Here is a 126,993-nt window from a genome sequence, read left to right on the forward strand (position 1 = left end):
CATCAATTTCCAATGCATATGAAAATTCCTGTGTAATAACATTTCCAAATGATAGCTGAGCTTATGACCAGGGCCCAGATGGTGTGTACATTAACTATGTCACACGCTATTTTATTACTGATTACCGTCCCCTCCTCTAACAAGAGGTTAACTACTTAGAGAGAGCAGTGCTCTGGAGTGTGTCCCTTATGGCAGACTGTCAGGCAGTATGTGGCCCAAAATATGTCTAGCTTATTTGACTGCTCTCTAGCAAGGTTTTATGTCAGTATGTCACTAGGAAATTGAGGTTATTATTATTATAAGGCAGGCAAACACAATTAGAGACAGAACAGAAAAAGACCAATTTACAGAAACTGATGCAAGCATGAACACATACATATCAGACAGCCAGGCAAGTTAGGTCAGCAGACCGTGGCATTATTAGAAATGCAGGCCTGACCTAGTTTGAATTCCCTTTATAGTGAGGATGTGGCCTGTCACATGCAAACACACCAACAGACACACACATGAGCCGACAGATCATAGATAATGTAATGCAAGCAAGAGGGATATAATGGAAGGGAATGGATGGGTGCAGTAAAGTCAGAGAGAGAGAAACACAAAACAGAAAAGAAGTTAAAAGAGGTTACAACAGGAAAAAGACTATACAAGTGAGATTTGAAGAGATGGCACGAGGGGTGAAAGAGAAGTGTGTGCAGAGACACAGATGGGACAGAGGGGAAGGTCACTCAGGATGTTGATGTCACAGGATAGGCAGCAGTTGCCAAGAGGATGGAGTTGGAAATGGGCAAGCAGAGGAGTAGCTACAGCAAGGGGGGGAAGGAATGAAATGTGGACAGACAGACAAGAGAAAGAATGGAGAACAACTTGGAAAAACTGGACAAGCGTGAAAGCAAAGAAGATAGATAGATAGATAGAATGTTCAAAAAGGATGGAGAGAGAGGGAGGGCAGCATGTTAGAAGAGTAAGAAAGGGTAAGGGGAGGGGGCAGAGAGGGTGTGGAATAGGGCCAAAAAAGACCAGAACCTTTGATAGGCTGGGAGATGCTTTTTAACCCCTTTTCATTTTTGCATAACAAATATGAAAACACACAGCCATTTGCACCACACTTTATTTTCCTGAGAAAGCCTGCAGACACAAACCCAAGCAAAATGTCCAGGCGCAAACATGAATCTGTGTGACCAGCAATTTTTTTGCAATTTGGGTGACCACAGGCGCTGTCGCAGACCAGGCGCAATCAGGCACAGCTGGGTGCAATGTGGAGGAGAGGCTGAATACTTTATTAGCAGCAGGAATACAGAATCAGCAGGTGGAGTCGGGGCGAGCTTCAGTAATGACCAATTACATAAGCTCCTCTCATGCCCTTTAAAAGCTGCAATGGAGGAAGACAGAGGTCTCTGAGAGAGGGAGTAAAAGTTCATGTCCATGAATAACCTGAAGTTCCAAAACAACACATAAAACTTATACAACAGCCCGAGTATTAATATACATTGGCCCAAATACGCCATCGGTGTAGGCAGCTGCTGAAATATTGGTCTTCTTGGTTAAAATGTAACCAATTAGCATACAGGCTAATTAATTTAAACTCAGCGGTTGTACACTCATTTATGTCTGTGCTAAACTATATTGCTTTCAAGGTATGAGATGGATTACTCAGTTTACATGGGAGCAACAACTAACTCAAAAATATCTTTTATAACCATCAGCACTAGCCACGCTGGGTCATTTTCTGGCACCAGAGGACCAAAAAATAAACCTCCTTAAACTTTGATTTTCATGGCCATTGCGTCCAATAGTTTTCCGACACAAGGAATTGTGGTACAACGTGGCTTATCTGTTTTGCCTTACCATTTATAGGGGAAAACCAATATACCTTTATTCAGGGCATCTAACGTAAATAACTTTGATATCATGGATGCCACGCAGTGAGCCAGCTTGACCTGCACAATACCGCCAAATGCATTAGCAACATCAGGAGGACAATGTCAGGAGGACAACCAGAGGTAATGTGAAATGAGACAGATTTTTGGTTTAAACACACTCTTGTTTAACTCCAAAGCAATGGACATTATTCTGAAGAGGTGCTTTACATGATCTGCATGCTCCTCTTTAATTCTCAGGCTGGAAGCGCCAGATGCAACACATTCAGACCTAATATCAAAACTTTTTGCAGTGTAAAACCAGCATGAGTAATCACCTAAAAAACTGTCAATGACGCCTGCAAAACTGTGCACTTCCAAATTCTCAGCCACCGTACTCTGCACTGTACTTTAAAGAGACTTACCCAATAAAATAATATACACTATGGTCCTCCAAAGTTTTTAGAGTTTGCAGAAGAGGTTCACACTTTGTCATAACAATATATTTTTACATCAACACTTTTGCAAAGTAGTGCAATAAAAAACACGTTAATCATGATGAGATTAAGGATCGAACATAACGTGTTATTAATTGCGTTAATCATGTGTTACCAAAGATTCTACAGCGCTACGTTCTAGAATCTTTGGCTGTTACTATTTTGACCCATTGACCCTAGCTTCTAGTTCACACAGACTGACGGTTATGTGTTGTCAAGCAAGAGAAAACAGTTCTGAAATGCAAAATAATAGAATTTTAATCATGAAATAAAACATGCAATTAATCGCAATTAAGAAAAAATGAATCGTTTGACAGCCCCAATAAAAATAGAAGATAAGGATGAGTGAGAGCTCAGTGGTAGGTTACCTCGTACCCAATAAACACCGCAGAGCTTGTGTTTCTGCTGAGAGGTGCCCAAGGGATTACAGGTCTCGAAATTATCCACATACAGATACAGTGATATCTTCGGGGGATCTGAATTCAAAAGAAGGGTCGAGTTCGATGTCCAGCTGTCCTCTGTGATTTTCAATAATCTTATCAAGAATGACTTTGCAATTTAATGTTTCCTGCAAGGAGTTAAACAGTGGGACATACTGAAAGGTGTATTTCTTTTAATGATCAAGTATGCAGGTAATAGGTTCCACAACACTGACTTTTCCTTGTAGTATTGTGACACTGATACGAAATGCTAAGAGGACCACCTTTTTCAATTGATCTATGAACTGATTTAGATGAGCAAACTGCTGTGGTGATATCAGTAGCTACAGACTTATAAACTTGGAGGTTGTGATGCTCAAGGATATCGCTTATAAAACCTCCAGAGAGTGGGACTGATGTAGTGCTTATCAAGTAGTAAAGTTCTCGTAAAAATTCGTCAATAGCTGTACCTGGCACATGTACTACATATTCCATATTCAACAAGGCTGCTGCTCAATTACACTTGGGAGTGCCCAATCTAGGGATGTACCAGAAACTTCCTCTTCCACACACTCCTCATCACACACACTCCAATCAGCAAACGAATCATGTAATGATGCCAATGTTGTAGTTATCACAATACCAGGTATACATATACAAGTTAGGCTGTGAGATGTGTGTGTGTGTGTGTGTGTGTGTGTGTGTACGAGACTCTTAGCAGGCCCAAAGGTTCCATAAATACTGTTTTGAAAAGTATAGCCAACGAAGCAAAAGAGCTTTGTCGTTTCTCCTCAGATGTATGTTGATGAGTACTCCCTTTCATTAGATACATTTTTGCATTTACGTAGATGACAGCTGAAAGTAGACACGCAACCCTGACTAACTTCTGTGGAATTCACTCTACTTCGATGTACACTGAAAGCATTCCATGTCTGTCCAACAAACCTAACACACATCCAACAGAGTTTTCCTCACAGAACAGATCAACACTACTTCACAGTTATTCTCTATGGTTCCTTAAATGTATGAACTCCGTTGGCAGTTTATTAGGTGCACCTAGCTCAAATTAATGCAGTTTAATAAAATAGTCCAGCAATAAATCCTTACAAAGTTCAGTTTAGGTTGAAACTTTTTTAGTGATGTGTTTATTGAGCAGGTGATTGAACAGGTCATTTTGAAGGATGGCGTTTGTGGCGCTTTTGAACTGTTTTCTAATAGACTGGGGATTCATTTTACAGTTTCACCCAACTGTAATTCTGCTGTATTAGACTGCATTGGTCCTAATAAATTGGAAAATATGCATATTCTTGCAATTGTGGCACACAGTATGCAAAATGTTGTAGATGAATTGTTCCGAAATTGATAGCAACATTGTCATACCCATAAATTCAGAATTTCTTAAAAATCTAGTTTAACAATGTCAAGTAAATGAACAAAAGCATTTGAGCGATACTTGCCATTTACTACAGAACCTTTGGAACGGTTCTCAAACCAAAGCTGAGGTGCTACTTTTTTTGTTTTGGTGAAGCAATCATTTTATTTCCTACTCATGTAAATCTCAAACAGCACATCCAAGTGTTTATTCATACAGTAAAACATGTTAAGATCAGATTAAGGCATGAATAATACTCACCATTTAGTACAGAGCAAAATTTTATGTTATTTTTGGTAAAAAATAAAAATAAAATGGTTAATTAAAATGTATTTGTTGTTGTGTTCAGATTTATACAGCTACTCTATGTAACCTGTCATGGCTATACAGACAATACAGGTAGAATAGCTCTCTAAACAGAGTAATTCATCTCATCTACATGGACTTAAATCCATTTGAAGAATATCGATCTACTGCATAAATGACTACCTCTACCTCTCTCTCTCTCTCTCTCTCTCTCTCTCTCTCTATATATATATATATATATATATATATATATATATATATATATATATATATATATATATATATATATATATATATTTATTAACTGCATATTGTAAATTGAACAATCGCCTTTTGCCCCTTTTTCAAGTAGACCACTGGATGCCCCACCTTTTTTCACCACCATAGTATCATCAATAACTAACATCTTTATTTATTTTAATAATAATAACTTATAATATTCAGTAAGCTCACTGGACGACATTTAAGATGATGAATTAAGTGGGTTTTTTTTTAATGCAAAAATCCTTTTAATTATTTTTTAGATTTAGATTGAAACTCTAGAATCAATATATCCACACTCCAAGTCAGTAACTTTAATATTCCAGTACTGATTGCTGAAAACCACAAGAATTTAATGGACCACCAGACCTAGAATTACACAGTATCACTTCTGGGCGATTAATTAGTATACAAATATTATTTATCTTTCGTATGGCATGGTAGATTTGACAAAATACTTTCTTCAATCTATCATCTGTTATCTTGAAAATGATGATCTCTGCTTCTAGCAATAGTTTAGAAGCACTCTTTGTTTGGTTTCAAGACCTATTTTGGGCAAAAGTACCAAACCTTCAACTTTCTTATATTAATTGTGTACTTTAAAGGAATAGTTTCACATTTTGTGAACTGCATATTCTCTTTCTTGTTCAGAGTTGAGGAGACTGACACCGTTTCATATCTGTATGATATTTACGAAGCTACCATAAGCAGCTGGTTAACTTATCTCTGTCCTGGACAGAGCTTGCATAGCTCTGTAAAAATGTGACCACCTCTCATCTACCAGCTGGAGTTGAGCAACTTGACCTTAACGCAACGCGTCTTGACAAAGGGTCTTGTGTCATACCCTTTTTTTCTTTTTCATAAAGTGTTTTCGTAATGAGTTTGGGTTTATTTTATTGTCAAAAGTAACTTGTTGAGACAATTCCCCCCCCCCCCCTCTCTCTCTCTCTCCCTTTTCCCCTTTGATTCTAGTCATCTGCAACAATGTGTATCGTGTGTTGCAATGCTCAGTGGGCAGTGGGAAGAGAGTGTGTAGCCAATGTTTTGCATTGCCTGGCGAGGTCACAGTCAGCAGTGAATGAAATAAACCCTTGTAAAACAGGAGTTTTGGAGATCTGGGGACTGCCGCTGCATTGTAAACATTATGGCCTTGTTGTGACAACAGATAAAAACCCCTAACCTTCATTTACAGTGCCAACACTTAAAGAGCATCACAGATATGTCTGTACAAAGTTCTGGATTGTAACATTTTTGATTTTTATCTAGTTCTGTGAAAGACAATTAGAGTCTATCAGCCAATATTGCTGTAACAATCATCAGACTTACCTTCTGCCTCTTTATCCTTGCATGCAAATATCATGTCTTGCATCTTGTGATTTTTTTTCCTTATTTTGTTTTAGTTTCTCTTGTTCTCTGCACAAAATGTGAACACATAGCACCTGGTCCACAATATAAGACTAATGGCAACTATTTGTAGAACTCTTAACTGAGAGAGAAGCAGTCTAAGATGACTTCAACTAGCAAAGACAGGTTACAAGACACCACTTGGCAATGCTCCTCATTTCCCAGTCTCCTGACTTCAGCGGACCTGAACCCATAGAAATTTCTGAAGGGGAAATTTCTTGTTACGCACTTACTTGTGTCCCAGTTTTAGTTCTCATAATATCAATCAAACACAGATGTTCACTTTTTTTTTATCTGTCTCTCTACATCACCCATAACTTCCCATCTCTTTTGTCTGTCACTCCCTCTCAGAGCCTAATTTAACCACTGCACTACCATAGCACATCCATACTTCAAACCTATTCTCTTGGCTTTTCTACCATCAGACATGACACATCATCCATCAGTCACAAAGGCAGCAATACTTCCAAGACGGACGCTCTATCACTGGGCCACTGTCAGAGAAGGGTCAGTAGTGCACTGTAGTGCACCCCCCCCCCCCCCCCCCCCCCCCCTCCCACACTTCTCAGACACATGCATACTTTTATGCCTGCAGAGGTGTGAGGAAGCGTGAAACTGTGTCATTCCATGTCTTTAAAAATTCAAATTCACCTTCTGCCATTCAGGTGCCAACAAGAACAAACATTCACTACAAATAATTTTAATTTCCATCTTGCAATGCTAATTATGTATGTATGAACCGCTACTATCTTAAAGACAAAATGGCTTCTTAATGAATTAATTTATCACAATCATTATGTATAATCAAATAAAAGAAAAAAGAGAACACAAAATTGCACTCAATATAACGATGTGCTGTTCTTTGTTAATACCCATTCCACTCTTTATTTTTCATTTATTTTCCCATCAAATTGACGGCTGAATAGTAAAAACACATTAAGATAAAATAGGCTGATAAGCTTCTCCTGATACTTTGTGGCGTCCTGTGCTGCTTTGTGTGATATCCATGAATCCATTATTTCATAACTGTGTGCAGTGAGGATTGGGTAAGGTTTGGACAACTGCTTTTCATTCCCAGCATGAACAAAATACACAAAACACAAATACAGTTTTAAACCAGTTGCAGCACTTTAAAGTCATCATGCAGCTGCAAACTGTTATTGAAACAGAAGCAAAGCGTTTTAGAGTTTTGTATGTTTTAGTGACAGGCAGTGGATCATTTTTGATAGTTGGTGCACCTGGAAGCACGGCGGATTACAATATCATGAGGATTAACTGATCAATTAAAAAATGCATTAATCAGCTGACATCCTTTCTGATTGTCCTATAATCAACCTGTCTTTAAAATTGCAGTTTGTCATCAATGTGTAAACAGGCCAACACTGTACTTTGTATTATGTATGGTATCCCCTTTTCTTCTCCTCTTTCTTGCATTTTCTGTATTGTCCTGAGGACTTTGATCTTTTCATAATCAAGCAATACACTGCCAGCAACTGGCTGTCAAAACCTAATTAAGAAAAGGTTTTTGTCAGTGTTGAACTTCATTTGAACTTTGCACAGGTACAACCTTCACAGCATTTTTCACATCTCTAGATGCTCTGTCAGCCAGCTGTTGTTATTCTCAAACTGTCATTGGGCCACTACTGCTCAGTGAGCATTAAACTGTCTGAATGTACAGAGTAATAGAAGATTTAGTGAAATGTATGTATTTAATACCACTTTTGATTGACATAGAATGTCATATAACTTAATTAAGAGTGCAACCTGGCTTGTGGTGATCTGGGCTACAGCCTATACTTGAAAAAAGGGTATGCTGTATTTAACCAACCCATTATAACTTTATAGAATAAGCACCTACACCACAAAACTGCAACAAGTATGGTTGCTTGTTTGGAACGACTGTGAGTTTACTACTTCGTACCGACCATTGCAGCTTGAATGCACAATGTCCACCAAGGACATCATTTCAAGTCCATTAAGTAATTACAGCCATCCTTAGTTACCAGTTATACCAGCTTGTTTGCCCTCTGCTGCCAATTCTTGTTTTCTTGATGCTGCTTCTCCTTTCCAGACTCAGCCCCATCCTACATTGCCTTTGTAGTTAACCAAGAGGGAGCAGAGATGCTTACCTTAACCCTCACCCAACATAGCTGAGCACAAAAGAGCAGGTAGAATTAACTATATGAATTTAGAGCCTTTTTTTTTTTTCTATGAAGACATTTTGGTCATTTGGATAGAGGAATAGGTGCAGAAGGATGCCTATTTGTGAAACTATTTCTTTTTCTTGCTTGTTGCATAGATTTCCTCATATTTGAGAATTTTGAACAAACAATAATTTTAGGGTATAACTGTCCTTTAATCTAAGTCCCTTTACAACTGATTGAGTTATGTTTCATGTGCGTTGTCATAGAACAAGTACACATACGAGCCGTGTCTCCTCACAGCCCTCCTATGTAAAAGGTGGTGCGTAGGTGGTGGGCTGTTACATAGTATTTGGTTGATGGAACCTTCAATCACCTGCCTCTTTTTTGATCCATTGAGTGAGGGGATGAGGCACCAGGGGAAATCTCCCATCTACCCATTAGTGTGCCGTGCTTCACCTAGTATTTAATCACACTTGGGAAGACTGGACACCACCAAAGTACATGTTATTCTGTGCATGTCTCTGTGGCTGTGTATGCTTCCTTGGTTTTCTCAGGCGTTGGACTTTATACTATTGTTACTTATTTTTGATGTTTATGACATGCATGTTTGTGTGTGTTTGCTTGCGCTGTTCTATATTCAACAATACATGCTCCCTGCTTACCCTTGTTCATATTTGTGGATTCCAGTTGATTTGTGCTGACCTGTACAATATGTCTGCTTGATCACTGATCACTTAAGACGAGTGTAACTTACAGGGGACAGCAAGACATGCATTGGTCATGCTGTGCAGCACCTTTGTCGTCCATTGAAGCCAGTATCTGAAAAAGCAAAACCAAGCTAGAGTCAAACGCACGTTGTGCCGGAGAAAGACAGAAAATCACAGAGAGAAAGAGAAACAGGAACACAGAGACACAGCAAGATGCCCTCTAAAGCTTACACTATCTGTGCTCACATGAATCTGTAAACATACAAAGAGTCTTGCGTTCAAGTTGACGCACACAAGCACTCAAACACATTTACACAACACACGAAATGCACTGAAACATTCTCTCTCTCACACACACGCACGCACACACACACACACACATACACACAAAGCCATCAGAGCAAGGTCAACCCTGACAGCAGGCAGATGAAGAGCCACTTAGGAGACCGGCCTCTTGTCTTTATCCTGTGTCTCCCCTTTGAGAGCTTTACGCTCAAAGAGCCTATTGATAGGGAATAAACGATGAAGTCATAGTTACTCACAATGTCAGATGGAAGAGAAATGAATGAAATAAGTGTTAAGGTAGCATAGAAAAGTAGAACATAATTGTGTAAAATTACAGTTAATCAAAGCTTTAGTGGAGGATTAATCATGTTCGGTGTCTTTGGAGGATGTCGTCTAATCAAAGTGCCATATGAGCCAGCCTGAAGAGTAACGCAAATATGAAGACATATAATGGCATCTAATGTCATGCAGAAAGAACAGAAAATGGAGAGTGGAAGAGGAAATGAGTTAAGATGACCCAATAAATTGTATGGTAAATCATACAATGCATAAAATACAGCAGAACAGTGTAGACAGATCCATATTAAGTTTGATTTAGAGAATTAAACTGAGATGAGAAAACAGAATAAATAATGTTAGACTGCAACATAAGACCCTAAACCAAGCTTCCACCACACCCAAGGTACACAATGCCAGAACAAACTAGAGTTGGAAATGAATGCTTTATATCATCAGAGCTTAGGAGAGGGATTGGAGATTCTGTGTGTGTTCGATATTGTTGATTCTGCTCCACAGAGCAGGCCTATCACCTCTGAAAACACTGGAGATTCACTGGTTCAGTGCAGATTATAAATATGCATGGAAATCAATACATATTTGGCAGTGGGGGAAAGAAAAATTGAGAAAAACACAGGAAGAGAGCAGAGGCCCTGGAATGTTCATCTTCATTTATTACAGTCATTTATTCTCTTTCTCTCTCTTCCCTCTGCTGCACATGTGCACATACTCACTTCCCTACCTATGCACGCGCGCACACACACACAGACTCAGACACAGACACACATATGCATGCACAGCAAGAGAGAGGGAGCAGAAGAATATGTCCAGATCAGCAAATTATCCATTCTTTTCTCTCTCCGACGGTCCCTGTGGGGCTGTGCAGTGTGTAATAGCAAGTGCACTCCTCTGACGATTAGCCAGACTGTATATTTGTCATTTCAGGTCCATAAGGGAGGCAAGGGAGTAGTCTGAGACACAGGCTCATTCATCCATTGACTTCCATCATAGAGGTTATAGGCAAAATCCACAATTCAACACAATTCAGATTATTTATTAAGTTAAACTGCAAAATTATGCAAGAACCTTAAATATGAATGTTTACTTGCGATGTGCCAGCCACAGTCTGCTTCCACTTTCAATATGCAAAGTGCTACACCTATATTGTACTGTAAATATTTTATGTGTGTTTTATTTTTCCTCACAAATATGAGCACAACTGGAGATGTGTATGACTGCAAGAGTACACTCCAGTATTGCAAGTCACACAGCTACAGCTACTGCTATAGCTGTACTATATTTTGTAACTGCGCAGACTAAAAGTAGGCTTTAACTTGATGTATTGCAGTAGTAGTCTTGGCCCAAAAGGACACATCTTAGCTTCTTACTCCTGTTTTATGACTAATAATAATAGTCCTACTTGTCTTGCTTCAGCACCTCTCCACCATTCATTCAGTGTGCAATTTGCTGTGTTTCCGTCCATCAAATGCCACAATACAGACTCAAAGTGTGCCCAAATGACCTCTACGCAACATTAACATTTGACAACAGACAGTATAAATGCACGCTTGCGATATTACAACTTATCTTTGTTTAGTAATTGGTGACACTGGGTGGTTGTAATATAGCCCAGGGGGTCATTTGATACTGTAATGATAGCAGGTTGTCATAGAGGCTGGATCATTGTCACTCCTCCCTATCAGTCATTTCTTAATAGTGTGGAACAAAGTCTGTTCTTTCATGGTGAGGTAAATGGAGCTTCAGTCCATCTGCATTTGGTAGATTGGATATTGAATATATGTTTTTCATATCGGAATATATTATGATCTGGTTAATCGTGAAGTGTGGCTAAAAGTAGTGACATGAATGGGAATATTCTGTTATTTATGATCTACACTTACATCAAGTACACTTTTTGAACTGTAGCATTTCAAAGTTGTATTAGTAACGATAACACTTAAGATATATGCGGTGCATATTCCTTTGATAACCAGCTCTTTATTTCAAAGGCTGTATAGAAGAATGGTGATTAGGGCATTCACTCACTTTGTATCCTCTTAAATTTATATAAATACTGTAACTAGTTAACAGGGAGATTTTTACTTTGTTTCTATAGCTGACATGTCTTGTTGTGATTATAGGAGATAAATGTGTCCCCTGGTCTATATTGTGAACCCTGCTTTGTAATGGACTTTAATTTATAGTTATTCCAACACAATGGTCTCTGTGATAATATACGCATTGTGGCATCTATGTACTATATATGTGTCTGATTAATTTCCTGTGCTTTCTGGGAGCACTTGGGTGTCTTCTACTGTCCTTCCTTTCCTTTTAATGTCTTCCATCTATTTCTTCGCCCTGCTGCCTTCTTCCCTTAATTTGTTCTTTACTTTTTACACTACACTGTTTGTTTCCCCCTTTACTCACATCTCCTCATTTCTCTTCTCTTTTAATTTTGATCTTCCACTTACCACCTCTCCTTCTCTCCATCTCTGGCCTCTTAATAAGCTCTAATACATGCAAGCCATTGGCTTTTAACGTGTACTCCATATAGACCAAACAGGTGCATCATTAATCTAAGCCCTTTGCATGCTAGCTGTGTGTAATGGTAACCGGATAACACATTGTTTCCTGTGTGAGCCAGGGCATCCATATTATCTACCATCACTCCCTAATAAATTACACCTGGAGATGCGCAGTTTGTCTCTGTGTGCCTAAGCATTGTGTTGCTGGACTTCCCCAGTGGATAAATGAATATAATACAAGTGTGTTCTCTAATTATCCCTTCATCTCTCTCGCCAACACCCACACAAGCTCTCGGTCTCTCCCTCTAAGGTGTTCATCTGGTTACACATGTATAACAGACTCGATAAATATTATAGAAAATATTGTTATTATAGCACTATTTTAAGACAGTTATAAGGTAGCACAACTGCAGAGTATTGTTGAGCATCGTTTAGTATTGTTGGTGGACTTCTTGTCCAGTGTTCTGTGTGTTGAAAGGGCACAATGCATCCATCACTGTTCATCATGAAAAGCATTACAGTATGGCAGTGGATAAAACCTTTCCTGACTCCTCAGTAAAAGGATACTCCATCATCAATCATAATTATCCTACAGAAATTATCAACTGACTGCCTCAGATCAATGTCCTGCAGTTAAATTGTTATCTACATCATGCTAATACTTTAAGATTTATCAACTTATATATGCACGAGTAATTCATAAAATTACAGTGGCATGTTGTTGTCCGTCTCATTTTCAGGTTGTAGCTTCAGACTTACTTGTCTCTGCCCTCTCAGCCAACAAAATGTTGCTTACAGATCTTTGAATTTGAGGAGCAGTGTTTGTAACTTAAATTACTTGCAAATGTTGAAAGTTGAACCTAAGAAAATTCAAGAGAGGATTAGAAAGTATTTGGGTTCAACTGGTGGATCTGGATGCTGGATTTAAATTTAATAAATTGCCATCAAACCCTAACCCTAGAGTTTGGTCCAGACAAACACATCTCTTTCAACATATCCAAATTTTAACTTATTTTCATTGTATCCTGGAAGATAACAAGGTGATACTGATACCATCTTACGCTCAGCAAGACAGCAAGTCATTTCCCCAAAATGGGAATTCCTTTAGAAGACATTGAGAAGGGCATTATGTGTAAACCTGCAGCAGTTAAGTGTGATCTAGCAGATTGTGTAATGAGCTCTTTAACCTTGCACTCTTTACAGCATTTCATTTGTCCCAGGGCACATCACAGAAATATTCTCATCAGCCATGTCATCAAACCACATCACTCCCCAGAAATAAATAAAAATTTATAAAACACCATCTGGAAGTATTTGCTTCTCAAAGTGACCCCAGTGAAAGGAGGAAATGACTTTTTACTTCTGTCTGCCTGTGTCTTTTTCTTTCTTCCTTTCTTTCTTTCTTTCTTTCTTTCTTTCTTTCTTTCTTTCTTTCTTTCTTTCTCAGAAATCCAGATTTATTTTTTCTCTCTTGCTGTCACCCAGTGGCGCCCTGTGGTTTTATTTATGTGAGGTTTAACAAAATATAGGGTCTACATCCCCATGGTAGTCCAATGATGGGGTTACTGCTTATTAATCTCTGTCAAATGCACAGTAAGACATCTGAGGTACACACACACTCGCACATCCATACTTTCATAGATGTAGACATACACACACCTGAACAGCCCAATTCAGTGTATCAGTGGTCTTCAGTTCTTGACAGAAAACAGAGAAAGAACATAGATTAAGGGTTGAAATGAGAAACATTTTAATGTCTTGATGTTTGGGTTATTGTGACCTTATTTTAATTTTTTCTTCTGGCTTTGCAGGGCCAAACATCCATGTATCAGGTAAACCTGACAAGCCACCAGATCAGTACAACTGCCACTCTGGGTAAACATCTCTTCATGAGCATTTGAGCTGAAGAAACAATAGTTTTCATAAACTATGTAAACTATGTGCTAGTGCTGTAATCTGTGTACCCAATACCACAGAAAAGAACACTTGTAACATTATTTTACAAGCTGTAATCAACAATCATGTGAAATGTATGAAATGGTAGAAAATTACGAAAAATCCATTTCACAGTTTCTCAGAGCTGTAGATGTTGTCTTTAAATTGCATGTTGCATGTTCTTTCCAAACAATGGCGTAAAGGGTTCCAGTTTCAAAGGTACAGAAAAGATAAAGGTAGAGAATATCCTTGCTTGTTTTCGGATCGATCATTTTCTAAACAGTTCACAATTACCAAATAATTGATCAAAATTGTTGTATGTTAATTTTCTGTTGATCAGCTGGTCTATTAATAAATTTGGTTACAGTTACCTGCCATCGACACCACAAGTCCAAACGCCTGAAGCGGACAGGAGCCATGTCATCTCTCTACACCTCAAACCTCAAGTCAACCGCATTGCTCACTATTCTATACAGTTATATTATCTCTCTCTGGTCTCTCTGTTTCTGCAGCCCATCCACAATATACACACAGAGAAGCACGCACACACTCACGCACACATCACAATGATACAATGTGTTGTACTCAGGCCAAGTCCAGGGATAGCCTGAGGATGGGGAACAGTTGGCTGCCACATTTGGCTGGTTCCACACTGTTAGTCAGATATGGGCTCAAGTGTACAGGGGGAATAGTCTTTTAAATGATACCTACCCCACTGCCTGTGTCTCTGTGCTCACATGTTTGCACAATGTATGCAAATGTGTAAGAGATACACATACTGTACAGTCATATGTTTATAAATATGCATATGCGTATGTAAAGGATTGTGTGCATTTGTGTGTGTGTGTGTGTGTGTGTGTGAACACTTGCATTTGCTTTTATCATTATTTGACAAGTTTTTCCCGAACATAAGCAAGCTGTCCTGTCCAACTGGTCCATTACATCTGCTAGTGAAAATGTGTGTGTGTACTCATGCAGACTTAATTTCCTAATTCTCACATCCTCTTTCACAACGTCCTTTTTTTTTTTTTTTTTGTAATAGATCTGTTAGGCATTTCAAAGAAAATGAAAATGTGTGTTAATGTTCAATGCTTTGCAACTACCACTATCATTAGTGAAATCTCTAATGTGTTGTTAAAACATTCTTAGTCCCACAGCATGCTCACATCTCCACATTATTACCTTGCCTCATTTGAATATTTTGTCACTACACACAGGCATCTTCTGAGGTGGTGCGGACCACATTATTTTCTTTGTTTTGATTATCTGCTCTTTGAACTTCTCACCCCTATCCATCCCTGGTCGCTGTCACATCTTTGTTTCATTGTCTGCACATTCAAAATACAACAAAAATGTATTTTTACCTTTATGAGAAGACAAACCCACAACATTTTGTTCAATTTTACAAATCACCTTAAAAGCTTAATAAGGTCTCGCTTTGGCTTGATTACAGACTTTGTAGTTCCCTCTTGATTGGAGTACCTGCTATAATGCAATGGCAGCAACCCTCCCATACACGTATATCAATTCCTCACATGATAATATCATAGGTAAAATATTTTACTTAGTAAGTGAAATGCAAAAAAAAAAAAAAAAAGTTCACTATTTTCTATGTAAAGTATAGACATCTATCCAGTCTCTTTGTTAGCCTTTGTTAGGCTCTTTATTGTGCAAAACTGTATGAGGAAGGCACTTAATTGTCCCATTTAGAAAGCTTGACCTTGCTGGAATCTAATTAATTAGTGTGGTATGAAGGTTAATTAGTAACGAAGGATGTCCATGCATCATAAAGCCCCTTGTCTTAACCCACTGTGGCAGTCGGGCAGAAAAACAGTCATCAGTCATCCCCTTGGTGAGAAAAATCTGAAGTGATACTCACACATTTACATCAGAGTTCATCTCTGTCCAGCTCTTGCTCATTGAACCCCTCTGCCATGAAAGGCAAAGGATCTACCAGGTGGGATTCTATATTTGAATAATCAATGAGTTAATGGGATGTCCCATTGTATTTGATGGATGAGGTTTGTGATGCAGAAGGTGAAAGTTGCAGCCATCTTCACTACATAAAGTAACACATAGAATGTACAATTTGGCAGTAGCAGATTTTGACATTTCAGCAGGAAAGTGGATTTCCCAAAATGTCAGACTATTCTTTTAAGTATTACACGTAAGAAACAAACAAAAAAAAAGTTATAGTATGTCACAACTGGGACACTGATTTTATTGAGCTTTGTTGTCATTCTGTGTCTCACATGCTTAAACTGGGTATAGCCTGTGAGCAAGGTAGCTTACTGGCAGCACCATACCAATGTAAGTTCTGATTGCTTCATTAGGTGGGGTTAAGCTAGTGGGGTAATGGAAATCAGTTGGGGTTCTTTTAATATTTATAACCCCAACCAACCAGCGTGGTACATCACAAACATTTCTTGTTATTTCTATCTGTCATGATGTGTAAATAAGCTTCTGAACTGAAAAGGTTATTATGACAAACGGGGAGATTTCGTGGCCTGCTACCCATGGATTTTAAATCATAAGTGATCTTCATGGGTGGTGGTGGCAGTGGTGGTTATGGAGGCCCGTGCTGATAGATGCTAACCACACAGGTCTATTCATAAAGCTGTAATTGATTGTCAAGTAGTGAGGAAACGACTGTGTTATGGGCAGGGCTCCAACCGCTTTCTTTGAAATCAATGTCAATTAGGTTTAAATGCACAGACCCACTACTGAAATGTAAACAAGGACAAAACAATACAAAAGTAATTGACATGGTAATGAATCCTCAGTTTAAGTTAGCCCATTGGACAGTCATTGAGCCAATGCTGGAAGAGGACTATATTTTATGCAGGTAATAAAGTCATGGTTATTTACAATACCATACACAACTGTGCTGTGATCATTGTTTATAAGAGTGGAGAAAGCTCTTACATACAGTATTCTTCTGCAATACCCACAGCAGCAAGGATATTTATTTCTGAGATATTTCCTACTGCTCAATTTAGCGTTTTAACATTTTTTTCATGAACTAAACAATACTGAAAATATTTATATTATAGCAAATAACATGGAGATGAGCATAATCGGATATTCTCTGTTTACCAAAATGAAGTCAACCAAGAAATCACATTTACAACAAGATGTATGTACTATCTTTTTCTTTTATTTTTAACCATAGTGCAGTTGATTCATCACCCACAAGCTCATGTACTGTTATTGGAAACTCAGGAGTTTTAATGTTGACACCACTTGGATGTTTTATTCTTGTTTTATTCAGTTTGTTTTAATCCTCTCTTTTATTTGCAGGTTTGGGTGACTCGCCATGAAAATCAGGAGCAGGTTAGAAGGAAATGTTAGAATGTGCATTAAAACTGCAGGCACAAACCTTAATGACCCCTCCCGAGTGTATAGAGTCAGAGCCACAAAGACGGCCCAGTCAATCTTTGCTGACCCCAGTAACCCCTTGTTTAGTTCAGGGTGCTTCCATCTGCTCGCAGACATATTCTGCCAAGTCTATGCAGAACCAATAGATTTTAAAACTCATTTATCCCTGCTGCTATTGGCCTTTTGAACAATATTATGTAATTGTGTAAATTGTTTGCATGTGGTTTGGTGTGTGTTGCGCTGAAGATTCGTTTTTACTGCTGCCTGTGCAACAAATTGCCCCTCGGGGATAATAAAGATTACCTTGACCTTGACCTTGAAAACTGAGCCTTAAAAAATCATTCTCTACTCCTTCTCCCAATTAAACCTCCTTCACTAAGGAAAACACTTTCTCATTTGAATTAAAGTTTTTTTTGTGACATCAGTTCTTTTGTAGCAGGCAATAAACTGAAATAAATGGTTCTTTTCATTTGAAAAATATTGTGCTGGTGAAATTCCATTTTTAGTCTTACTTTTTTCTAATATAAATGTCTTTCCTTCTTTTCCTCATCTCCAGTCAAGATCTCCCAGGGCTGTCCTAACTCCAGGGCCTTGTTATGTTCAGTTAGGACTTAAAGGGAGCGGTTTGTATGCCCTGACATCCCACAGGGAAACATCCTCAAAAGCCACTACCTCAAGCTTTCATACGATTTGGCAACCAAAACCCTGGGAAGTGCTTGAGTCGCAGCGGCTCCGAAACTGCTGAAATGTGCAGTTTTCCATCTATCTGTGGATCATTAATTGACAGGAAAAGCAGGTGAGAGGAAAGCGGAAGGTAGGGAGCCTTTTATTAGTGTCACAGGTGTAGGATTGCATGCCTGTCGCTGAGTCTGCATCGTGGGTCTATGATTGGGGCAATTCAGCTCAGGGAATTGGAGGTTCCAGGGCTTGTGGATGGATTGCCTGTCTCTCATGGCATCTCTACTGTAGATAGTGGATCTCTGATTGGGGCATTTCAGATAACACAAAGGATTTAGAGTGGTGTGACAAGGACAATATATCAAATCACACAACTGGCTTTACACTTGGTGCTTTTTCTCTAGATTGTACATTTGTCTCTCATCTTTTTGTGGTAGCCTATAGAAAGAGACAAAAATACTCAACATTCTACACTATCTTTATCCTGTAGACATACAACATACAGTATTGCAACAGATTAAAGAGTCTTCTAGGGAGGTGTTTAAAAAAAACCTGTGTAACCTTTGTACCTGAGCTGCTCTTGACTTTGTTATGCCAATGAGAATCAATGCAACTTAGCAGTCTTAACAACTTTACAGACCTCTCAGCTATCACTGAGCATAACGTGGACCATTGCATGTAAACAGCTGTTGTTTTCCATGCATTGATGGACAGAGCTATCGCCATGTTCTTGTTGAATGTTTCAGGCCGATAAAGCTAGGGACAAATTACAAGGTATTTTATTTTCTAATGATGCCACACCCCTACACTATCATACTTCACATTTTCCCCTTGATCATATCAAAATCATACATGTTGACACTGAATATTCAGTTTCCAAAAACACTCTTTTCCTTTTTCTTCCTCTCAAAATAATTATCCATCTCTCCTCTCTGTGGAATAGCAGCCATGGGAAAATGACTGTAATAAAAACTTGGAGGCTACCAAATTAACTATTCATAACTACTCAGTACTAACAATAACAATTGTATCTTTTAAATTAGACAGACCCCACTGCATGGCAACAGGATAAGCACATGGTTTCTTCATGAGACATTCCAGTAACACAAAATAAACGCATATTTAATTTTTAAGGCGGTTGGTGCTGTTTTCTCTCTTCTCTTTCAATCCAAGTTCAGACAAACATGAATGTAAATTAACAACTTCAGCACCAGATAAACAAATGGGCTTCAACACAGTAAAATTGTGCCATAATGAGAGCATTCAAAACCCACATTACACCTGGGAAGCAAGTCAACAGAGAGGAACAACAACCACCTCTTCCCCCAGGCCAGGAGGAGGATTTTTGGAGACTGCTTGTGTTTTAGTAATAAATAATATATGAGTGGATGCACAGCTATATTGTAGATGAGAACATATGATGTAGGCATTGAATTTATTGCACAGCTATGTCATCTTTGAATTGATCTTTTTTTTTTTTTTTTTTTTAGCACATAGTTTAGAATATAAGATTAGGTCACTAGCTATGTGCTCATATGCATTTGTGGTGGACCGTGTCTTTTTTTGTCTTATTGACCACTCAAAGCGCTTTACACTAAAAGCCACATTCACCCACTCACACACACACATTCACACAGCACTTTCTTCTACACATACAGCATATTTCTACCACATGCACACACACTCACACACCAATTTTACACTGGAGGCAATTTGGGGTTCAGTATCTTGCCCAAGGACACTGACACGCAAACTGGAGAAGCCAGGAATTGAACCACTGACCTTCAGATTAGCGCACGACCTGTTCTACCTCCTAAACCACAGCCATATTAATAATAACAATAATTATTATTAAGTTAGTAAGTGTAAGTAGTGAATGCTAGTTAGGCACACCAGGGTGTTAATGTACCGAACAGCAGCAACGGGTACAAATCACAGAAGGGCAAACTGAACCACCTGTTCTGCATTGACATTCTCATGACGTTTGCCGATGAGGACCAGTCGAGGGGTCTACTCACCATCGTCAAGACCTTCAGCGACGACATCAAGATGGAATTTGGAATCAACAAATGTGCCATAGCAAGCCACATGGCAAGGCAGACATGAATCAGCTAAAGAAACACCAGTGGCTGAGAGGCACTGGACTGAAAGCAGAGCTGGTTTCCCCAGTTATCTGTTTGATCCAGTTGGTGGTAATTTTCCACTAAAATGCCATGTAATCTCCACTAAATTGGCAAAATTGCATCGACACTGACAGCTTGGTTATTTACTTACAAACACAACTTTTCGCCCCACAGATACCTCATATGGAACAATAAAGACATCCAATATGAAAACTATTTTCTATCACACATGGTTTGCTAATGGCAGACTGACAGTCGGCCAATTACTTAATCAAAATGGTTATTTATTATCTTATGAAGAATTTCATGATAAATTCAAAATACCTATAAAGCCAAAGGCATATGCCATTGTTTTCAGTGCTCTACCAGAAAGTGACCTTGTACTGTTTTGAAACTATGGGGCTGAAAACAATCAATTTTGAAGACTGGATGTACATTGGTGAAACTAATATCCTAAAACAGAAGTGCTCCGACAAAAATACTAGAAATGCTGTCCCATAATCTCAATACTTTTGGACTTACCTATTTAGTAATACACAGTTTGGAAAAGCATGGAGAATTTGTGATAAATATTGTATCGATAACGAGTGTAAGGAGGTAACTCTCAAAATATTGCATAGAATTTATCCAGTTAAGCACGTGTTAGAAAGATTCAAACTGGATGTTGATAATAAGTGTGGTTTTTATGGTCTGGTTTTTGTGTTGATTTTGTGGTTTAGAAAAAGAGAGTAGTTCCCATCTATTTTTTTCACTGTATATATACACATATATTCAGTGATACAGTGATGGGAACAAAACATTCTTGTATACAAAGGTGTTCTGGATTGAGCAGCAAACTTTAAAAAAAACAAAAAAAACAACTAAAAGTGAATATTGAAATAGTTATGTTTGATGTAATACTACATCAAACATAACCACGATTTGTACCACGATAGACTTAGACCTACGACAAGCTGTCGGCCAGCTTTGTGGTTAACTCCCCATCACACTTAAATTGGTTATTCTTACGTGACATAACGAGACTAATGAAGCCTTGAAAAGTTACGGTTTAGTGAGTACACAACCTCCACATCAGTCAGCGGTTTTTCAATACAGTATATGTACAAGCATGTATGTGGACTTATCTACATTTTTGCACAGGGGTGTTTGTCTACAGCCTTGTGAAATTGCTTGTGTTCATGTTCATGTGTCGGCGTGTTTGTGTGTGTGTGAGAGAGAAAGAGAGAGAACTAGAGAGAGAAAGGGGGAGGCAGAGAGAAAGAGAGAGTGAGATAGCATGTGTTGTATGTGTAGGTGTAAAGAAGAGGTAAGAGAAGAAATTGCAGAGGACTTGCAAGTCTTGCATGGCAATGAGAAAAGGGACACTAATTCTTTCATTTGATGTTCTGTAATTATGGTGTCCATGGCCCAGTCTGGCACACTATCCAGATTTATGTTCTCCTTTGCTATGAGTGTATGTGTGTGTATGTGTGTGTGTGTGTGTGTGTGTGTGTGTGTGTGCGTGCGAGAGAGAGAAAGGAAGGGGAGATAAAGCAAGATAGAGAGCAGAGAACGGAGAGCTAACAGGCAATGGGAGGAGGGGTGGGAGGGAAAGTGAGCAGGTCTAGAAATTTAAAGAGTGTTATAAAACAGAGTCTCCCGTCTTAAATCACAGGCCTTGCCCCAGTGGAGATAGGCTGTGATTACTATGATATAAGGTGTTGGCTGAATACATTTACATGTACTCAATGACAAACTCACCTTGTTGGAGCTAAAGCCAATGCAATTTTAGTGTTAAGAGAAATTCCACATGCACTACATCTGTTTTCATTGTCGTCATTTTGTTCTTGTCTGGAACAAAGCTTATGGTTGCACTGTGGAGTATATCAGATATACTAACAAGCTTATATCCAGTGACTTACAAAACTTAACCACTTACATCAAATCTTTCATCTTAGCCTTTTTATGTATATCCCCAAGGATGGGAAAAAAATGGCCACTTAGATGATTTAATCAGTGTGTTTCATCCAACTTTCAAGACTGTCAGCCAATCATTCAGAAACCACATGGGATCTTGAACCAGTAATGCCACTTTGCTAATGGCATTTAGCTGCATTGATTTTCTATAAAAAACATGATATATCAGTTTGACTGTGGTATTGACCATCTTTTCTGGATTGACAAAATCAGTAGGTTTCCATGTGGGCTTTACACATGGCTTACTTCAACTTTTAAATAAAAAAGTTCTTGAAGCCTTGTGGGTGTGCCGTTAACAGATATGCAAAGAGCTGCAACTATGAAAAGAATGGAAAGGAATCAGAATCCAAGTAAATAAATAGAATAATAAATGCATAAAAACGAAAAGGCTGCGTCTCTTTTGGGCCTTTCTCTTACCCTAATGCAACTGTTGTTACTCCCAAATGTTGTTTGGATAATGTAGATGACTCGAGTGTCAGGGTCGGTCTAATTCAGTGACCTGTGAACATGTCCCTTCACACACAGTTCCCCACACACTGAAGGGCAGCAGCTTTCAGGTCTCTGTTGAGCTACAGCTAACATGTTCAGCTAGGTCCAGGTGTGTGGCCTCAAAGCTGGTATTGCCTCATGTTCTCCCAGCATGCACTGGTGGGAGCTGACTTGAGGGAATGAAGAAGTAGCCCTATAGCACAATGTCCATTCTCTTGACATATATTCCTTGTAACTGCCTTGACTGCTTCTGCATTGTTCCTCTCATTAGATTTTTTTTTTTTTTTTTTTTTTTTTTTTCCAGCAATAGTCTTCTTTAATTCCGGTATGATTTATATGAGAATACATTTTATACTACAGGAAATCCCCATAGGACAAATGTAGAACAGATTACACTGAACATATGATTTCCATAAATACTGGCAAAATTGCCAATCTCTGTTAACTTCAAATGTGTCTGCTCCAAAACCTTCAGTCACTTGTATTTTGCACTGACTCAATCAATAGCCCTCCCACAATACATCATTTTTAAGTTTCTGTTGTGTGATGATTCCGTTTCTGTGTATTTCATGACATCCATTAAGCTCACTTTGGTTGATGTTACTATGGTAAAAAATAACAACCGTAAAAGCTGTCCTTTGATGTCCTTAATGACTGGTGGATATTACAGCCTGTTTGTTGATATTGTAACCTACCTCCCTGGTGACCTGGGAGACTTTTAACCCTTTTAAAGATGATTTATTGCAAATACGCATTCTTTTTAATTATTTCTGCAGCTAGGTGTCCAACAGATTTGTAAAGCCATTACTGAAAATCAATACTTGGCTTTTAGGTGATGAATTAATTAATGAAGTGTGAAGTTTACCCTGAGTGAGGGCCCATTGATGAAGACAGAAAGAGACACAGAGAAGGAGAGGGGGGAAGACAGAAAAAGATGTGGTTGAGGTGACTCTTAATGATTCCATATCAGTAGGTTTGGAGCATTTTAGCTCTCCGTTAATTGCACTTAATTTGTGTTTTGATTGAAATAATTTGAGGGCAGGGCTGAGAAACAAACATTTCTCTGCTGGAGACGTGTGAGTAATTTCCTCCTCATGCCTTTGGCAGCCAATCTCCCAGACTGGCTAAATGGATCATTATCCTAGGACCAATTCAACTGAAAGAATTTAGTCTTTGAAGCTTGACTGATTTTTTTAAATTTATTTTTTATTTTTTAACACCCTTTGTTGTTGTTGATGTCATGTTGATGTACATGCTTTCCTTGTGCTGTCTTTCCACAGAATAAGCCCAAATGTTAGCAGTTATTTGAGAATCTGGCAATGAATTCCACCTATTTTTGTGCACTCTTTAGCCACTGTGACCCTAAATTAACATCTAAGTCATGGTTGCTGAGCCTTAACAATGGCCTCACACTGCAGGGCGATAAAGCAAACATAATTGTTAACATGGTAACCAGCATAGAAAGACTCTGTGGGTCTTGTTGTAACAAATTGTGTCATTACTGTGAAACAAAAACTTAATTTTGCATTATTTTGTGGAGGTGTCTTTCTGTGGAGGTATAGAGAAAGACTGGATTAGAGAAATTCATTGTACACCTGTGGGACAGAGCAAATAAGATTTGTTTGTGACCTGCAGCACGTTCTACATGCAGATATATATTTTTTTAACGTATGCAAAACATTTTAGAAAATGTCTCATTCTATCCCATGTCTAAATTAAACAGCCCTGCGGCTGAAATGACTACTTTTTCTCAGAATGCACTACCTTGCAACTAATAGTTCCCATTATTCATGGCCCTACAGCAGAGGTCACTGCCATGGGGTTTACTTTTTTTTTACCTCTCTAAATTGGAAGTCAAGAGAAAATGAATTGAGACACCCACACATGGAATGAGCTATAGGTTTGACTTTGAGTTGTCCTCAAACTGCGAAGTGAAAAAATAGTTTCATATATGTCATGTGGACCGTTGGAGATTGTGCTGGAGGTCAGTAGGGGTGTTGATGTCACAAGGAATTTGGGTTGAAATATTAGGATGTTGTGATTTTTTTTTTTTTTTTTTTTAATCCTTCATCTTTTTCTCTTCACACCTAGTTTCTTTTTTTCACTATATATAAACACAATATAAAGAATATTTAACATGATTAATTTAATTTTATAGGAAACAGCCATCGCTTGTGCATCATGGTGATTTCCTTAGCTAGACATCAAATTATTGCACAGCTTTTTTGTAAACCTGAGTCAGTGTTAAAGAAGACAATTTCTACTGGGATATGATACTAAATCACTCTGTGCCCTCTGGTTTCTGATCGGGTTTGATAAGTTTAACACATCAAGCAAATGTACATTTGCATAGATATTCATCGGCAGCCACTTAACCACAGAAACTGTATTTTAATGCAGATGTCATGGAATTATAAGTTTTGACTGTAATACCATTTCAGCCACTGGCAAGAATTACTACAAAACCAAATTTAATAAGTTAGAAAATAAATTTATAATCTTTAATGTTGCTGGAACAGCAGAATTTGAAGTCCAGTGCGCTCAAACTGTAAAGTTGATCGGCAGATAAGAAGTGCTTTAGCCCCAGCTTTCACTTTGTCTTAAAATCTGATATTTCTGATGCCTGCTGGAAAGGCTTTATGACAGAATTATTCACCTGAAGCGATATACTGACCACCCAATCCAGAAAGAGTCTTCAATTTTCCACAACTGCCAAGAGCAAGTTATTTCTGATAACACATACATCTGATAAATCGGTGATTCTAACGACCAGCAGTTGAATTAAGGTGATGGGTTGAAGCCTAGAACTGTTTGTCACCTTGCAAGTTCAAGGTCTGGCTTTTGAAAATTGAGACATTTTGCCATACGATTGAAAAATCCTCTTTAGCTGATGTATCTCTCAGGCAGGAATATTATGTTATCACAGAGAAGGACAGGTCAGCTGGCTGACTCTCTGGTACATGTAAACACAACTGACAGATTATGATTTTCATGTACGAGCACAGTTACAATTGTGTTTTATGATTGCTTCATTTATGATTAAAAACTGCACATATTCTGGACAATTATAATTTTGGTAAGTTACACACTATGTATATTACATTGCAAACCCTGTTTTTACTTTTTTTTTTTGTTTTTTGTTTTTACTTTAAATCAAAATCAGGAAGGTTTAATGGCAGATGCTCTGACTCAGCAGCAACTTGAAGAGACTTTCAAAACTATAATGTCCTTCGCCTTGTATTCATACTTTACATACACAGACACAGATACACCGATGCACACACCACTAACATACATAAACATGCCATGCTTTTATTTATTTAAAAAAATCATCAGATACCTTCAGATGCAAAATGCATTGCTCACACCAAACTATCTAGCATCAATTAGAATCCCATCCACATTTCCTGCCCTCGATATTATGCACATTTGCCTGTTTCATTATTTTTCTAATTACAGGCAAATGGTGGAGACTGATAGGATTTTATGTCTTTTACTAGCTCCATTGTCTGTCAGGCAAGATGGATTCCCCCTTGGCGTGAGCTATATATCAGCTTTGCAAGTCCATATATTGTCTTAAGCATGAGGTAATGTAGCACTGATCCATCTAGGTACTCTCTAATATCAGCATGTTAATTTATGGGGCATTCAGGATTCTCATTCAGGTATTTCCTGTTTATAGGCCTCCGGTCCACTCAGTATTTTATGTTTCCTTTTTGCAGTAGTAAAGGTTCAGGGTTTACAGACTTCAGATGACTTCACCTCTTAGCAAGAATCTGAATTACCTGTGGATTTGTGGTCATGTTTGCCTCAGCTCAAGATGTAAAGTTATTTCATAAAGATTATTACATTTAAAATAAATTCAACATAACATATTAATTTGTAATTTTATGCTGTTGTTTTGTTTCCGTTTACACCCAAAAAATGTATTTTTTTTACAGAGATAACATATGTAAACAACTCTTTCACAGGATGAGATTAGGCAACACAAACTCCATCATAAGCCCCATATAAAGATGACTAAAAATGTATTTTTCCCAATCCAGTCCTATAGGCCCAAGTGTAAAAAGACAATTTTTTAGGTTCAACCACTCCGCATTTCACGCTTATATACTTCTTTTCACAGCACCTTGATTTGACAATATCCTGCCACTGCTCAGAACAGAGGGATTTAAAGACTTGAATGAATAAGTTAAGGACGGGAATGTGCTCTCGAATAAAATCTGTCACAAATCAAATAAGGAAGATTAATGCTGAGAGGTGTGAAGTGTACCATAAAATGTCAGAGAGTGAAAGACAATTGAAAGTGGGATGTCTTTCATTGGAATACATCTTTTCTGGAATTTGTGGAGAGATACTGTAATTTCAAGGTACTGTAAGTCAGCAGAGGCAAGGAGGCTATTAAAGTTCATGAAGCAAAGGTTCCCTGACCGTGAGGTTTAATTGTTCAGTTTCAAAACAGTAAAATCTTTAGAACTCTTTCCCATAACATGCTGAATGCGATTTACTGTAATGGTTTTTTTTTTTTGAAAACCTTACAACAAATTACGTGCTGTCACATCACTGCAGAGTCACAACTAACTACTTCTTTGCTTTCAACTGTGATGGAGATTTTGAGGTGGGATTTTGTAATGTGTGTGTGAGTTTGGTCTAGTCAGTGTCATTTGATGACCCTAGTCTAATGAAAATCTATATTTTTATTACTAGACACAATTTTAGTTCTGTTTTTTTCGGCCTTTGCTATCAAAACAAGTTGTTTTCTCCTTTTTATTTTTATTATTTTCACTTAACTTTTTATTAAATTAAATTATTTTTACTCAGTTCACTTACAGCTCTCACACAGTTCTCTTTGTCAACATGCAGCTTAGCACAACAGCTAATTACACATCCAAAACGCACTCATGCAACCAAAACACTTAAACAACTCAGGATCAACTCCTGTACCACAACCCTGACAACATTTGTCTCCCAGCAGCAAGACTTTGTCATGCAATGACCTAAAAAACACTAACAACAGGCAGTGTTACAATATGTAACACTATTGTCTTTGATGTATCTTTAATACAAACCAGGATTCTATTACAGCAAAAAGAAAAGCACATATTTCTTGTATCGATCGCGCTACCTTACATTACATGTAATAGAAATGAATCAGAAATGCTGCAGTAGGCTCTATTTATTTATGCTTTGACTGAAATTCAACCAAAAGCTTCAGCTTTTGTCTGCAACCCCCTTTACATTTGAAAACACAAAAAAAACTATCCATTTAATCAACTTTTTGTTTTTTTCTTCTGCTCATCTTATTCTTATTATTGCTATCGTTCCTATATGAACAATGTTTTAAATATTTTTAATTTCCTGTCCAACCTGCCTGTTGAAAACAGACATCATCCTAACGGATATGAAAGGATGGGAGTACAGTAAAGGATGAAAGGGTATAGATAGATAGATAGATAGATAGATAGATAGATAGATAGATAGATAGATAGATAGATAGATAGATAGATAGATAGATAGATAGATAGATAGATAGATAGCAAAAAGACAAGGAAACAGATACAGAAGAGGGGTGGGGGAAAGGGGAAGGATGGAACCAGATCAAACTGACCAAGTGAGATCATTCCCTGGGTTATTCCCTAGTTTAATATCAGCTCTGATTCTAATATATATTTATGAAGCTCTCCTCTGCACACTGACATCCTAGTTACCACAGCAGCAGGTGTTCAGTCGATGTAGTATGCAGCCTCGGTCTCAGACAAACACACACTCACAATGGAACACTGGGATAAAGCCTAGCGTATTACTTCAGGACACACACATACATGCACACACACACACACACACACACACTTGTTTCTCAAGCAAGCATTTCCTGGAGGTTGACGAGCTTCACTTTTGGTGCTTCCAAGGTCAAAAAGAACTCTTCGTCTCATTACAATCTACAGGTGCTTGTGGAATTCCTGTGCTGGTGTGTGCGTGTATGTGTGTGCATGTTTGTTGTTATGTCCAATGTGCAGTATGTGAGTATGCTTTGTTTGTATGTGTTTGTGTGTGTGTGTGTGTGTGTGTTGGGATGGAAATGAGCCCTCTGAGTATGGCTAAAGGGCTCTCACCCTCTCTCAAAAGATAGATAGGATCTTAACAAGCATGAGAGCAGAATGGAAGTGTGTGTGCGTGTGTGTGTGTGTGTGTGTGTGTGTGTGTGTGTGTGTGTGTGTGTGTGTGTTTGTCCTTTGGCTACAACATTTTTCTGACTTCTATTGCATCAAATCACAAAGGTGATTCCCTTGATTTTCTGACTTCTGGCATGGCTGGCGGTGAGCTGAGAAAGCTCTTCGATCAAATATTTACCAGTATATATCCTGGCCCACAACACAGCAACTGTTCCTGGCAAAAGTACAGAACCTGCACATTACATGGACAGTGTGACTTTGAAGGACAACACTGCTGTTTTGCTTTTTTTTTCCCCTGTCTTTTTTAATTACAATTTCAATGGATTTGTTATTTTTTCTTAAGTTACTAAAATAATAAAACAAATTGAATTGTATTAAATTTATCACATTGGGTTAAGTATTGATTGTGCAGTTTCTGTGCCATAGATCTCCACCTCATTCAGAAACTATGAAAATGACATGACAGTGTTTGGTGAATAGTATTTGAATATATGGAGGGTACAATATTGGATCATATGTTGAAGAGCTACAGATAGAGTATAAGATAGAAATTATTTCCTAAATAGCTATTCTAAACCTAGCAGTGATGATCTGGAAAAGCATTTTATTGATTATAATTTTACAGATGGGCTCACAGTTTGTATGGAAGTTTTAAAAACATAAACATACTATGAAATAGATATATGTTGTTAAATGAAATGGCATGGGGTTCTCAGACATTTTTCTTTTGAGTTCTAATATTGGCAGAAAAAAAAAAAGGAGAATGAATAAATTAAGAACAACAGTCATGTCCACAAGGCACCAATTTGGAGGAATAACTGAGGTTCAGCCACTGGGAATCAGTCTGGAATAGTCCAATTAATATATTTATTGGACTATGCAAATGTGGGGACTCACAAGCATGGACAATTATATAACTCACTGTCCCTGATACTGCCAGGAGTTGAACAAGAAATTGGAAATACAAAGCAGTCTTGTTCAAAAAACAGATACGGAGCATCTGCCACACACCTATTTAATTACTTTGGTTATGGTTTAGTATGGATGGTTTTGGTTTGCACATATGTTGTAAGATACCAGGCTTTGGTTTGCTTGGCGTTAACATCATATATTATATATAGTCCACAGTACCTGTTGACGAGTACAGTACATGTACTGTATGCAGTGCAATATTATATCAATATTCAGGGTTTGATGGTAGCATAAAGTGGGATAACTCACTAGATTCAGGTAGCATTTGGAAACACGGTATGGATGGATTTTGGTCCCAGAAATATGTGTTAGGCAACTGGATATTCCAAGTTTACAGAGTTATACATTAAACTAGAAAAAGGGGGAAAAAAATACACCGGCACATCTACGGTTTTGAAATGGAACTGCACAACAGGATAGTAATCCCACATTCAATTTTGTCTAGTAAAGTGAATTTGCAAGAGGGATAGAGCCAAAACAACTCAGTGCACCCTGATGTTCACTGAAGTGGCACAACACAGTCTGGATGGATGAAATGATGGAGGGCAGAGGGAGAATAGTTGGAGAAGGGTCTAGTGGGGAAGGAGAGAAGGGCTGATACCCAGGATGCATTCACCCTTCATTTAACAGGCAAACTCTCACCACCTTACAAGAAAGTATGAACATACTATATGATTTGACTTACATGAAGTGATTTCTACATGCACAGAAAAGGAGGACGGTATTTTCAGTATTCTATCTGCTCCACAAATGTCTTGCTACAGTGCTTGTTGAAATTGTGTTATATTTCCCTTGTGCATTAGCTCCATTTCACATTTTTGGAGAAATCTACTCGGTGTGTATGTGAGAGAAAATCCTCGCTGTTGGTGAAGTGTGGTGTGATGGCATAGCATTGGTGGTTCATTGCACAGTGAAATAGCAGGGCCAAATGACAGCTTGGATTCCAGTTGGGTGGGAATGTGCAGCTGCTGACGCATTCTCACAATCTATTGCAGATGTATGGCCTTTCAGTTTCAATGACCAGCTCCCTGCGTCGTGGATTTTGTTTTTCTCTTTTAAGTGTGATACATATACTGCACATGAAGTGAAAACATTGAAACATTTCACATAAAACAGTGTTGTTATAGCAGCTTTGCAGTTATTACAGGGTTACCTCAGTTTTCTTTCTTTTTTACATTAAGTAAAAAGAGCCAAAACTTTCTGTGCTTTGCCTGACTACAGAAGTGTGCACTTTTAACAGTCTCTCTTGCTCATGAACATGCACATACATGAACACACACACACACACATACACACACACCAGAAATTATCATCATATTTCATGGAGCTGGCTGCTGAGATGGTCAACATTAATATCAATATTACACTTGTGTAGAGTACTTGTGTATATCCCGTGTCTCTGTGTTTTGTTTTGTTTTTCTGCATACAGTTATGTGTGCAAAGGATGTGTTTGTATGTGTAATTCAGTATTTGTGTGGAACTGCTGTTTAGAAACTATGCATTTTTTTCCACCTGAGAGATGTTAGGGTGGTAAGAGGGGGATTTTCTACCAGAGAATCTGTTTTTATATATCTGGCAGTGTAAGGTCAACCGGTACAATACTAAAGTGATGGCAGGAAACAGAAAATGTTTTGTTTATTTGGAAGAGATTGCATTCTGCACTGCAGTAGTAATCATAGATTCACTTGTTGGCTTGTTTGCCAACTGTATATTGACTTTCCTGAGCCTCCCCACAGAGCTAATAAAGCCTGAGCAGCAACACGTTTTACAACCGTCCAGTGGAAGGTTTTAAAGAAGCTTTTCTCAAAAGCGCAACATTTTTTAACATAATTATTGAAATAGTATTGTTAAAATGCCCTTTCTACTCTGTTTTGGAGAAATAATAGTATACTGTTGGAAACAGTATAGTAATCATGTAGGAACTGTACAGTCTTCACAACAGATCTTTCATTTACATACAGTACATTTGATCATCTCTACAAAGCTAAATCGTTATGAGCCTTTTTTTCTTCATTCTAATAAACTTACCCACTCTTTACAAGATGTCAAAATGATCATTCACATTGTCTCTGTGCAAGGTTCTGAGATGAGTCTTTTGTTTCCTTGTTTTTCCTTCAGCCTCTCTTACCATATACAGCACCACTGCTTCGTTTTTCACACTCTGCTGATCCACTGTAATAATAATGTTTCAATATAATCTCAATAGATGTAAAAGATGTAAAATCTTCACAGGCTGCCTTCCTCTGTCCACCCCTTTCTTTCTCTGGCTCTTTTCTTCCTGAAAAACACTCATCAGGAATTGCAGTACTTATTCCTATTTTCAATTATTCTGGCTGAGGGCAATATGTTTTAATGATGAGCTGATTCTCTGAGTGCAGTCTCCAGCTTTGCCAGCCCGAGCAGTGATGCCTTTTGCACATGTCAGGGTCGGGGCCTAGTTGTAATCTGAGGCTCATTACAGCTGGTGAGGCCAAGAGCAGAAACGGAACACAACTTCTCCCTGCAGCGCTGAATTACTTTTCCACCACCGGGTTCCCCTCTCCCTCGTTCAGTGTTTCTCTCCTTGTCTCAGCTGCTTCACTGTTTGTCTTTGATCTCTCTCTCTCCTGTCTCATTCTCTCCCTCCCTGTCTCTCTCAATCTCAATATCTTGTTATCCCCCCCCCCCCCATCTTATTCTCCATTTATATTTATTTCTTGGTATCTGTTTCTTGCTCTCTCTCTCTCTTCCTCTCTGCCTCTCTCCCTTCGTTCTGTCTCGGCACTCCTCAGGGGACCTCGCAGAGTGCAGTGGGTTTGGAGTTGGAGGCTAGTTTTATTGAGTTTGCTCAGGGTCCTGGAAAGGCCTATTTACCAATAAGGTCATGAAGAGGTGCATCAAGTCTATGAGCAAATCCTCAAATCCCTCTCTACCAGCATCTGTGTGCCTATGTGTGTGTGTTTGTCTCATGCATGTTCTCACATTTTGCCAGTGCTCTATATTAGATTTCTAGATCCTTCACAGAGGGGGGCTTATCTTGCATATTGAGAGGTAAGCATAGTATTGACAGAACTGTGAATAACCTTGTTAAATGGATCTGACTCTGCATTCAAAGCACTGTACTTCAGCCTTTTTCATACATAAATTGAAAGCATAAATCATTCACTGTGTGGCTTCCTCTGCTGATTTCTTGCGGGAAACTTGGGCTCTATCTTAACAGCTCAAATTATATGTACTTAATGTTTGTATTGTCACCCAGTGCTAGTTATGCCAAAGGTAAAAATAATAGAATAAGGCAATAGCTGATGGGTTTGCTATAGAATGCAGAGAATGTGTTTTTCTTCAGTTTGCATTAGGCTTTAATGGAGGAGAGAACAAGTTCACCTCCAGTCGAGGGATCCGAAATCAGATATATTTACTGATTATGCAATGCCCTGATTAAATTACCTTGTGCAGCTCACAAATGAAAAATCACTTACAGTATGTCTCTCATTGTGATCTTTATTGAAATACAAATTCTGTAGATAATTCTTGTGTCCTTTTTTGGTTGAGCTGGGGAGGGGCACTAAGCATTCCTACAAAGTGGGTCTGTGAAGCACTGTTAGGCATAGTGGTACTCTGAATGAAATACTGCTGATTTCAAGCTGGTAAATTGTTTAGTAGGGTCGCCATTTTACTGTAGTGTGTTACCATACTCACGTTTGCTAATTAGCCCAAGACACAAATGACAGGAATGTTTAGTTTTGCAAGAATTTGGTCAGACACCAAAGTACTGGACAAATTAAAAATTTGACTGCATGATGGGACTGAAGTGATTACAAATCTATACAAGGAGATAAGATGTGTTCAAAATTCCATGATAAACCCTTCGATAGTGGTAGAGACTCTGAAAATGTCAACCTGATGGTGGTGCTGTACCTGTGTATTCTACTCTCTGTTACACTGTGCCATGGTTGAACACAACAAGCAGACACGTCTTTACTATCACCTCTCTCCTCTCAGTGTTAAGGATCACCAAAGTCATTCAAATTCATCCTTCGGGAACCACGGACGTCTGGACCAAATTCCATGTCAATCCATCCATTATTTGTCAAAACATTTCTAAAGAACAAAGCTGTCAGCCACATGGCGCATAGTGCTAGAGGAAAGTTCAGAGGATCACCAGTAGAGATGAAACAATATAAAAATTTTATATCATGATTATAGTTATTACAGTATGGTTAAAATGTGCTGGAAATGTTCAAAAAGTGACAACACATAACCTGAAATCATTGCACCAAGTTTGCATTTAAACATTAAAATTATGACATCTCCAATAAATCTGTGTCACAGATGAGAATAATTATTGTTATTCTTATTTTCCGTGCTCTAACGTCTTTCAGAGCACAGACACTGTAGACACACCTGTCACCTGCCCAGCACGGTGCTGTTAAACCAGAAACACCACTGCGCTCGAGGATGACAGAGTGTTAATTTAAAAACACTCAGTCACCGATCAAACCATCTCACAGAGAAGCTCAGCGGCTAGCAGCTCACTCTCTCTCTCCTGTGTGCTCTGGGTGCAGAAAAGCAAACTCATCTGGAAGTGTAAAACAATGCAATCGCCTTTTCAGCCTTGCACCATGTTTTGAACGACGCATAACAAACCCACATTGCTGGTCACGCGTGTGAAACTGTTGCTGGTTGATGCTGAACAAAACTTAACGTGAGTCAAATTAACATTAACATTAACCACGGTAATAAACAGTTATAGTGATGATTCAAATTCAAACAGTAATACTACTATATTGTAAAAGTGGTAATCGTATCATCCCTAATCATCAATAGGGATTCATCCTCTGTGGACTGTAGAGCTCAAAACTTAAAATGAGTGTAATTTTTTTTTTTCTAATTGCAGTATCGTACAGATAGTCCAACTGTCAGGAGACAAAAACAAGATAAAACACATCCTGCCCGCTCACTGCCTGACGTAATTAATAATCCTAAATTTAGAACTACAATGAATCTCTCTAAAAACAGCTTTTTGTAAGTTTTGCAATCACTACATAGCCAATGTTAGCATTAATAGCTATTTACTTACCAGTCTAGAAGAAGCATGGCAAGCTCAGCATTAGATTTTATTCCCTTATTCACCAAGGGCTGTCTCCAGATGTAGTAAAAAAAAAAAAAAACACAACCCTCTAGTGCGGCTTCTATCTCTATCACTTCTTCTCCTCTACGGAAGTTAGCATGTTAAACATTTAACTCCAGCCCATTCGGTGTGTCTCATCACTTTCTGATACCAAGTCAACTAGTGCTGATCAGACGGCGTATTATAACCTCGTGTCTTGTAAATGCAACAATGGCTGTAGCTCTTGGCAAAACCGGTCAGTAAAGAGCTGTTAATGCTAACACAGGCTACGTCAAAATAGCAAAACTTACAAATAGCTTCTTTAAATAAATGCTAGTCTATCCATAGCCCAGTGCTGACAGTCAGTAACCAATGACTGTGGCCCATAATACTGCACGTTGTTTGTTTATGTCTGAAGTCTTTCAGCAAACTGCATAAAATAACACAACATTAGCCATTATCCAAAGAGTCATGTCTTTTGAATGGAGTAACTGCAGCAGTACTTGCAAAAGATTTAATGAGTACAATGTAAAACTTATACAGACACACTAAGTGAAAACATTCCCTAATAAAACCCATGGTGCTTGGGCTTATAAAGACATTTGACTTTATTATTCAATCTTAATTTGACAGATGATACTGTTCTCATATGTACTGACCATTAAAGCAAACAAAAACAGATGATCCTGATTTCTTGCAAGTTTGTTTAAAACAATATTTTTGAGACAAGGAGGATGAGCTCATAACATGACTTTTTCTGAATAGCTGTATTTTAAGAGGTCTGGCCTTTTTGCCTCATTTTCCCCAACGGATATTTAAGAAAAACTTTCCTGCGTCTGACAGATAGAAATATGGGATTATGTTAAAGAGAGGAAACTTTTCTTGACTCCTTTGGGTATATACGGATAATTTATCCTGTACAGGGATTTGTGTCTATCAAACAAGAGTGAAATGTTATATAAGAAAAGTATATCTGGGAGGAATTTATTCAGCTGTAACTGATCCGTTCCTTTTCTCCCTTTTTGACGTTCTTTGATATAATAGAAGAGCTGAGGAATTGACTGGCGTGGACAGGTTTTGAATGTTTGAATGCATGAACCACTATGTCAGAATGAAGATAGTATACTTTGTTCAATATTCATGGACTACAGACATGATGGACGATTTGGAAATGAAAAGCTGGTTGTATAATGAAAAAAAGGAGGGCTATTCCTTCAAATGGGAGTGTATTCTTTTCTAAAGACATTACAAAGGCATTTTGAGGAATATCTAATGTTCTTTAGCCTGGGATTATATTGTATAATGCACAGAAGATATTTCAGGTTTCAAACCTTTTTACTTTAAAGAAATGTTTTTTCATGAAAACAATTTCTTGAAATAAATTATAATATTATAATGACTCGTATATCCTAATAGTTAGTAGCAGACACAGGAACTGTAACTGCTGCTGTGTATTTTATTTTCTATTACACCACAGCATAGTTTGATGCGATATGCAGAGACACTCCTTCAGCATCATCTCTCTTTTCTCAGTGTAACCGAATATCAAATTACAAAGCTTTCTCTAAATAACCTAACCTTCAAAACATAATCAACATCTGTTAATCTTGTAGAGTGTTTTAAGCATGTTGCTCTCAGACAGCTAGTCTGGAGGGGGTTACTGGAATTGTTGTTATGGTCACTCTATGACATGCATGTGGCCTGGACTCCATCAAGGTTATGGTCAATTTGTGAGCTGCAAGTCTGAGTCAGAGCTGGGAAAATGGAAACTGAGATATCATAAAGGAAGACCTTGGAGGACCAAGAGCCCAGTGAGTGTAGAGGAGGTGTGTTAGGGAGAGGGAAGGGAAGGGGATAAAGAAAGAAAAACAGGTAAAGCCAAACATCAACAGACAAGACAGCAACTACATGTGTCTAGTAAGACAGAGCGTCTTATTAACAGTAAAGCAATGGCACCAGTCTTGCACATGAAATGCATTAATGACTGCTCTTCTGAGACATACAGGATGTGTCCAGTCAGGGGATACTGAGACATAATGAAAAGATGTAGAAACAGCAGCGGTAGAGCTATAGGACCGTAATGAAGGTAACAACATAAACAACAGTAATTTGTCGAGATGCCCCAAGTAAAAGACTTGAGTAAAAGACTGGTATCAGGAATGATGCATGCATATGTTGATAAAGATTTGTATCAATTTCAATGGGCCCAATTAATTGCCAATTCTTTTTTCACTGTTCTGTGTTTCTGTTCAACTCCACTGGTGTTGTAAAGCTGCTCTCCTTTATGACAGCCAGGCTCTACAGCCTTACTGTGTGTTGCAAATGTGGATGCACCAGAGTAAGTGACTCTGACTGAACGCAGATTTGCTATCTTGTCTTTCTCTTTCTTATTAGCAAAGAGAAGCGTACAAGACATCGAGGTAGCATCTTCTCAGCTTCGGCTACAGGTTCAGCTACACCTATTACGCTATTTCAATGTGCCACATACATATTCAATCAACAGTGCATCTATGCTTTTGGTGTACACATCAGGACTGGCCAATTATCCGAAAAAGTATCAAAACCAAGATTTAGAACCTCTCATCAGAACTGATGAACTGTCCTCTTAAAAAAATTCCCACCTCGTGTTCACTCACGTGCCTCCACTGCATCCAGCTCACATTAGTCTGCATTCACTCAAAGCAAAGCTGGCAATATGGATGATGTGACCATAAACAGTGAACCTCAGGCTATGTCCATGAAAAAGCATCACTCCTGCAATGTTTATCCCTGGTGTCCACACCAGAGTTTTCAAGCCCCTAAAACAGAGAGTTTGGAAACGCTGCTGGCCCCATTTTAAATTAAAAACTCATGGGCTGCATTTTAGTCTGGACAGGCAGAAACAGAGAGAAAAAAAGACAGACCAATAAGCGCCAAAGGTGGAAGTTTGAAACAATTGTGACACTGATTTGAAGTAATATCATCCGGCTTGAGTACAGTTATGTATCCTAAGCTTCTCTGGGACAAAAAAATCTTGAATTTGAATCAAGTACTATCTCATCTCATTTTCAGGTTGTAGCTTGCTGCACTTGGCAGCAGAGGCATTTAGGCAAAGTATCAGCTCACACAGTACTGGTAGTATTGGTACCCAATATTAAATGATTTGGAATGGGTGTTTTCCTTTTAAACAGAGTGGAATTAATATTTCTAATCTTTAGGGAACACATTTAAAAACAAATTGTCAAACAAACTCTGAAATTTTCTTGTATGTAAGTTTGTTTATAGAGAAGATACAGTTACTATAGTTTTTTGGGTTGTCCATTAGTGTGTACGTTCTTTTGTGTCTAGGCATATATTGTTACACTTCCACATCTCTGTTTATGTGAATGTACCCTATGACTGTATGTGCCACTGAATTTCTCTTCTTCCTCACACAACCTTAACCTTTAACCCCATGTCTCCAGTTCTCTATCATTAATGCTGAGTCAGTGCTTTGTCCAAAATTTGTCCTAATCTGACACTCAAATTGACATCCTCATCGCTCTGTTGGCACATAGGATTCATGGAAGCAGTCCAGGGCCATATGTCAAATCAACAATAATGGTTTTATTATACAATGCTACCCAAGTCCAACAGACAAGACTAGGGATATATACCTCTAAGAGTAAGGGAGAGATGGGAATCCTGCCTGTGTGATGTATTCTGTGGTTTTGTGTTGATGGCATGCTTTCAGTTTCACTGTGTATCTATTGTGCAAGCAGACACAAGGACTGGAGACAAGAAAACACTGTATTCTCCAAGGCTTGGAGCATTACTGAATATTAAAGCAGGGGTCAACACAAAAAGAAAAATACATACAAAACCCAACAAAGAAGAGCAAGTCCTCTGTGTATGTGAATACAAATCTCTAGGATATATAATATGTTTTGCCCTTTTTATAGAGTAAACTAAATACTATGTTCCTGTATATATTGTGTGTTTTTATATTAATGAAAAAAGTAGGGATGTGACAATTCACCACTTGGCTCAAACTCAATTCAAACAACTTGAATCAGGCCAAATTCCAGAGGGATTCACTGCTAAATAATCCCCCCCCCCCTCAATATTACAAAAAAAAAAAATCTTACTGTGGTTTGATTGACTACTTAAATACCAGACCCTATAAGCTCATCTCTATAAGTCTTATCTGCCCAATGAAGATTCACATCACATCTTGGCCTAAAGGTGTCCATACTCCCCTGCACATTGTGCCTTAATTGAATCTTCAGTGAAATATACAGTATGTCAAACATCTACAAATTGGAAGTAAAGACCAAAGATGCAAAACTTAATAAGGGAAGCAAATAATTAAAGTTAGCAGATGTACAGTATCAGGGCAAATGTATTAAGCTGGCACAAACTTGATGATAGAGAGTCTCTGCCTCGCAAAGTCACTAATGCTACATTCACAATCAAAAGGTTATCTGTAATTTTTTGTTTAACAATGGCTTATATGGATCTGATCAATTTTTGTGGGAGGTCTATACAGTGGAAATTAAAATTGAACACAGCTTTAATGATAACTCTAAAATAAAGGTCTGCTGAGGGGAACATTTGATAATATACACAAATATGTCCATCTTATCCATAATTTGTTACAAGATTCCTCTTGAAGAAGAAGTTAAAGGGGACTTTAACTACACTCCTAAGCATCTTACTATTTTGCCACATATTATATTGCATTGTTACAGGGTAACCTGTATTTTATATTTTCTTTCTGCATCGAGTCATCCAGTCCATAACAGGACACTGAATGCACATTGAACAGTGAATCAGTGTCTAAAGGAGAGATAAAATAGTGTGTGTGTGTGTGTGTGTGTGTGTGTGTGTGTGTGTGTGTGTGTGTGTGTGTGTGTGTGTGTGTGTGTGTGTGTGTGTGTGTTTGAGTGAGAGAGAGAGGGGGAGAGAGGGAGAGAGAGAGAGAGAGCAGAACTCTTGATGGCTGTACAGAAGTAAACATTTCTGTCTGTCCTATGTACACTAATGCTGTATGTTTTCATTAGAGAGAACATTGTGTATGCCACTGATGCTTTTTTATTGCTTTAACATTATCATTCACATTTCATCTGCTCACAGCACATCCATGATGAATTCATTGCCTTGAATACAATCACTATGCAAGGTTTCCTTGTTTATGCATTTGATATGATATTATAGTATATAAATATTGTTACCATGCCATTCTAAAAAAAAAAAAAAAAAAGTATTATGTAATATAATATAATATACATTATATATTATTAGATACTATCTACAATCAAATAAATCTCCAACCAGTTGTATCTACGCTACCTGATTATGTTATAGCCCCCAGGAGCAACCCACAGCAATATATATTATGTATTTACTTAGCAGTTCATTTTTAAATAGAGGAATATATAGGCTTTTGTAAATGCTTTGGTTTTAAGCCTGATGACTATACACCTGGTGTGCCACAGACACAAACTTAAAGTTAGAGTTGGCCAATCAGACAATCTTACTTCCCTTGGCATATGATGTACTTTTTTAGATGAATCAAACAAATCACATAATTAAAAGGGGCTATGTTTAGATAAATATGTTTTTAGAAGAGACCATAATAAATGAAGGCAGGGAAATATAAAGCAGAATGAACTGGGCTTGCTAGTTAGCAGGGACTGAACTTTCAAATGAATAAATAACGGCACTGCACAAATGAATACTAAGCAAAACGTGTGATTGGTTGTGACAAATTGTGGACAAAGAATAGTAGCAAGTGGACAAATGTCTGAAAGAAGCATTAAAGCGGAGGAAAGATACAAATCACATCTTCCAGTCTGAATAAAATGAGAGATGAAATGAAATGAGATTTTTGACTTCGGCCTCTAGCCTTAAGATGAAGTGGGAGTTGACAGGCTGTATGTCCAGGCAACCATAAACACACCTAAACATGTGACCACCTAAACACGAGTTTAACCCAATCTGTGGGGATACTCATGATTCAGATTGCAGATTGTGATTCCACCCAAAAAGGCTGTCATTTGATCTTTTGTCCAGATTGCTCAATGGCAAGAAAAAATAAGCGAGCCTTGAACAACAAAAGCTAACTGGAGTGATGAGTCTGAAGTCCAATCAATAAAACTAGAATGAAGGTGTGGGTTATAGGTACTCTGACTAAAAACAACCAAACATTTGGAGTTTTTTATCCACAAGAAGCTTCTGCTAATCTGAACCATGCCTCACAAAGAGATCTCAGACGTACAATCAAGAGTTGTTGATTTGCATAAAGGTGAACGGGATATAAAGTAATTTCAAAGAGTTTAGATATTCATCAGTCCACAATTAGATAAGCTCTCCTTAAATGGAGGTGATTTAGTGCTGTAATAACTCTCCGCAGAAGTGGGCGTCCAGCTAAGATGAATCAAAAGACACAACGCAGAATGCTCAATGAGGTAAAAAAAAAAAAAGAGCCAATAGTAACAGCTAAAGGCTTAAAGGAATCTTTGGAGCTGGTTAAAATCTCTGTTCATAAGTCTACCATACTCAATTCATGGTGTACGGCTGCATGGAGCCTGGCAGGACAGAGAGGGGAGGCCACAGTTCTTCAAAACAAAACCCATCACTTTGTACCTGAAGTTTGCCAAAGAGCAACCCACAGCACTACTGGGAAAATGTTATGTCAACTGATGAAACTAAGGCTGAATTGTTTGGGAAGAACATGTAGTGTATGATGTAGAAATGGCACTGCATACCAACATGAAAACATCGCCCCAAAGGTGAAAGTAGAGGTGAGGGAGCATCATGATTTAGGACTTTGCTGCCTCTGGGCCTGGGCAGCTCGCCATCATCAAGGGGAAAATAAATCAAGGTATCTTACCAGATAATGTCAGAGCGACGGTCCACCAGCTGAAGCTCACCAGAAGCTGGCTGATGCTGCAGGACAATGACAATGACAACATCAAAGTAAATATACTACAGAACGACTTCAAACAAAGACAGTTCACCATCTGGACTGGCCCAGTCAGAACCCAGACCTCTACCCAGTTGAGATGCTGTGGAATGACCCAAAGAGAGCCACTCACACCAGACACCCCAGGAATATGTCTGAGCTGAAGCAGTTCTGTAGGAAGAATGGTCCAAAATTCCTCCTAAACATTGTGCAGGTCTAATCAGCAGCTACTGGAAGAGCTTCTTTCTGATTATCGTTGCTATGATTTGACCAGTTATTAAATCCAAAGGTTCCATTAATGTTTAATGAGTGTGTTCAATGAAGACACAAAAGATTCTAATTGTTCAGCACATTGTGTTTGTTTACACTTGTGACTTACATGAAGATCAGATCACATGTTATGACCAATTAATGCAGAAAACAAGGCATTTCCAAATGGTTCGTCTGCTTTTTCTTGCCACTGTATGATGCAACAGGTCTGCCAGCCGTGATCTATCTCTTCAGCCAAACAAAAAGTGAATAGGTTAACCAATGCTACACTCTGTCTTAATGTTTGATTGACTGAAGTAATTTACTCACCCTTTTCCACTTGTACTTCTCTCAGTTCAGGTAGTGATGACAAGATAAATCTATAGTTTCATTTTAATACTGAAAAATTCATTTGAAATAAATGCTATGCAACTGTACTGTTCCGTATGTTTGGTCGATCAAAGGTACACTCCTTTTTCCCACCTTTCCTATGTATGTTGGTCTCTACTTCTCTCCATCCCTCCAGATCTCACTCCCTGTTGCTTGGAGAATTGAACAAATGAAATTACTTGTTCTTCCATGCTGTTAATGTCATTAGATTTTGAAGGACAATCACATAATACATCACGGTTATAGCCGCACTACCAAAAATAATAGGCATTGCTGTAATCGTTTCTATAATGCAGGTTTGTAGCTACATTGGTGGCTCGATCTTTATACGGCTACATGAATAAAAAAATAAGGAACTTTGCTGCAGGCTTTTTCCATCCTGTTTCTCTATTCATTAAACTGTTGGATGAAAACATGGAGTCAATTTGTTTCAATTATTTTTTTACCTCCTGTGAAAATATCCATGTAATAATCTTTGGTCATCTCTAAAAACACCTCCGAGGAGGTGTATATATGAAAGGTTGCATTTTATGGGTGTGTTGCTGGAGGGCCAAGCAGAGTGATGTCAAATGGGTGTCACCACTGAACCCTAACACAGGGCACGATCCAGTCACGTTTTTTAGTCATCTGTCTCAGGAATCAGATAGGCTTCACTTTTAATCAAAACAACCATCTACACTGGCTGAATAACACCTGGGTTGACTGGGTTTACGTGCATAACAGTGACCCTAAGTGTAAATGTCTTGTTTAAGTCTTTTTTTTTTTTTTTTTTCTTTTTCGAACTTATGCCTGTACATACACAAATTTGTGTATTGGGCCGTGAGCAATGTCAAAGGCACAAGCAAAATACATGGATTAGCAAGTATTTAGTATTTCTCTGTCTGTCTTTAAGCTACTCCTATCAATGTTTTTGTATTAACAGTGAATATGTAGCGATGAACCTACAAAGAATATTCATCCAACTCTCAGTTCTATAGAGTGTTTCAACTGTCATTGTTTTGGTTTTACAGCCCATAATTTCATTACAAAAAAAAAAAAAAAGAAAAAAAATGACTGTATGCTAACAGTCACAAAGTTAGTGACTGGATAGTGGCTAAACCGAAAAGCCAGATATAAAGACAGAGTGAATATTGATGGTGGACACAAATATTTGAATTGAATAAAGTGAAAAAGACACTATCATCTCAACTTTATCATAATAATTTTTCAGTGTTGTGAAAAAAAAAAATCAAAGATTGCAGGTTTCAGGCTTACATCTTCTTTATATCCATTTATGTGTTATCCATTTAGTTTTTTTTTTGTTTTTGGTTTTTTCTTGTTATGGGTTTGTCTATATCTCTCATCTGTTACATCCAATTTATTCAGTCACAAATTTCATTTAGCCTTTGTGCATCTGTCCGTCTCATTAATTTGACATATTTCCCATGTTTGTTCCCCAAATCGTCTGAAATATGTATAAATGAAATCCATTTCACTTTTTAATATAACAGTCTGAATGAAATCAAGTCAAACCATCCAATACCACAAATACTACTGCACACAACAGAAAAATCATAATAGAAAACAAGGTTGTTGGCATTTTCCTCACACCTCTACTATAAGAAAGGCCACTTTATGCTCTATTTCAGGTGGACCACTCCCTCTGTGGCAGAGAATGGACCAGAACAAAACAGTTGTCTGGTGCTTTGAGCTCCCACCCTGTTCCTCCACAAGCCCATATTCCACACAGCGGGCTGTGAAATCATTTTTGGTCTCCCTCGAAAGAGAGCCCCCCATGCAGAAATCCATAAATTCATGAGCATCCACCATCCACACATGAAAAGAAAGGATGTGGTGAAAACAGAGTGTGATGGAGAGCAGGGGGAGAGAGAGTGAGTGAGAGACCAGAAAAAATGAAGAGGAAAAGCAGGGGCAGTTAACAGAGAGACAGACATGTGGCAGAGGAGGGTAGAGAGAGAGTCAGAGAAACTGGACAGGCAGTAGGAGAGGAGAAGAGAGGAAAAGAGAGGAGAGGAGAGGAGAGGAGACAAATGATTGCTGAACAGCAGTGTGAGCGCTTGGAGGGAGCCAGCATGAGACTGGTCTGAACCCCCAACCGATTTAGCGCCGGAAGACACAGACATAGGAATATCAAAATGCTTTGGTTGCTCGCACACACGCACGCACGCCTGTACACACACACACACACACACACACACACACACACACACACACACAGACAGCACACTACAGTAACACACATTTACACATAAACACATTAATGCATGAACACTTATGCATGCACCCTGCTTTTGATGCTCATTCACTTTCTGATCTTCACACATACTCATGCACAAATGGGTGCATGCTCAACGCACATACACACACACACACACACACACAGCTGCTCCATTCCTTCATCGTCAGCCCGGCTTCTCACTCTCCCTCTACTCCCTGGGAGATCCCAACCTGCCTGGCCTTGTTGCAGTGCTCCCATCTCTTTGCAGTTCTCCTGACTTCTTCTTTGCTCATCTGCTCCTCACTTCTTAAACCCTGGGAGTAGCATTGCTAAACCTGGCACAGTATATGTAGCTAAAGTGCAGTAGGAAAAATAATGTACCCAAAGAATTGATTCTTACATAATATGTTAAAATGATAAAAGCTATTCACTATTACTTTTTTCTGCAGCCTATAGGTGCAAATTGAATTTCTATAAGATGATATTGTGTTTCATTACAGCATATGAGATTTTGAGCTAATTAAATTAGGCCATTACATCAGCAATGGATGTGAAAATTAGTTTTATCTTTTTATTTGAAGATTTTTGTTAATATGTGAATACAGTGTTTAGTGGCTTCTGAAATACCTGGATACTTGATTACATTACATTGAAATGTTTCTAGAATGTGATGGGATTTAATCTGTAACAAATTCAGTTCAGTTGAACGGACATGATTTTGACAAGTGCACACTGTCTAAACACAGTTATAGTGTATGAGACTGGTCTGTCTAGACTCAGTAACAATACAAAAAGGTCTTAGTTAGGGAGGTAAAAGGAATTTGGAGCTGCCATTCAAGCAGCAACAGTCTGTAGCTCTTCATCAGTCTGGCCTTTATGGTATAGTAGCAAAATACTAGGCACATGACAGCGTTGACTGAGTTTGCAAAGTGGCCTCTAAGAATTTTACCAAAATTTAAGTCTTTGTCCTGAATTGTAAGCTGTCTAAGTAGTGCTCAGTACCCGCCTAATACCATCTGTCCAGAAAGGCAGAGTGGTGGAAGCATAAGGCCATGGGGATGTAAGGACTGGGTCAAGGATGGACTGAAAACCTCCAAGGAGCAGACCACCACAGGCTGAAAAAACAAACAAACTAAACAAAAAATAATTTAAAAATCAGGAAGACAATTCTGGAGTGACTTTAGCATGATGCTCTTTTCTTCAGTGACCCAGCAAATGCCTGGACCTATGCCCCAGTGAAACTGTCTGAATAGACTTTATGATAACAGCTGAGAAATGCTCAAGGTCCAATCTGTCAGGGCTTGAGAAGATCGACTTGGGGGAATTGGAGATCCAGATGTTTAAAGCTGACAGAGCCATAGACATAAACAGACACAAAGCTATAATTAGTGTTAGTGGTGTCTCTGCAAAGCATTGAATAAGTGAATGAATGAACTGAATATTCGTGCATGATTTTGCTACACTTAAACCAATAAACTATTTTCTAAAAACATGTTTTTAGGTTTTATCAGTATGAAGTATCCTATGTAGACTTACATCTGGAATATTCCATAATCAAGACAAAGTTTTGCATTTCAGGTTTCTCAGGTTTCTACTTGTAATCAACTTGTACTGTATATGTGCTATATATGTATTTATTAATTGGCGTATAATCACATCAAAGAAATCAACATTTTTCTCATACACACTGTTATTGTATTTATCCATGCCATTTTAAACAATAACAGGGCATGTATGTTGCAGTATGAACTTACATGTTAACATGCAGTACATATACTGTGCATGCCATACTGTCATCACCTGAGGGTTTGTGGTTGTTCTCATGCTGATCTCTCTCTATGTTGTGTTCTATCTATAACTTTAATTAAGACTGGGGCTCAGCAACTCAGTAGGTGCTCTGTAGACACCACTGTGATACACATACACAAACACAACCATGTTATTGGCCAGAGTGCCCACACACACATACATGGAGAAGATAGCAATTCTGTAAATACTGCCTATACTCCAATGTAACACACACATGCACATGCATACACACATACAAATGCATTTGTTTAATAGTAATTACACAGTACACAAAGTTGTCCATACACAGGATGGGATGCACATTTACACACACACACACACACACACACACACACACACACACACACACACACACACACACAAATGTTCACATGGTGACTTAGCCATGCAGTGACAAAAGGTTAACAGGTCTACACAGGTGCACCAGGAAGTGTAATCACCACAATTATTTCACCACAGGTGCCTATTGGCCACTGAGGAAAATCACATGACATCTCCTCACAGTCTTTGACATTTGATTGGTTAATATGGTTCATAATGTGACACGAACATAACAGATCAATAATCATAATGAGGCTAAAAAAAGAGACAGTGTTTCTGTGGAGATGGGAGGTTGTGGGGGTATTATCGCTGGGGAGGTGATGAGAGTTACCATTCTAAATCTTTGAATAGAAGGAGAATAAAGGTAAAGGCATAGCACAGGGAGTTAGTGGGGGAGTTTACAGTGTGTGCTGACTGACACATGAATAGCTAAAAGCCCAAACATAGTCATACTGTAAAAGGGAATGATTATATATATATATATATATATATATATATATATATATAAGGATAATAAGATACTATAATCACAATGTATATATGTAAGCATTGACTTAAAATAGAGAAAGTGAGATTAGGTGAAGAAAGACGTGTGATGACTGATTCACTGATTCTTTGTGAAAAAGGCAAGGAAAGAAGGAAGGAAGTAAAAGGAAGAATTAAGTCTTTAATTAAAGAGACTGTGAATTGGTTCAAAGAGAGTGAGCAAAACTCATTGAGACACTATGAGAGACACAGAGATAATGAAAACAAAATATTGTCAAGGATATGAACTCATTACAATTTTTTAGCCGTAGCTGTGCTGCGTCAATAATAGTGTTGATTCTTTTAAACATTGAATATTTGCATGTTTAATGAAGGGACAAACATAACCCTGACTTGTATGACATGGTGGTTAAAATAAATATCTTCATAAAACACTGATGGAAATGGAATGGATTGAATTATTTTAATTGTTTTTATTTTTGCGTTGACTTGGGAAGTCAAAAGCTAAAAGTGTGGTTTAAATAAAATTTCCTCTGCATCCATCATAAAAGTGCTGAAATGATTCTTTACTAGTACGCCTGCTTCCACAGGTCTTGTCTGCCCCCCTCAGGCTGCCAAACAAATAACAGGCGTGTAAAGTTATGAAGTCAGTCCATTGTCTGGCCTCATTGCCACTATGATGTCATGGCAAATGAGTAGGGACAGAGGATATTATTAAATTATTCGTCTGTTAAGATGCTATGATCATTCTTCCTGGGGCTATTGTGGTAAGTCATTGGAGATAGAGAACTGCAGGAAAGATAAAACAGGAAAGAGAATAAAAAGATAAAACAGGAAAGAGAATAGAAAGATTAAACAGAGAAGAGAAGAGAAGAGAAGAGAAGAGAAGAGAAGAGAAGAGAAGAGAAGAGAAGAGAAGAGAAGAGAAGAGAAGAGAAGAGAATAGCCTATATTTAACACTCCAAGACACATCCCCCTCACTTTCTTTGACCCAGACGGCTGCAAAGTTCTGTCTCTTTTCATAGATTGACTGAAGAATTGAGGGTTAGAGTTTAGGAAGGTTAGGTGTGTCATACATACTGGCACTTAAAGATACCTTTGAGCAAGCTCTCTTTTATCATATTGGTATTAATCCACGGAGGGGTTCAAAATATGCACCATTCCATTCAGAATTTCATTTCACAGCAACTCAATACGATTCGGTGTATCAGGATGCCTGGGGTACTGGTGACAGTGTAATCTGCATTGGTTTAAAGAACACAGTGGAGACATAATCACAGTAGAAAAATCATTTGCAATAGTGATGATGATCGTTGATAAAGTCAAATATCAAAATACTACTCAGTTTAATCCTCTGCTAAACATGTAAAATCACTGTTTTGGGCCACATTTTTTTGTAAACACATTCACCTGTTCTGTGAATGTGTTCAGAGATGCATTGTAGTGGCTATTTGTTGGGAAGACAAGGATCCATTGAGAGAAAGCCACCTGTTCTGTATTTACTAAATGGCTATTTGTTTTCTTCATTTAGATGTTACATTGCATTTTAGACGAGGGATCATAAGCTATTAGTCCTATTCTGCACAAAGGCAAGGATGGGAAATGAGTGGAAACGGCAATCACATTAATGGTTTATGTACGGTAATTTCCAAATAACCACTCGCCTCTCCTTTGGCCTTTTGGTATTTATAAGCAAAGCCGCCATTTACTAAATAATGAGATGCTTTTAAACACATTCTCACACCATAAACAAACGTAATTAGGTCAGATATACAACTCAAAGAACAGACATGAGGAATGGCACATTGTGAGTAGCCACACAACTGTGTCTGCTGCCAAGCCTAATGTCCTTTTGCTGAGAAGTGCCTGCAAAGTGATGTCAAAGTTATTATAGATTTATAGTCTGTGCCCTGACGAAAACCCAGGGGTGTAAAGAAATACTGGGAAAATAATGCTTGCTAATGGGAAGGGAGTGCTAAATTATGCAAATCAGTCTCTGAGCCATTAATGGACATAGTATTTTTTAATAAATTGGGGGGTATCTTTCTTTCCCTCTTCTCTCTTATTAAGGCCATTTGGCATGGGCCTCGAATCTATAGGGGAGGTGTGTTTAAGTTAATTGCTCCTCTCTCTCTTATTGTGGCATGTTTTGGCCTTAATGAGAGATACATTATTGCAAACTTCTTGGAATGATATTAGCATTTAATAGGGGGACAATAAAATACATTGGGGACATAGAATCTGATGTGACAGAGCAATTAGGACTATGTTTTATGAGTGTCTTGCTGTTTTGAAGTGTGGTCTACACTGTGGAGTATTGCTAATTTGGAGCAGGGCACAAATGTCCAGGGCCATATCTTGGGTGGTGGGGTTCTTGGGAATCATACGTGAAATGCTGCCCATATTCGTTTTGCTGCTACACTTTGTTTGTAATGGATTTTTAACACATTAGGACAAGAGACAAATTTCAGGGCATATGTTGTCATGTCTGATAACTGAATTTCATGTTGTCATTCAAAGATTAAGCAAATGTAGCAGAACAATGTTTCACTGACCGCTGTTGTCCTGCTGTGCTGAAGCTTCCTTGTTTTTACTGTTGAATGTATGTAATGTAATGTATGTAATGAATGAAATGGAACAATTCAAAAGGACGGTGTTTGGATGATTACAATGTCAGGTGAAATGTCTGATGTTGTAGAAGTTCAACATTCTGAACATATCACAAATAGTTTTCATCCTATGTTCATCCCTTCTGTACATATGGATGTTGCCTTGTGCATGCTTATTTTCTACATATTAAATTAAGTCTGTGACAAAATTGGACAGTGCAGTATATATCTATTTTATGTGTGTGTGTCTGTGTGTGTGTATGTGTATAAAAAGATCTTTAGTAAATACACTTCCTCTTAAGCCGCTTATAGGCTGTGTGACTGCGTGTTTGAGCGTGTGTGCATACACAGTGTTTTTTACGGCAAAGTGTCAATATGTGTGCTTTTGATTTTGTGCTGTGTGTCAACATTTGTGTGTGCATCCTTGCATGTGTGCTGCTTACCCACTCACATCTTCTGCTGAGGTGTCATTTGGGTGCTCTTAACACAGCGAAACTGTTGATACATGATGCATTCAGACTTAGCTCCATAATCTAGCCATGGCAGAACAAACCCAATTGGACTGTGGGAGGCTGAAGGCAGGCATCTGTAATCCTCCTCCCAATAGACAATCAATCCCTCCACTGGCCCCTGGATGACTCCACAGAGTGCCCCCCACTCACCTCTTGTGTGAGGGGGATTGCTGAAATTTATGTTCCTGGTGGATATTTTCTAAGTTTAAATATATTAAATGTATTCATGTGTGATTACATGTTTCTGCCCATTTGTGTTTCTGTTTCTGTATAAATTTTTGAATGAAGAGGTGCAGCTAGCATCATGTTGTGAGTAGCTTCACTGTATTCACCTAGTCCAGAGTTCAGTGCGGCTGAACTGTGATCTGTAAATTGCTGCTATCCAACAAATGTTTGACGGTTTCGAGACATGGATAGAGGATATAGACCGTAAAGGGTTTGGCCAAAATTAACTATTTTTTAATCACCATTTTCTATAAATCATCAATGTATGAATGCTAATGGTAGCCCACAAATCACAAACCTAAATAACTCCAGTCCCTCCTGGAAAGAAGACTGACAAAGAAGGGTTTGATCTCAGGAGAAATTAAATGAAGGTCAAAATTTGCACTAAGGAGCAGCAAGTAAATTTTACCCTGCCCTTTCTGGTCTGACCGCACCTTTAGATGCTGTTCTGTTCACACAATATGGTTCGTTTGATGCAAATCTCCAGGTGTTCTAAATAACCAACAAATAACCAGTTTAATAACTTTGCGGCATGTTCATATTGATGTGTAAAGGTGTTTGGAGTATTGGTAATCTCCGGTGTACACAACCCACATGGTCCCTACATTGTTATTCTCATAATCCTGGCTGCTTTGAAACCTTCATACATGCTGCTGATAGATGTTGTTGGCAAAAACATCTGGTGGGTCTGCCTGTTCACTAACTGATAGGAGCAGAAATGGAAAAGAGTTGTGCTGCTAGAACTTGTAGCCTGAACAAGGTATTAGGAGTATATACTACTCAGTGAGAGTAGCACTTGAAGGACAGGCAGAAATCACAGCAAGGACGCATTGAATCACAGTGAGCCAAATGTGACTTCTGACTTCAATTATGAAACAGCTTCCTAAATCTGTAAGGCAGAATATCAAAATATACACCAATCACTTATAATACAAAAAAGTTACTATCAAAATACTGACCGAACAGAAAACTGTCAGTTAGCACACTCATTAGCATTGCTTGTTTGCTAAAAAGACAATTTGTTGTCACAGTTTATTCACAAGACTCATTTGTTCCATCAACTCTGTCTCATATCCGTCTTCAATCCACTGCTCTGCGAAGCAGTTCATGCTCTTTACAGTGGAGGGTTTAATAAAAGTATATGGTGCAACTCAGCTAAAAAGCTACGACAGCGTCCTCCATTTTGGACTCTCATGCTTTTTGTCCGCTTGAAGGTCAGCACTGCCAACATGGCGTTCTACTGGTAGATGGCACAAATTAATGGGTCCAGCTGAACTTACCACCAAAAAATTCTTCAGATTTACTTCCCCATGAGCAATTTCACTGATCACAGCGATTCCATCGATTGAATGAAATCGTGTGAGAATTTCACAGTTCTTAATGCTGGTGTAGTCTTTTTGACTGCTTACTTTTCTATTGCTCGATAGCTTATATAATTAAAACATTGTTTGATTATTAGTACTGTTGCATCCCATTTTTCTTTCCCTGGAAAACAATGTAAAAAGTCGAGGAGAAGATGCAGAAGCTTGCTTTGCATGCTCCCTTACCACTATCTGCTCCTCTATTGATTTCTTCCACCCTGGGCAAAGTAAATTCCTTGGCTGTGAAATTAGTAATGCGCATCATCACGCATCCCTCACAATCATCAGGAGATTGGGATATGTGCTGGTTGTACCTCCAAGCGTAACACATTTGCATGAGCCCTCGTGTGAGTTTAATAAAAGGCAAACTGTAAGATGAACTACTCTGGAAAAGTGAATTGTGCAATTTGGAGGGTGCCTTCGTAAAAACTGTGATGTACTATGCAAAAGCTTTGTAACTTGTTGCATTGTTATGCAGCTGAGTTTTTGTTTTGAAATAGCCCTTTGGGATTGTTATGCATGTCTCTACTTTTCTTTCTGTGCCCAGACTTGTTATGAAACGCTAGGTAATGTGCTGGTTATAAGTCTTTTTGTTGCAGTTTCACTGCACAAAAAAAAACCATTATGAACAACAAAATGCCGACCTGGCAGGCTCACAGAAATTAGCCTCTCAGAGATGTGATTACGTCTGTGCAATCTTCACTGGTCCTTAAACCAATACTGAATGACTCAACCTCATTAGGTGTGTGGATGTGTTTGAGATCTTCATGATGAGGCTTTATAGCAATGAGAAAATAATTGGCATTTCAGTTATGATCAGGCTGGGGGCTTACATCAGCAACATGGCTTACAGTCTGATTTAAACTTCAAGAAGTGCACAGACAGAAGAAAAAACACACCATGGTTTTGATCTGGCTCACTGACAAGGCCCTAGAAGGGCAATTCCCACAGACAGATGAGACAGGCATTTCACAATACAGGTTTACACAAAATGAAGTCAGAGCTAAATCCAAACTTGGGAATATTACAGTTTGTATGGACGCCAAACCCACAAAAAGGGGGCGTATACATTTTCGATTTGAACATCATCCCATGTGTCCTTTTTGAAATAAATGTTCCTCATTGTGTTTTACAGTATACAGTACATTTCCACTGGGGAAAAAAAAATTAAAATAAAACAAAACAACATCTGGGGCCGGATGTATAAATGATGCATACACACAAAAATCATGCATACGAGACTGTGAGCACCTCACACATTCTTCTGGCCATGTGTACACGTGGTTTTATAGAGCAAGTTAAGTTAGATACAGTGAAGTGAGAATGCGAAAAAAAGATGAGACACGGAATTTAACATAAAACAAAATAGCCAACCTCACGGAGCTTGCATTCATTATTATCATTATAAGTTTTGCTGTTTACACAGCACAAAAAAAAAGACAATTCATAAACGGAAATAATTGTGTTTGTGTGCTCAATGTTTCCTTTAGCATTGTTTAATATTATATCCCTATTTTTATTGCGAGTCATTCCATGAACTGTTTCGATACTATTTTGCTATTTACTAAACACTAATTTCAGACACCTGTCTGATATCCTAATTAAAACGTCTATAGTCCCAACAAATGAAGTTAAGAGCAAAACAGGACTTTACAGTTTGTACTAAAGTTTACTGATAAACTCGCATTCGTAATGCGACCAACAATCAGTGAAACTGCACTTCTTTTTGGTATTTGTTTCTGTGCCATTCCTGAGAGCTTGTGGCACAGACAGTGTTTTGTATGCACTAATGGATGAAGGGAGTGTCTTCATCCATTTATGGCTAATTGTAGGAGTGGAAATGAGGCTTGTGCATATGCTCCCAATTTCTCAATGAGATTTATAAAACGGAATCATGCGTACGAACACCAAATTAATTTACGTAAGACTTAAATATATATAATGACAATGAAATACTGTCATGCTTCATGCTTCCACATGTTATATTTAAAAGGTTTCTTTAGGATTCTTAGGACAGATAAATAATGACTCCACATGTTCAGTCAACCAAGTGTTGTATTTAAGTGAAGTAACCTGTTTCTTCAGCCACTGCAGCATGAGCAAACTCAAACAGATGCCGTTGTTATTCACAGTGCATCATTGTTTAATGATTTCTTTGCCTTTAGATCAAATTATGCCAAGCACTAATTGACTGTAATGGAAATGGGTTGACCACTATTGTCATAAGCTGCCACTGCGGCATGCCCCCAATCTCACTGTCTTTAAGCTGATGGCTAATTGTTGGTCTGATTGCTTGGCTTTCCAGTGCTGTGGTTTCCATGCTAATAAGCTAATTATTGAACAACAATGTAGCTTCAGATAATTCAATCACTGTAGACACTAATGAACACAGGGTCCAATAACAAGTGCTTGATATTTCAATTCTGCTTGCTTCTGTTCCTGACAGTTGGGGTCTGTGTTCATTGCTCAGTTTGCTGTAGATGTAATTTTATGGCAAATGGTGAGGTTAGAGAAGCATGGCCTGTAGTCAAACATGCATTCATTAATTTCAGAGGATAGCGGCTCTGAAAACGAGCCTGGATCTTATCCATGTATTGTGTATCATGTATGTTTTCACAGGTCATCATGCTAGTCCCACTGACTTTGGTAAAAGTTTGTCTTTTTAGTATGAAATTCCCCTTTTTGATTGTTTTGGCTGGGACATCAGTTAGAAAAGTAAAATTTACACTAAAAACACTGTAACCTTGGAAGATCCCCACTTGATGCATTTGACTAAGATTTCTGAAATGTCATACTATGGCTTTCAAACATTTGAATGAATTTTCATATGGACAGTAAACTCTGGGTTTTGTCCCCTATCACTTACACTGAAATTGTTTTAAATAGGCCTCTCCTGGAAAGGAGGAACATGGACATGCAAGCAAAAATAAGGCATCAGTCCTTTAGGTTTCTCAAAGTGCTCACATTTAACACGTTTAATATCGTTGTAAAATTGTCGAAGTGGAACCCACGAGAAAGACTGAAGTCTTTCAAACAGAAATTGTGTAGTGTTTATATAGTATATTAGTATACAGTACATTGGGACTGCCCTAAACTACCCAACTTCACACAGTCGCAAATACTGTCAAATAAGATAGATAACAATGACCAAGCACATACTCTACAGTATTTACCACTGATGTATTAGATGTAATGCAGATATGTTGCAAACATGATCTTCACACAGCCAACACCCTAGAACCTCCCTCATCCACCCCATAATGAGGTGGAAACTAGAGCTTAAAAGGGATAAAGATTCAGGCCCTATCAAAAAAGAAACACATCCTCTGATGCCACAAAGCAGAATGCTGCAAAGTGAACAAAAAAAGAGGATTGGGGGTGTGGAGATGCAATATAAAAGCTCCTGTTAATATTAAATAAATTTAGTTCAATTTTCCTGGCACAGAGGGATTTGGTGTCACGGAGGTTCATTTCATTGGCCTTTTGACATGACTAAATCAAATGCTGAGGAATTCATTTTACTATTATTTGATGGGCAGACAGGATTCACAAGGCTGGGAGCTGCTGGCAAAGGCCAGTCAAAGCTTTATCCTTTATTTAATGTCTGCCAGTCGACAGTAGACAGATGGAGAGAAGGAAAGAAGGAAAGAAAGACAGAAAAATTTAAAAAAGTAAGAAAGTTTGAGTGAGAAAGAACTTCTGCAAGGATATAAGCCAAACCAAAGAACAAGACCAATAGCATGGCATATTATTAATGAAAGCAAGGGAAAGGGAGTAAAAGAGAATCTCCTGCCTTAGATGATGCCCCACCTCGCTGCTGGAAGCCAAATGAACATTCTGATTTTTTTCTAACCATAAAATGGACGATTCTGAAGCTTTACTCTGACACAGGGAGAATTAAGCTGGTTTGACTGGGCTTAGGCTGAGTTATCACATCCCCCAGCCGGACACTACACACACAGGCTGAGCCCAGCAGAGAGGACGGAGGAAGAGGACTTGAAAGCAGGTGCGGGATTCCTATGGCATAATGCTGACTTGAAAAAGAATAGCCGTCTGTACTTTAGGCTTTATTGGTCTCCGTCATACAAAGCACAGCCAGAGGCAGCGTATCAGAGGTGGGAGGTGGGAGGGGGCTGGTAGCAGTACTTACTGTAAGATAGTTTGGAAGTTCTCGGTTGGAACCAATGATCCTGCATAAACTACAGGCACTTTTCACTTCCTCCATTTTATTAGTGTCTTTCAACCTTGCCATATACCTGTACTTTGGGATACTTTCTATTTCTTAGGAGCATTCTGTACAGTTTTTTAAACCTTTCACATGTGGCAAACAGTTATTGTTTATTTTCTTTAACTATATCACCACATGAAACATTAACTGAGGCTGACAATTCCATTTCCCATCCATTAATTGCTCTGTTAGTGGATCTTCAGGGTCTCACAGCTGAGGCCCCAGCTTTTAGCCAGAGGCTAGACAATATCTTTGCGTAGGCAGCACTTTTATTTCATTAATTTCTAAGTTCATTCAATCTTGTCTGTTTGTGGTGAATGGCGTCTGCAAGCAACCATGCATATGCATAACATTTACCCATAGACACCTATGCCTGTATGCTCAAACCAACAAACAAACGCGTGCAAGCAACAACACATGCTCCATTGATGGAAAGAGGAGGCCAGTGTGTTGGTGACGGTTGGTAAACAGCTCTCTGAATCATTAGTGTCTGTTTTTGATAGCTATTCAAGGTTACTTTATCTCAGGCCACCGATTTGAGCTCCAGTGACATACACACATACACACACCCACACACTGTGGTTTGAGACACAAGCTATAAACATGATCCATTTAAGTACAAATCCTGCTCTTTTTTTTTTTTTTTTTTTTATCTCCACAGTGCTGAGGCTGATCCGAGATGAAATTCTCTAAACCTGCAAACACCCACATCTCCGTGCTTCATAAATCAAGGCCTCTATCATTCTCACCGGCCCAACATGTTTTTCTTTGGAAATGAAGACATAGTAGAATCAATTAGTTTTGATGGACATGACGCTACGGCGGTCTTTCATGTACGGTGCAGTTTAGATTCTGTTATTGCTGCGAGAGCAAAAAGGAAAGTTTTATTATCACTGGAGTGTTCCATAATGTAATATTTGAGGAGACCCAGTACTCCTATGAATGCCTGTTTCACTGCGGTCAATGTCTTCAACCATCAACTTTACACACATCAAAAATAGCTCAGTGAAATGTATGGGAATAGAGTGCACTTTAAGTTCCTATTTGGACCAATTTACCTTTCCCCTTCCTCCCGCTCTGATACTCTTATGATTGCGTTTTTGTGTGTGGAAAAAGCACCTTCATCCTAAGGTAGATTTATGTCCTTTGGGAGAGCTGCAGCAAAACGCCACTGTATACTTTCCCCTGATGCCTGCTGATTCACAGTAATGGAAAGATCTATTGACCATGGAAATATACAACCACAGCCACATCTAATATTGTCACCATATTTTGGTTGAAAGCTGCAGAGGAAAGGGAGGTAAATCAAAGTGTCATGGACAATCAAAAAATACTCCTTACGGTCTAAAAGTTCCTAATGTGCCCGTGCACACATCATCTCCTCTGCAGATAGATGCATGGGCAACCACTGATGTGCACCTGCAGTATACATTTCACTGACATCCCTGTGGTTTCATTGCTGTCGAAAAATCTACATCCTGAATTCTTCATGGTAGATTTCAAATAAGTTTGGTAAGTTTAAAGTATTGTGGAGTTGCTTTGGTTATTCATTTTATTTATTCATTTATTTATTTATTAAGACATGCTCGACTTTGACAATATGAGAAGCTGACTGTTTGGCCTTGGCTGAGTTAGCCAAATTTCAAATGCTTGACCCATTCTCCTCTTTTAATTCTAACATCATGGAAAAAGACACTTGACTTTCCTACCTAAACCTTTTTCTAGAAGTTTATAGAAACAAATGACATTGAAACAATGTTTACAGTCAGACATAAACTAGTGATATCAGCTCACCACCATAATACTAAAGCAATTAAAACGAAATGTGGTTTCATATAACTCACTTGGGATAAATGGTCATTGTGCCGAATATTAATTTAGCATGAAACAAAAAGGATATTGTAAGTTGTTTTAAAGGCTTTACAGTGTCACCATATTAGCATCTCTGTGTATTAGAGGTGAAGCCATCTTATCACTATTCTTGCTTGGTCTCTCCTAAATTATCTGATGATCTACAGGCCAGCTTCAAAGCCACAGTCACATTATTCATACGCAAACCAGAAATTATGATTCCAAGTGTATGTCTCTTTAATATCATGCACTGGGGAAATTATGAATTTTTATTACAACCACAGTCATATATTTGATTAGGTCATAAACATTACTTCTTTGTCCTTCTAGGTCTAAAAATGATTCACTTCCACTGGAGGGGCATTAATCATACAATTAAAACAGTAAAAATGATTACAGAACAACAACAAGAAAAGGAACAGAAACTAATGAGCTATAGTGTGGTATCTGTTGTGAATCTTAATTGAAATCTCATTTTATCAGAAAATATTTCAAAGAAATATTTCATAGTTGTGTCAGATAGAACAAATGGGCTGATTTGCCCAGTTTTCTGCAAAAGAAAAGAGCAGGGAAAATTTTGCTAAAAACTTAGATTAGTATGTTAAGATACTAAGAACAGTCAAACGGTATTAGAATAACCAATGGGCCTGAAAGACTGTAATTTTGGGGCATCTAAACAATATCAACCAGGTCATGACTATGGCAAATCTCAGTAGACAATCCATGCAAATTCCACTCTCTGTATTCTCATCATATGCCACATTCACTCTTTTTCATACGCCACCTAAACACACAGAATGAGTAATATATTCTTCCAACTGAGATAGTCTGGAATATAAATTAAAGGTTTCCACCAAATCACTCCATGGAGATCTATTCAATCACCCATTACCTTTGATTCAAAAAGGCCAGATAATACTTCAATATGCAGGGGTGGCCTATACTTAAAGATAGCCATCCATGTGAATCCTGCCCATACTTAATAAGCCCCAGAGAGCAAGAGTTATGTTGGCTAAGAAAATGGAAGGTGGTCTGGGGGGGGGGGGGGGGGGGGGGGTTGAGAGAGGTGGAATGGTATAGGAAAAAAAGAAATAGCAACAGAACAACAAAGCTAAAGGAAAAGGAGGAAAGACAGAAAAGCAGCACATGAGAATGAGAGATCAACAGATAAACAGCAGATGGGGAAAAAAAAAAGAGAGAAGGCAAGAGAGCGAGCACCACACATGACAGATATACTTGGGTGAAGAGCTTCCAGCCAAATCCATCATGATGAAACTGTCCTTTGCACCAGGAGGCCTCCACTTCTTTAAGGTCTACAGGCTTTGATGGCTATCATTTTAAAGGTCTAAACATCTTACTCTCAAAACATGTGTAAAAAAGGGAATGGGACTTTTCCAGGTTTTGATGTTGGGGATGAGATATTGGAAAAACTACAAAAAAACCCTAAGCTGCTGGAATTGGCTGGGTGTAGGAAATTGTCCAAATTTCCTATATTTATGACAGATGCTTCATTTTAATGATACATCTCCAGATTTTGACTAAATCTATCTTTTTGGAAAAAATTCTAAATGGTTTTTACGATTGCTTTTTTTAAAGTTTCCCCAGCAGAAATCTCTTGTGTTTGTTTGAACACGAATCTCTCGGAAACTGTTTAATAATGATGACTCTTGTGCAAATATAGCCCTGACAGAGAAAAGGGACAGAACTAGCTGAGTTAAACAAGGTCAGAATCTAGGAATGACAAGGTGCTGTCAAGGTGAAGAACTCTCCTTCTTTGATTAGTTGTTCAATGATGTGTGATCACATTTCATGCACAACACTGTCCTGTTGTTCTGAGCTTTGGGAGAACAGGAAGCCAACATTTTGGAAAATACACATATATCTATAGTGGAATAGATATTTTACGATAAAAAGAACAATGTGAATTGGAGGAATGCACAAAAGCCTCATTTGTCACTTATTTGTTAAAATAAAAAACTTAACCATTTACAACTGATTGAACATGGATTAACTGATTGAACAAACGTGCATATTTAATCATTATATGTGGTATTTTTTGTCAGGTTATCGAGGATATCGAGGAAACACTAAGCAGGTTATCAAATGCAGTAAATTTGAAAATAAATTAATTAAAATCACTTAATGTCCCCCACATTATGTCCACACTTGTTTTCAGTGGGCACCAGGATGTTTCCTCAAACGAGGTCAAGTTCAATATTGTATCCCAACCGGTCCTGCACCTGACCTTGACCTCTGACCCTTATTGAGAAGGGAACGGGTGAAGTGAAAGTAGAACTGTCCTACAGGAATTCAATAAAGTTACAAACGCATGCTGGGGTATATCAGCAATTGTGTGTATGAGTGTTTTACAGAGAGAGTGAGAGGGGCAAAAGAGAGACTGTGTGACTCCATACAAGCATGAAAATTGTTATTTGTAGGGTTATTCTGAGCTATCACATCATCCACACATACAGTATTGGGTACTTTGCAATCAGCTTCATACATGCACTCACAAATACACACACACACACACACATCTGTTATGGTGCTGTTGAGGCCAAATACCATTATTCTAATTCAAGACTCAAGCAGTTCTGGACCACAAGAGGCAGTTGTTGGATCGCCATACCCTTCAAGCCAGTGACACAGTCTGTCTCGTACACGCAAACACGCACACATGCATATACACCCCCTCTCATCCCATCTCCTCACCTTGCCCCCAAAACACCCTGGAACAAAATTTATTCATTCATTTATTCATTCATCCAATCATTTTGGCCTCTTCACTATTTGAGAGGAGGTGAATAGGCCCATTGTGCTGCAACCTGTGTACCTCAACCCCTCAAGCACTCTGGCCAATTTTTGCTCCCATGCTGTCCCCTTAAGAGGAGAGAGCTGAAATGAAAAGCCTTGTCCTTCTCTCCCCCCCCCCCCCTTCTCCACCATCATCCTCCCATCCTCCTCTCCTCTCCAAAAACAACCCATAATGGGGGACTGGAGGCTGTCTATCTATTTTTCTGCCAAAAGAGGGGAGAGAGAAAGCGAGAGTAAGTGAGAGAGAAGGAGAGAGAGAGACCAGCAGTGAGCTCATCATCCTTGATTAGGCCTGTCACCACCAGGTAGGAGGCAGCAATTAGCCTTGGCCAGGCCTGTTCCACTGAGACACACACATGAACACATGCCCACACGTGCTCCCTCGCACACACATGCATAATTACACAGACACAACAGACACTCATTCAGACACACACCCATACACTTGGGAGACCAACTGAATGAGTGTGGCATCTGTTAGAGAGTGATTTGGCTGGTGAAGTGAAAGAAAGGATGGATGAATGTGTGGCAAGGAGGAGAGGAGCAGTAGCACACTGGCATGGAAGGATGGAGAACAGGAAGAGAAGTCATGGTGAAGGACAGATGAGGGAAAAGAGGGAGGGAGGAAAAGTTTCTAAAAGGGTGTGAGACCAGGGAGAGGACAGGTGTAAGAGGACAATGGGTGGAAGGGAGGGGGGAGACAAGACAGTGAGGAAGCATGGATGTGTGAAAAGGCTAAAACAGGTAGAGGAACGGCGCGAGTTGAAGAAGGAGTCATGAGTAATGGAAGCAGTGAGGAAAGGAAAGGAGAGGAAGAACCAGGAAATGGAAGGGGGATTAAAAAGAAGAGCATGGCTGCTTGGACTGATAGTTTGTGTTGGGACAAAAGAGGGAAGGACGGGGGCAATGCATGGAGGGAAATGAAGGATGAAGAGGTGGAGAAATAGTGCTAGTGAATTAAGAAAAGAGTGATGGAGGGAGAGGAAGGGAGGACAGATGGAGTGAGGAAAGGGAAAGGAAAGCAGGCGCGGTGCAAAAGACGGAAGGAGGATGAGGAGGTGGGGGAGAGAGGGGAAGAAAGAGCGGGGTGCTGAGATGGACGGGGGAGAGGAGATTGGCTGTTTGGTTTTGATAGCATGTGCCAAATCGATTGTGGCTGGCTAATCCAGTTAGTTATGGCAGAGGCATGCAGAAGAGGCGCTTATGGGGGTGTTAGGTTATAGTGTAGGGGTGTTTGTGTGTGTGTGTGTGTGTGTGTGTGTGTGAGTGTGTGTAAGAGAGAGAGAGAGTATGTGTGTGTGTGTGTGTGTGTGTGTGTTGATCTGTCTGCAACTGTGCGTCTGGTGCATGTTTCCTGCCCTGTGTGTCTGCATGTGTGTTTGTGTGAAGCATGTCCAAAGCTGACATGAGGCAAAGCCACTGCCATGCTGTGAGACTTCACTCTCGGAGTGAAAAAAAACACAGCACACATTAGTCAATATTCACTCATACATGCAGAGGATAAGCTAAATCAAATTGCTTTTACTAGAAATTAAAGGATGATTATGGCAACAGCAAGAGAGACTAACTTTAATATGCTGTCTAGATTCTTTTGGCTAAATATTGTATTAATTAGATTCTTTTAAGTACAAATTTTGAAGCCCACACAGATGAGGACAGATGGAGACTGCTGGCAAATAGAAGCAGTTGCAAAGGGTTTTCTTCATCTGAAAGTGGAGCTGTTCATATTTTCAGTCTATCCATTTCCATACCATCCAAGAAATATGGTACAGAATAAAAAAAATCTCTTTGTCACATTCCATTTAAAGACATTGTCAAAAATTATTGCTATGGCCACAGTCATAACAGCAGCAGTGCTATAGGGTGCTTAGCATGCTCTGGCCCCTTAGCCTGCTCTTTACAATGAGCCACTTATGTAGAAAAGGAACGCTGGCATGTTAAATCACTTCATCTATAATTGCCTGCATTTACTTCTCCTTAGAGGGCCAAACATAAGAAATTCTCCCAGGCCCAATAAATGCTGCTGCTGACCGTATTTCTGATTAGGGGCTGGGGGCGGAGGAAAGGATTTGACGCTCATTTTTCACAAACAATTTTTCCATTTTTCTTCACAGGCAGACAGTTGGCATTAGATTAGGGCAGGCCTAACAGAGGCAGGGCCGCTAGCAAATTGTGCGGCTTGAAGGGCAAATGCCCCTCTGAATTTATCAACTTATGGCTCCAGTGAGCTGCGAGGGATGGTGATGACCTTAAGATACCCTCCTAAGGATGCCTTTTACCGTCACTCCATGCTACACACAGAGGCTCTTTACAAGGCTATAGGCTACTAGTCTGAATAAGCACAGTGGGGTTTTTTTGAAGTTTCATTTTTAATAAATCTGTAAGTAAACTGACTATGGTTGTGGTTGTTTTATGTGTTTTTCCTCATGAATGTACCACTAAACTGCACATAGCAGTATGCATCATTTTTCTATAAATACATAATGCTTTTATCATTACACACATTACTGATATACAGGACCATATGGATTTTACCGTTATGATACAACTTCAACTCACCTCAGTCGCTATGTGAGTCACATTTTTAATAAAGTCATGTTTACAGCTCATGTTTACAGCTTTTCACGGGTGTAGTTAAAAAAAAAAAAAAAAAAAAAAATCTTTTAGACTGATTTTGAGTTATATTTAAAAACTTTACAATTTTGGAAAAATGGTCAACAAATACACTACAGATGTAGATGTGTCACTGCTTGGCTCAGGTACTATTACCACCATTATAATAAGTAATGATGCTCTTCATGGGTCCACTTGTAAAATCGGATTAAGCTGGGATGCAGAGCATGACAAAGAACAGCGTCTTTACACACACCATGCACACAGTCATGTGTAAGTGTGTGCACTCACGTGTAAAGCAGGAGTGTGTTTTGCCCAAACACCATCACTCACTCTCTGTGACAACTCCATACAAAGAACTGTTGTTCCATCAGGTTCGTAACTCAACTGGAGGGACAGATGTGAAAACACAACCATTTCAAAGCTGTTCCAAAATATACTCCGCTGCACTGCTGCTGTCATTGTAAGAACTTAGTGTATGGTTGAATGAAATCCAGTTGAATTAATACATTGTGCCTTTTAAACATCCAGTAAATTATACATCTGACATGTGGTCATGAAAGTGGGTAGCCACAGACACACTCACACACACACAAAACCAGAGAGAGGATCGTAAAATTAAGCAGGAAACATATTTCCTGTAATTCTGTGAAGCTTTAGTACAGGTTGACCTAAATGCACCTGATTGCTTAACACACTGCAAGTGACACACTCCAATTTGTACTCATAAAGAAGGGAAATTCTTCAGGTCAGTCTGATTACGTATTCTGTTTACGTCACGGTGCTCATTGATTCCCAGTTATCTCACTCCAACAAAATACGTTCTGTCTTCTGTTTGAAACATAGAAATGCAGTAAACATTTTTTTGTTGTTTCATTGAGTGGTTTGCCAGCAAAATTTGAAGGAAATATTCCCTGCCTGCCCACAACATCACAGTCCTTAAGTTAACACTAAAGGAACACCATGACTGCTAATGGTATGAGAATAATACATGGATTACCATGGACATATTACATGGGTATGATTTAACGCTCTTACAGAGTCATCCATTCTTACTCTAATTATCATCCAATCTAGATAATCAAAACACCCATTAGTAGTTTAGAGTGAAAGGTCATCCTTACTAATGCCTATTAAATGAAAAATGAAGTGTTTCAATAACAGCAGCCAGAAACCAGCGTGAGGCACTGACCATGACCCACTTTGTCATATGATCTTTACCGTAATACCTTACCTGCAGAAAGAGACAGACACAGACACAACATCTTTAAAACAGTATAAAGCAATAGGCAGGGAGCAAGTTGAATAATGAACAAACAAATTTAAAGGGCATACCTCAATGTAACAAAGGGACTGCCTCAACCAGCACTGACTGTACTGCGGTGATTACTCTGTCAGTTACTTCTCTACTACTACTACTACTACTACTACAACTACTACTTAAGTTTTCATAACTTCCTCAAAGGAGTGGAATGCTAAATGCATACATGTTGAAATTGTGAGCTTAGATTGCAACCTTCTTTTTCATAGTGACAGATCACCTCCTTTGACCAAAGACATGTTCTGAAGTTGTTTTTTCTAGAACAAGAGTGCGACTGACTAAAACTAATGTAAACGTATAGAAACTGATTAATGTGAAATGGGTCTCTAATCACAATTGGATGTTTTATAAAAAGTTTTTCATAGATACAAATGAAACAAATTTTATAGATATAGAAATTTTAAAGTCATAATAGTGCCAATGACAGTATATTAGTTAGAATAACCCTTGGATCCTCAGTGACTGATTCCAGCTATTTATGCGTAAAGTAAGAGGCAATATTCATTACTAATCAAACATTATTTTAATTCATAGGCTGACGTCTCCACAACGTACATGTAGACATGCATGCATTTGCAGATTATGAAAATTCTCCTCCCTGTTTTAATGTTGATAGGAATAACATCCTGATGAATCAACTTAACCATTCATTTATAAGCAGACCATCCATAAAGCAGGCCCTGAAGTCTCTCCTAAAAGGTGTGATCAGGTTGATCCATGAGATTCTTTGTTGCCTATGGCAGGTTGCACTATTTTAGCATTTGATGAATGGAAATCTGTCACACATTTGAAAGTGCAAAGCGCAGTCATGCATGGTAGGACTCTTACTTTACATGAGACACAGAGACTAACGGAATTTGCCTCAAACACTTTCTGAGTCAAATCAATGGAATCCCTTCTTTCAATATAGCTTGCGTGATGCCTCTAGAATTGAAACAGCTTTATTTAAGTCTGTGTCATCAATCAAAAGCTTTGGACATTAAAGCCTAGAGATATTTTGATGTTGTGAGTATACAGCTCTAAACTGTGTGTGTGTGTGTGTGCCAGCACTCATGTGTGTGCATGTTTGTATGAACATATGAAAAAAGAAATCCCTCAAGATTCCAATGTCAGGCCCATTATTATTTGTTTTCCATCATGTTAAAAGTGAGGCATCAGTCTTTCAGTCAAATTCTTCAGCTGTGTGAATATAATGTTAAAAAAATGACTGATTTAGCTATAAGTTTTAATTTGTTCTTAATTAATATGCATGTGGTACAACTGAAGATTGTTAGGCATTTATCCATGTGATGTGAAGAGGGTCTACCACCGGATTAAAATTGGGTCTTCATGATTTTGTCGTACAGAGCCTTAAACATCCATCAGCTCTTCCCTGGAAATCCTGAGGTGTTCCGCAGGCTACCTGGGATACATCGTCTCTCCAGTGTTTTCTCGCTCTGCCCTGGGGTTTCCTTCAGGTTAGAATGGTTTGAGTGTGTCAGGAAGACACACCGATCAAATGCCTAATCAGATGCTTCAGCTTGGCCCTTCAGCAGTGAGAGGAGGCAGTAGATCTACTCTGAACTCCTTGATATCTGATCTCCTCATGGCAGCTCGGCCCAGACACTCTGCATTTTCAACACTTGCATATTTAATTTGCGTATTTCTTCTCTTTATCACCACCCAAAGTTTGTGACTATGTTGTCGGTTAGAGGTTGGAACATAAAGCAGATCGACTTTGCCTTCAGGCTGAACTCCCTCTTCACTACAACAATGGCCACAAGACGACATCTGCTGTCCTACTGATCCTATACTCTGAATTACTCTCACTCATGCAGAGGTCTTTAGGGTACTTAAAGTCTTTAGCAGCTACTTATCTTAAACCCAAATGGAGTATAACACAGACATATTTCTACCAAGAACTAGTGGATAGCCTTAGACATGGAGGCGACGACCAATGCCCCAATGAGGGTGCCTTCATATTTACCTGAGGCCTGCCCCAGCGTGCCCTGTAGATTAAAACTGAAGAAAGATAAAGGCAACAGAGCTGAAATTTGCAAAAAGCAGTTATGCAATCCTCAATCCTATTATACATTTTCTGTCAAATATATAATATTTCAATGTCAAATATTCATAGACAAAGTTTCAAATAATGAGGTGAATGTATGTATAAGTAATCCCTGTGAGACAGAAGCTCAGGCATCAGACTGCTCTTTTCTTTCTAACAGTTCTTTCTACTTCCGTGACAAACTGACATCAGTATTAGATTTCTTCATATGGTCCTCTGCTCCAAGCACAGCTCGTTCTCCCAAAACAGTGTTACAGGAATGTAATGTTCTTCAGCATACAAACAACTGACTGCACAGGTTTGCTATACAGTCGTTTGATGACAGCAGAATGACAATTTACTAGCAACATTAGCGTTGGCATTTCCTGACAGGACGACAACAAACGTTTTCCTCTTCAGTTTGCATTTTAGCTCATTTGCCACACGTACTGCTTTCAACAGTGCCATATATAGAAACATTTTATATACGGATTGTGATTAAAAGACTAAATCCACCATTATGTCACATGATAAGCAGGTAATGAGTGTAATATTTACAAAACAGAGACATCCTGCTGTCATCTTTGTTGCTGCGGATGTTCATGCTGTCCACTCTCATTTTCCAGAACGGATTCAAACTCGTGCAGATGAATTTGAGATGTTGCCTTTTCCAATAAATTATGTTCTCTGACTTAGTTTTAGTATTGCCTGTTTCAGTCAAAAGTTCAAATGAGGATGCAAAGCTATTCTAGTGAGGTCTTAGTATAAAAATATAGAGCTAGAAATAACACATAATCATAATGGACAACCATGCCTCAGTCAGAGGGGCAAGAACAAAGCATAATGAGGTAGGATGCTCTCGTGCATCATTCACCTCCAATTTTTTTCTGCTTTCTCGTTGGCAATGCGAGCACTGAAATCTAACTTCAGCATTACTGTTTAGAGTCCAGAGGTGGAGCGTTTCCTTAGATCCCAGCAACATACATTAGCATTGAGGTGACCTTCTCACATTCTCACAAACTCCAACACTGAGGGTATCCTCAACACCTGCTCGTTGCCTCTTACCATGAACAACTCCAGAAAGAGAGATGAGTCCAACCGTTAACCATGGAACCAGTCATGTGTAGTTGGGACCACAGATGTTACATACCAAAAGCCTTTAAACCACTAATCGTGAGCTATGCGTCTTTAAGTCTTTGAAGACTTAAAAAGGAGAGAAAGGCAATAAACATGCAAAGAAGATTACAGATATTAGGGTTGCATGTTTCAGAAAATCTCATAATTCAATTTTGATTGTTTGGTTGAGGATTGAAAAACTATGATAATAGGTCATATAGTATATGATGGTATATATTTCACATATACGATGGTCAGAGGTGCAGTGCTATTTGTTTAAGGACCGGAACACGCACACCGTTAAGTTGCAGCTCATTTTGAAGGTTATGTAACCACTGTTTACACACATCAGTCAACCATGACCACATGATCAAATGTTAGACTGACTTTATGAACAGATTCATCGCGATATGGATATAACATAGCCGTCAGCCAAACACCCAGCTAAGTAATGTTAGAATATACCATGCATGTAGAAGGTTGTAATAAATGTTGAAGGATTTCATTTACTTACTTGTGCCGAGCCAATGAAGCTGCATTGGAAACATCTATTCAGAGGAAAAGTTGCAGTGCAGGCAGAGGTCAAGTGAGGATAATAAAGCTAGCTTAGCTACATTTTCATATCCTAGCCTAAATTACTTGCTGTCAATGAAATGCAGCAGGTTGAATTACTTTTTTCTTTACATTTTCCATTGCTTACAAATGGTCACTCCATTTCTCTAACTGCACTTTCTTCTTGCTTACACCAAGGAGGAGTATCTGGGTGGAACCTGACACGGCGCCATCTACATGACTGGCCTGCTAAACTCACGTCAGGAAAAACAGTTACAAGACTGAAAAATATGAATTGATATTTTTAGCATTTATTAACCTATTTTGAATCGAAAGAGAATGTGATTCTGATATGAGTCAATTCATTTGCACACCTTTAAAAGATTAAGAAAAATCCCCATTCTTTGCTCTGTCCAAAACAGACTTGCTGCACTGTCACAATTTACAACATATGAAGAGGTACATATTTTATAATATCTGAGAAATAACAGGAATTAAAAGAGCATCATGAAATCCAGACAATCTGAAGTTTACATACATATTAAGAAAAAGACAAAATAATATATAAACTGCCAGTTGCAGTGTAAATCTCAGATCACAGGCTGTTGTGTAATGTGTAATAATGACACATGTCCACTCCAATCTTTGTTCTTAAATGTATTAAATCACATAAAAGCTACCTAGATGTAATAAAGGAAACCATGATCTTTTAGAAATCAATGCAATTACTGTAATCAGCAAAATAAAGCTATTGCCATGGACCTCTGGGAATTGAGTGAGCCGAACACATAAGTTCAAACTACATGATTGCCTTTGCTTTTGCCGTTCAAGCTGTTATAGCTGCATTAAATTATGAACTCTCTTTCATAACCGCAGGTATTGCAGAGCTTAGCAAAGCTATGGCTGATTCAATTCAGTACATATAAAAACCCGGGACAGGGGTCGGTAATCAATGGATAATTTCCACGTTACATGTCCTGTGGACTTCTTTGGTGTGAAATGCAATCAAAAGTGTCAAAACCTGTAAAACTTCCTCTCACACTGTGTGTATGTGTGAGCGCGCGTGTGTGCACGGTGGGTGTGCGTGTGCACACTTTATGTTGCCACTCAATACCCACACTGTCGCTCACTGCTCGTTGAACAACAAATGGAACTAACCAGTGTGGTGTGAATCCAATTTACAGCACCCAGTAGGTGTCATCGTGTGCCTTACGTCAATCTTTCTACTTTGCACATTTCATTTACATCATTATAATTAAAACATTACATTCACTTATAGTAATCATACTTATTAATATCAGAAAGCTGAGCATTCATCAGGGCTTGGCACCTACCTTAAACATAAGTGAAACCAGCCACATCCTTTTTCCAACATTAAATACTGTAAAATGGTGCACCAATGAGTATGCCAACCTGTAGACTTATGTGATCATTGTCCACATGTAGCATGTGATGTAGCAACATCTAATCTTACATTTAAATACCACCACAAATGTTATTTACTGCTCCAGAGCACTTGTTTATATCTTTCTTGTAGTAAGAACTCTCTCTCAACATTATCATACCATTAACAAATGCGTTGTCTGTGATTTATTATATTCAAACCTCTGAAATAAATAGTATGCCGAGGATTTACAGCGGTTTTAGTGCGTTTGGCATTCACTTATAGCAACTCTACACATTTATTACATACAATATATAAATCAGACTAAAACATTTCCAATGTGATGACCATTTCTAATCCTAGACATAGGGAAATATCACAGCTAGTTACAAAGTGTATCTTAACCACTCTACTCTCTTAAGACATGACAATAAGAGAAATGATTAAATGTCTCTCCTTTTTTCGTGCTCGCTAATGGCATTACATCTCTTTGTTATGCCTCGCTGGTGCAGACAGCAGTCCCTCAGTAATTAAGTACAAATGCTGGAGAGAGAAAGAGATCGAGAGAGGGAGAGAAAGAGAAAGACGCAGGCTCAGCTGGTTCCCTGAACATAAAAACAGGTCTAATTAACAGCGTTGACTTCACACATGAGATTGACTCAAAGGGGAGTGAATTGCAGGCAATTACTCATACAGCAGAATATCATTTATAGACAATTCATTTTGAAACTTCTGCCAATTTATTCCTTTTACTACCAAGCAAATGCTAGACAACTTAAAGTTTAAATATAATGGGTTTTTTTTGTTTGTTTTTTTATAATAATATTTACATTTATCTTAGTAATATTTCCTCTCAACACGTCAAGATTAGAACAAATCTTGACGTAATTTGCTCTCTGAGCAGAGGACTTGTCAAATTATGTGTGATTTACAGTGTAGATTCTGTAAAATGAATGTTCATTTAGATGGTTAATACTCCACACATAGTCCACACTCACATTCACATCACTCCCTCGTGCAACCAAATGTACCTACTGTCCTGAAGACAAAGGAACACATCTATTTTGCTTAAAATGTAGGCCAATCCCCCCCCCCCCCCCCCCAACTTATTTTGGCTTTGTATAAAGTTGTTCCAATTTCACAATGGGGAAGTTACCTGGTGTGTGGATAGTGCTTTGTCATCAGGTTTGCCTGACAAAAGATGGAAAAAACCCTCTGCCATCCTTCTCCCTCCCTCTTTTCTTTTCACAGTGAGGCATGATAAATGGCTAGTCAGCGTCCCACCAGAAAATAATACAACTCCAGCCTTTGCTGTCTGTCCATGCTTCCTGTCTGTACCTCTGCCAGTATTTTCCATTTTTCTTTTCTTTTTTTTTTTTTACTTGCTGTCTCCATCAGACACTCCCCACCTCAACACACACACACACACACATACACACACCTCCCACCCTTTCCCACCCATCTTAGCCCTATCTCTCTTTTCAGTCTGGAACACTCTCTTCTCCCTCATATATACCTCCCCTTCTTCCTCTCTCTCCATCATCCCCCCCACCCCCACCCCCCAACATTATTCTAGCAGAGGAGCAGGTGAGGGTTAAAAGGCGACCGTGGCCTAGTCTTCCAGGAATTAAAGGGAAAGAGCTCGGGGAAGCAGGGGATAAAGACGGGGCCTGTTTAAAATTCTGACACCTCTTCGCTATAAAGTAGGATTTCTGAGCCACTTGGGGCACAGGGAGGAGGAAAAGAGACTTAAGCAGATGCAGAGGGTAAATGCAGGGCTTTGTTATTTCTGACAAGCCCACAGAATGGAAATGTCATTAACCGACTGTAAATATTCAAACTCCATCTCTGTCACTCTCACTCTCTGATGGAGGTTTTTACAATGTTGTTTTGTCTTTAGGCATATGCATAGATAATCCACGTTCTGCCCGTAGAAGAAATTCTCTGAGACTTATATCAATAATTCAGGCGTATAGGTGGAAAAGAAAGAAAGGCGAACTCAAATCTTCCCGCGTAGAATTATTCATTTCCATGTATTTTGTAAGTGAGAGCCTTTTAGAATTATAAAACTTTGAAATGGGAATAATGTCTTGCATAGCATAGAAGGTGATGTTTATGAAAATGGTAGATTTTGTGTGGAGGCAGCTGTATTACATTATGCTGAAACAGTTTTATAAGAAGCACATTTCAACTTGAAGACTTTCCCAAAGTTTATAATGTGGCCTGTATATTCCACGGTATATTTGATGATTCTATTCTATAACTGCAGCACACACAAGTAGATTTAAGTACTTCTTCTTCTAATTACTATACAATCTTATACAGGAATGTATTTTTGTGTGGTCAGCCTTTGCAGATTCATATACTGTACCGGGCAGTGTGAAAATAAGAAAGACTAGAAGCACCCAAAGTACAGAAGAAATTGTGGGAATGACAGGGAGGAGTAAAGATAGCAGGGAAGACAATCTCATAGAGGGTTAAAGTAGTGAGACTCACTTCCAAGAGAAGAGAGCTTCAGTGTAGGTAACTACACACACAAAGTAGGCACAAAAGACAACCGGCGCAGATGACAACATTGCCAGCCAGAATCTTCAAGGACAAATGGAATAGTGCTGGCAGCCGCAGAGCACCTTAGGGCAGCCAGCAGAATCACTCTCTACCACCAACAACATATATTTGTCATTTAGCCCTTGGCGATTCAGTCCCCCTGAGACATTTGGAATGCCTCATCAAATGATGCCGATGTTCCCTTTCGCTGGTTTTGTGTTGTGTGCCCAAAAGCTGCAAGGCACATTCATCTTTGGAATAACCCAATCCCTTTCTTTCTTTCTCCCCTCGTGGCTATGTTGAGAGGCTTGCTGATGTGGGTTATTTGTCCCCTCATGCTGAACACATGAAGTAAGTATATTTGAGCTGATGTTGTTGCGGTATGCTCAACACTATTGCAGCAGATTGGAAAAAAAGGCAAGGTTGCTTTTATGCTGCCTCCTAATGTTTTTAGACATGCTAATAGTGTTAGGGATAGTCAGTCCGCCACTCTGGACCACACCAAAATATCTCAACAAGTTCAGGATGGACTGCCAAGAAATATTGGAAAGACATTCATGATCGCCTGAAGTGGACTCCTACCATTCAACCGGCTCAGCTCAAAGCCCTGAGCCACGAACAGGGCTGTAGTCTCTTAGTCTTTTCAGGATTTCACAGAACTTTGCAACCACAGACATGGTGTTTATTACTGTGTCAAGACGACAGGGAGCTGATGAGATGCTGAAACAGCAATAAATACAGTATGTAAAAAAGAAGATTCTACCTATTATATTTGATATTCACAATAAACAAATCAATGAACATAGAAAAATACAGAGGCTGACCAGGAAAATGGTTACACAGTACAAAACTTAAATTGATGCAATATTTTCACCAAGCCAAGTGACTGCAAATCTCACACACAAGGGTTAAAATAATCTCTATCTACAGCAGACAGATACACAGTTGTAATGAAATAGTCATGCTCATTATCTGTCCATTTAAAGTCAGAGATATCCATTCTACACACTGCAGTTCTGTGCAGGCAGCTCGTTATTCAGAATGGAAAGGTACTGAACATCAATAGCATGCATGACTTCTTTTATGAGCCTTGCACACAGTTAAATTGGTGACATTTGGCCTTTAATGGGCTGGCTGAAAACTCATATCCCTTCTAACTACTGAATGAGGACTTCTAATGAACACCCAACCAGCTAAGAGAGTTAGTGGCCAGTACTCACTGAACTGAGAAACCAGGAAAGGCAATTACCAAGGTTCCCAAACAGCAGTGAACGAGGGTTGCTGCCCAGAGCAATGTTTTTAACCTTGGTTTTTGGAATCCTGGTTTTACTGCCACAGCCCTGCATCAGTTTTCATTATTACACAAATGCCATTACACTCTTTTTTGGGACATACTTTCCTAAATCTGATCCTTCTAAGCAGCTGTAAATCAGAAATAAAAAAATAGTTTCCAATATAGGCTTATCCAAAGTTCGCATGCAAGCACTTTTGAGTCCTTAATCACAGCCTAAGCAACCAAACCTCTAGATCAGCTCCTTCATGGTGATCTAAAAGGCCACACAGCACCAACTCACTGACCCTGCCAGCTGTAAACTTGCTGAGGGGGGAAGATATACCACATGTTTTATACTTCAGCATCACTTTTCATGCCCTCATTTTTAGCACGGGACTGTGCTATTGATCTACGAGGGACGTGATTGGACGTTGCGATTAATGACCTCAGATGAAAGAAGTATTCCTCTGAGGTCCATTCCCTGAAATGCCACTAGATTACCTTCCACCTTCCACCAGAGCTTTATCATCAGTGTGAGTGATACAGGGGCAGGAGGACTGAACAAATGACGGCCCCTGAGTCACAAGAGAGCTGTGTAAGTGTAGAGGTAAGGTAATTTTTGTAAAGAGCAGAGTCTCCATCTCACTCTTTCTGTCATTTATTTATTTTCTCATTCTCCCTCTTCCTTTTCTCCCTGTCCCGCATCCTCATTCCCCCTCTTTACTCACCCCTCCTTTTGCTCGAGCTCAAGTCCTCAATTATTTTCAGACTGCCAGGCAAGGCACTGGGGGGGCACAAGGGACCATTTGGACTTAGTACATTAAAGAATTCATGATTTGAAACCACCACAGCCCACCCTGACGACTCTATGATATGACTTTTCAGTGCCTGAAGCTCCTTCCTTCTTTCCTTCTTTTTCCACCAGACTGGCTTTCATTCCCCCTGACGACTGACATTGATCTATCCTTGAGTCCTTTAGCTCCAGGACTCCCATACCTTAAACTTCTGACTCCTGACCATTAAAGGAAACAGTGCAGCCAATATTTATGAATCTGTCCGTAATGATTTCCTTGTCCGTTTCTCGTGTCGCCATCTGTAAATTGGCCTGTTGGTATCAGGCACATATAGCGACAGACATGACAGCAGACTGCTGAAAAAGAGATGAAATGTCTCAGTGTAACACATGAAATCAATCTGTAAGGAAAGTGGGGGTGTTGTTAAAGAGAAAAAGGGACAAGGACACAACACCGCATAGAGTGTGTTCAACTTCAAGTAGAGTCGAGCGTATTTATAAAAGATTTCAAAATATGGGTTATAAATCATAAAGAAAACAACACAAAATAATTGCTAAGTTAATGCAGAATGTGCTCTGCAAATAGCATTGTCAAAAAGGCTTTTTTTTTATTAGAAAGGCTAAATATTTTTCTATTGATGCCCTTTGCATTAGCCATTTGGTATTCTGTACAGCAAGTCAAGTTCATTTGAATAGCCTATTATCATTTATGTTGTATGTTCTTTATGTTGTCAAAGTAGAGAAAAGAAAAGCAAGTTACAGTTACAAAAAAGCCCCAAATCAATATAATAAATTTAGCGTAATTTAATACATCGATGTAGCTCTAGGGTCAATAACAAAACACTGAATAAACAAAGAGTCACCATCAAAATTGCTGGATAAGGGATGTGGTGTCTCCAGGCTACTAATTCGCATTTATCAGGAAAATCGTGGTTAATTACTGCCTCCACAGGCAAAGATTCATTGGACAGAAGTGTCATCAGTGAGCTGTAACTGCAACATGATATGCCGAGACATCACAATGTAGCCAGCGAGCACCTGTTTGCTCTTCACAGGAGAGGATGACATCACCGGGTTCCTACATAACAACAATAGAGGTCGCTTTCAGTGGGAGAATGAAGACACTGCAGACATCTACTGTTACTACACTACTCGCAGTGACTTCATTCACAAATTTTCTGTCAGCCACATGTGCAAGAGTTAAAAAAAAAAAAAAAAAGCAAAAGCTGTGCCCAGCAATGACACTATATGCTTGTAAAGTGCACAGCACAGTGAGCAAATCATAAAATGACTGACTCTTGCTGTGTGTTTTCAGCTCTTCAAATAACATTTTTCAATTGCTGACTTAATATTCACTAAGTAAAAAGGAAAAAATAAAAAAATAAAAAACTCAGTCAGAAATGCAACATCACCTTCGTGAATCCTTAGGTTTCCTTTAATTAGTTATTTGTTTTGACATTTCAAAAAGAGCACCAACACTATATAGATGCCAGAACAGTAAAAACAAAACATAGGCTTTAAGACAGTCAGTCATTCAACCTCTACCTTTTCATTCAAGCCCTACTGAGCATCTAATCTTGAATGTTTTAGTGAAGCATCCCGCCTGTCTGAGTACAGTATAACGCATGATGTCTGCAATATAATGGGAACATACTGCCATCTTCTGGCCCAAACGGGTACTGACACTTGCTTGGATAGAAATTGGCTCGCTGTCTGAGACATCTGGTTGCAGACAAATAATGCTGCTCTATCCCTGGGGCCTCAGTCTTTCCTTTGCTCTTCTTCTGTCCAACCTGGTGTTTCTATTTACTTGTGTGTTTGTCTGGAACAGCGAGAAAGGGACAGGGCGAGAGAGGAACTCGGAGCGAGTGAGACCATCTCTGCGGCTCCCTTCTAGTCAAAACAGTGAATGTGTTAACATGTGTTTCCAGAATGCAGGGACATTCTTCCTCTCCTTGGCTACAACACCCAACTTCAAACAAGCCTTCCTCACTGTGGGCGGCATGCTACTCTCAGTGTGAGTTCCCTAATGGCCATAATGAAGGACAAGACCATTTATTATTACGGGGGGGGGGGGGGGTGAGGTATGTATACGGCTACAATTAAGGAGAAAAACATCCTGGTGCTTGTAAAGGGCGGTAATGTGACTCTGGGAGTGATGGATGCTGGAGGAATGAGTCTCGTAGGCCAGTGGGAGTATCTTATTATCTGAGGCAGGTGGGGGATCTGTCATTGAGGTAAATTAGAGAAGAGAGAGAGAAGGAGTGAGATGAAAAGGGGGAGAGAGGGGCAAGAAAGATAGGTATTTTGAAACTGGAAAGAAGGAAAAGGGCACAGGCCAAGAAAGGAAGTAAGAGGTATTTAGACAAGAGAAGACAAGACAGGTTTTCACAGTGGCAGTATGGAAGACAGGTGGAGCTACACTTATTTTAAGCATTTTTATTAAAGATAATTGCAAATCAACTTAAAGAATGAGTTCCACCGCATTGTGCCCTTAGTGCAAAGCTCTCTGTTTTGCATTTACTATGCTCCACTGGGAATTACATCATTGGTGAGATGATTATAGATCATTTCAGATTGCCAACCACGACTTCTCATTGTTGCCATGGAAGCTTCTATGTTTATACTACGAGTGAATGTGACAGTGGATGAAAGTGTTGTTTTATGCATTTGCATAATGTATGCCAATGTATATTTGTGTCACTGTGCAGCTGTCCAACTGAATTATGAAATGTACTACTCATTATTGTTTCGGTGTGTGTGCATATGTGTAACTGTGTACATTTTTGTTGATGTCATCATGTTTGCATGCATGCATATTTTACTCTGCAGCCATCCAGCAAAATTAGTGTATCATAGCAGGAGCCAGATTCATTCATGTGTGCCTGGAAACACATTCTTTATATGCATGTACAAAACATGTTGGTGTACCCGTCTTAATAAGTAACTATCTATTTGAATTACTGTATCTGGTAGTATCCACAACCACTATCTTACCCTCGGGACTCAGTCAGACAGACGGTATGGGTGGTCAGTAGCAAGCAAATCTCAATTACACTGACAGGTGACAGTGAACTGAATAAATTATCTTCCTGCCTGCAAAGTGCAGCCACATGCATTACAGAGTGTAAGCGTTTCTATGCATATGTTTGTGTGTGTCCCCTTTTGGGATGAACAGCAATATGTATGAATTCATTCTGTGGGGCAGCAAATGCCAATGAGCTGCCTAATAGCACCATTAGCTTCTGACAAATGAAAACACTAACTTACTCCAAAATAGAGATTCATAGGTTTCAGTGCAGTTGCTTTCTTAACCATCATTCCTGTGTCAGCCTTATGATTATGTATGGCTGTGACATTTTGAACTGCAATTGATTCAAATGGAACATTCATGTCCACGGATCACTGTTATTCAGGTTGTACAAGAGGTGAAATTGTGGAATGTAATATGGGCTGATTTCATTATCATTGGTGATTGGTAATGTCCAGCTCTAATACAGAACAAAGTCTGCTCAAATCAGACAATCAGGGAAGGTTAACTATACTCTGACTCAGACATTCAAATACCAATCTTTTATTAAGCCCTGACTGTTGTAATCTAATTTAACTTAACTCAAAATGGCACACAGACTAGCCATTATAAAGAGCGGCACGTAAGTTCACAAACACTAGCCTTTGTAGCCTTTATACCCAAGCAAATATGTGTAACTGTACTAAATTAGTGCCAATTTCGAATGCATCTGAGTGAATAGAGCTACAGTTAATTAACTACCTTCTTTACAAAGACAAAAGAGTTTTAAAAGAAGTTTTTTCCAAAATGTAATTTCATTATAGTTTTAACAAAGAATAGGTTGAGGTGCAGTGTCACAGGATAGAGGATAAATGCATGATGGGGATGATTGTTACCATTGTAAAATGAGCATTAATATGTTCATTTCATTGCAAACGTTCAGATTTCTATAAACTATTTACTTGGACATAATTGAAATACAAGTTGTATACAGAACAAAACATACAATAGTGCTCCATGTTGGAAAGAAATGCACTATATAACCTCAATTTCTATTTTACACAAGCGTGGAAACTAGGGGAGTAAGGAATATCCCATTTAAACCATGCTGATAGGCTGGGCAGACACCATGCAACGTTTTCCCATCTCGTCCTTATCTGGCTAATCCAAAATTCCAAAAAACGGGAATAAAATGTCATGGTCCTCTATCTCGTGTACATAACCGTGACATTTCTTGAGCGTTGAGTATAAACTTTGTTTATCACTGTATCTGTGTGTGTTGTGCATTTGCATGTGTGGCTTTCAGTGTGTTCAAGCCCATGTGTTTATTGCATACGTCTTCTCTGTTTTGCTTGTGCTTTTGTGAATGTTTACAGGTGGATTTGGTAAATTTACTTTTTGGTAGATGTCCTTGATTTACTGTGTCAGTGGTGTGTACTGAGAGACAAGACCAGTTTAATACACAAACAGATAATCCCCAACCTCATGGTGGATGCAATATGATAAGAAATTTATTGTCATACCAATGTGCTTTCATTGATATCATCAGCTGCCAAAAACAGGGAGGGAGAGAGCGAGAGAGAAGTAGAGCGGCACACATGGAGAAAGAAAGAGAAAGACAGACACTAAGACAATTAGTCATAAATTGAGACTGAACAAGTACTGGAAAGAATAAAAACCCATTCAGATATACAGAAAGAAGGAATGACAAAGACAGCCAGACAGCAGGAGCAAGAGATAGAAAGAGGCAGATGGGGGACATTAAGTCAAAGTTAAGTAACCATCGTCTGCTTCTTTATCTCACCCAGATATGCTAATCCGGTGAGCCTCTGCTGATATGAGTTTAACAGCCTGGCTGGTGTGTGTGTGTATTTGTGTGTGTGCGCGAGGAGAGAGAGTGAGAAAAGACCCAGTTGTCTTTTTTCATCATGCTTCCAGTTACACCAGTTCTGCTTAGCCAGTGCCGAATGTCACAGTTATAATCTCACTGCAATGGAAAAGTGAGTGTAAATTACCTCCAAGGCACTGAGCAAAATGCAAGTGTGTGTGTGTGTGTGTGTGTGTTAAGGCAAAGAGTGAACATGGGTACAGTGTAAGTGTGTAGGTAACATGTGCTTGTGTGTGTATTAAAGAGGTAAACGGGTGTAGAGGTGTGTACAGGTTATGGAGGGAGGGATTAATGTGTGTGTGTGTGTGTGTGTGTGTGTGTGTGTGTGTGTGTGTGTGTGTGTGTGTGTATGTGACAGAGGGATGAGAGTATCAGCGCTAACTGGTGCCTGGTAATCAGATGCAAAGCAACAACTGGCAAATATACATATTTAGAGCTGAACGGCAAGGTCATTTATGCCTGAGTATGCTATGTCTTTATGTCATCAAGACAAAAGTGTGGCTTCATCAACACTAACACATTTAGATTAGCTTGCTCCATATGAAAAATGTACTCTCTGGCTTTTGAGATTGTTATTTGACACATGCAGACAGACATTAAAATTCAACACCACTGCCAAGTATTTAGATGGTTGGCCTTGAGAAGAATCCATTTTACTAATATATGCTATGAAGCAGTGATGCAGGCACATCTGAGAGCAATGCAGATATAGCTTAATACACTGAAAGTTATATCCTTATGACTCATTTTTTCCCAGATGGACACAATGCGAAGACATTGTTTTCAGTTCATTTGAATGAAATGTCCATAAGAGAATAACAGCAGCATCGGTCGTTTGCGGCAATGGCACGTTTATGTGTTGGAAAACAGAAATTATTGTGGATTTCTGTAAAACAAACCTATGCCCCTTTCTTTTTTCCCATGTATCACCACTTTAAAAGTCCAGAGAGTTACTTCAGGAGCTGCATGAGAAGCACATAAAAAGATTGAAAAAAGACTTAAAACCACCATGTTAGGCTTCTAGTCCCTATAGGCTACAGTGTTCTACATGTCACATAAAATTAAAGTTTCAAATGAGAACAGCATGCTTTGTTATAAGTAGAAAGTGGTAAATCTAAAACTCTAATATTTGTCCTGAGGGTGGCTTTAGAGGAAAGGCCTCGTGCTAATTAAAACTAGAGGGTTTTATCCTCTTTAGACCAAATGCTGCCAGACAATTTACAATTTGTTAGTGTTCCGAAAATATACACGATACATCTTCTTGGGGCACATGAATATGCTTAGTAACAGTGTATACATTTTGCACATCATGATGACTGTCATAATTATATAATTATTAAACAAAAACAGGAAGAAGTCATTTAAAACCTAGTGTATTTTTGTGTTCAAATGAATTAAATAGTTTTGCTTCTTAATGTCTCCTCATATGCCTTTATTGAGGAAAAACACATTGTTTGATAAATTCTCATTGCACCACTAAGGGATGGAAATTTCCTAAGAACAATTTGGGAGAGGAAGGTCCTTACAGCTCCTTTGTCACACACGTTGGACTTCCTGTCTCATCTGAGGGGCAGGATTGCTGGGGATGTTATGTGCTGACCCGTTCAGCTAGAGTACAAACTTTGTGTTTAGCCGCAACACGCTACTGATCTAGTCTGAGGGGGGTCTAGTGTGAAATGTCACAACTGTATTTCTACGTGTGTCTGATAGCTATAACAAACCTCTCCTACAAGTGTTCTGAGCGTTATACAAACGGACGCAGATTAAGACTGCAGAGGCCCCTGTGCGCAAAATCTTGGAGGACCCTGCCCCCAGTCTGCGCTCCTCATTCTCGCAATCCAAGGTTTTGAATCATAGGTTCTGTATGGAGGCCACTATCTGTTGGAAACACCTGTATCTTATACAGGATTTACACTGACAGGCAACAGCCAGTGATCACAACCTGAAGAACAACACCAACACCTGTAGATATATTCTGTCCTACAAGATTTACAACACATGACTGTTACAAAACTTCCCTGGGCCAGCAGCAACAATATCAACACATCAGCCTAAAATGTGTAACAAAATGCACATACTGCCCCACCTCCACCAATACAGTTCAGTGATTCTGATTCTTCCATCACACACACACACATCCACACATACACACACACACACACACGCATGCACAGTGATCGATTCATACTGCTCTGTTTAAGTAGACCCATAACTAATAATGTATGTAACCTGTATTCTACAGGATTTCCACCATATCACTGTATAACCATCATATGGTATTTTATCAATGATACAATAGTCAAAAGTTTTCCAAAACCAACCAACTACTTGTCATTACTTGTCATACACACAAGAATACCTTGAATTAGGATAGTCCATACTGTGTGAGTAATAATATCAGAGAAAGCCTACCTCATGTGAGGGTCTTCTTTCTGGCCTCTCTCCTGGGATATCCCTCCACTACATCTTTAAAGTCCAGGTCTCTGTCGAGTTCTGACTCTGACGCCAGTGTTGATAAAGACTTCAGGCGTTGTTTCCTCAGCCTTGTCCTCAGTTCATTTTTAATTATCGCAATGTGAGAAGTCAGTAAGTTGTAACCTACTGCACCTACTCAGGTGGAGATCAGGACGCATCTAACGACTTGGTGCTCCACCGCTCCAGTGTTTTATTTCCCATGATGATCTAAGTACAGTCTCTCGAAACCCGCTGGCTTTGCCCATAGACCGTCTGCCCTGCCGCTAAATTCACGCATCACCACTTGACCTCTGACCTCATTTGTCATCATCGTGACACACACACAGCCACCAAAGTGATCAAAAATATTTTTCTTATTTGCAATATAAAGTAACTATGCATTAATTAGTTCGTATTTCATTTCATTATGCCCATACTCAACATTAGGTAAATAAATAAAATAAAAAAATTTAAAAAGCCAGATTGAGGCCACAGTTGGCGGGGGTTTGGATACCCCCTAGAGGCCGGAGGCTTCTGGGCACCGGCCCAGTCCACCCTGTGGATATTGTATACAAACCATGTTTTATGTCAAATGTTAGGTAAAATCCTTGGCAAGTTTGGATGAAAGGGTTCCAAAAATATCAGAGCTTTAAAATCAGACAACCCATAGACAATGTAATTTCCTATCACATGGCTGTGAGTTTATCTTCCATCCTTGTGGCCAATCAATTGGACATGCATCTTGCTATCTCTGAGACTTGACCTAGTAACACATTTCAATTATAATCTAACTAGCACTTTTCATGTAAGGACATGTCTGGGCAGAGCTAAACTGTCAGTGCTGTGTTCACATGTGTGTTGTGTGACCGATCAGCTGCTGCTACATTGGCAGGTCAATTCAAATAAACCTTGTTTCATTTTCAGTGACACATGTTCGTATGACTTTGGTAGGCCTATCTAATCACTGCTCTCCTCCGCTGACTGGAGTAATCAAGCACAGACATGCACATAGACCCATGCATCCTCACTGACATGTGCAGGCAATCACACACATACACACACATCAGAGATTTCAGAACTCTTTTCTGGTAAAATGACTATTTCAGGCCCCAATGGCTAAAGTGAATAAAGCTCCATTAACTCTATCTCTCTCTTCCTCTCTCTACACTCCTCTCCATTTTTCTCTCACTCTCTCCGTTTATTCCTTTCCTTGGCTCTTTCTTTCTCTCTCTCTCCCTCTTTTCTTCCTTGCCCCCGCCTTCTATCCATCTAACTCTCCTTCTCAGCACCTCTCTCTAATATCTCCCCTGCAGCCATTTTCGGGACTCTACAGGGAGGGAAGCAATCTTAGATTTATTTTACCTCCAATTTCCAATTTGAGAGACCCCTGCTGCTGGAGGCGAATCTTCAGAGGGCCTGATGTGAGTCGTCCTGTTAAATTAAAGTCTGTAAAAAAAAAAAAGGCAAAATATTTCAATGGCTCCCCGTGTTTCTAAATAGAGCAACAAGACCAGAGCACCATCTATGTTCTGTATACAGAGAGGTACGCATCACTTACCATCATGGTTTCTAGGGCTCTACTACTCAGGGCCTATTATTGTTGATTTCCCAGAAATAGGCCCAGAGCTAAGAAGTCATGAACAGCCCTGAAGTGAATGTGAACTGAGCAGCCCTCATGTGACAAGTCAATCCCTTAAATAGGGATGTTAGGACTGTAAGATCTGCTCTGTGTATGCAGTGTTAAATGCTTTTTGTCTAACATTATTTGTTTCATAATGTGTCTGGGACATACACTGTATATCTTCAGTCCCTGCCAAAAAACAGACATTCAACAGTTACAGTGGGTGTCATTCACAGTACAATGAAAGCTCTCTTGATCTTTGTGTTAATACTAATCTGACCAACTGCAAAATAAAACCCCATCTATTCCCAAAATGTCCTTTGATACTCCAGTACCACTGAAATGAATACAGTCTGCTTTGTGGTCACCATATGTCCATTCTCAAATCCTCATACAAAAGAGCCACGCACACACCATTCCTTTATTTTTCCTCTTGATCTCACAGGAACACAAACTGTCTCCTTCTCTGAAAAACACACTCTCTCCCATACACACACTGTACTCCTGCACTCACACTCATACAGAACACAGTCCTCTATTCCCAGCATAAAGCCTGGAGACAGGTGTTGGATTAGCTTTCTGGAAGAAAAGAGCTCAGCTCCTTTGATAGGAGTTGAGCTGGCCTGGAGAGCAGGGAGGCAGGTGCACCCCGAGAAGAGAGAAGGGGAGAGAGGCAAGTGTGTGTGTGTGTGTGTGTGTGTTTGTGTCAGAGGATGCAGCCCAGTCATCCCATCTATTGAGAGGAAAAGAGGGGGCTTTTGGCAGAGCTGGCTTCTGTAATTGGAGAGCTTGGCACGGCCAGAAGTGAAGCGTGGTTGGCTGTTGCCACGTGGTGACAGTTGCTCGCCAGCCGGCCTGTCTATACAAACGTACACACACACACACTTTCATGCCCAAAGACACACAGATACACACTCAGGCAGACATTTAAACTTTTGAGCGCCTTCCATTGACTAACGTTTGGTCTAATCCATTCCTGCTTCACCACACATTTTTTTTTCCTTTTTCATAACATCAACTGTGATTCTCAACCTCATCTCTTCTTTTTGTCATGAAATTTAAAACCAGGGGATTTTCTCAATCAGGATATTTCAACTACCCAAGATAATAAATACTTACATTACAGATTCACATACTATACAAACACACAAGCTTCCAGCCTGTAACCACGGAAACAGAGTGCAATGGAGGCCTCGTCCAGATGCTTTTGTTCTTAAGGACATCCCCTGGAGATTGTCTGCCATGTCACCATGGGACTGTCTCTCTCTCTCTCTCTCTCTCTCTCCCTCTCTGTCTCTCTCCATTTCACACACACACATAGAGAGGGAGAGAGAGACAGGCACCTCTAATCCTCCAATTTGAGGTTTTTTCATTTAAATGGCCAATTACACACAGGGAGGAAGAGAAAGGACTAGAAGCAGAGGGGGCTAAGGAGGAGAGTAAACTGAACGGCAGATGGAGTTACCAAATAAAAAAAAAAAGAGCAGTACTGTAGGTGGAGAGGTGCTGCAGTGTGTGTGTCATGCTAAAATCCAGCTGGACCCAAGTTCACCCTATCCTCTGAGAGGGGCAGGTGCACGGAGGCATGTAGCAACTCAGGTTCAAGTTTAATTTAGGCACGCTTCTACAAAAACTTCATCCAGTGTCTGTTAGAAATTAGATTCATTTATGATCAAACTAGAAGAACAAGTTTGGATGCCAGAACAGATCATACAATTCATGAGCCAAACATTTTGCATCTGGAGAAAATACTGATGAGGCCAAAGGACAGATCCCCACTACTACATCAAACTCTTTCCAAATCCCAACCATGTCTAATTTAACGTGAACATAACCAGCTTTTTTTATTTCTTAAAGCCAGCTATTCTTCAGATCACTTCGTGCTTACCTAAATCAGTTGAAACACACAATAGGAAGAGGTGTGTGTGTGTGTTTGTGAGAGAGAGAGAGAGTCTGTGGGGCGTGATCCAGCATGATTAATTGCTGTTAAGTGTGTCTCTCATAAGTGATGTTGTGCCTGGAGAGCAAAGCAGAGACTATTACAGCTCAGACCCATACATCAACCCCCATAGACCAGTGACTGATGACCACTCTGCACAAATGTTTGAAAGGTACAATTAAAATATGGGGGTAGCAGAGGATAACTGAGTAACAGCAGGCTATAGCGCCAGAAACTGTGTGTGCGTGTGTGTGTAGTAGGTCCTGTAGGTAAAGAGTTGTCACAAAGCTTAAACAAATCACTTGTCATTATATATGTATGATGTATGATTAATACCTGTACACTTTTTCTTCACATGGCAACGTTTACTTTCTGCCAGGCTTCCTTGTATTGGAAACTAAAGCAGTGGTACTTTACATGGCTAAACAAGTCCTTGCAAAACTTTAATTAATGTCAACACTTGATGGCTGCCTACCCTGAAATGAATGCTATAAGAAAATGAATTCATGATTTTATTAGTCATATGTTTTCTTAAACTGATTACTTAATCATGCCTTCCACTTTCACTCTTGCTTCCTTGAAAATAAAAATAAAAATAAAAATAAAAAAATAAATCAATATTAATATAAACCTGGACCGAGACAATTTTATGACAAAAATAGTTTAATTTGTATTGGAAGCCCAAGTGTGTAATAATGTTATACTTTCATAATAAAGAAAAATATTGTAAAATTAAATTTTGCCCATATAGCCCTACCCCTACCTTCGAATATTTACATGACTGATCTGTTTAGAAATCGCCAACTGTGGGTTTACCATCTTAACCTGATTCTCTGTTTCCCCCCTGAAGCTTCTCAGATGGTTAATAAATGATTACAGGAAACATAAGTGATGTGTTCTCATAACTACATTTGCTGAAGACCAAGTGAAACAGATAGCCTTTGGCCACAGTCTTATTATATGGATTATTATGGATATTACTGATGGGGGAGGATGTGTTAGGATTACAATAGAATATGCATAACAGTTATCTGTGTGTGTGTTTTTTCCCCCTCATGTAATGTAAAGTAAAACTAGTCCTACTAAAGTACTAAGAATTACTGAGAAATTAGAGCTCTGGCTCCAGATTTTCCGAGTATCACTGGAAAGAGCTGAATAATAATTGTGCCATGTCAGTGCTCTTTGCTATGATGTCTCTATTATTATAAAACAGGCCACGAGATGAATTTAAACCGATTAATTTCACCAAAGATGACTTCTTCTACCAGTTTTTCAAATTACACCATGGAGGTCCTGTTTCCTCATGTACCACCATTCTTTGAGACTGTGTAAATGTTGGTTCAGTTTAATGGCTGTACAGCAATAACTTTGACAGCTTTGTCCTAGAAAGAAAGATCACTTCCATTGGAGCGACACTTTTTTGCTCCCTCCAGTCAGTGGTTTATGAAATACAGCATGGTCCAAGTAGAAAGTTGGATCTTCCAGCTCTGGTGTGGCAGAATGACAGAGTAATCAATAAGATGAAGAATCGACAGAAACACCAAGGCTAAGGTTCCTGAGATGGATAGATCTGCTGTCCCTGGGGGGGGGGGGGGGGGGGGGGGCTAAAGCAAGACAGTCAAAACCACATCTAGAAGTAAAAAGAAATTGATCAACTTTCTGTGTCATTTAAGAAATTTGCCTTCATGTCTTTCATTCTGTTTTGTGGGATAGCTTTCCAAAAGCCATTCCACAAGCCTTGACCTTTGGAACAAAAGCTCTAACTATTGTCAGAGTTGAATTTTATTAACACTCCCTGCTGGGAATGCTTGATGAGTTCAATTGAATTTTGAAAGACATTTTGAAGCTGTTTTATGTCTTAACACCCCACTGTTATTTAAAGCTATAGAATTCACACATTATACAATTGTTATACGTATGGGGCAAATTCCATGTCACGTGTGTTTACTGTTGATGCAGAACCCATTATGTCCAGTAGATGTCAGCCTTGTTAGCAGGAATCATTATCGACTTCAGTGCTGGTGTTTACAGTGGTTCACAAATAGCAAACAATGTGCTGTGTTCAGCTGCTTGGATGATTTATCAGTTAATCTAATTTATAGCCACAGCAGCCAGCGAAATACTGTGCTCATTGGATCCATTAACAGAGAACACATGAACACAACAACATACTTTTCAGAGAATATTGGACAAAATGTAAGTGATTTTACAAACAGATCTGAATATTGTCTTCACGATATAAAGAGCCCACTAAATGATTACAGTTCAGTTTAGACTGCTCCGACTGTCTTGCACTGCAGTAGATTAGAATTACATTTCATACTGTAAGCTGAATTACACTATGGACTGTAAATATGTTATAATGGGAAAACACTGTATACATTTTGTTATTTTGTCCTCCATAAAACTAGCAAATTGTGAATATATCATAGAACAAGTTGGCAAAATAAAGCTTTTCATACCACAGTCGTCCCTCAGTAGCCTGAGCCTGTGCACTTTTACAGTCATGGATTCACTGGGTGTTTGTAATCGTTTTTATTCATTGCTGGACAGAATCTCAGGGAGAGGGCTTAATAATAAAAATACTAATAATCTTTTTTTTTTTTTATTTGCTGTTTTCAATGAGTCACAAATCTGACTGTCTTGTGTGTAATTTGGTCTGTTATTTAGCCTGCAAGGGTGGAATATAAATGATAAAAAATATCATTTATATTCAGGAAGGGGACAGATGATGCATGTGCGACATTTTCGCAGATTAATTTGTCAAATATTTTTTCATCATGTTATTATCTACCAGCTTGGCTACTTGCCTACAGTATATACACCTGAATTGGAGGGAGCAGTGAACACTTGGTAGCTCAGTTCAAAGTTATTGGCTGGTCATGTCTGCTTGGCTGCTTTACTGCCTCTGCTGTATAGATATGTTTCATTCAATCTATGAGTAAAGTGAGAACCTTGCATAGCATTTATACAGACCAAAGCCATTCACATAACACACAGTGTGTAAGTGAGGCATACCATTAGAACCATTAGTATAAATGCTCTATTGTTTCTTTGCTCCACGACCAATAATCTCCCAGTCCCCCCCTCCCCAGAACCCCCACCCCATCTCTCTCTTTTTCTCTAATGAGCTGTGGTCTGTTATCAGTCATTACTGGAAGCCTGATTATCCAACTGGCATTCTGCACACGCTCACAGAGAACTTCCTGAAGGTGACCTTTTCATGTTGCCATAGAAACCACCTCTCTCTGCTCAGAGATGCTCTGCGTGTACACAGAGAGAGAGAGAGAGAGAGAGAGAGAGATAACAGAGCATTTCTTCCAAACTAAAGTGCGTTAGTATGCTGCAACATGATAGCACATGTACAACTCATTTTGTGATGTGGAAATAGAGATTATTTTGTTGTCCAATAATAAATAGACATGACCTCACCTATTATTAAACATAGGGCATTCACAAGTCTCCATTTTTTGTACTTAACTACATCTAATTTATCTTAAAAATAGGCACATGTAGAGGTCCATTAGTTCCTCTGGCCTGAGGTCAGTTCTCACACACACACATTCACATCTGTTTGAGGCCATTTAAAATGCCCTTAATCTATATGATGATGTGTGGTTCCAGGAGTTCTTTTTGATTTATATTGTGAGGAAGAACTTTATTTACACTAAATAGAGCCGTGTAGAACATTAATTTTACTGTGAACTAACGTTTAGCTATGTTTTTTACTCTCCTTTTTTCTCCTAGTACATGAATATGGCACCAAGGGAACACAAACAGTTGTGAATGTAAGATGCAAAGGCCTCATTGAGACACATTTTCTGCTGTATTTGTATGGGATATGTGCAAGCACTGCTTTGGAATGAATTCATTGTCTACAATTATTAGTTAACTGAATATTATAAAACTACCCAAGAAACACTATCACGTGAGCACTCTGAAAGATGTTAAAGGGTGTTGTCATAAACAGGACTATTCTGACTTAACACAATTTGTTTATTCTTAAAGTAAGGTGAGATGTAAGGTTATCATACACTCACCAATAGCATTAGTCAACTCTATTATAACACTATAATCTTAAAGTATACACTCATAGTAAATTCCATTATTAATCTTATTAGTCTTATTGAAGATCCATGTCTGTAATTTCTTATACTCATCTCTAATATACACAAAATGTGACATAGAGATACATTTTCATTTAATCTCAACACAACATGTTGCTGCACCTGTCCTCAGGCAGGTAAAGCTAAATGCTCATTTGAAGCACAACACAACCTCCATCTCACCTTAGAAATATCCCGAAGATGATTGTCATGGTGACAGCTGCAGCAACCCTCTCTCTGTCTCCCTTTTTTCCTGCCCCCAGCTCAGCGAATGTTTTGTGCACATTAACCTCTGCTGATTTGCCAACACAGGCCACGCTGCCATTTCACACCTGTCCACCAGCTGTCAGTCTTGAGTTTCTTGCCTCAGCACATCATCTAACACAGTCACCAGGTGTCATTCACAAGCCTCCGTATATAAAGAGGACTGATATCAGTGGGTTTCTGCCAAATTTCCCCAGTCACTTTAATGGTCCAGCCTTTGTTTTGCCTCCTTTAGCCCCGTGAATATTATTCGCCTGGTCTGAAATTCCACCTGGACTGACCAAGTAAAGATTGACAACCAATCTGTTCTGCCTCTTGAATCTATTTTGGGGTTGTAGAGCTGCCATCCAGGAATATTTCCTCTTTCTTAACAGCCATCGGAAATAAATACATGTTGATTGATGTTGCCTGTGGTGCAAATGGGAGTCACTCATTTTAGCTGTCACACACTGTCAAAACCACAGAGAGGGGATAGTTATGGGAGCAGTAACTAACAAAGCCCTGTTTAGGCAACTTAGAGTCAAAAAGCCAGAAACAAAAGAGGCTAATTTCTTCATGAAGATATCATCAAACAATTTCTGAAACTGATCTGATTATCATGAATTGCAGGATTTCTTTGGGCAGTATGGAGGGATAAATTCCTACCTTACTTTACAGCCAGTACTAATCTACGTATTTGTTCCACAATGTATTTTGTGTAGGGGGATTTTCTCTTGAAATCTGAAATGATTTGGCAGTTTCAAACTCACGCAGCATGCATCGGTTCGTAGAGCTGACTCTTAATGAATAAACCATGAAAATGATTTTGACGGAGCAGCAGACTCACTCTCATTCTTTATTGAACAAGGATTTCATATCTGAGTCGTGACGTGGGTTTGTCTCTTTAGGTCATACCTTCCTCAAGAGGACCACTGAGATGGTGACGAACACTTTCTTTAGCTGTGTACGTCACTGACAGCGCTAAAAATAGACTGTTGTGGAATGTGACTGGAATTATGGAAAATGGTGTGTGTGTGTGTGTGTGTGTGTGAGTATGTAGGTGTGTTTGTTTTGCACTATTGTGTACCTGGTGTGGATTTGGATGCATGACTCAGATTGACTCAGATGCCTTTTCCTCCACCCTCATTGTGCTTCTCCTCTTGCTTTGTTCACTGTAGGTCTTCATTTGAGTATCTGTGTGCCTGGCTTTACATACACTTCACTGTATTTTGAGCTAGTGACTGTGTCATTTTGTACTCATGTATTTTTATTTATTTTTTTATTTTTTATTTTTTTGCAGCATGTACTTGTGGGTTAAGCTGAAAGCATATCATCATGCACATGTCTATCTGTACTATTTTATCCATCCATAAATTCATTCATCCATTAATCTCTGCGTGTTGAATCTTGAATGAACGTCCTCCTCTTCAGCTAGTCCTCCCAGCCTCCTCCTGCCCGGTTATTTATATTCGCCATTGAATCATAATATATTGTCATGGATGTGACGCTTGCGCAGTAGACAGCGTGAAAATCTGAATCATCGATGGAAAGATAGAGAGAGAGAGAGAGAGAGAGAAAGAGAGAAAGAGAGAGTGAGAGAGGTGACTGTAGAGTGATGGGACCCGGCTGAGGGAACAGCAGCGAGTGATCACTCTCCGAGCTGGTAATGACAGGTAAATGACGTTTTTAATGATTTTTAATAATACTTTTAACCTCTGATTGTTGCCTTTTGTAAATAACGTACCAGGGATTCACGTTTCCTGCAAAGATTCAATCAACGGTGTCATCCGCGCATCTCCATCTCAGCTCGCACATCTGGAAGCAGCTCACATGTGGAGGAATAACGTGGAGCGAATGTCTGTTTTAAACTTTGCGCTGTCACCTTTCACCCAGTTCGGTGATTTCTTCATTAATCTATGAGCGTGTCGGGCGTTGGTTTCCTAATCAGATGAAATAAAACTTCACCCTTGCGCTTGGACCTGTAGATGTCTTTTCTTTCCCCCAGAGGCTGTTATTTTCAGGTGGTCAGGACGAAACGCTTCCATGTAAAAAATTCCACCTCTCTAAGTTTCACAGAAAAGCGTGCTGTGTGTGTCTATTCGTGGCGGGGGGGTTGGGAGGACGAATGGATGAGGTCTGTTTTCAGGCTGGCGTCACATGTTACGTCTGTGTGTTTTCCTGCTGGGATGATGATGGGGGCTGGCTGGATGGCAACAATGGCGCTCAGCACCACGGACAGTTCCCGGTTCAGCGCCTCATAGGACATGTTGTAGGCAGGCTTACTAAACCTTCCCGAGCATTTACAGGTCAGTTTGGATGATTGTATTCGTGTATTCTGGTTTTATTCATCAAAAGCTAGTTTGATTTAGGTCAAGACAGGTTGAGATTTATGTGGTTTGCTTGATTCGGAGGTTTGGTTTTGTTTCAGTTACAGCTTGTCTTGTGTTATGGGTGAGGACAAAATGTCAAAATACAAGAGGATGCACCTGACTAAGAGCCACAGTGACCTTACAGGAGTCGTACTGCATATCTCTGAGCTGTTAGCTCATCCAAAAATTGCATTAGACCATTTTCACAGCTCGTTTTGTTTGTATTGTTTTCGCCTAACCACAGTTAGAGTTACATGTAGCATTCCAGCTATCTTATTCAGTCAACCAAATATCCCTATGTCTGGATCAGGTTTAACCATGTGCATTGGTTGTCTGTCTCTGTTCTGGCCTCCTAAGGTCAAGGGCACTATTCAATTCAATGTAAACTAAAGCCAATTAATTTTGTTTAAAAAATGTGCTATTGTAAATTAAATAAGATTTTTTAAAAAATGCCAGTTTTAAGAAAACAGGCCTTGATGGAGTCGCAATAACTTGGGAATGAATTGCAGTAATAAACATCTCTCATATTTTCATATTTTCGATGATTTGGCTGGAGGATGAATTGTTCAACTTTCTTGGATGTATGCAGATAAGGGTACAGAGACACTTCATAACATCTGGGCCGAGGCAGATGTTCATGCGAGTCCTCAGCAGTTACAAATTAAGCAGTAATGTGATTAACACGACGTACCGAGGAACAGTGTGCCTCATCTTAATGCAGCATTTCACTCATCACACTCACATTATGTTATCCGACTGAAAATATACCATTTTCCATTGTACACTGTGTGAATTCATGTTTAGTCATTTACAGACATGAGACACCCTCCACCTCCTCATCTCATCATCATAATCTGAACATCTATAAGGACGTTCAGACAGCAAAACACAGAAGTGCAGAATTCAATGGCAACTTATTATCTGTGTCCTGCTGACATTAAAATGACCTTCCCCAAATTTTTATAGTTCACAATAACTCAAATAACAGATTATACCTTTGTGCTGATTGACGTGGGATTGATCCAATAGAACAAGTCAACCCTATATCGAGGGTCTAAGGATTGATTGTGTTGTATGTTGTACAGATTACAAAGCTTATGGGGGACAAATTATGATTTTGGGCTATGTAAAAACAACTGACTTGACTGTCCAGAGGTTCAAGATGCTCTTTTTGTCTGTGTACCGCTCACATTTTCTCCCATGTGACACTAAACTCTTTCATGTAGCACACCTTGCATCAGCAAATTTCAACAATACTGTTTAAATTGTGCAACTAGTTCCCTGACTAGTTTTCTCGATTCCATATACAAGCCTGATACAAGAGGTGTGAGACCACAGTGAGTTTATTCAACATCATCCTCCCCTCCAGTAGATCTAGTTGATTTACATACCTGCCCTGATGAAGCAGAAATTCCATTAAGCTACTAGTTCTGTTTCAAGGGTGTTGTTTTTCCATTTCCATTTGTCACATGTGTCAGGACAGCACAGTATTGCTGCTGTGGAACCATAATATTTTTTAAAATAATGTTTTACTGGGATGTACGTCTTACCTTTTCTTTCCACTTCTTTTAGCATTTACAAGACTTATTACCAACACTAGGATCAATGTTTTATTCCTACTTTTTGCTCCCCAGTCTATCCCTGTTGTGGTGCAACAGAAGCTGCAGTTTAGATTTAGTGCCTGCTGCCATAAACTTGAAACATAGTTATGTTTGTTTGTGTAGAGGCACCGAGCTGTGTAATGCTCGGTGATATTGAGACGGACACTGAGGGAATTGCAAGTGTGTGTAAAATAACTTTTCCGAGAGCAAATGTTTTCTTTGTCTTTTCATTTTTTTTAGAAGGATGAAAGAGTTACTTTTAAAGAAACAGAACAGAGAAAACAGTAACAGGTATAATATATGACATGATGTGCAGTTTATACAGCTGTAAAAAGGTATCTACTGCAGGTAACTGACAAGGTTTTATGTTTACAGAAATTAAAACAGTTATTTTTATTGTTATATTTGTTCTGTGACTGTAAATGGCAAAGCTGATACCTTATCTGTCTTGTATGACAAAAAGCATGGTAAACCCTACACAGCAGGCTCTTAATTTGCATCTTCTGTGGCTTTCATGTTGTGATTTTTGCACGTAACACACACACATATGGAAAGAAAAAAAACAAGGTTCATTCTGTGTGTGTCAGCACCTCTCCGCATTGAGCCGACACTATATTGAATCTAAAGAGGAGAACCGATGTAATGTTTCATGGTTTATTTCATAATAGCAGACAAGGAGAATGCATCATTAATCTCAATGTACTGAGCCGCCCTTGCCTCAGTGCAGTGTTACATAACTTTCTGGTGCTGTGTGCACATGCTTGTGTGTATAAACGTAAAGTGTATGTGTATGTGTGTGTGTGTGTGTACATGTTTATGCAGAGTTTGTCAATAAAACTGGGTGGGTGGTTCCTTAAAGCAAGTGTGCAGTCATGCATTCATGCATGTTCGTATGTCCGTGACTGTGTGTGCATGTGTGTGTGTGTGTGTGTGTGTGTGTGCATGTGTGTGTGTGTGTGTGTGACCTTAAGCAGGTAGACAGATGTGAAGGATGACTTCTTGCTCAGAGATCTGTGGGTCGGAGTATGGTGAGCAAGCTCAAGCCAGTGGGAACTACCAGCAGTATGGTGTCCGCTCCTACCTACACCAGGTGCAACACACACACACACACACACACACACACATGAAAAAGAAATCCAAGAACAGCACATACTTCCATTCTCTAACAGAAACCTTTCATGTTCACACCCTAAATCGGAATCCCTGAACTGTTTACTTTTGAAACTTTTCGATCCTGACCTCAACTCGGTCTCAGTTTCTGAAATGTGATGAAGTGTTTGAAATGTGATAGAAAACATCTGTTTGATCCAGTTCTATGAGGAGTGCACAGCGTCTATCTGGGAACGCGATGAAGATTTTCAGATTCAGAGATCGCCTAGCAGGTGGAGCTCTTTACTCTGGAAGGTGAGCTTAACCTTCAGATTGCTAAAAACAAAACCACGTCTCACCTGCTGTTATAATCACACTGTAATTGCAAGAGACTGGAAGCAATGACCTGGAATCCGAAAAAAGACTTTATCCTGCAACTTCTTCGTTTTCCTTCCAGGTCTGTCTCGCGTTCGGCACCCTGATCTTGTTTACAGGCCTCATAGTTGTTTTGGTGGGTTATGCCACTCCAGCCAGGATTGAAGCATTTGGCGAGGATGATCTTCTTTTTGTTGACAGGTACAGGAACAATACAGTTGATTAACAGCAGAAAATGTGTGCAATCATTGATATTCTTACACGGCTATTGCCTTCAAGACTTGATCATAATGAAGAATATAGTGCTTTGCTAGGACATAGTAGAGTGTTGGTTGTATATAAAAGTAGCCATTGAGTCTTTGATCACACACTGAATAAAAGCTGTTCTTTCTACCTGCATTAGAACAGAGCTCGATTAACTTTGCAAAGATTGCACGCCACAACATAAAACTCTAATCCTAAATGACTCAGCTGATACCAAAGGTGAAAAACACTCCTCCACTAGGTGATGTTTAGACTGTTCAGGTTCCCAGTTACACTTCTAATTAATGCTTGAAACTCCACTTTTTCTTGACCAGCCATGCTGTCAGTTTTAACCGCGCCCTGGATGTGTGCAAGCTGACTGGTGCTGTGCTGTTCTGTGTGGGGGGTACTTCGATGGCTGTGGGCCTCCTGTTGTCTGCCTTTGCAAAAAGCTACTCCAAAGAAGAACTGTATCTGCAGCAGAAGTTTAAGGAGAGGCTGGCAGATCTGCACGCGACAGTTGGTAAGATCTCAGTCTGTTCTGTCTCGTCATAACACAATATGGTTTAAATGTTAAAAATACATTTGTAGTTTTTTTTTTTTTACTGTTGTACTGTACTGGTATATCGTCTTGTATGAATATCCCACATAGCAGAACTGCTTTTCTCACAGGTACCCCCATACTGAAAGCACCCGCCCCTGGAGACGGAAAGGTGCCAGTCACACTTTCCAAAGTGCAGAACATCCAGCCAGCGACCACGAAGTCAGAAACCTGACAGAAGTCCAGATGAAGGCATCACATGAAGAAGTGTGTATGAGGACTGACTGGAGAGCAGACTGTGTGTGAGTGCGTACATGTGTGCGTAAGTTGATGTACGTGTGCATTTTTTCTTCGGAAAGGTCAGCTTACATGACTGATAGTATTGGTTCTTCATCTTTATTAGCTGTGTTTGTTATCAAAGTTTGATTTTAAGGTTAGATAGCTGCAGAGTTAATATGGCTGAACAAAGTTTAAGTCTTTTATTTTGTTTTCTTTGTTTCTTTTTTTTTCTTTCTTTTTTTTAAAATTCATAGTTACTTAAAAAAGCACATACAGGTCTTGAGTCCTACCCAGAAAACAAATCACAGAAACAAATCAATAAAACACAGCTGCTGAGCAACACCATCATAGTTTCCACAGAGCAGTTTTCTGTCAAGAGGAATCACATTTTGTGGAAAAAAAAAACAAAACAAAAAAAACCCCCTTCCTGCTGGAGGGCATAGAGCAGCAGATGCAGTGTTGTTTGAAGTTATTGGTGATTGGGCTCCATTCACAGAAATGATCAAAAGAAGCTCTGAACACAACAACCGTTATCTCTGCCTAGTGTCTAAAAGGACATTAGAGGATGAGTGTTTGTATGTACAGAATACTTTGTGTGTACTGTGTGTACATGTATATGCAGCTCCCTGACAGCCAGAGCTGTCAATCACAACCACACAACATGAATACATGTGCTTCAGCGTATGAATACTTCTACTAAGAACTGCTTACATGCAACAACAAGCCAAGTCTTAACAGATAGCTTTGCAAGAAGTTCACACATCATCAGAACAAATTAAACACAAACAGATTAGAGCAGACCTTGAGGAGAGACTTTACACTGGCATTTTCTCGTGTCTCGTCAGGCCTCTGACCTTGTCGTCTTCAGTAAATGTGCAGACAGGATCGATAGGCGAGACCAGACAGACTGATGAAAGGTACATTGAACCAGACAGCAAAGAACAGCATAGTCCGTCACTTAATCAAACAGATTATTTTCTAGATAAGATGAATCAGGCATTCATCATGCCTTCTATCTTTGAAATTTTTTTCTGTTGTTTTCCTAAACACTTCATTACCTTTGCTCATAAGTCCTGTGTCTCCTTCTCTCCTTGTGACTAAAGGAAGCAGGTAGACACAGGCCTCTGCACTGAAACATGCACATCTTTTGCAACATTTTGAATCGAGATGTTGTTAGTGGCTGGCCATGAGTCGGTTTGAAATGTGCAGGTCCTGCGTGTTTGAAATGGAGATGGCACGAGGGTGCATGAAGAGAGACATGCACCATGACAGACGTGTTACATAACAGGGGGGTGAAGAGAGCGCAGCCAGCTCTTCAGTGAGATCACATCAGCCACATCGTGTTTGACAGATCATTGTTTTCAGCCTGTGGTGATTCTCAGATGCAGAACAATATAAAGTTGGTGATTCTGTGGAAACGGTGAAATGTTGCATCATCAAATATAGTTTTTCTTACAAGTTGCATATTCACTTGCACACCACATCTGAAATAGACATCAATAAGGTTTTTATTTTATACAAGTTCTAGCTCACATACAAGCACAAGAAGCTGTAATGGTCATGCTTTTTGAAACTTTTTGTCTATATGTACAGTATCATGAGTATATTTTTTAAATATTGTGATCATGCCACTTTAAATTGTTGTGTTTTTTTCCTTTTTGTTTATCTTCTCAATTAATCACACACAGATACATCATACGGTACCAGTGGTAGTTACTGTCCAAGTGCCATCAAGCTACTTGCCTCCTACTGTGCATCAGTGCAGCAGGTCCTTCCAAGTAATGTATTCTCTTTAAATCAATGCAGCAACAATGTTGGATACTTAACTGTATAAAAAAATGAATTGTTGTGCTGGTTATATCCATGTAAGTTGACCTTTTAATATCATCCTCACAACCTCCGTTCTCTTTACTGCCTTTCTTCTTTTACTTTGAAAGGTTCTGCGATGTCATTTCAACACATTTGGTTTCAGATTCAACACAAACACGTAGCTATATCTATGAAGAACAACATACTTATAATTAAGATATTTCCAAGGAACTTGCTCAACCACTGTTAAGCTGCAAACCTACAGTACAAGAAGAAACACCAAGCTCCTATAAACAAACCTTCAATGTGGTCAAAACTTCAGTAAGTGGTCAATAAATGTGCTGACTTATAGTTACATGCCGTGAATTGTGATTTTATTTTTATCCTTTAATTGATCAAAGTTGAATTCTTCATTACAATTCAAAATCCAAAACGGAGATTTTTCAGCTCTGAATCTGAAAAATGTTCCCTCACTTCTAACCTTATGTCCTCTGGTTCTATCTTTAATTGTCTCCTGGTGTAACAGTGGATTCTCCCAGTAAATTAAAAAAACAAACTATATTGTAAAGACTACATTGGATAAAGAACAAATATATATATCACTGTCTATATGCAGTAGGCTATGTCTATTTTTCAAAGAACACAATAAAACTGAAATATCCGCAGCTCAAATTGTGTGACGAATCTATGTAAGCCAGCCTCATATTAAAACATACAGTACACACTTAACTTTCAATAGTAAATGAACAAGGAAAAAAAGATGTCCCCATATACTGTCAGTTCATGATCGATAATATTTTATAAATGACAATACTTATTTGGGCTGTTAAGCTAAATGGCTCAATTAGTATATATTTTTTTTAATAGAGAATAGAGAATAGTGCTTTATGTATCTGTATCATTGTACTTATTAAATGTATCCTATTTATTATGATTCACTTTTTTAATAGCTTTGTTGTAAAATCACTACTTTGCTGTTATGAATTTCACCAACCAACTGACACTTTTTATTCTCTTTTCAATGTTTAAGTTTCTGAAATAGTGTTAGGTTAATTTCTAGGCAGGGTCTTTTGTTTTTAAAGATATGGAGATATGGAGAAAACAGAGAGAAAATTAATAATTATAGGATTTGGTTTTCAATAATAAAAGATTCCAAACTGTGAATATTGTGTCCCAACATACTAAGCCTTCATTACACTATGTAGGAGCTTGTAATCAATCAGGAGAGTCAGGAAGTGCAGAACAGTGTCTGTGCTATTGAGGGCCTTATTAACACTCACTCACACACACACACACACACACACACACCCTCTCTCTCTCTCTCTCTCTCTTACACACACACACACACACACACACACACACACACACACACACACACACACACTGAAAAGGGCCGGTGGAGGAGATAAAACAGAATTGATGGTAACTCCAGAAATAGCACCTTGAGGATCATCGCCCCGACCAATCAGGCTGTATGACTCACACACACACACACACACACACACACACACACACACCAGCCACCACCTCCTCTGCCTCTCTCTGCATTGCTTGCTCTTTGCTCTCTCATTCTACCTCGCCCTTTCTCTCACCCATGTTCTCCCTCTCTCGTGGGATGGTGAGTCACAAACGCGCTGACTGCTTGAATGCCAATTTGAGCAGCTGCAGGGATGAGAGGGTGGTGAGGCCACCATGGACACTGAAATAGATCACAGTTCACACTACAGTTTCCTGCCTGTGGAAAGCATTTTGTAGTTGCAAGTTTATACAAGTGTCGTTCATGGGAAGGCAGAGGAAGAATGACTGAATGAACATGAAAAGTGTTGTCTACATCCTCTTCTAAATGTTGTTTCACCTGATACTGGCTAAACGTTGCATCTCAGTTCCTTAAATTAAGATTGCAGGCCTAAAAAATAGAGGATAATGCAATTACTGTTACATTAACTACTAAATAAGTGGTGCCATTTTTTTTTTTTTTTTTGACAGTGGAAGCACCTGATGAAAATCTCCCTTGTAAACGTACATGTAATGTTCTGGCCTAAAATTTTGAAAAGCTTTTTCAAAATATGATTGTAAGCACTTACATTTTTGTGCACACATTGTCATCACACACACACACAAGTTGTTATGCTTTCATGCAGTTCAGCAAATTACTGCCATGCATGTAGAGACTGCCTGAGAGTAATACAAGAGAGGAGCTCTTCTGACTCACATAAGAATCATGAGAAACATCCTATTTCTTCTTAACTTCCCCGTCTTCTGCTGTATTTCTGACATGTACTCACCTCTAGCTCTAAGGATCAGTCAGTCCCAGCAACATGGTACTCATCACTGGAGCTGCTTTCGCTGGGTTTGGAGCTAATGTCTGACAAATAGTGACTTTACTTAACACCATGTTGTCCTGTTAAGTCCTGTGACTACAGGGGGTGAAGACTGTCACGTCCCTTCCCTTAATGATGAAGTCCCTGTGTTGCAAAGAGCTAACACCTTTATAGTTACATGTTACATCAACACCATTATGTAATACCTGTATCTACATGTACCAGAGGTGGATGCTGAACATGTACTCATGCACAAGGCTAAACTAAAGGTCTGAAGTACTTTACCTCTATTTCCATTTTATGCAATACTTATATTACTCTACATAATAATAGACAAATATTGTACTTTTGACTCATCACATGTATTGGGTGATTATAGTAACTAGTTACTTTCTGTATTAACATTAAAATACCTATAAGCATATAAAGCATACGGTAATGGCATTCATCATGCCATTGGCATTGGCAATGATAAAAAAAATGCCCATGATAACTCTGGTCTCTATCACATACTGTCCTCTACTGAAGTTAGCACACTAACCAGCTCGCCTTGGCCTGTCTCATCACTTTTCATAAGTGACCCACTTATGTAGCGTGTTCACAGGGTGTATTTTAAACTCTTGTCTCATAAACCAAAAGATGGTTGAAGCTCTTCTCAAGCAACTATCACCACCACCCGCTCCCAGAAAGACACCACGTTTGGTGACAGAGGAAAATGTACAAATATCCCCTTTTAAGTATTTGTCTGGAGTATTTGTACTTAATGGTATGTACAAACAGTGACTTAAAGTGAAGGATGCAAATACTTCTTCCAGCACTGTATATGTAGCATGTACAGTAATAACAGTTTATTAACTTTACTCTAAACTCTAAATTATCTCCTGGGCTCACTACTGTTGTCTAAAACAAGATCCAAATAAGAGCAAAAATGCAACGTGAATGACAATACATTTACATTCCAAAAAAAACAAAAAAACAAACAAAAGTAAAATTTTTCCTGCAGAAAAAAGACACATATGCGTCATCCATATCACATATAATAGATTGTCTGTTGAATTTGAATTTGACTCTAGCGTAAGTTTTATTGTATTTTTAGCATTTTTTAGTCATTTATAATGAATTGACAGAGATAAAGCGAGGTAGAAAAGTCTGTTACAATAAAGCATCTTTTAAAGGTCCCTAACTGTAGTTTTCTTATTCATTTATTTGTAGAAGATACATACAAATGAATATTCATGGGACATAATGATTAAATAACAAAGGATTATGATTTGGAACAGCCTGATAAAGAAGACTTTCAAACTACATTCATTATCATATAATTTAGCTTAACATTCAGACACATACAGTATTACATACATACAGTAGCTTATTATATAGCTTATTGTATTCATGGACAAAGCTCATTTATACCACTTGCTTTGGGAAACAGACAAAAATACCATACATACAAGGTCTTTCAAAACAAGCAGCTGGCAGAATCATACCTCTTAAGAATAAACTCATAGTTTTGGATTTAAACATTTAAAACACAACTGCAACTACTTATCATTGTCCCTGTATCACTCACTACAGTGTAAAATAAAAATATGTTAGCATAGCTTTTATTAGTTTTGCCTCTTTCAGACGTGGATAATGTTTTGATGAATAGCTTTTGAATATATACCTGAAATCATTTATATTTCACATCATTTCGCAGTCAGCCATTCAACTATTCCATTACTCGCTCAGCAATGTGGAACCGTTTTCTTTTCAGTGCAACTTCTATAAGGACATCTAGTAAATATTTTCTCTGCCATTTTCCTTATTTTGTACATTGTATTGTAAGGTTTTGCTTCCTATTTTCGGCAATGCTCATCCAGCGACTTTGACATTTTCTCTTTCTTTCCTAATCCTTCTCTTTCCTGTTATTATCTTGCTTCTCTTTATCACCGTCCTCAGCTTTCTCTCCATTTCCTGTCGTATCTTTGTGATTGGCTGAATTTTTCTCCTGCATGTCCAGCTCTGCTTCACTTTGCACCTCATCATCTTGTCCACTGACCTCTCCATTCACCTTTCTCTCCTCCTCCCCTGACTCTTTGGTAGCTCCCTCTTTTGTTTTGCTCCCATCTTCCTCCTGGTTACTGTTGCTACTGTTACTCCTGCCGTTATCGGTGTCTTTTGTCTCGTTATCTGGCTGAGTCTTCTCTGGGTCATTGCTGTTTTCCTTCTCTTTCTGTTCCTCCTCTGTGTCTACATCATTATTTTGGTCCTTACTGCTTTTCTCCCCCTTTCCGCTGTCTTTATCTTGCACCTCTTCTTCTGTATTTTTGCCCTGCTCATCCTTTTCACCCTCAGAAGATGTATGGCTTCCATCCGCTTTCTCTTTACTGTCCTGGCTCTTATCAGTGTTGCTACTGCTGGCCCCCTGCTCCTCACTCTTAACCCCCTCCTCAGTCTCATCCGTGACCTCCTCCTTCACTTCGTCTTTTACCTCCTCCTCTTTCTCCTTAGCTCCTGCTGTTGCTTCACCTTCTTTTTCACTACTTGGCTCTTCAGTTTCCTTCTTCTCCTCCCCTCCCTCTTTTTCACTGCTTGGCTTTTCAGTTTCCTTCTTCTCCTCCCCTCCCTCTTTTTCACTGCTTGGCTTTTCAGTTTCCTTCTTCTCCTCCCCTCCCTCTTTTTCACTGCTTGGCTTTTCAGTTTCCTTCTTCTCTTCCCCTCCCTCTTTTTCACTGCTTGGCTCTTCAGTTTCCTTTTTCTCTTCCCCTCCCTCTATTTCACCATTTGTCTCCTTGTTTTCCTCCTTCTCTTCTTTGCTTTTGGAAGCGTCTTCTTCTGTGGTGTTCTCGGCAGCAGCCTCACCCTGCTCTCCTGCCTTTTCAACATTCTTCTCTTCGGCTTTTCCATCATCATCTGCAGGTTTCTGTAATGAAATAAAACCACGGAAACAATTTACAGCTGTAAAGATTTTAACCCTGTGACCTACATTTTCCTGAAAGAGAGTGACAAAGTAGTCATAGGCTCTTATAAACCAAGTGATTATGTGTTTCTTTTAAGAACCTTTTAATTGGATGTCAATCAATATGCAACAAGTAGTTAAGTAAAAACATTCATTTGAGTTTCACAGTGTCCCATGGTATATCAGCTAATGGAAATGAATATTAATTCATGTGATTCATGGGTAATTAAATGACAAGTATTATATAATTAGGTAATGATTAATTAAGTATTTAACACATAACACATGAGTGATATTAGTATTAATTTCAACAAGTCCTCCAAGCCAGTCTTATTAACTCTGTATTTAAAGGATTTACAGTTGAAAATGTAAGATATGGCTCATTTTAATAGGATTGTATGTATCAGACTCAGCCAATTACCGCTGATATAAATATACAATCATTTCAAGATATTCACAGAACACCCACGAGAGAAAGAATAACATGCCACAAAAGATTATGGCACATCGGACACAATGTACCTGCTTCTCCTTTAAAGGTGTCATTGTTGTGTTCCTACAACAGTCTATTACATGCACGCCTGTATGTTATACCTCTTCCGCTGGCTGGTCTTGAGGGGTTTTGTCATCAGTGTTTCCATCATCAGCCTTTGCATCTGGGTCATCTGGGAAAACGGGAGGAAACATTTTAACTGGGCGCACTGAGCAAAGCAGCCAGGCTGATTGTAAATACAGCTGGCTTCTTGGTTGGTTTCTTTCAAGTAAAAAAAAACAATAAAAAAACAAACAAACTTTAATTTAAGTATGATATTATGACATATAGAAATCAATGTGTTTCATCCTAATGTCTGATATTGTGTCTTGAATGGACTTGTTAGAGGCAATGTAACTTGAAGGAGTGATAGGTGTCATCTTAGTGTCACACAGGCATGAGTCGACTTGTCGGGGCCAAATCAGACGAAATAGAAGCAGGAAAGTAATGCATTCATATATATTTATATATATTTACATCAAGGACATGAATAATATATATGTATATATATATGACATATATATGTCATGCATTGAGTGACATTGTGTGTGTGAGTGACTAAATAAAGCACAGCACAAAGTAACAACCACAAATAGGCTAAGTTCTGGTTAATTCTAATTTATTGCCACTCTTGTCATGTAAAATCCTCATCAGTTTGCTTTTCATTCTCTAATGTAATTTAAACAGGTTAAATATTCTTTATGTCCTGACTACTTTTCAAGACCCTAAAACAGAGCCCATTACATCATTTCAGAAATCCATAAAACCTTTCATATAAACAAGGGAGCTTTTATTCATCCCCCAGTAAATGACTTGTTGAAATTATACAGCTTTGATTCAGCAGCTGTGTTTACAGGCTTGAACAAACACAGCACAAGAGTGACACCTGGTGGCAAAGGGGGGAAGCACCCATCTTTTTTTTTTTTTTTTTTTTTTTTTTTTCAGGCAAGTAAACAACTTCCCCAGACAATGGAAGTGTGCCACAAAGAGACAGTAAACATTTTACAAGCTGAAGGGAGGAAAGAGCGCTGCAGGGAAGTTCAGGGCCGGGGGAAGATTCAGAATACAAATTTCAGATTGGATCGCTGTCATATTTATCATAGTTATTATTATCACCACCACAGAGAATGACCCTCACCACAGGTAGCCTATATTTTATAAGAGAGAGGTTGTTCTACCTCAACCAAAGCTTTTGCTGCACAAACTCACAAAAAACACTATCTATTAAATCTATTAACGAGATTCCAGTGCTGATGTTTATCCACAACAGTGGTTTTCAGGGTAGCATGGAGGGAGAAATGGGTCTTGCATTTTCTTTTTAATTTGGAGATTTGCTGAAGCTTTTTCAATTTTCAAATTTTTAACAGTTTCAAGTTACTTTAAAGAAGACACAATGTGTAAGACAGACTAAATGAAGTACTTGAAGATAGGTCCATGGCAGCACAAAAAGACAAGAGTAAAAAAAAAAAAAAAAAAAGAAAGAAAAAGAAATATGATGAGCCTTAATAACAGTCCACAAGATGAGTTTCCGCTACGGAAAATATCTTCCCCTGGCCCCCTGAGGAAACACCTGTCATCATTTATGGTCTAAACAACTGCAAAGTGATACTGTGGATCCCGGTGTTTAAATGAAGACATCACACTGCAACTCAATAGCAGCTCCACACTCATTTCTATTGAAGCAATCAGCTCAGCAAGGCAGGTTTGTTGGAGTGCAAAATTAATACGGGGATTTTCAGTTTTCATGTGAGCATGTGCATCAAAGGCCTTGGAGTAATTAACCCTAAACATCATAAGAGGAATACAACTATACGCTCTGATAAACAACATAATTACACACTTGTTTTGAAACACTGGATGAGACTGAAATTTCCAATCAGAAATAAGCGGCAAAAGAGTGGGGGAAAAAAAGAACAGTGTAATTAATGTCTTTAATATTAGTTTCTCTTTCTACACATACCAGTTAAAGAAGAAAAATGACTCGGGTAGAGATTAGAAGAGTTTATGGAGACATTTAATGCATTTCAAATGCAAAACTGATTGAAGTTTAGCTATGGTAGGAGATGAAACGTTATGGTAATAATAACAGACCTCTTTAAGAATATTTTATGGAAATCGGCTGCATTCATTAAGAGCGAGGGCCGAACGATTGAGTGTAAGCAGTAAGCAGTGGATGAGCTGCTACGACTCCAAACATCTTAAGGTGATTTGCGGATGAGGCACAGGCTCATGAAAATGCTAAATCAAATTAAATACAATATTTAGAATCTCCCCCTTCTTCATTAAATCCAGTAGATTTGGTTCTGGCATTGCAATTGGTTGGACAGTTCTTTTTTTCTTCTGTCATAATCAGGCAAAAACCACTCACGCAGTTTCCTGCTTTCACTATTGGCACACAAACAGCGACAGAGCACAGCCACATTTCAGAGGTAATGCTACATCTCATCCATCACCGTGAGGTAAAACAAGGATGCAACTGTAAGCGGGTATAATTACTCACGGAAATGGCTCTCGTTGCCATTCTCATGAAAGGTAACGTTATAAATGGCTGGTGTTCCAGAGAAATGTAATAAAACACAACTGAAGATGAAGTGATGGCAGGTAGTAAACTGCAATAACCTCCCACTCCTCAACAAGCAAACTCTACATCTCCTTTACACACACACACACACACACACACACACATACACACACACACACAGACACACATACACACATACACATTATGCCACTCTGCAGGATTTTAGTTTTAGGGGACTAACTTATAACACCTCAGATACACACAGTAACATGCAGCATTTCTTTGATCCGGGTTTCCATTTGATGTGCTCGGTCACCTCTAGTAACCCTAACACACTAGGGAAATCCAATGTGCAATGTACACCACATTACATAATGTAAACACTATTCCATGAAATGTAAAGACTATATTATACCAATCGACTTAATTTAAAAAAAACAACATGTAACACAGCAAGAATCAAACTGCTGTGGTTCCCTGTGCTCACATGAGCCCTGAACCTGAACTACATTGTCAACATTCTGCCAAAGAATGGTTCATCCTCCCGTTCCTTCTGCAGGATATGAGGGATTGTTACCAATCATCTCTTGTTTACAGAAGTTGTAACAGTGAGTTCAAACTCAACGGGGAGTTGGACAAAGATTCATGTGAATAAAGCTTTTCTTTTGCTGTACAAAATAAAAGAACCATATCTTTTTATGAAGAACATGAAGTTCTAACGGCAAATGAGACAATGTACATTACATCAGTATATCCTCCACTGCAGAGTTGGAGCAAGCATCCATGCCCTGCAGAGAATTGTGGGGTCTAATATCATGTTTAAAAGCTTTTCCATTCCTCCAGGAAACATTTGTGTGTAAGAGCCATACAGTGCAATCAAGTTCTTGACTCCACAGGAAATCTGTAGCAGACCGGTTCAAAAATACATTTTTTTCACTGCAAATTGAACCATGAATAGGTTCATTGAGGATGTAAGATGCTTTTAACGACTGTGAAGTCACTGTGCTGGGGAAACCTGCTGTTTCTTTTTAATGTTGTGCAAATCATTTATTCTAGTTTCTCTATAAGCTGTCATGTCAGTTTTCCAGGATTAGAAGATGTCCTCAGTGGTGTGACACTTCTGGGAAAACCTATTGAACGGAATAAAGCTTTCCCTGGTGTTGAGACACGACTGGAAAACCATATTAGTGAGGGTTTTCCACTCAGAAAGTCTACTGAAGATCTCAAAAACAAAAGGTACATAATAGAAAACAATCAGTGTCTGCCCATTGTCTATTTATTCCCCTTCTTGTATTGTCGTCGTAAAAAAATATCTGAATGCAACATTTACTGTGCAAAGTCACTTCCACAGTAGGTTGTTTTGCCAGTGTAGTCCTTGAAAGGAAATGAATGCTGAACAAAATGAAGCCTCCATCACCACAGTCTAATGGGGTACACAATTGTTAATGCATCCTTTTTGTAGTCCATATGAACCATGTGACACTCAGGCATTATTACCTCTGACAGGCTGACATCTGCCTTACAAGCAGACTGGAAAGACTTCTTCCTGGAAATGCTCTGGATGTCATGGTCAATAGTGTTTCTCCAGCTGCACAATCTTTATTCTTTCAAAACCACTTCTGAAAAATCAATCCCTGCACAGCAGAGGTTACGGTGTAAATATCCAAATCACCTCTTTCATAAACAGTGAATTTATGCTTATAAACCAAAGCATGGAAAAAATCGTTGACATGGCCTCTGCGAGCCAATTCTACTTCGAGTGGATTAGCTCTGCAGCGATAGCCTTGACACACTATTTAATGTACCTAAATCACTCTACATAACATATCACCACACAGAACAGTATATTGCTTATACACAGCCAGCTGATTTACCCCAGTCAGCACATGCCTGAGTTATAGTGGGGTGTAAAACAAACATGGGTAGTAACTCTGAACAGTAATTATGAAATGTTGCCACTTAGCAAGTGTGCTCCAGTCACTGACCAGGGCCCTGTTAAAACATTTAATGACTGCATGGCCAGCTACCATGAAAGAGGCCCAGTTGGTACTGAGTTTACAGTGATGTGACACAGACAAACTAGTCCAGATGCTTGGTATAAAATGTGATGACTGGGCACTCTCTCTCGTGCATAACCACAATACATGTTCATGTAATTACGGCAGAAGAGCATACAGTGAGGGTATCAAGAGAATCATTAGACCTGGGGTTAAGGTGATGGATGGTCCCAGTAAAAGTAATGCAGTTGTTTCATTCTCTGACATCATAAAAACATGAATGTGCACAAGTTCAACAATCCACCATATCACAGCAGAGCATACCCAACTGACGAAACTGGTAATGCTAAACTCATGACTCAAAAGACACAACTATTCTATTAAAAGGGTTCGTCATAGATTTTACACACAACGTTCAGCTTACTTGTCATGAGACGCAGAAGTAAAGAGGAAGCTTTTGTAGTGACATTTTTTATTGACTTGCATTATAGGAAATGTAGGATCCACTAAAGGTATAAAAAAAATACCATACATTATCTCTAGAGTGAACCCTTTCAGTCGTGTAGAAAATGCCTCTTATGTGCAGCTCTGTGTTTAAATAGCTTTGACATTAAATCAGAGGAAAGCTCTGCTTGGCAGTGTTGCAGTCAGACAGGCCGAGTAATACTTATAAAGGTCATGGCTTCAGTTAAATATTTTAATAATTCATGGAGTTTGTTCTCTTTCACTTTTCTCTAAGTTACATGAAACCTTGCCATCCAGTCTCTCTATTATATGAACATTTTATTCCAAATGGCTTCTGTCTAATCAGTGAAATATGAACAGACATTAAAATTGGATTTTTCTTTCTTCTCAACACACACACACACACACACACACACACACACACACACACACACACAGAAGCATGAGTGCTCTAAAATGCAGTTATTTTATGTTATAAAGTCTTACCATCCAATAGCATCAGTATCACTGGATATGGTTCAATATTTGATCATTAAAGCAATATGTTTGTCTTATCCTCTTTGACCCCTAAAGTACAATGATTTGAACTAAAACTGGGAAATGATAGGAATACACAGCAAGGTTTGTGTGAGTGCATTATGTGACGAGCACCGAGCATTTAGCTCTGGCAGCACAGCAGCTTCAGATGCCCTCCTAAGCGCGGCTCCAGCACACAATGCAAACTTCACATCTCCATAAATGCAGGATATTTACTCCTGCCATTTAGACTGCGTGTCAAAGTTGTTTCACAGTCTCAGGCTGATACAAACCCTGCAGATGCTGATGCTCCTATCAGTGCTGCCTCAGATGCACGTCTACCAGCTCAACCTCAAAACTGTCCTAAAACGTGCAAAGCGGGCGAGATTAGAAGTGACAGATGTTAAGAAAATTTGTGTCATTTAAAGTGTCATACGTTACCCTAACCTTACACTTTGTATGGCGTAGCTGGCGCTGTTGTATGTCACAGCTGAAACTCTTGTTAACAGATTAATGTGACAGATTAGTACAGCTACCCTGCTCTTTAATCCAGTAATCCTGCATCAAAGGGTCATGAAGAACCTTTTTTTTCTGCTGTAGTGAAAAGGGGGAGATGAAAGGAGAGGAAGAATGAAGGAGGGATAGGGAAGGATGGTCATGGAAACACAGGCATGCACGTAACACACAGAAATGCTTTAGAAACAGTGCTCACAAACCACACTCTCAAAGAAAAAAAAAAAACTTCCTTTAAATGTTGCCATCTCTCATCCTTCACAGCTTAGCCTCTTTTTTTTTGACACAGGCACACGATTTAAGACACACGGCCTCTTTGTGTACATGTCTCCTGCCTCCTAAGGCTGTTTTGATGCTGACAGGCATTATAGAAACATATGCTAACAGGGCTAATTCCCCAAGGCAGCATCACATTTTATGACGCCAGAGGCAGAAGGCTCATCTGGCTGGATGGCTGGTGCATTTGCAAAGGCACACATACATACATACACACACACAGACACACACATGTGTTCACATATGCAGCAATCTTCATTTTTTTCACATTCAACTTGTAGATAAAACCAAGAATGTTTTTTTTTTTTTTTTTTTTCTCAAAGATACCTGAACTTAAAACTTTCTTGACTTCAAATCAAAAGTCCCTTCAAGGAACAGAGCGGAAACAGACATAATGTGGATCTGTCATGTAGCATTAATTGAACTGGCTCCGGCTACAATACATTCAAAGATGGGGCCTAGCGCATGAAAGGGACTATTCACAACATGTGGTTTGGCGTAAAGTGGATGCCCTTGAGGTTTCAATGCTAAAATTTACTATTAGGACGTACTGCTCTTACATAGTTTGAAGCCGTTCTTGTTTAGCGTGTCACTGGGTTTCAGGCTGCTGAAAGTGCAAGGGAGCTTCAAAAACATTTCCCATTGCATCAAAGAGCATGAACTGAATGAACCTGTATGTCATCGACCAATATTGGTTGAATGTTCACCATTATCCCGAGATAATAAGATGCTGCTCATGCTCAGGTTAGACCTGAAAAGGAAAGGCATAATTTTGCGAATCAAAAAGCCTACAATAGTGTGCCCCCTTATTAATGCATGCACAGAGGCATGTACAACCCATGCAAGGGTCCAGATAATCAGAAGACACACTTCCCTCGCTGTCAGCTTCCCTCCCTCTCTCATTGCCTTTCCTCTCTCGCTCCTCTCGTCCATACCTTTCTATCTGTCCGTCCTTCTTGAAGTACAAGGCTCTTTTGTTGATTTTCAGAGCAGCAATTTGGCCCCAGCACGGGGACAGAGACAAGTAAAATTCTGCTTTGATGACTCTAAATGGAGAGATTATCCAAATGAAAGGCAATTATCCAAACCCCACCCATCCCTGTGCCCTTCAATATCTCTCTGTGCCTTTCTTTACACCCAGCGCTCGTGCTCCACCATCTCAAGCCTATTCATCGTATTCACTATTTGATTCCACCTGTGCTCTTCTTTTTTTCCTCCCTTCTGCTTCCTCATAATGTTCTCCTCCCTTCATCATCTCAAGCTTTTATTCCCTCTTCTTTAACCTCCTCTTTTATCATCTCTTCCTGTCCTTTTTCTCCGATCCTTTATTCTTCTCCCCTTTCCCATTCCTGCTGCTCTCTTCACTTCTTCTCGCCCCTGAACCATTAAACTGAACTGATCACAAGAGCCCTCTGATAAAATGAACACTAATAAAAAGCCTATTTCTATTTTGAGGTTAGCAACAACTGCTAATTGGTTACAAACAGAGCACGAATGTGTTTTTGAAAGAAAAAGCCAACATTGGCCAAACTGGACATAACAATTTACCCAGTTTAAAAGAGCTACTATAAAGTATAACTCTGTTGGGTGAAGCATACGACAGGCAATGTGTCTTGTTGGTTAAGTCTTTTAAGCCAAACGTCTTTGTTATAGTGAGTTCAAATTCATTCCATGACCTTTGCTGCATGACTTGCCTCACCGCCTCCCCCTCGTCTCTGCTGCCACTCACCACTGTGTTCACTCTAATGAAGCAGAAAAGTCAGAAGCTTTACAATGCAACACATAGAAACTGCTCTAGTCATCCTCAGTCTGACTCCCAGCAGCTGATAGACAGTGAATAATGGGGACTGGCGTACCGACACACATGCACAGGCACACACACGCAAACTAACCTCAGTGTCACAACAGAGTCGGCACAGAACAGAGGGCGAATCTCAAGTTACGGGGTCGCTCCGTCTCATTTGTCTTTTTTCTACTCTCTCTCATCTCTCTCTGAGCATCTCTCGGGCCCTTTCTCCCCCGTCCCTCTCGCGCAAATACATTTACAATCACACGACACCTTTATAATAATCTTTTGTTTTCCCTCCAACGTTCCAGCACACCAGAGATCTGAAGTGTGGGTTTCATGCTGTGTTCTTTCCACAGCCTCTGCCAGTCAGCCAACTTTTTGGCTGTGTTCCCTTTGGCAGCAGAACGGGATGTGTTTACCTCATACCCAACCAGGGCAGGATTTCCCCACGGGGGAAAATAACACCAAAAACACCTCTGCTCTGCTGCGAATCACTAAACAGAGGTGATATGAACACTATGTTCCTACTGAGAAGCTAAACTGGACAAACAAAGACCACAACACTAAACTTACCTACTAATTTGTTTGTGGTGAGCCAACATGCAGCTATGGAGAAGCCAAATGGACAGATAATATTTTAGCATTGATTTTCTTTGGAACAAAGTCTTTTTCAGCACCATGGACAGACACAGATTAAGTGCCATACACAGACTGCATTACCTCCACGGCGCCTGGCAACGAAAAAGCAAAATATTGTTTCTTGTAAGCATGACAGCATTTAAGAAAAGACTTTATAGGTCAAAGAGTGGAGGGTTCATGAGAATGTGATATGCTCTCTAAGACAGTCCAACAATCTCATCTAGTGCCTGATCTTGTTTTCCGAGCTGTCTTGTCTGTTAATTTAATCTTTGGTCAATGTCACCCAAGGGGACCAATAATGCAACATCGTTTTCTCTGCCTATAATATGACATGCCACACAATCTGATGTACAGAGGATTTTGAGGGTGACATTACCGATTTCAAATGCACACATGCACACACAGACACACACACACACACACACACACATTCCTTATTCCCTCTCTTTTGATGCAAAATGCCAGCTCCCCTGAACCACAGACACAATTCTCCACGCTCCTTTGGGCTTCTGCTGTCAACTCTCCTGCCAGAGGAGAAAACAGGCCACATCTATCATGAGCCACAGGATGACGTAATGTGGTTCATACCGCAGTAGGAGTTACAATAAGGTCAGCAGCAGTCTGTAGAAAATCCAACTGCCCCTTTCCTGTGAATAGTTTCATCAAAAGAATTTGACACAAAGCCTCAATTTCTTGCGCCCATTGTTACTGTAAACAACACATATGCCATTCATGGAAAAAATCTGTTCGGCTCCCAGAGCAAGAATACATCATAATGATGGGAGGAGTGCCAGTTGCCCAAAAGCACAAAAGTAGAGAGTTTCTGCGGGACATTATAACAGACTGCTCATAAGCCCAGGAGATGACATAATGTATTTCTTGTAATAGTGCTTAATGTCATCATACTAGACCTACTTTCAATATTTCTAGTATTTTTTTTTACAGAGCAACAGTGCCACTGTGTGGGCATTTAAGACTGCAGCAGGTTGCATAAGATTTCAAAGACCATGCATTACATCATGCATCTCTATATTTTACCTTAATCCTAACTGTAGGCTGTACAGCCCTGTTTGTGCTGCATGTTGTGGTAATTATTTATGGGAGAAGACAAATCAGACATACAAACACTAAAAAGCTGGGTAGCAGTTACTATATGTCAGTGTCACATTGCCGTGTATTAGGGGGGATATGTACGCATCTATGCACCCACCTGGATATTCACTTTGTCATGGATTTACAAACAGCACACACACACATTTTCTACCTCGGTAGCCCTTTTTAAAATGTTGTCACATCACATCTATCACATCTTTTTGTCGGGCAACTGAAAAGTGCTGTTAGAAGTAATTAATAAGGCTATTGTTGATTATAATAGTATAATTAATACAGAACATGAACATATTATCATATCTTGTATAAACACAATTATCATATGGTTCTATTTGCTCCTATGTTACCATTGTCAGAGATGCTGAGGGTCATTCTTTGTCCGCTTCTCCTCTTCCTGAAGGACATGAGTCTGGCCTGAGAGATCTCTCTGACGATGGAGGACAGGTGTTCTTTGTTGTGTCCGATGTGGCCTGGAGGGGAATTCTTGGAGTCTCCATCTCCACTGCCCTGAGCTGCGGACTTATTCTGGGAGAGGTGGAAGTCTAGTCAGTTGATGAGAAACTTGTGAAAACCATGAGCAATTATAAAGGTATATACAGTATGGAAATAAGGAGAGAGGTGACACTTTTTATTTTACTTAGCTGCATCTGTTTATCTGAAAGGCATTTTGACAGGAGCGAGTGCTTGCAGTGTTTACTTTGTGATGTAAACTGGCTTGCGCTTGGGGAAATAAATGTGATAATAAATAGCCCCAAAAAATGTTGTTTAACTCAGCATTAAGTGACAAGGCGGTAGTGCTGGGATGTTCAAGTGTCTTTTCCCTTGGTATATACCAGATGCAGACTTATAAATGTATTGAGTATTTTAAGCATTTCATGTTTTCCAGTACTGAGTTGTGCACCCTTCAGGCCACAGAGTGCAGGTCACACTAATGTGATACACTGCTATCAAGTGGAAGTAAAACAATATGCTTCATTATCCTCCTAAATATTAAGCAGCAGGCTACTTGAAGCTGATAAATTATGAAATCAATTAGTGTTTTTACTTAACTCACTCTGATAATTTTGTTAAAGTATTTTTACAATATAGCAAAACTCCATCATCTTGTATACATGTTGTCATGACAGTAGCAGGAAAATACAAGTAAAAACAAGTATTAAGTCAAAAATAAGTCAAAATGCAAAACAATAATCAACACTAACACACAATAAAAGTTGTGTCTCTCCAAAGTCTACCGGCAGGAGGAAATCAGGCTACAGGCACTGAGTGAACCATGGACCATCCTGTGAGCCATGAAGCTTTAAAGCTGTCTCTTCAGGCTGCAGCTGAGGCAACAAGTCTGTATGAGTATGAGAGCTGGCATCAGCAGCAGCTGAGTCGAGTCATGTTTGTACAGTTTGTATACTGTAGGTTTGTAGTACTGAACAGTCTCGGTGGTGGGCACACACTATACGCTAAGTCCTGAGAGGACAACATGTCAGCCAGTCACCACCTGCACTGTTAAACTTTGCTCACACAGTAGTTAAGTGAGCTTGTACCACTATTTAGGATGGTAAAGCCTTCATTTATATGGCTGACAGTTAGTTTGGAAACATATACAAGGCGAATAGGCAGGAGCAGTTGAGAGCTGAGAGCTGTCACTGTTGGAAAGGGAATATGGCTGTTTCCTGGAGGCAGTATGTACCAGTGTAAAAATGATTTTTAATGAACTCACAAAAATACAATAGAAAATGCTGTTCAAATAGCTGTTCATGTTGGGCCAGCACTAAGGTAGACCTACCTACATACCTCTGCTTATGTCACCTCTTTTACTTCTTTGGCAAAGGTAGTAGAAATATAAGAGTACCAGAGTTAAATAAAGTGAATGTTGCCGAATGTCTGTTGCACAGTGACTGATGAGACAACAATGTCTGTTTTGCTTGTACAAATGTGCAAAAACAATGTGCAAATTAATTTATCTCCACTCTGGGCTCATTCGGAAGGTTAAAGGGCTGCTGAAGACTGTGCCTGAAAATGCAATGTTTCATATCTTAAAAACGGTGCGAGCACACATTTTATTTTGTCTCATTCTGTCAGAGTCATTGATAAATTCAATAAAATAGTACAAATTCAATTTTCTGTACTGAGGAATACTCCGACATTTATTACTACAGCTCCCACAGCCCTGCAAAACTCCTGGTAAATGAACACACAGATAACGAGGCGAACATGAATGTCTATAAGGATTCTAAAGTCGTTTTAAGCTGTTCCTCCAAACAGTGTGTGTAAATGCAGGTCTGGCATCATGCACTTGCAGATGCACACACAACAAAAATCCAATCAGAAACATTGTTCTTAGCTCAACTTAAAGGGTTTGTAAAATATTGAATTTAATAATCTAAATAATTCATACATAAGGCATATAAAGCTTACATTTCCATTTTGCTTGGAGAATCTGTAGATAGGTGGAAGAGAGTAAGCTTTCATTCTGTGGACAAAACAGACAAAAAGACATGAATACATGATGTGACAACACTGATCCATGAACACATGCACCTGAAATTAACCAAGTCATTTTGAAAACCCCAGTGCAACTACAATTCATCTAAAAAAGAGAAATTGGAGAGTTGAATGATAATTGATGTTTAAACACTGTACTGTGTACTATTTGATTAAACAGTGATGCTCTAATTGACCAAATATCTGTAATATCAATAATGTTTAATAGTGTAATATTTTAGTCTAATATTTTAAAATCTGACAAATGACATAGCTTTAAGTTCAATATGTGGTTGAAAAATGGTAAGCATTATACATTTTTGTCCTTATTTTGGTTTTGTTCATTGATCATAAGAAAACATTTTCAAATATTCCTCTTGATACTATAACAGAACTATAAGGGATGTAGCCTTCAGGAGATTTGAAAGAAGATATTAGTCCTGGAGGAGCAATTAGTTGCCAAACAGAGTTTACAAACACAAACTAAACAGTCTCTAGGAACTGTCTCTTGTAGTCATAGTATTCTATTCTTAAATTTCCACAACTCTTGATGAAAAACTCAAGGCTCTACATACTGATAGATACTAACAGTGTGCATCATTGCAGTGTTGTTTAGTGTATGTTAAAATAATTATTTGAGATACCTTACTCAATAAAAAGTCACTGTTTGAGAAGTTTAGTCCATATATAGGAGGGCGTAAGTATAAAATGGACCTCAGTTAGTTTTATGTCGGCTCTATTTTCATGCAAAATTTCAAACTTTTGTGCAATTTCAAGGTTTTCATGTCTGTATTGTGGGAACGGTGTGCAGATGCTGTTACCAGGGGCAAATACTTGGGTCGCCCAAAGGGAAAAATTTTACCACATTTTGCTAAGAAAACTATAAGTCCCCTTACACCTCCCATAAAGACTCTATGTAGTGCACTGCTGTTGCCCCAAACCTCCCTAAATGGGGTTCCTGATGATGTGTCCTGTAGCGAAATGAATCTAACAATAAATTGACAATAGAATATGAAATGATGTCCTTCTGTATCACTCCAAGATGGTCTGGCAATACATTTAAGGTCATTTTTTTCCATATGTTTGTGAAAGCAGGTAACATAAAGCAGATGTTTGACTGATGAAATAACTTTCTATCAAGATATCTGTATCTTCAGATAAAGTGTTAGTCCAGCCTATTTTCTGTAACGCGATGCTTACCCATTGACCCTCCTTGTCCCTCTTGGTCTGGTGAAGAGGAGGTCACTGTAGGACAGCTTCTTAAACTTTTCTCTTCCCACAGCCACATAAAGCTGACCACTCTCCAGCTGATTCCCATCAGTCAGCTGGTGGCCTTCATCGGTGTAGAGACTACAGCACACAAAGTTAAGTTACTAACAACCATATTATTGTGTCTATATGTGTATCACATACAAGTGCAAAGTTAGTCAACATAACATAACTGACTTGAAGCAGTTTGAGGAAAATTCTCTTTTACATTTATATGTAAATTCATTTAGATCATCTGCTGTAAAGGAAGAACATGTGGTATAAATCTGAAGTTCTGAGCTGATTTATTTTGTCAACAAGTAGGACAGACATTATATCTTCATGCAGGAAGAAAAGAAAACAGTCCATATGTTCAGCATGTGCACTACTGTAAGTGGTACCTTCGAACACCCCCCAGGACTCTCAAACCCATCTTCTCTGTGATCATCTCTAGTATTTTGTCAAACTGGCCCAGCATCCTCTGGTGGACCAACAGCCTCATTGCAGGGTTCAGTACATCGCCATTTGCTACCACGCTACGAGAAGAAAGTACATATGGTTAGAAAGTGACAAGCAACGGTGACAGTGAGCGTGGTGTCTCCTTATGACATCAGCAGTCACCACATTACATCCCACTTGGGTACACAGTCAAATACAGTGGCAGTTACACTTTTGTATACTTATTATGTAGCGTGTATAAGTGAATCTGAAAACTCTGCAGTCAAAATCAAAAGTTTAGGACTGTGGTAAAATGATGTAAAATGGTGAGTGTGAAATATGGGAACTTCAACTTACAATATTGTGCATGGCTCCTTGATGGGTTTCAGGAATCGAGCGGACACAATGAATCGATTCTGTGGCAGTGGTTTGGCCTGAAACAGAAGTCATGTCATGAACCTATGAAAGCTTGGAAGTTTTTTAGCAGATGCGTGTGTCCAGCTGGGATTTAAGGACACCTCTTGTAATTCCCAGTGGAGGCTCAGAAAAACAGATCGGTGCAAACATTTAGGGACTTTTTCTTTAGGGACCAATGCTAACACTGGACTCAGTGTTGATATCCTAGTTGGTGAGGACAACAATGAAGCTAACTTCAGCTCCTAAATATAGCTGCCCATGTCAGGGCGGTCAATGGGGCTGATACAGTACATCCTCTAGAGGCAGAAGTGCTTGAAGAATCAGAGCCAAAAGGGGTGGCAGCAGTTTAATGTAGCATTGTGTGTTTATTGTAGACTACTCTATGTATATTGTTATGCTTTTTCTCTCTCTCTTTTTTCAATCCACCCACACTTTTAATATTCTTTTGATGTGAGAAGTTTCAGTTAATAATACAAGGGACATCAAAAGCTTTTACCCCTAAATCCAAAGAGAAAGAGTCATTTTAATCACTGAAAGAATCTGACAGCAAAAGCATGATCTGCCTGTGATCCTTTGAGGTTGTGAGGCTGCAGAGAGTGCGCTCTGCAGGTCCTCCCCTATAACACCTGGTAACCCACTGTGACTCCAAGACTGAGATTTGGATCCTGTGAGAGACAGAGATAAGGGAGGAGGCATATTAAAAGTCCTTTGGGGTCTGTGAGTGCACCCTGGAAACAGAGGTGTGAAGGTCAGATGTAGAATTAAAAAATAAAAGTGCTTCATAAAACAAGGTGTTGGACATATTCAGAGGTATGCCAGTAACCATGCATAAGGCCCAGCTCTTGTTATAGAGTTTAAGCCCCATGTCTATGGTTAAAACTGTACAAATAACACATCATAAAACATTAAAATGCATTCTAATTCACATAACTCCTAAAATAATCAAAACCAGAAAATGCTGCTTGTTAAAAAAAAATGCAGCTGCACTTCCATTTTAACCATTTACCTCTTGTGTATAGACTAGTGTAAACAACACAGGTGGTAACTGGTCCAACCCAGAAACAAACAGAAACAGGCAAGGCATCAATCAGTCCCTAGGGAGCTATCACAAGTACTGGGTTTGTTTTTCTATTGGCAGCGATTTTTCATCAGCGCGTGATCTTTTATCGTAAAGTGGGAGAAAGCCCACTCAGCTCCCGTTTGGCAGACAACATCACTTAGTGCTGTTAATGCCAAGCGTACACAGCTTCAATAAGTCAAATGATCAATCCTATAGCACTTTTAACAGGAAACCAAGACCAAGGAAACACCTTTCACTTTCACTACATCTCACTATAATTCCATTTGCAGACTGCAGATTCGAGACTCTGTATTTCGATTGCTGGTGGAAATCACTGGCCAATTTCCATCTCAATTAAATCATCAATTGGTACACTTACATCACTGCTTATGATAACCATGCAGGTTTGAGCACTGCTTAAAGTGGGTCCTCTAGAGCATATCCAATCAAACATAGAGCAGCAAAAACACTAATTACAAGGTGGAAGGGAAAAGGAATAAATAAAAGATCTACTATGTGCAAAAAAAGTACATCTGTGCAGTAGGAACTATTTGCAGAAGCTGCATCCTGCTGAGCTGTGCGCACATACAGAATGGTTCATCAAAGGTAGTTAACTTAAATCTTCATTAGTCTATCCCAAAATCAATACGACAAAAAAAAAAAAAAAAAAAAAAAAAAAAAAACAACCAAGCATCCAGAGAGCTAAGAGTTCTCGTCATTATCAACACAATCAGCCAGGTTAAGTGGGGTAAGCGACAGGAAGAAGGGTCCTTGCAAACTAAAGAGGTTCTTTTTATGCTCGCCAATCACAGCAGCAACAACAAGTCCTCCAGGTTTTCTGTGATGAAAAAGCTTCTTGTTGGAGGGTGATAAGACAAATGCAAGAGCACTGAGAGAAATTCCTGATTGTCTTTAAAACATTAACATGTTACAGTGGAGACAGGCAGGATGCACATACAGCAAATGCTTCTGAGGTTCTGACTCCAAGGCCAGAGTCAAAAGTCAAAGAGGTTGTTAATAAGGTTTGGTATATTAAGTATAGTACACATTACTGTTCCTTCCACAGAATAAACTTTATCATAAAAAAATTTAACTCGCTTTTGCAAAGACAACCCACAGTTGACTTTGAAAACAGATGAACCTGACTTTAAGCCGCCCTTGTTATGGCTGTGACTTCATAGCTGGTGATTAAAGATGCATTGATCGGAGGGATGATTATGAACCATAAGTTAATAATTCATGGCCACTGAGACAGCAACAAAGTGATTCTTCATGGAGAACAATGGGGAGGTATGCTGAACATTACACCTTGCTTAAATGATCTTTCTAAAACCTTTACACTGTGGGTGGGGGCCAAGAGCGCAGAGGTGATCCTCCCAAATCCTCATGTATCTTGCATTTAGTGGCAGTTTCAAATGTTGAAGAGTTGGATTGAGTAAAGATATTGTAACTGAAACCCTGCTACGAAAACATAGCCACCGAGGGGTAATCTCCAAATCTAAATCTAATGTAATAAAATAAGCACAGTGAAACACTGTGTCTATGTTCAAGGTTATGCTGCTCATGTGGTTGCTAAAACCATCACAGATCTTACACAACTGTACATTAAGAAAAAGAATCCTCGAATATGTTCGAATGTGGGTGTTTTTCTTTTTTTTAAACCCGAGGATCCAGGGCATATGAGCATCCACCACAGTCCAGGACTGTCTGGATGACTGACAAGACTAAGTAAATTATGTAAACAGGTTCCATCTCTGCAGATTGTGTTCATATGATGCCAAAGATCAGAATGATTGGGAATGGCAGGCACAGCTATTGCTGCTGCGTACTCACCATGCTGCTGCACAACACCGAGAACAAGCAGAATATGTTGAGCAGCAGACATTTTGTTTGATTGTTTCAACAGGGACTTCCCTTTCTTCACTAACTTTCTGAGAACTTTCTCAAAAACTGAAAGAAGGCAGGACTTTCTCATTACCTGCATCGGAAGAGTCTGCAGCATCCTCCTCTTTCTGGAGCCGATCTGTAGGTAACTGTAGATAGAAGATAAAAAAGAAGTAGATTAATCATTCAGAGCACACTGTTTTTTTTTTTTTTTTTAAAGTAATATCTAGCTCTTATTTAAGCACTAACCAGCTAAAGAGGAATAACTAGTATGTAGCTCCCTGTTATGCACAATAAGTATAAACATATTCACTGAAAGTAAAGAGATGTATTTATCATCTCTTGCACTAGATCTGATTTTTCACAGAGGTACAGTTGATTGGTGGCTATTAAAGTTTATTATATATTCAGTTGTGCAGCAGAGCATATCCACAGTACAGCACCCAGTACCTTCCCCCTGGATATTTAAAACACCCGTGTCAAAGAACATGGTGAAAGTGAACAAAGCTCATGTCTCCAGAGAACCTTCCCACTCAACCTGCCTCACCACTGTATTCTATGAATAACTCACTGAACAAATCTCATTGCCTGCTGCATTTAGTCCAACTTTTTTTTTAGGCCAGGGCAGAGCCCACTTATTTACAGGGCTGATCTCACCTGCCTCATGCTGTGACTCAGATCTGGTGCAAAACTGTTGAGTCACATAAATTTGAAGACCATGACTCTGTCAACAGGTCTGTGTGTAAGTGTCTGACTGCAGCGGACCAGCAGCTCTCCTGCAGACCTGAGTAACCCACACCTGCATCAGGCCGGTGTGTATGAACCAGTGTTTACGCACTGATGCATTATTCTTGAGGGCTGTGAGAAAGCCATTTGAAAGTAGTTATCGTAGTTGTGTCTTACTCCAGCTTTTTGAATCTCTCCCTCCCAGCAGCGACGTACTGCTCCCCGCTCTGCAGGTTCTCCAAAGAGTCCACCTTGTGTCCTCCTCTCGGTGTGTAGATGTTTCTCACGGCTCCAAACGGGGCTTTTATCCCGCCGGTCACCTCTCTCAGCAAAGTCTCAAAGTTGGACACCCTCTTTTGGTTGATCACTATCCGACGAGCCTCATAGTAGGGGTCGCCGTTTCGGAACATGAAAATGTTCTTCACCACCGGCTGGGACAGAAAGTTTGGCTTCTCCGAGCTCATCCTCCTGCGTAACGACAGGCTGGCGCGCAACTGTGAGAGATCTTTGTTATAATAATCTGACAACGGGTTGATCCCAACTGCGAGACAAAAGCTTACAGGCCATTATAATGACATTAGAGCTGGTCCATCCTGGCCAAATGTTTCGGGTTGAGTGGTGTTGGAGGCGGCACGATTATCTTCAGGGAGGTCAGTGTTTTTGGAGAGAAAAGTGTCCGGGAGCAGATGCTACTCAAAAGGAGAAGGTAAATAACTAAAAAAAAAAAAAAAATAGGACTACATGCATCTAACTACGGCTGTGACCCAGCGTTATAAATGTGAGCTATCCATGAGTTTTGCAGAATCTCAATCCGCTGCAGCAGGGGCGGTGCAGAGCTATCCGCTTCGTGTGCGCGGATACGCAGCAGGTGATGGCGAAAGCCGAGCGGGTCTGTGTGGTTTCCCCACGATGCAGGGCTGGGCATCATGGGAGCTCATCTGTTGGGATGTATCTATGGGAACACGCCGCTGTTCTCTCACCGGCTACCAGGGACATAGTCGTAATCAGCAGGTAGTCAATCATTAACCAGTGAGGGGAAAAAAAAAAAAAAATAGACTTATTTCGTAAAATGCACATTGACACTGTGTAGGAAACATGAGCAAAAGTGGACGAAAAAAGTAAAGAAATTAACCGCGTTTAAAAGGTGTAGAAACTCTCCAACACTCATGTGAGAAAGTTAATTGGGCATCAGGAGACCAATTGGAAAGCCGGGTTGCCGGTGACATCCTGAAAGTGGGACAAAAAACATGTTTGTTTTGTGTACTATAATTGTGTTGCGCAACAACAGGGAGATCTGTACTCCATGTCCTTTTGCGCATTATTGTCAAGTGGCACGTTTCCTGCTGAGCCAATTAAAAGCCAAATGAATTCATCATATAAAAGTCTGTGTTAAATAGTAGTATATTTTATTGTTAGTTATTTTTTTAATCAAAACTCTTCTAAACACATAAAGATTTTCCGTTTGTATGAAGCCATGTATTATTTATAACAGTATTATTAACATTATATGTTAGGCTATTTATCTCTATTCCTATAGCTTCCACAGCCTATGATTTGTGTGAGTTTTTCCGGATGCTGTGTGGAGCCAGAGGGCTAATCATCACCAAAAAGTCTTCTTACTCATTTCCCTTCTGCTTCACCTTATTCTACATGACCTCTTTCATCAGCAGCAGTAATCAGCATGAGAACTGCTGCTCCACTGGGGAGTACTGGATGGGGATGCCAACAATAAGGTTGGTCAGGGCCAAATGAACATAATGAAATATAGTAGATAACCAGTTGAGAGAGTGGTCTCCGACTTTAGGTCCTCTGGGTATATGTATATATATATATATATATATATATATATATATATATATATATATATATAGGCTTATATAATGTAAAATGTATATAATATACAATAATAATTGCTCTCTGGCTTACTGTGTGCTATGGCACTTCTGCCAAGCAACAGAGTTGCCTATAGATCCCCATACTATGCATACTATACTCTTGGTTGTGACAAGTTCCACCGTGGAAACATACCAACAGGGCTGATATAGAATCTAGACATAACTTCTACACTTTTACTATGGGAAACCTTTCAGAAACTATTATACTAAGCAACTAAGTGGACATAAATGTAAATTAAGAATCAGAACTTGAAGGACCTTGGACTTTAATCAGAGCCCTGCTGAACACACGGCATATCACATAATCACACATTCTAGAGATTTTTGTTTTTGCCGAAATTATATGGATTTTTGATGTTACAGCTGCTTGACAGCTGGTAATGAACTAAAATGTGACTTGCAATTAGATATGCTCTGTACACCATAGTGGGGGTTGGTTTTTGGGATGATGGTGTCAGACCCTGGAGCTTAGGCCAGTGTCTCAGACCAGTGTCCCTGATCACACCCTCACCTCCCATCCCTATCCATCATTACGCTTTTGTCATTTCTGTACATTAAAATTGAACAAAAACAAAAGCAAAAAAAAAAAAAAAAAAAAAAAAGAAATTCAGTTGACATCTAACCAGAAGTGCAAAATAGCATAAAGTGCAATATGTATAACAGTTTAAAATAAATAAATGGGTACGATATAGTTGTATCTGATCATATTGAAGGTAATTTGAATCTAATTTGTAAAAAGACACTGTAGCTTTTCTCATCAAGGTTAAGATTTGGTTATTGCTATTCCCCAACACAAACACTGATGTTAGTAGGTAAGTGCGTCAATTTGTAAGTCGCTTTGGATAAAAGCACCTGCAATATAAATGTATGCACCATCATACTACTGTAGAGTCTATGTAAGCACTTTTTTTGATGCAATTCGCTCTTGAAGCCACCTGATGGTGCTATAGTATATGATGTGGACTATAATTTTATTCATCAGACAAAAAAAAATAAATATTGAACATATGTGCAAATCTTAGAGAATGAAAAAACTTGCAGTTACTTTAAAACGTTATGTATAAGTTGCACCCATGCTTTTCAGCATATGCCACTTTAAAGACACACATGCATCTGAAGGAGGTTAATAAACAGAAGGCTGCTGATGGATTCAGAGTGACAGGAAACATGGGGGTACAGAGGTTTAGAGGTGACAACCTGCTTACAAGTTCAGGCGTAATCAGGGGATTTCATTCCTATAACACTTGTTGTACGGTTTGAAGATCTTAGTTAAGTCGCTGGCTGATTGCATGTCACTCTCTATGTGTTTGCTGATATATTTGAAAATGTAAAATGTAATTTTTTTTCTATCGTCACAGAGTAGAAAGGACATAAGGGGAATATGTTAGAGTTTGCTCACATCGAGCTATCACTGCGTCAAAGAGGTGTTCTCTTCTTGGACTAAGGTGTCTGAGGAGCTGTATGAACATGGCAGCTGTAGCGATGGTGTGATCATGACTGATGTGATTACATGGGGTGATATGCAGTGCCTTTGCTTCACCAGCAGACGGCAGTGTACAACAAAGAACAGCTCAAACCAAACCATCACACACAATTGAGAAATAAGTTTAATGTTTGATCTCCTGCTCTCCTGCATCTTTTGTCCAAACACATGTCTATCTAGGCCTCCAGTATATAGTGATCACCTTATCAATCATCTACCCTTTCATTGTCAGATATTTTAGTCAAAGCCAATGGTCCCAAAGTTGATTTTGTGCATCCTCATTCACAACGTCAAGACGAAGCCAGTATCTCAAATATAAAAAGGACAATCCCTTTCCTTTCCACCTCTCCTTGTGTATACCCTTCAGTCTCAACACCAGTGGCAAGGCATGAAATTATACATAATTGCTGTTGGTTATTGGATGTGATAATAGCACCTTTTAAACCCGATCCTTGCATGGCCAAAATTGCTTTGCAATTGCTTCACAAGATTTGGAAAACCACACAGCAAACATCTGTCACAGCTCTTCACAAGTGTCAACAAATAGAGGTAAGGTAGCATCAACAGACACACACATTCAGATTTATTAAGGACCTCCTACTATGGCATACAAGATGTAAGAAGAATAACAGATAACAGATAACAGGTCTGAGTGACATCAGTAGGTTTACTGCCACACACTGATGGTGGGGTTTGACCAGACTCAGTTGTAAAGTAATATATTCAATCAGGTCTCTACCCTTACAACAATATTTGTTCTCTGTAAATGTAGCCTAATGCTAATGTGACATTTTCATCTTATCTCTTCTCTGCTACTGTATAAATGCTTCCATGTGCCAACATTAGAGGCTTGTTGAGTGGGTAATTATAGTGGAATACAGATGTGATGGAGAAAAAAACCAAACAAAAAAAACCAAAAAAAAACCAAAAAAAAAAAAACAAGCCACATATTTACATTTAAAAACCTCCTCATTAAGAGGAATGCAAATTCAAATTTAAGTATAAATAAATGTATTAAATGCTGCAATAATTCCTCACAGGGACAAACGGTGTGGAGATTTTGTGCTTGGTCAGCGATGAAATAGGGGGAAATGACAGGGATGACACACACATTTTATCCACAAAGTATTTCTGCCGTTTCCTGTGACAAAATAACCTATAATAAGCAACTACTGAATAAGCCTATAAATACAGAACTACACCTACATGCACAATGGGAAGCTAGACTGCCCTGTCCTCAATAGACATGACTGGTTGCTTTTGCAACAGGTCGATAGTGAATAAAAAATATCTAACTCAAGTGTGACAGTCAGACCAGCCACAGATGAGAACATATGTCGATATATCCTGAAGCTTTTTAGACAGCAATCATCCTCAGATGTTGTCCGCTGTGGATATTGGCTCCCCTGTGTGTGTGGATTGTCGCTAAGACAGTGTTTTTTTGACTCTCTGGTTACTGTAATGAACACTGTTGATTCAGGGTCATGCTGACCAATCTTGAGGAAGCTCACAACGATTATAGGTACTCCTGATCACGTTAGGACTGTGCTGATGTTTCCACATCTGTGCTTTATGTGTTTAGATGGAAGATTTGCATATAGATCTGCTTGGACACTTGTTGACCAATGTCTCATTTTGGAATATTGAACAAAACATTACGACGGATCACTGATCGTTATTCATTTTGTCACCGCAGGCATGAAAGA

The 126,993-nt window shown here is 39.1% G+C and overlaps 2 protein-coding genes and 1 long non-coding RNA gene across 6 annotated transcripts; 1 reads left to right on the plus strand and 2 right to left on the minus strand.

Annotated features, from left to right (window-relative positions):
- Window positions 1-8,558: 8,558 nt before the first annotated feature.
- On the minus strand, window positions 8,559-82,121 carry LOC139613258 (uncharacterized). The gene is made up of 3 exons (XR_011686712.1): window positions 81,782-82,121; window positions 41,702-41,757; window positions 8,559-9,081 (listed from the first exon to the last, which is right to left on the minus strand). It is a non-coding gene; the product is annotated as an uncharacterized lncRNA (long non-coding RNA).
- A 9,128-nt stretch (window positions 82,122-91,249) lies between these two features.
- On the plus strand, window positions 91,250-98,710 carry nrsn1 (neurensin 1). 4 transcript variants are annotated; one of them, XM_071470166.1, is made up of 6 exons: window positions 91,250-91,405; window positions 94,674-94,792; window positions 95,014-95,106; window positions 95,249-95,367; window positions 95,745-95,932; window positions 96,082-98,710. In XM_071470166.1, the coding sequence occupies exons 2-6, from the start codon at window positions 94,694-94,696 to the stop codon at window positions 96,183-96,185; spliced, it is 603 nt and encodes a 200-aa protein (XP_071326267.1). In that variant the 5' UTR covers window positions 91,250-91,405; window positions 94,674-94,693; the 3' UTR covers window positions 96,186-98,710. The 4 variants fall into 4 exon arrangements, with proteins under 4 accessions (XP_071326267.1, XP_071326268.1, XP_071326269.1 ...); XM_071470167.1 differs by having other exon boundaries at window positions 91,320-91,405; window positions 94,677-94,792; XM_071470168.1 differs by lacking the exon at window positions 91,250-91,405 and adding an exon at window positions 91,916-92,038.
- Window positions 98,711-101,543: 2,833 nt separating this feature from the next.
- Window positions 101,544-122,877, minus strand: LOC139613762 (doublecortin domain-containing protein 2-like). Its single transcript, XM_071470626.1, has 9 exons — window positions 122,087-122,877; window positions 121,278-121,332; window positions 118,180-118,256; window positions 117,786-117,920; window positions 117,337-117,486; window positions 116,071-116,125; window positions 114,006-114,183; window positions 103,895-103,965; window positions 101,544-103,264 (listed from the first exon to the last, which is right to left on the minus strand). Exons 1-9 carry the CDS (start codon window positions 122,371-122,373, stop codon window positions 102,248-102,250), a joined length of 2,025 nt encoding a protein of 674 aa, XP_071326727.1. The 5' UTR covers window positions 122,374-122,877; the 3' UTR covers window positions 101,544-102,247.
- Window positions 122,878-126,993: the final 4,116 nt, after the last annotated feature.

Source organism: Trachinotus anak, unplaced genomic scaffold (assembly GCF_046630095.1).
Source record: "Trachinotus anak isolate AG129_WGS33_773 ecotype Australia unplaced genomic scaffold, CSIRO_AGI_Tana_v1 ptg000032l, whole genome shotgun sequence".
Taxonomy (NCBI): domain Eukaryota; kingdom Metazoa; phylum Chordata; class Actinopteri; order Carangiformes; family Carangidae; genus Trachinotus; species Trachinotus anak.

Bases quoted from the DNA above. Each gene is read 5' to 3' on its own strand.
- nrsn1 (XM_071470166.1), top strand. From the start codon at position 94,694: ATGACTTCTTGCTCAGAGATCTGTGGGTCGGAGTATGGTGAGCAAGCT. The intron at 95,107-95,248 runs GTGAGCTTAACC...TTTTCCTTCCAG, and splicing joins GGAGCTCTTTACTCTGGAAG to GTCTGTCTCGCGTTCGGCAC. The intron at 95,933-96,081 runs GTAAGATCTCAG...CTTTTCTCACAG, and splicing joins AGATCTGCACGCGACAGTTG to GTACCCCCATACTGAAAGCA.
- LOC139613762 (XM_071470626.1), bottom strand. From the start codon at position 122,373: ATGAGCTCGGAGAAGCCAAACTTTCTGTCCCAGCCGGTGGTGAAGAAC. The intron at 117,921-118,179 runs GTAAGTTGAAGT...TTCTTCTCGTAG, and splicing joins AAGGAGCCATGCACAATATT to CGTGGTAGCAAATGGCGATG. The intron at 117,487-117,785 runs GTACCACTTACA...TGTGTGCTGTAG, and splicing joins GTCCTGGGGGGTGTTCGAAG to TCTCTACACCGATGAAGGCC.